General features: G+C 39.2%; 3 protein-coding genes and 10 non-coding genes across 81 annotated transcripts; 9 read left to right on the top strand and 4 right to left on the bottom strand.

Moving 5' to 3' along the window:
- Nucleotides 1–8,905: 8,905 nt before the first annotated feature.
- On the bottom strand, nt 8,906–33,306 carry BKGD (beta-keto-L-gulonate decarboxylase). 7 transcript variants are annotated; one of them, XM_086384011.1, is made up of 9 exons: nt 33,165–33,306; nt 25,295–25,380; nt 23,424–23,522; nt 19,624–19,697; nt 19,343–19,444; nt 18,178–18,354; nt 16,860–17,009; nt 11,196–11,312; nt 8,906–10,329 (listed from the first exon to the last, which is right to left on the bottom strand). In XM_086384011.1, the coding sequence occupies exons 2-9, from the start codon at nt 25,347–25,349 to the stop codon at nt 10,156–10,158; spliced, it is 948 nt and encodes a 315-aa protein (XP_086240137.1). In that variant the 5' UTR covers nt 25,350–25,380; nt 33,165–33,306; the 3' UTR covers nt 8,906–10,155. The 7 variants fall into 7 exon arrangements, with proteins under 7 accessions (XP_086240137.1, XP_086240135.1, XP_086240138.1 ...); XM_086384009.1 differs by having other exon boundaries at nt 33,124–33,176; XM_086384012.1 differs by lacking the exon at nt 33,165–33,306 and adding an exon at nt 27,646–27,669.
- Nucleotides 33,231–44,417, top strand: TAF1D (TATA-box binding protein associated factor, RNA polymerase I subunit D). Of its 14 annotated transcripts, none has more exons than XR_015157661.1 (14): nt 33,231–33,459; nt 34,937–35,089; nt 35,711–36,095; nt 37,077–37,252; nt 38,500–38,557; nt 38,908–39,119; nt 39,870–39,926; nt 41,586–41,637; nt 41,847–41,868; nt 42,570–42,603; nt 43,216–43,263; nt 43,560–43,622; nt 44,002–44,038; nt 44,274–44,417. XR_015157661.1 is itself a non-coding variant. In XM_086384018.1 (6 exons), exons 2-6 carry the CDS (start codon nt 35,031–35,033, stop codon nt 39,052–39,054), a joined length of 825 nt encoding a protein of 274 aa, XP_086240144.1. In that variant the 5' UTR covers nt 33,231–33,459; nt 34,937–35,030; the 3' UTR covers nt 39,055–39,318. The 14 variants fall into 14 exon arrangements, 1 of the variants encoding a protein (XP_086240144.1); XR_015157659.1 differs by having other exon boundaries at nt 41,847–41,879; XR_015157666.1 differs by lacking the exon at nt 41,586–41,637.
- Nucleotides 39,595–39,721, top strand: LOC147342655 (small nucleolar RNA SNORA40). Its single transcript, XR_015158216.1, has one exon. It is a non-coding gene; the product is annotated as a small nucleolar RNA SNORA40 (small nucleolar RNA).
- LOC147342654 (small nucleolar RNA SNORA18) lies at nt 41,407–41,537 on the top strand. Its single transcript, XR_015158209.1, has one exon. It is a non-coding gene; the product is annotated as a small nucleolar RNA SNORA18 (small nucleolar RNA).
- LOC147342653 (small nucleolar RNA SNORD5) lies at nt 41,687–41,757 on the top strand. The gene has a single exon (XR_015158213.1). It is a non-coding gene; the product is annotated as a small nucleolar RNA SNORD5 (small nucleolar RNA).
- Nucleotides 42,350–42,486, top strand: LOC147342652 (small nucleolar RNA SNORA8). Its single transcript, XR_015158210.1, has one exon. It is a non-coding gene; the product is annotated as a small nucleolar RNA SNORA8 (small nucleolar RNA).
- LOC147342651 (small nucleolar RNA SNORA1) lies at nt 42,973–43,106 on the top strand. Its single transcript, XR_015158208.1, has one exon. It is a non-coding gene; the product is annotated as a small nucleolar RNA SNORA1 (small nucleolar RNA).
- On the top strand, nt 43,349–43,421 carry LOC147342650 (small nucleolar RNA Z40). The gene has a single exon (XR_015158207.1). It is a non-coding gene; the product is annotated as a small nucleolar RNA Z40 (small nucleolar RNA).
- On the top strand, nt 43,645–43,767 carry LOC147342649 (small nucleolar RNA SNORA32). The gene has a single exon (XR_015158205.1). It is a non-coding gene; the product is annotated as a small nucleolar RNA SNORA32 (small nucleolar RNA).
- On the top strand, nt 44,069–44,195 carry LOC147342648 (small nucleolar RNA SNORA25). The gene has a single exon (XR_015158211.1). It is a non-coding gene; the product is annotated as a small nucleolar RNA SNORA25 (small nucleolar RNA).
- On the bottom strand, nt 44,342–99,239 carry CEP295 (centrosomal protein 295). Of its 50 annotated transcripts, none has more exons than XR_015157643.1 (30): nt 98,995–99,238; nt 93,764–93,900; nt 92,964–93,164; nt 91,726–91,850; nt 90,803–90,896; nt 88,271–88,363; nt 83,784–83,924; nt 81,981–82,164; nt 81,563–81,730; nt 79,392–79,613; nt 75,914–76,006; nt 75,677–75,774; nt 74,021–74,158; nt 73,452–73,549; nt 69,764–73,190; nt 68,612–68,765; nt 68,326–68,469; nt 60,643–60,795; nt 55,790–55,893; nt 55,204–55,306; nt 54,596–54,832; nt 53,659–53,798; nt 52,732–52,906; nt 51,939–52,166; nt 50,749–50,889; nt 45,249–45,342; nt 44,980–45,144; nt 44,790–44,889; nt 44,550–44,649; nt 44,342–44,457 (listed from the first exon to the last, which is right to left on the bottom strand). XR_015157643.1 is itself a non-coding variant. In XM_086383974.1 (30 exons), the coding sequence occupies exons 1-30, from the start codon at nt 99,128–99,130 to the stop codon at nt 44,419–44,421; spliced, it is 7,851 nt and encodes a 2,616-aa protein (XP_086240100.1). In that variant the 5' UTR covers nt 99,131–99,236; the 3' UTR covers nt 44,342–44,418. The 50 variants fall into 50 exon arrangements, 32 of the variants coding, with proteins under 32 accessions (XP_086240100.1, XP_086240102.1, XP_086240129.1 ...); XR_015157652.1 differs by having other exon boundaries at nt 51,520–52,166; nt 52,732–52,839; XR_015157653.1 differs by having other exon boundaries at nt 52,732–52,839.
- LOC147342646 (small nucleolar RNA U2-30) lies at nt 55,394–55,465 on the bottom strand. Its single transcript, XR_015158215.1, has one exon. It is a non-coding gene; the product is annotated as a small nucleolar RNA U2-30 (small nucleolar RNA).
- LOC147342645 (small nucleolar RNA U2-19) lies at nt 55,627–55,706 on the bottom strand. The gene has a single exon (XR_015158212.1). It is a non-coding gene; the product is annotated as a small nucleolar RNA U2-19 (small nucleolar RNA).
- Nucleotides 99,240–124,276: the final 25,037 nt, after the last annotated feature.

Raw genomic sequence — 124,276 nt, 5'->3', positions numbered from 1 at the left:
TGCTAAGTCACTTCAGTCGTGTCCGACTCTGTGCGACCCCATAGACGGCAGCCCACCAGGCTCCCCCGTCCCTGGGATTCTCCAGGCAAGAACACTGGAGTGGGTTGCCATTTCCTTCTCCAATGCATGAAAGTGAAAAGTGAAAGTGAAGTCGCTCAGTCATGTCTGACTCTTAGCGACCCCATGGACTGCAGCCTACTAGGCTCCTCCATCCATGGAATTTTCCAGGCAAGAGTACTGGAGTGGGGTGCCATTGCCTTCTCCATTCTTAGTTTTAATGCCCTCTTAATATCCCAGGCTGTAATGTAGTTCTTCACAACTGGGGCCACCCTCCAGTTATGAAGAACTACATTTCTCTTGAAGCACCAAGAGAAAAGAGACAGAAAAATGCGACCCCAAGAAGTCCATTTCCTGACTCCTCTGGGATCATTTTTCTCTTGCTCTTTTAGGTAACAGCTCCACTAACACCACCGATGCAGCGGTGCTGCTCTGACTGCACCGGGGTAAAGCCTTTGGGCAGAGCCAAGAGATAGAAAAAGAACAAGAGAAAAATGGAGACTTTCACACTGTGGCCTGCTGGGACCCCCTTTCCTGCTTCTCTAGCCAAAATGAACTGTCTCTTGGGAGTTTTTGGACTTCCCTGGTGGCTCAGACGGTAAAGCATCTGTCTACGATGTTGGAGACCTGGGTTTGATCCCTGGGTTGCGAAGATCCCCTGGAGAAGGAAATGGCAATCCACTCCAGTACTATTGCCTGGAAAATCCCATGAACAGAGGAGCCTGGTAGGCTACAGTCCATGGGGTAGTAAAGAGTCGGACACGACTGAGCAACTTCATGTTCATGTTGGGAGTTTTTGCTGTCCATGCCCCTTGCATTGTTCTGTGACCCAGTCTGCCTTGGATAAAAGAGGAGAGAAAAATCAGGAAACTCATCATCAGTATTGTTCATTTTCCAAGTTTGGACTTCCTTCTTCAATCATTCAGTCAAAATGGTTTAATTTTCAACAGTCTTCTGGGAATTGCTGTCTGCATTTTGTTCAAAGTTTTGTATTTTGTAATTGTTGAAGAAATAGGCTGCTGTGGGCTTATTCCATCTTGGCCAGCACCAGAAATTCATGTGTTCTTGAGTAAATTTATTTTTGTGTTTGTGAGATGAAGTTTCCTCTATAATGTACAATACATTACAGAGTAATACTAATAGGACTTACCGTACTGTAACTATTTGTTCATATGTCAGTCAGTGTCTGATCCTGCATCCCTGGTACAGTGCTTTGGCATGTGGATGATGTTCGTAAAATTGACATTGAATGAGCAGTAGAACATGACATACAGAGGCTTCACAGAGAATCTAAAAGGAAGCTGGGCTTTTAAAACCAAAAGGAAATGAGTGTCTGCTTTTAGGTATCTGTTCTAGTGGCACATGTTAGATTGTTAATGTAACTAACCTAAGCATTGCTTGCATGCTAAGTCACTTCAGTCGTGTCCAACTCTTTGCAGCCCCATGGACTGTAGCCCACCAGGCTCCTCTGTCTATGGGGATGTTCCTGGCAAGAGTACTGGAGTTAGTTGCCATGACCTCCTCCAGGGCATCTTCCCTGGAGTGTAAGTTTAAACCTAGGGATCGAACCCACGTCTCCTGCATGTCAGGCAGATTCTTTACCACTGAGCCACTGGGGAAGCCCAACCCAAACATTATTGTAAACTTAAATTAGTTTTTCTTGCCACACTTAATACACTTCAGAAAAACACAATGTTTCAGACAAATGGGACATATCAAGAGAAATGGGCCATAGGTAGAAGTTCCAGGAATACTAACCATGTATTTGACCAATGAATGAATATACCAGATTTTCTGTAGAAAACTCAGTATTTAATATTTTATTACTTTAGTCACATAATTGCCTTTGTAGTGTCAGATTGTGTTCTTATTTTAGGTTTGGAAAGGTGATGTAAATGTATCTGATCTCCAAGCTCTTTGAACTGAAAATCACAAAACTTTTTAGCTGAAACCCCTAACAGAATGTAACTTCAGAAATGTATGCAAAAATAGAAATTAAAAGGATGAAATAAACTATGTAAAGGCATTCTAATATTCCTGCACCACTTGGGATGTCCTTTGCAGTTGCCGTGGTTCTTGCACCCCTCTTTGGAGAGCACTGATGAAGAGGGAAAGGCGGTTTTCACACATTCATCAGGGGAAGAGGCTCCAGACCCTTTCAGAGGACAACTCCCTGCTCCCGCCCCCATGCCATAAGAAATCTGATGAGAAGCAGCTTGCGAGTAGGACTGCAGCTAATTCACTCTAGAACTGCTTTAATGTTGCAGGGGTTCTCAGCTCAGGTCCTTAAGGCAAATCTAGAACTCCCCACCAGGCAGGTTTGTAGGACAGTTCACTTCTCCCAAGGGCTGTAATGCCTGAGTAACTCAATCCCCCTCACAGCTTTGTTAGAACAGGTTCTTAGTGGCTGTGCTGTTTCACACTCCACTGTTCTCACTCACTGCATATAGAACCCCCTGCTTATTTTATTTTATTTTTTTACCCCCTGCTTATTAATCCTCTTCTTTCAGGGCCAAATCCTCTTCACCCTTTATCTACACTTCTTTTGAGTTTTTATGTCACCGCATCAGGACAGACACTTAAAAAGCTGACTTGTCATTTCATTCATAATTTGTCCCATAGGAATTCACTAATATCTAAGATCCATTGGTATATCATGACCCATTCTTTCTTAAAACAGATATTCCAGTACATTTCATAGGAAAACATCACATAGTATATTGCCATTGATATTTTATCATTCTTTCCAAAGGCAAATAAAATATTCTTACCCAGCATAGTCCTCTCTCTATTACTGTCCACCACTTCCCACATGTCATAAATGCAGGCCACTGAACATGCAAAGGATAACTCCTTCAGGAAAAAAGTCATATATAAGAATAGGATAGCAATGTGTCAGAAAAAGTCTAATCCAGTCAAGAAAACAAAAGGGAAGTATTTAATTTGAAAATAATTGAATATTAATTACTAAGTCACCGTAAGTCTTTAGTATAAACTGAAAAATATTTTAAGAAAATGCGTGAAAAATTAAGTACAAAAGAAAATACTTTTAAAACAGAGATTCACAATACTATGTCCTTAACTTTATATTTGTCAAAAAGATGATAGCAACAAACACCTGTGTTTTCACACCCAGCTTAATAACGACTACTGATATAGTTGAAGCTCCTTTGTGCTCTTCCTAGCTCACTTCTCCCTTCCTCCTAGAAATAACCACTCCTTGTCATTTCTTTGTATTTATTTTTAAAGTTAGCCACCTACTGCTGTGTAACAAAGCATCCCCAAAGTCACAGGCTTACAACAGTAATCACTCATACTTGAAGATTCTTTATGTCCTGAAGGTTAGCTGGGCTTCCATCCTCTTGGCCTTTCTTGTTAACTCTTCAGTACCTTCAAGAAGATATGTTTTATGTTTTGAAGCTTTTAAAATTATCTTTAGTGAGATGATTCATCTGAATTATCTAATCTATTATTACTGGAAATAGAAATCTTAAATTTAACAGTGACCCCTGGGGACTTCCCTGGTGGTGCAGTGCTAAAACTCTGCACTCCCAGTGCAGGAGGCCAGGGTTTGATGCCTGGTTGGGTAACTGGATCCCACATGCATGCCACTGCAAATAAGACGGAGTGCAGCCAGTAGCCATTGGTTTTTCTGCCAAATACCAGTTCATAATTTCAGCCTATTTTTCTACTAGAAGTTCCTCTTTTTCTTATTGACTTGTAGATGTTAATGCATCCTGAATAGTTCAGTTCAGTTCAGTCACTCAGTTAACTCTGACTCTTTGTGACCCCATCATGTCCATCGAGTCAGTGATGCCATCCAACTATCTCATCCTCTGTCGTCCCCTTCTCCTCCTGCCTTCAATCTTTCCTGCTGCTGCTGCTGCTGCTAAGTCACTTCAGTCGTGTCCGACTCTGTGCGACCCCATAGACGGCAGCCCACCAGGCTCCCTGTCCCTGGGATTCTCCAGGCCAGAACACTGGAGTGGGTTGCCATTTCCTTCTCCAGTGCAGGAAAGTAAAAAGTGAAAGTGAAGTCGCTCAGTCGTGTCCGACTCTTATCGACCCCATGGACTGCAGCCTACCAGGCTCCTCCATCCATGGGATTTTCCAGGCAAGAGTACTGGCATGGGGTGCCATTGCCTTCTCCGAAATCTTTCCTAGCATCAGGGTCTTCTCCAAGGAGTCAGTTCTTCACATCATGAATTTAATCAGCTATATTTTGAAAATATATTCTCCTAGTCTGTGGTTTGTTTTCTTCCTAAGTTATCATTTGACCAACAAGTGTTACATTTTAATGTTGTCAGATCAGATTTATTTATATTTTATATAGTCTGTGCCTTATGTTGTTTAGAAAATCTTTTCATGCCCTTAGGTCATAAAGATACCTCCCATATTTTCTTCTAAAACTTTAAAAGTTTTCTTGTTCACCTGTAGGTCTTTAATTTGCCAGGCATTGAGTTCAATCCGGTTTGGTTTCTCCACATTAATGACTGGGTGTGCCAGCACTCTGTGGACACATTCTCCTTTCCCTATCGATCTGCTGCATCAGAAAAATCAAGCATCTGCACATGTGAGGACCTGCTTTTGCTCTTGGTTTGACTGTCCTCACTGTACTGAAACCACACTGTCTTACTTAAATAGTAAGTTTAAAGATGTTGCTATCTTTCAAATATCCCTGATCTTGCTATCTTGAAAATCGTCTTTGCTTATCTTGGCCCTTTGCTTTCCCATATATTTTTAAATGAACTGGTGAGGTTCTGTCAAAAGCCCTAATGGGACTAGACTGACATTGAATTTATAGATTTGAGAAGAACTGATACTTCTAGAGATTACGTCTTCCTAGATGTAACTTTTTATTTCTTTGCATTTTCAACAATTTTATAATTTTCTCCATAAAGGTTATATGTAATTTTTGTTAAAAATACTGCTGTGTACTTTTAGTAACATGTAATTGGTATCTTTTTCAAATTTACTTTTTTGTTTTGGCTGCACCACTGCCGGATCTTAGTTCTTCAACTAGGGATCAAATCTGGGCCATTGGCACTGAGAGCACGGAGTCTTAACCACTGGACTGCCAGGGAATTCCTTCCAAATTTTATTTTTAACCATTTTTTTTTGTTGGTATGCAGAAATACAACTCATTACTGTATATTGATTTTTACATTTAGAAACTTTATTTCTATTGAAGTATAGATACAATATTGTATTAGTTTCAGGTGTACAGCAAAGTGATTGAGTTATATACATTTTTTTCTCAGATTATTTTCCATTATAGTTCCCTTTGTTATACAGTAAATTCTTGTTGCTTATCTATTTTATGTGTGTGTGCTAAGTCATTTCAGTCCTGACTGACTTTGTGCAATGCTGTGGACTGTAGCCTGCCAGGCTCCTCTGTCCATGGGATACTCCAGGCAAGAATACTGGAGTGGATTGCCATTTCCTCTGCCAGGGATGCCATGCTCTTCCTCGCCCAGGGATCGAACCTGTCTCTTACATCTTCTGCATTGGCAAGTGGGTTCTTTGCTATTAGTACCACCTGGGAAGCCCATATCTGTTCCCACACGCCCACACTCCCACACTCCCCCACCCCACCCCCACTCCCTTTCCCCTTTGGTAAATAACTGTATGTTTTCTGTCTATGAGTCTGTCCCTGTTTTGTATATAGATTTTTCGTATTATTTTTAGATTCCACATTTAAGTGATATTTAATATTTGTCCTTCTCTGACTTATTTTCCATACTGTGATATTCTCTAGGTCTATCCATGTTGCTGCAAATGCTAATATTTCATCTTTTTTATGGCTGAATAATATTTTTATTTGGACTTTCCTGGTGGCTCAGTGGTAAAGAATCTACCTGCCAATGCAGAAGCCATGGGTTCAGTCTCTGGATCAGGAAGATCCCCTGGAGAAGGAAATGGCAACCCACTCCAGTACTCTTGCCTGGAAATCTCCATGGACAGAGGCGCCTGGCAGGCTACAGTCCATAGGGTTACAAAGAATCAGACATGACTTAGCGACTGAACAACAATAATATTTATATTCAGGAAACTCTTTGAACTCAGTCTGATAATATAACTATAGATTCTCTTGGGTTTTTCAAGAGGTCAACCATGTTTTCTGCTGAAAAACTGATTTTTTGCTTCCTTTTCAGTTGTTATACCTCTTCTTTTTTGTCTTTTTTTCCTGGTTGAAACTCCAATAGTTAATGATATTGGGCATCCTTGTCACATTCCTAAAGTGAATATGGTATTAACATAATTTTGCAAATACCTATATCTAGCTAGCATTTAAAAAATTGCTTCTCAGAATATGCACTAGATGTTAGCTTCATGGAGTTCAGGGGATCCTACTTTGTTCACAATGGCCTCTTTGCTGTTTCTTGAAACTACCAAGCTCTCTTCTGGCTGAACCTTTAAATCTGCCAGAAAGGATGTTTCTCCAAATAACCTCATGGCTCACTCTCTCATTTTTTTCAGGACTTGGCTCAAATGTCTCTTTATCGGCAGCTTTCCCTGATCTCTCTCTATAAAATGTGTAACAGTCTGATTCCACTTCTGATGTTTGATTGCTGACAGATATTAAGCCTTACCCCTATCCTTCCTCCCCTTCTGCCCCCACGTTTGTGTGATAAGAAAGCCTGGCTGTGGGCTTCCCCGAGTGGCTCAGTGATAAAGAATCCTTCTGCCAATGCAGGAGACACGAGTTCGATCCCTGGTCTGGGAAGATCCCACATGCCGCAGAACAACTAAGCCTGTGTACTGCAACTATTGAGCCTGTGCTCTAGGGCCCTGCAGCTGCAACTTCTGAGCTCACGTGCGGCAACTACGGAAGCCTGTGTGCCCCAGAGCCTGTGCGCCACAACACGAGAAGCCACCGCGATGAGAAGCCAGACACTGCAACTGGAGAGTAGCCCCCGCTCGCTAGCGCAGCAATGAAGATCCAGCACAGCCAAAACTAAATAAATAAAACAAATAAAATTATTATTAAAAAAAAAAAAGCCTGACTCCTTCTTGCTTTGACACCTGTGGAAAATTCAAACTGCATGCACAACCATCACCCTGAACTGACCTGCTAACCATTATAAAACCCCCAAGCCAGTCTTCTCTCCGTTCTCACAGGCCGTTTTTGGACTTGCTTGGGAGCTGCCCTGCTACTCCAGAAAGCCTCATTATGGGAATCATGAAGTCTTTTGGACCCCCTTGGTGTGTGTGTGACTTCGTCATTCTCAACGACTGAGCTGGGTGTGGAGTCCACCTTTTCTCAGCGTGGGATGCCCATAACAAAACAGATCCTCCTTCAGAGCACGAATACCACCTGATATAATATGTATTTGCTTATTTGCCTTCTCCTACCATGTAAAGGACTGAATGATCGATCCCAGTATCTAGTAAAGTATCTGTCATAATCATTCATCTGTTCATTCATTCAACAAATATTTACTGAGTGTCTACTTTGGGCAGATTCTGTTAAAGGCACGGTCTATAGTGGAGATCAAAGCCCCTGCCATGGAGCCTACGTTTCCAGAGGATAGGCTATGTTGTTCATTCAGTATGTATTTGTTAAATGAAAGAATACTAATATTATTTTTGTCTGGAGGTAAGAGATGGAAATACCAGACCACCTGACCTGCCTCTTGAGAAATCTGTATGCAGGTCAGGAAGCAACAGTTAGAACTGGACATGGAACAACAGACTGGTTCCAAATAGGAAAAGGGGTACATCAAGACTGTATATTGTCACCCTGCTTATTTAACGTATATGCAGAGTACATTATAAGAAACACCGGGCTGGAAGAAGCACAGGCTGGAATCAAGATTGCCGGGAGAAATATCAATAACATCAGATACGCAGATGACACCACCTTTATGGCAGAAAGTGAAGAGAAACTGAAAAGCCTCTTGATGAAAGTGAAAGAGGAGAGTGAAAAAGTTGGCTTAAAGCTCAACATTCAGAAAACGAAGATCATGGCATTTGGGCCCATCACTTCATGGCAAATAGATGGGGAAACAGTGGAAACAGTGTCAGACTTTATTTTTCTGGGCTCCAAAATCACTACAGATGGTGACTGAAGCCATGAAATTAAGACACTTACTCCTTGGAAGGAAAGTTATGACCAACCTAGGTAGCATATTAAAAAGCAGAGACATTACTTTGCCAACAAAAGTCCGTCTAGTCAAGGCTATGGTTTTTCCAGTGGTCATATATGGATGTGAGAGTTGGACTGTGAAGAAAGCTGAGCGCCAAAGAATTGATGCTATTGAACTGTGGTGTTGGAGAAGACTCTTGAGGGTCCCTCGGACTGCAAGAAGATCCAACCAGTCCATCTTAAAGGAGATCAGTCCTGGGTGTTCATTGGAAGGACTGATGGCTAGAGCTGAAACTCCAATACTTTGGCTACCTGGTGCGAAGAGTTGACTCATTGGAAATGACCCTGATGCTGGGAGGGATTGGCGGCAGGAGGACAAGGGGACGACAGAGGATGAGATGGCTGGATGGCATCACCGACTTGATGGACATGAGTTTGAGTAGACTCCGGGAGTTGGTGATGGACAGGGAGGCCTGACGTGCTGTGATTCATAGGGTCACAAAGAGTCGGACATGACTGAGCGACTGAACTGAAGATATTAATATGAAACACAAGGAGTCTCTGGTGGTTCCAGGCTCCCAGTGCAGGGGGCCTGGGTTGGATCCCTAGTGGAGGAACCATATTCCATATGCCACAGCCCAGAGTTCTCATGCTGCAACCAAAGATCTGCCATGCCACAATGAAGATTGATCTCCAGTGCCTCAACTAAGACAACACAGCCAAATACACAAATAAAAATTAAAAAATAGAAACACAGTATCATATTATGAATATAACATTTTTATTCATTTTTTTGTTACAGACTAGTGTTTACTTAAAAGTAATATTTAGGGATTTATACTCATAGGACACATTATAGTTAACATCCAAAGACAATCAAAACATATTTCCTGATGATTTATTATATGCTTAGTACTAAAAAGCCCCTAAATCTGTAGTGTTGGTATTGTAAGATTAGAGAGTTGTTTTTGGTAAATGATTATTATAGAAAAACACTGAGGAAAATCTCAACCATTATAACTGGTAAAGTATGATTTTATATTTCACAAAGGACAGTAACAGCCTCACTTTATAGCAACAGCCTCACTTATAAATTATATACACTTCAAAGTCATATTTTGATACTTTTTTTTCCCCTTCTCTTCTTGCAAATAACCAACAAGATACAAACGGCTTCCAACTGACATTTGTGAAAGGCAAACTGCAAACTTCTAATTATGGTTCAACTTCACCAAAAGAAGTAAAGGTGCTCCCTCTGACCACCTATTCCATGAAAAAAAAATGTACTCTGACTTCTAAAATGGATTTTAAAAATTCAGTAGAAAGATTTAACAATAATCAATATTCCAACACTGATGTTTCTAATACCCAGAAACATCCACTTGGCAGTTGTGAGACTAAAAATTGAGTAATGTTATACAAATGTAAATTACCATTAGCTAGGAGAAGGCAATGGCACCCCACTCCAGTACTCTTGCCTGGAAAATCCCATGGACAGGGGAGCCTGGTAGGCTGCAGTCCATGGGGTTGCTAGGAGTTGGACACGACTGAGCAACTTCACTTTCACTTTTCACTTTCCTGCATTGGAGAAGGAAATGGCAACCCACTCCAGTGTTCTTGCCAGGAGAATCCCAGGGATGGGGAAGCCTGGTGGGCTGCCATCTATGGGGTCACACAGAGTCGGACACGACTGAAGCGACTTAGCAGTAGGAATAATCAATTCTTAATCATGTTTATACTTAATTATAAACATAAGAATGATTTTTAGATTAAAAATAATGAAGAACATCTCCATCATGTGTATTGTGTTCCCAATAGTCCCTTTCAGATAGATCTGTGAAATAACACAGAACCCAATGTTAACATAACTTTCATTTTAAAGGCCCCCAAAAATAGGGCTTAAGTAGTGAGATCATTTCTATTAGACTTTATATTAGTATCAATTAATGAGTTAATCAATCAATTAACCTTAGTTAATTATTACTTTTTCTAAACAAGTACCAGATGATTTAATCTCGCCCAAATGAATGGGTCTCTTTTGGTTGATCAATGCGATAGAGAAACTCGGCAGGTAAGAAGTATCCGAGGTACTCCACTATATCTGGGGTGGTGTCATAATGGTAGTGTCCACCTTCTCCATGATAACTGAAACAATGAGTGTGCTCCAACCGCAAATCAAACCCCTAGAATGACAGAGGAGCCATCTGTTAGTCTTCCAATTAGAACTTAGGGGATAGGAGACCTTTTAAATTTAGGCTACAGTAATTTTTTGGGATAGGTAATACAGACACATGAATCAAAATTCAGAGGGTGCAAAAGTTTATATTCAGTAAAATTCATCTTTCCAACTCCTGCCATTACCACTCCTTTCCTTAAAGGCAACCACAGTAAGCAGTATCTCCTATATCCTTCCAGAAAGATCTATTTTTTTAATTACTCATATCTAGTATTCTGCAACTACTATGCTGTATGTTGTTTTTCTTAAATTAGCAATATAGCTTTCAGATCATGAGAGCTTCCTAATTCTTTCCAAATGTGATTTAGATTATTTCCAGCTCTTCTGCTATTACAACAATGATGTCATGAATAACCCTTTTCACTAATCATTTTATCATATAAGCATATATTTAATGATTAATTCCTAAACATGTAATCACTAGATCAAAAGATATAACTAGTCAGTACAGTGGTAGATATTTGGTTTGAATTAGTCTATATTATTATTTTTCAAGGGTAGAAAACTAGAATATGATGAATAGTATGAAGAACAGCAAATAGATCTGAATCCTGTCCTGATTCTACTGTTTAATAACATAACTTTGGATGCTATTTAAAATGTTTGGTGCCTTCAATTCTCCAAAGGTAAAATCTACTTTGCCTAGATCTTAAGTAGTCAGCTACTTGCTTCCTTACCTTTCAAGGTAATTTTAGAAACTATCCCAGTTCTTAATTAAGAACAAAAAGTGCTTAATTATTCTAAACGAATATTCTAAAAATCAAGCATTACCACTGTAATATCTTTCAATGTAAAAGACAGACATAGACTTACGGGGTCTCTGGAGACAAAAACTGGCAGACAAACCAAAGGAGCCTTCATCTCATAAAAATGCAACCATTTATTCACGTCTTCATCAGAGTTCAATGGACAGGAAGAAAATTCTGCAGGCTACAGTAAGAGGACATTAAACATGTAAACATACTGAATATTTCTGAGCTAAAATTTTACATATAATTTCATTGTTAAAAGCTTTAAGCTTTCTTATACATTCTACTGCTATTTTTGGCACCAGGAGATTCATATACCCTGGTTTTCAAAAGGACTGCCAACCAGTGTGTACACACTGAAAGATACGACTGAATAAATAAAGGAGTCTATTGCTGTATTTTTATTTTTCATAGCTTATCAGCTTTCATATGAGCATATCCTCATCCCAGTTTTAAATGTTATTATTGCTATTGCTAGATGGAAAAAAAAAAGCAAGGCATTGAAAGTGGAGTAGAAGCATCAAAAAGAATAAAGTATTGAGGAGGAATACACTTAAGGAGGCTAAAGACTTGTATATTGAAAAGTGCAAAGCATTGCTGAAATGAATTTTAAAAGACTCTAATAAATGGAAAGGCATCTTGTGCTCATGGATTGGACAATTTAATATTGTTGACATGTCAGTACTATCAAATATGATCTACAGATTCACTGCAATTCCTATCAAAATCCCAATGGTGTTTTTGCAGAAACAGAAAAATTCATCAAAAATTCATATGGAATCTCAAGGGGCCCCAAATCGTCAAAACAATCTTGAAAAAGAAGAAGAAAGTTGGAAGTCTCACACTTCCTGATATCAAGCTTACTACAAAGCTGTAGTTATCAAAACAGTGTGATACTAGCATAAAGACAGGTATACAGATCAATGGAACAGAAGAGATCCCAGAAGTACATCCTTGCATATATTCTGACAAGGATGCCATGACCATTCAATGGGAAAGGACTATCTTTTTAACAAACAAAACTTGGAAAACTGATGTCCATATGCAAAAAAATGAAGTTAGACCCTTACTTCATACCAGATACAAAAGCTAAAAATGGATAAAACACCTAAATATAAGAGCTAAAGCTATAAAGACTTTTAGAAGAAAACATCAGGAGAAAGTTTTAAGACATTGGACTTGACTTTTTAGACTTGGCATCAAAAGTACAGGTAACAAAAGGAAAACAAGTGGGATTACATTAAGCTAAAAAGCTTTTGTACAGCAAAGAAAAGAAAAGTCAACAAAATGAAAAGGCAACCTATGGAATGGGAGAAAATATCTGCAAACCATATATCTGATAAGGGGTTAATACCTAAAATACATAAGGAATTCATGAGCAAAAAAATTTTTTTTAATGATCAAAGAACTGAATTAGACATTTTTTCCAAAGAAGACATACAAATGGGCAACAGGTATATGAAGAAGCACTCAATATCACTATTCATTTGGGAAATGCAAATCAAAACCATGAGACATCAGCTCATTTTAGTGAAGATGGCTGTTACCAAAAAGACAAGAGATAAAGTGTTGGTGAGGATGTAGAGAAAAGACAACCCTGTACACTGCTAGTGGGAATGTAAACTGGTACAACCATTATGGAAGTTCCTCAAAAAATTAAAAATAAAACTAGCATATGATCTAGCAATTCTACTTCTAGGTATATATCCAAAGTAAATGAAATCACCATCTTGAAGAGATATCTGGACTCCTATGTTCACTGCAGCAGTATTCATGATAGCCAAGACTGGGAAACACAACCTAAGTGTCTGTCAATGGATGAAAACAGCCAGGAAATTAAAAGACGCTTGCTCCTTGAAAGAAAAGCTATGACCAACATAGACAGCGCATTAAAAAGCAGAGATAGTACCTTGCTGACAAAAATCCATATAGCCAAAGCTATGGTTTTTCAGTAGTCATCTATGGATGTGAGAATTGGACCATAAAGAAGGCTGAACACTGAAGAATCGATGCTTTCGAACTGTGGTGTTGGAGAAGACTCTTGAGAGTCCCTTGGACTGCAAGGAGATCAAATCAGTCAATCCTAAAGGAAATCAACCCTGAATATTCATTGGAAGGACTGACGCTGAAGCTGAAGCTCCAATACTTTGGCTACCTCGTACGAAGAGACAACTCATTGGAAAAGACCCTGATGCTGGGAAAGACTGAGGGAAGGAGGAGAAGGGGGCGACAGATACTGAGATGGTTGGATGGCATCACCAACTCAATGGACATGAATTGGAGCAAATTCTGGGAGACAGTGGAGGACAGAGGAGCCTGGTATGCTGCAGTCCATGGGATGCCAAAGAGTCAGACACTTAGCAACTAAACAATAACAACAATAATGGATGAAGGGACAAAGAAATTATTACCTATCTTTCTAGTTGCGATATACATATATATGAAATATCATTCAGGCTTTAAAAAGCAGGAAATCCCACCATTTGTAACAATGTAGATGAACTTGGAAGATACTATACTGAGTGAAATAAGCCAGTCGCAGACAAATATTGGGTGATATCACTTGTATGTGGAATCTAAAAAAGTCCAGTCTAGAGAAACAGTAGAGTGGTGGTTGTCAGAGGCTGAGGCAGGATGGGAGTAAAATGAGGAGATGCTGATCAAAGGGTACAAAATTCAGTTGTAAGATGAATAAGTTTAAAGATCTAATGTACATCATGTTAACTACAGTTTGTAATGAAGTATTATTTATTTGATTTTTTAAAAATCCTATAATCATTTGGTATTTACAAATGGATTGACCTTTAATTTTGTTGTAAATAATTTGGAAAAGTAATTAAGTAGTTTCATAATATGTATTTATATGTGAGATCAGCTGGTTTGCCATTTAAAATTATCAGACTAAAAATTTTAAAACAATATATTTTGTGACAGCTTCATTGTTAAAACAAAACAACATTAAAGTGTAACACTTTTACATTTTGTTCATCATTGACTCAATGGACATGAATTTGAGCAAACTCTGGGAAATAGAGGACAGAGGAGCCTAGCGTCCTGCAGTCCATGGGATCACAAAGAGTCTGAAATGACTTGGGAATGAACAGTGACACTTCATTCACTCACCTACCAAAAATTATTATTTTTTTAAATAATTTTTTTGTTTATTTTATTTTTGGCTTGTTGGGTCTTTGTTGCTACATGAGGGCTTTCTCTAGTTGCTGAAAGCAAGGGCCACTCTCCAGCTGTGGTACGTGGGCCTCTCATTCGCAATGGCTTCTCCTGTAGCAGAGCATGGGCTCTAGAGTGTGTGGGCTCAGTAGTTGTGGCTCGTGGACTTAGCTGCCTTGTGGCATGTGGGATCTTCCAGGACCAGGGATCGAACTTGTGTCCCCTGAAATGGCGGGTGTATACTTAACCACTGGACCACCAGGGAAGTCCCAAAAATTATTTGTGAAATCCTAGATGACCTGGTTTGTCCATCATTAATATCTTATAAATATATTCTTTTTTTTTTTTTTTTTTACAGTTAGTCCAGTTCAATTCAGTTCAGTCACTCAGTTGTGTCCGACTCTTTGCGACCCCATGGTCTATAGCACAACAGGCCTCTCTGTTCATCACCAACTTCCAGAGTTTACTCAATCTCATGTCGATTGAGTCAGTGATGCCATCCAACCATCTCATCCTCTGTTATCCCCTTCTCCTCCTGCCTTCAATCTTTCCCAGCATCAGGGTCTTTTCTAATGAGTTAGTTCTTTGCATCAGGTGGCCTTCAGCCACCTGGAGCTTCAGCTTCAGCATCAGTCCTTCCAATGAATATTCAGGGACTGATTTCCTTTAGGATGGACTGCTTGGATCTCCTTGCAGTCCAGGGGACTCTCAAGAGTCTTTTCCAACACCACAGTTTAAAAGCATCAATTCTTCGGCGCTCAGCTTTCTTTATAGTCCAACTCTCCCATCCATACAAGACTACTCAAAAAACCGTAGCTTTGACTAGACGGACCTTTGCTGGCAAAATAATGTCTCTGCTTTTTAATATGCTGTCTAGGTTGGTCATAACTTTTCTTCCAAGGAGCAAGCATCTTTTAATTTCATGGCTGCAGTCACCATCTGCAGTGATTTTGGAGCCCAAACAAATAGTCTCTCACTGTTTCCACTGTTTCCCCATCTATTTGCCATGAAGTGATGGGACCAGATGCCATGATCTTCATTTTCTGAATGTTGAGCTTCAAGCCAACTTTTTCACTCTCCTCTTTAACTTTCATCAAGAGGCTCTTTAGTTCTTCACTTTCTGCCATAAAGGTGGTATCATCCGCATATCTGAGGTTATTGATATTTCTCCCAGAAATCTTGATTCCAGCTTGTGCTTCATCCAGCCCAGCATTTGTCATGATGTACTCTGCATATAAGTCAAATAAGCAGGGTGACAATATACAGCCTTGACATAGTCCTTTCTCGATTTGGAACCAGTTTGTTGTTCCATGTCCAGTTCTAATTGTTGCTTCCTGACCTGCATAGAGATTTCTCAAGAGGCAGGTCAAGTGGTCAGGTATTCCCATCTTTTTAAGAATTTTCCACAGATTGTTCTGGTCCACACAGTCAAAGGCTTTGGCATAGTCAACAAAGCAGAAATAGATGTTTTTCTGGAACTCTCTTGCTTTTTCGATGATCCAACAGATGTTGGCAATTTGATCTCTGGTTCCTCTGCCTTTTCTAAATCCAGCTTGAAATTTGAAGTTCACGGTTCATGTACTGTCAAAGCCTGGCTTGGAGAATTTTGAGCATTACTTTGCTAGCGTGTCAGATGAGTGCAATTGTGCAGTAGTTTGAGCATTCTTTGGCATTGCCTTTCTTTGGGATTGGAATGAAACATGACCTTTTCCAATCCTGTGGCCACTGCTGAGTTTTCTAAATTTGCTGACATACTGAGTGCAGCACTTTCACAGTATCATATAAGATTATAATTTTCATAATGAATTTTTTCCCTAAACCACAACCATCTTTTTTTTGACAACCACCTTAACAGTAAACTCAATATACTGAGGTTGGGATTCTCGCAATGGAAATGATCAGTTTCTAAGGCTGGGGTGCCATCAGGGCAGGAGAGCCTGACTCCAAATTAACTTTGGGCTTCCCTGATAACTCAGTTGGTAAAGAATCCGCCTGCAATGCAGGAGACCCCGGTCTGATTCCTGGGTTGGGAAAATCTCCTGGAGAAGGGAAAGGCTACCCACTCCAGTATTCTTGGGCTTCCCTTGTGGCTCAGCTAGTGAAGAATCCACCTGCAATGCAGGAGACCTGGGTTCAATCCCTGGGTTTGGAAGATCCCCTGGAGAAGGGAAAGGCTACCCTCTCCAGTATTCTGGCCTAGAGAATTCCATGGACTGAACTGTATAATCCATGGGGTCGCAAAGAGTCAGACACAACTGATCAACTTTCACTTGCACTTTCAAGGCTTATACTCAGAGCTATCTTGATCTTTGAAACTAACTAAGAAGAAAGTTCTATTATTATTAACATGAAGAAAGCACTCTAGCAGGACCTTATCATATAACATGCTTTACAGTATTCTTTGTCATTTAAATTTTAAGGTAATACGATCATAGTAAAAGGATTTGTTCAGAATGTCTTTAAAGGTTAAATTCTCAATGTATATTAAAATCTCCTACAATCTTAAGCACATGCACATGCACACACACACACACACACACACATGTGCAGAGGCCTTTACCATAATATGAGTCTTCACTTTTCCCTTCTGAATTATGAAAGCACCTCCAATTCCTACAGGCTTATCTCCATAATGTTTTTCAAGAGTCTGCCTCATACATGTCACAAAGTTAAGTTTTCCAGTTCTTCTTTTGACTTTCACCTCAATGACCTAGAGAGAACATAAATGTACATACCATTGTTCTAAGCTGCAAAATATTATGCAAATAACTACCAAAGTGAAACATTATATAATTCAGTGCCATCAAGCAAATATTCAATTGTTTGTTTTGAGCACCCAGATATTAGCAGAAGTGTCTCAGTCCTCTAAGTCTTTTTTTTTTTTCCTAAGTCTTAATTATACATATATATATATATATATATAAGATATATCATTTACTCTAATAATGTCTTATTCATGCTTTCTTGGACTGAGAAAGAGAGTTATAGCTTAATTTTATAAATTTATAGCTAAATTCAACACTGAACTCTTGAGATTCTTACTATATGTCAATATGGTATAAGATTGAGAATTCTTTGATTTAAGGGATTAATTTCTGATAACTAGAGAGGAGAAATGACTGTATTTTCTCATTTCCTTTAAAATTCTGGACTTCTATTACTCCCACTTTAGTAGGTATTTTTGCTTCACCACCTCATTTCTCAAAGTGGCTGAAGTAGTTATTTTTGTATAAAATCTGAGAGTTCTCACTACTGCTAAAACTGAAATCATCTTTAAAAAAACCAGCTTTATTGGGGATACAATTCACATACCATACAATCCATCTATTTAAAGTAAACAATTCAATGGCTTTCAGTATATTTATAGAGTTGTGTGACCATCATTACAATTTTGGAATATGAAATCATCTTTTTTTTTTGGTACTAACAGGAAATAAATATGAAGTGGGGCATTAATTCTCCTTCTCTCTTCTTTCTATAATTTCTATAATCTATAATATAATCCCATTATTTATAGCTATCTCAATCAATGTCTGATCAGTCAGGAATGAGCAAGTTATATATGTACTAACTGTAGGTAGACATTATCTACTTCAGCTGCATGGTTCATCTATTTGACTAACTCAAGAATATCCTATTACCTTTTAGTTCCTTGGAAAAAGGCTATTGTTTACTAGTATTATTCTTAACCTTAGTTTTAAATGATACTTTCACTCTGCCTGCAGTACTCTCTGAATCTTTCATAACTGGATTATTTAAAGAGCTTTGACTTGGGTAGCTTTGGATTTTCTTAAGAAAATTACAGTAGCAATAAGCACTCAGATTTTTAGCTCTCTGAGAAATTTTGGAGAATACTGCATTTTTATGAACAAAATCACCTTCCCAGGTTGGCCTTCACTGGCAAAAAGATTAGCCAGTAATGCACACCCAAAATCATGATATTTCTCACTGTATTTCTCTAGTAGACACCCTCCATCTGCAGGGTTAACCCGAGCAAAGTAACTTCCATTCACAGGAGGTTTGTGTTCACTTTCTGTTTGAACAAGTAGCATAAACTGAAAAGAAAAGTAAATAAGGTACTTAGTCAATCCTAGAATCTCTATGCAAAACAGAATATCTTGAAAATGTGACAAAATATTTTGCCCTAGACTTTAAGACATTTTATTTCAAGATCTAATAATAAAACATGAAAAATAGAATATTTAATGTTAGATTAAAATGTTAAAGATTTACAAATCTCAAAAAGCTGGAAAAAACATTTTATAAAATGTTTACAGTATTATGGTGTTTCTATGAGATTGTGACATTTGCTTTAAATTTTCCCATTTTAAATTTTTAACTTTTTCTATCTTGAACACTAGGCAATTTATATTAATGTTTCTGTAAAAGGGCTTGTATGATTATTGACTAACGGTCACAGCTGTAAGAGGCAGTGAGAGAGAATATGCAAACTGAGGAGGTTATTCACTCTCTGTTCATGAGATGTGAAGAAGCACTGACATTTTTATGTTGGAAATGTATTGACATACACACTGATGGATATTACCTTTCATAAATAATAATCATACTACTGGGCTAGATCCCTACTATTAGTCTGAAAGAGGGAGTTGACTAGATCATTAAACATTTCATGCATCTTCTGATTGAAAGCTAGCTGTCTTTGAACTAGCCAAGGTCAGAATAGCTAGGAATCCTCTGATGTGTATGGACCAAAATCTTTCACAGTCCAGAGTCCTCGACAAACCACAGCAGGACCTTTGATAGACTCATCTATGACTGAATGTATGTCTTAAGAAAATATAAATTAGAGATTAGTGCTCCATTTCAGTTCGACTAACTGGAGCATGTTCTATACTTTAAGTCAGTATCAAATCTGCAGAGACGTATGATATCAACCACTTACAATTCATTCAGATGACAGGATTTCTGATAAGGCAGTAAAAGGAAAAAGGCAAACTAAGTCTCAAATCAATAAATTAAAATAATTATATTAATATATAATATATATTACATATTATATATAACATATGATAATATGCTGACCTCAGAATTGAATCCAAGAGTCTGAAATGGGCCTGCTCCTGCTCCAAGAACAAAAGCTCCAGGAAGCTGGATGTCTTTTGCAATCTTATTTAAATCATAAACCTAAGTAAGAGAAAAAGCATATTATTTAAAACTGACTTACATAAATTCCCAGGTTTACTTTTTGTTACTGAGTCCATTAACATTTGCCTGTCACATTGGTCAGTGGATCTTCTAAGAATAAAAATAGGAATCAATTTCCATAATCTTCATGTGAATGTGAAAAGTATAAATACACTTACTTTTTTTTCATTTACAAGAGGCAGTAAGTAAGGCACACCTCCTACTTCTGCAATTCTAGTTTTTCCACAGATGCCTAAAAAGAAAATACACCTTAAAAATAGGTGAACATCTACATCTAAGTATAGAATACCAGAAGACACTTATTAAGAGTATATATCTTTTAGAAGAATTGACGCTTTCAAAGTATAGTGCTGGAGAAGACTCCTGAGAGTCCCTTGGACAGCAAGGAGATTAAAGTAGTCAATCCTAAAGGAAATCAACCCTTAATATTCATTGGAAGGACTGATGCTGAAGCTCCAATACTTTGGCCAGTTGATGTGAAGACCCAATTCAATGGAAAAGACCCTGATGCTGGGAAAGATTGAGGGCAGGAGAAGGGGACGACAGAGGGTGAGATGGTTGGATGGCATCACCAACTCAATGGACATGAGTCTGAGTCAACTCCGGGAGATAGTGATGGACAAGGAAGCCTGGCATGCTGTATAAGGTCCATAGGATTGCCAAGAGTCGGATACAACTGAGCGACTGAACAACAATAACTTTTGGGGCTTCCCTGGTGATCCAGTGGCTAAGATTCTGAGCTCCCAATGCAAGGGGCCTGAGTTCAATCCTTGGTCAGGGAACTAGATCCCATATGCTGCAACTAAAGATTCTGCATGCCACAACTAAGACCAGGTGCAGTGAAATAAATAAATCAATAAATAAGTATTTTTAAGAGAGTATACACATTTTACTCTATATCCTGTGATAAACCATAATGGAAAATATAAAAAAAGAAGGTATATATGTGTATAACTGATCACTCTGCTGTACAGCAGAGATTGTCACAACATCGTAAATCAACTATACTTCAATGTTTTTTAAAAAAAGAGTATATAAGTTTTCCATTCTCATCATTTTACAAATAGCAGGGGTCAGAATCTGTATTGTGTTGGCCAAAAATTTCCTTCAGTTTTTAAAGTAAAAATAAAACACACATTTTCGTTGAACAAAGTATTCACTATTTTGTTCCACTGCCTTCTGCCATTTTTTAGGTAACTTCATAATTCCATCTTCCCAACACTTTCTACCTTTTTGAGCAAAGAACTGTTCTCAGTGCCTTTAACAGTCTTTTAGGGAACTGAAATTCTTTCCATGAAGAAAATCTTGTAAAGACCGAAATAAATGGACATCCAAAGGTACAATGTCTGGTGAATATGGCAGATGAATTAGAATTTCCCAGTCAAGCTATAACAGATTTTGCCTGGTCATCAAAGAAACATGTGGCCTTGCATTATGGAGGATTATGCATTTTCTGTTGACTAATTCTGGACACTTTTTGTCAAGTGCTGCTTTCAGTTGTTCTAATTGGGAACAGTACTTTTTGGAATTAACTTGTTTGATTTTCCAGAAGGTGCTCATAGTAGAATGGACTCCCTTCCAAATCTCTCCATTTTCACAACATCACCTTCTTTGGATGAAGAGCAGCCTTTGGTGTGGTTGGCGGTGGTTCATTTCACTTACTCCACAATCTCTTCCATTCCACATTATTGTACAATATTCACTTTTCATCGCCCATCACAATTTTTTTTTTTAAAGAATGTTTTCATGTCATTTAAGTAGAAAATCGCATGTGGCAATATAGTCAAGAAGGTTTTCTGTGCTTAACTTATGTGGAACCCAAATGTCAAAGCAATGAATATAACCAAGCTGCTGCAAATGATTTTCAGCACTGGATATTTTGAGTGTGTCAGCAATCTCTTGCATGGTATAAGTCGATTATTCTCAATTAATGTCTCAATTTGACTATCAATTTCAACTGGTCTACTTGACCATGGAGCATCATCCAGTGTATCTTCAGCAGAAAACTTCACAAACCACTTTAGACACATTTTTTCAGTCACAGTACCTTCTCCATATATTGCACAAATCTTTTTTGGGGTTTCAGTTGTGTTTTTACCTTTCTTCAAGTAATAAAGCATAATATGCTGAAAATGTTGCTTTTTTTCTTCTATCTTCAATACTAAAATGGTTACACAAAACTTATCCATTTTGATAAATTTTTTAAAAATGTATGCTGATATGACAGCTGTCACAATATAATCTAACAAAACTGTCTGAATGAAGCTAAATGCAACTAAGTGCTATTAGAGCCATCTTAAGGAAAAAAACAAACGAATCTTTTGGCCAACCTAAAAGTAGCTAGGACCCCTGTCCTACCTGTGTTTTTTTTCTTTTTTGTTGTTTTTCTGGCTGGGCCACTTGCCTTATGGTATCTGAGTTCCCTGACTAGGAGTCCTAACCACTGAATTGCTGAGGAGTTCCCCACTTGTGTTTCTAATACTGTCATAACCAAGTGTGACTTGATATAGTTAGTAACATAAAGGCAATGGAGTTGATGGTAAGGCAAGGGCTAGAACTGGGGCCAGTGTCTGGATTGGATGAAGTTTCTATATTAGTCTATAATGACTTAGCCCTTTAAAAATCTTTTTTTTTGTGGGGGCGGAGGGCTTTAGCTAAAGTTATATTTTAAGGGGACTTCCCTCGTGGTCCAGTGGTGAAGACTCCACATTCCCAATGCATGGGACCCAGGTTCAATCCATGGTCGGGGATCTGTATGTATTCCACAACCAAGAGTCCTCATGCCATGGTGATGATCCCACGAGCCACAACTAAGGCCAAGAGTAGCCAAAATAAATAGTGTAGCCTTGGGGCAGGTTTTTCCTTAAGTGATACCAGTTCAGTTCAGTCGCTCAGTCATGTTTGACTCTTTGTGACCCCTTGGACTGCAGCACGCCAGGTCTTCCTGTCCATCACCAACTCCCGGAACTTGCTCAAACTCATGTCCATTGAGTCAGTGATGCCATCCAACCATCTCATCCTCTGTCATCCCCTTCTCCTCCCGCCTTCAATCTTTCCCAGCATCAGGGTCTTTTCGAATGGGTCCTTCCAGTAAGGACATACAGAACAGTATTCTTGAGCTCTTCTGCAGAACTAAAACCCCCACCAAATGGAAGATGTTAACTACTTGATGAAACATTCTTCATTCCAAAGAGAAAGTTACAGTTCAATAACCTTGAGAACCACAGATCATAGGACCGCCTGAGACGATCTCTATACTGAACAAATGCAAGCCTTGAGAGCACCCTGATCCTTATGAGAAACCCCTCCCCATGACTAACCCCTCCCTAAGACTCCCCACAACCCCCACTTCAGTTTGGGACCCATAGTTTTGAGAGCATTAGTCTGCTATGTCCCTCTTTGCCTGGCAAAGTAATAAAGCTATTTTTTTCTACTTCACGGAAAACCCTTTGTCTCTGAGAGTCAATTCGACACTGCTACACAGAGTCTGTTTCAGTATCAATATTAATGTCCCTCCTCACTTTGAACATTGGTAACCAGTTGACAAATTTGTTAAAGGGATGTAAATATTTAATAGATGATTCAAATAAATACAAAGCTTTTAAGATCCCTTCTGATATTGAATAAATAAAACATAAAAATTATAATAAGTTTCCATAACAGTTACTTGAACAATTAAAAATAAAATTTTCATGTGATATTCATATGCTAGCCTACTGGATAGCTATTATATAACCTATGAAAGTTACAAAAGTACATAAAACACCATATTTTCCTACAAGTGTATAAAATGAAATTTGACCAATATTAGAAAACACAGAAATGAAGCACAATTTAATCTAAAAGTTGGGGCAATATCCTTTATCTGGAGATAATTTAAGATAATCCTTAAAAATAATTTTGGTTTCAGGAAAAGATTTGGTCTGAAAAGGAAAAGCTAATTGCAAAGATTGCTTACCTTTTATAGGAAAGGTAAATGGCTCCTTAGTTAAATCAGGGCAATCAACTACAGAGACCTGGACTTCAGCAAAGTTATCCGTTAGCCCCTTCTGCAAGACTAATGAAGACAAGAAAAAGGGTTATCATTAGGGAGAAATTTGCCATCACAGATCGTCTTCCCTTGATTGTTTTGTGTGTCCTATTTCCAACCTAAACTTGTGTAATTTTTTTTTTTTTTTTTTTTCTGGCTGCAGCGCCCAGCATGTGGGATCTTAGTTCCCAGAACAGGGATGGAATTTTTGCCACATGCAGTGGAAGCGAGGAGTCTTACCCTCTGGAGTGCCAGGAAGTCCCTAAACTTGAGTAATTTAAAAGGAGCCTAGGGGGCCAGCAGTTAGGACCCCATGCTTCTACTGAAGGAGGTACTCCCGCATGCTGTGCTGCCAAAAAAATCATATAAACAAACAAAAAGAGGGGGGAACAATCTTGTTAATGAACTTATTTAGATACTAGACACATAATTAATCACAAGATATGCATACTAATATACATAAATACTTCCATAAATACCACTGTAAGCTATAGTGATTATAAACCCCTGAAGATAAACACTGCACTCATTTTCTTTTAGGGAAAGGATTCCAGGAATTGAAACATAAATATTTAAACTGCTAGAAAGTAAGCAATTACATGCAACACCTTCATTAATGTTTACAGGCAAAATGTTTAGCAAAAGAGGACATGAAAGTATGTGCTATATGACTTCACTTTTTCAAACAAAGGCAACTAATCTAAGGTCACAGAAGTCACAACAATGGTCACTTCCTGGGAAAGTGATATTGACTAAGAAAGTGTGAGGAGTCTTCTGGGATACTGGAAACAGTTTATACCTTTTTTTTTAAACTTGATTATTTGGCCATGCTGGGTGGTATGTGGGATCTTAGTTCCCCGAACAAGGATTTGTGCACCCCTCCAGAATCTTTTTTGTTTTTAACATCTATTTATTTGACTGCAACAGGTCTTAGTTGAGGCATGTTGGATCTATTTTTTAATTGGAAGAAAATTGCTTTACAATGTTGTGTTGGTTTCTGCCCAATATCAACTTGCCATGCTATGCTAAGTCGCTTCAGTCGTGTCCGACTCTATGCGACCCCATAGACAGCAGGTCACCAGGCTCCCCCGTCTCTGGGATTCTCCAGGCAAGAACACTGGAGTGGGTTGCCATTTCTTTCTCCAATGCATGAAAGTGAAGTCGCTCAGTCGTGTCCGACTCTTAGCGACCCCATGGACTGCAGCCTACCAGGCTCCTCTGCCCAGGGGATTTTCCAAGCAAGAGTACTGGAGTGGGGTGCCATTGCCATGAATCTGTCATAATTTTATATATATATATATATATATATATATATATATATATATATATTCCTTCTCTCTCCTGGCTTCACTTTCTTTTTCTTACCTATTAATAGATCCCTTCCCTCGAATTAATCCTGTGACACTACCTTAAATTCTTGTTCAAATAAGGTGAGATACCTAAAAATATACACAGAAAAACCTAAGCAAGGTTCACTGGCAGTCTGTCGTATCAGGAGAGGGGGAAAAAGTAGTAGATTGGAAACATGATTAATGTATCACAGTAGATTATTTTAAGAGTACTGCAACTGGTAAAAAGTTAATAAAGCAAAACTGTGTACTCTTTGGGTACCACACACATTTAAATCTTGGATTATCATATTCATTTTCATTCTGTAAAGTTAGTATTTCATCAAGACTATTTGAATGGTGAATTTAGGTTTTTTTGAGAGGTAGAGATTTGGACTCTCCTATCTTGGAATGTTTTATTTTTATTTTTTTTCCCTTAGGATAATAAAAAAGACTCAATATAGTATTTACCTCCAACAAGCTCCTCTAGACTTGGCACATGAAAAGAATATTCAGCACAAGCCATCTTCTTTCTTCCTTAGGGGACAAGGCACAACCTTTAAAAGAATAACATAGCTATTGGGGAAAAACTCGTCTGAACCAACTAAGTCCAAGATGGCAAAAGATTCAACTTCCAGTAGACCTTGAGCATTAGTTGTAAAGCATTAGCATCTAAATGGCACACCCACAAGCACCATAACCACAGAAGGCCAAAAAGTGGGTGGTGGCCCAATTCCCGAAAATCTCTGCTCCAAATAGTTGGAATAATCCTCCCACTTGTTAGCCTGCGAAGTTACCCAGCCCATAAAAACTAACCACCCTACATTTTGGGACCTCTAGCTTTCTGAGCTGGCCCACACTGTCCATCTTTCTTCCAAGGCCATCTTGCTTTTTGAGACAGATGGCATTCTGTTTATGAAATTAGTTCAGTTCAGTTGCTCAGTCGTGTCTGACTCTGCAACCCCATGGACTGGAGCACGCCAGGCTTCCCTGTCCATCACTGAATGTTGAGTTTTAAGCCAACTTTTTTACTCTCCTCTTTCACTTTTATCAAAAGGCTCTTTAGTTCTTCTTCGCTTTCTGCCATAAGGGTGGTGTCATCTGCATATCTGAGGTTATTGATATTTCTCCCAGCAATCTTGATTCCAGCTTCTCCTTCATCCAGCCCAGCATTTCGCATGATGTATTCTGCATATGAGTTAAATAGCAGGGTGACAGTAAACAGCCTTGATGTACTACTTTCCCGATTTGGAACCAGTCTATTGTTCCATGTCCAGTTCTAACTGTTGCTTCTTGACCTGCATACGGATTTCTCAAGAGGCAGGTCAGGTGGTCTGATATTCCCATCTTTTGAAGAATTTTCTACAGTTTGTTGTGATCCACAGTCAAAGGCTTTGGCATAGTCAATAAAGCAAAATTAGATGTTTTTTTCAAACTCTTGCTTTTTCAATGATCCAATGGATGTTGGCAATTTGATCTCTGGTTCCTCTGCGTTTTCTAAATCCAGCTTGAACATCTGGAAGTTCACGGTTCATGTACTGCTGAAGCCTCACTTGGAGAATTTTGAGAGTTACTTTGCCAGCGTAGAGTATGAGATGAGTGCAATTGTGCAGTAGTTTGAACATTCTTTGGCATTGCCTTTCTTTGGGATTGGAATGAAAACTGACCTTTTCCAGTCCTGTGGCCACTGCTGAGTTTTCCAAATTTGCTGGCATATTGAGTGCAGCACTTTCACAGCATCGCCTTTTAGGATTTGAAATAGTTCAACTGGAATTCCATCATCTTCACTAGCTTTGTTTGCAGTGATGCTTCCTAAGGCCCACTTGACTTCACATTCCAGGATGTCTGGCTTTAGGTGAGTGATCACATCATTGTGGTTATCTGGGTCATGAAGATCTTTTTTGTGCAGTTCTTCTGTGTATTTTTGAAATGTCTCTGTAAATAAATCTACTTCCTATCACTTTGTCTCTCACTGAGTACTTTCTTTAGATAAGACCTAAAGACTTGAGCTTCATTAAGTCCTGAGTGTGTGATCTCAAAAGACAGTGGGTTGAAGTCCCAACCTGAGTTGTGAGAATTCATGAGGATTTACAAGATAAAGCAAGTGTAGATTAATGATTGCACGAGTTCACATTGCACCAAGCATGAACATCTAAAGCTCTGGAAATGAAAGAGTTCAGTTATATACGGAAGGCAAAAGGGCATTTAGGTGTCTGTCCTCACAGAAAGGCAACCACAGCTTTTAGTATTTAATAACTGGAATGAGAAATGTCCAAGTAACCTCTTTTAATACTAACACCTTAAATAGCTGACATTTAAATAGACAAAAGGAATACCAAATCAAGAGGGCACATGATTCATTTTTCTCCAGTCATGTACCTGGACTGAACATGCATCTTTCTAACAGTTGGTTCAAGGAAGATAGATGCTGAAGCAAAGGTAGGTAGTTGCTAAGGTTTATGAGTAAGTGTTTAAGTGGTTGTAGAATAAGAGTTGGTTGTAGGATGTTCAGGTACTTCTATAATAGATCATTTACTTGTGTTTTCTATTTTGTACTTGACAATTAGGCTAAAAATTAAATGAGTTTCTTACACTATCACTTTTACAAGAGAAAATTTAAATTACTAAGAAAAATGGCAATTTCTACAAATGATTAGCTTTTGACATTCGAATCATTTCATTTACAAATAAACTTTTTTTTTTGGTAAACAGCTTTAATGTTCAATTATTCTGATAACTAATGAAGTATAATTTGATTTTTTAAAAATATATGCTAAATATTTTACAATAATTAGACATTTATGCAGAGATTAGTATCTTACCTCAAGTGTACAGGTGATGAGGTGAGCAAGCAGACAGAGTTAAATAAAATGTGAGCCAAAAAGCACAAACAAACAAAAGTAATACTAGGTGGGTGGAGAAATCCCACTCTAGGCCAATCACAGCAAGGAATAAAGACAAAATTCTTAAGGGTGTTTCTAAGAACACTGTTGGATTTCTCATTAAAATTGTTAATGAATACCTCATTAATCTGAATACTGTCTGACATATCATTACTGATAAGTCACTTCAGTCGTGTCCGACTCTGTGTGACCCCATAGATGGCAGCCCACCAGGCTCTTCCGTCCCTGGGATTCTCCAGGCAAGAATACTTTAGTGGGTTGCCATTTCCTTCTACAACGCATGCATGCATGCATGCTAAGTCGCTTCAGTCGTGTCTGACTCTATGAGACCCTATGGACAGCAGCCCACCAGGCTCCTCTGTCCACAGGATTCTCTAGGCAAGAATACTGGAGTGGGTTGCCATTTCCTTCTCCAGACATATCATTACTTACTAAGTAAAAGGTGGTCCTTTGGCAACATTTGAAATACTCTTCCAAATTTTTTTTTAATTTTCAAGATTCATAATTTTCTTAGAAACTGGATTGCTAATTTTGACAATAGTTTCAAACAACACATCCTTCACAAACATACATTTAAGACCTGACACTTCTTTAGTACTTGATCAAATACCAAAATTTATTACCCTGTTCCTCGGTCCATGGGATTCTCCAGGCAAGAATACTGGAGTGGGTTGATCCCCTTCTTCAGGGGATCTTCCTGACCCAGGGAAGGAACCTGGTCTCTCACACTGTAGGCAGATTCTTTACTGAGTTACCAGGGAAGCCCTTTATTTACTTAATATGCATAATTTGGTCTCCCAAATAAAATGTAAACTCTTGATACTGGGCCCCAAACCCTATTCATCATATTTTAATTACTTCAAATATATTTTCTTTTTGGCAGCAACATGCCACTTGCAGAATCTTAGTTCCCTGACCAGGGCATCAAACCTGAGCCCTCAGCAGTGAAAGTGAAGCTTGGAGTCCTCACCACTGGACCTCCAGGGTGGTGGTTAGGTGCGTGCATGCTCAGTCGTGTTTGACTCTTTTGTGACCCTGTGGACTGTAGCCCACTAGGCTCTTCTGTCCATGGAATTTTCCAGGCTAGAATACTGGAGTGGGTTGCCATTTCCTCCTTCAGAGGAATCTTTCAGAACCAGGGATCAAACTTGAATCTCTGGTGTTTCCTGCATTGGCAGGTGAATTCTTTACCTCTAGTGCCACCTGGGAAGCCTGTGGACCTCCAGGGAATTCCCTAAAATATATTTTCAAATTGAAATAAACTATAATTGTTTAGGAATAAGCCATTTTAACTTTTGAAATAATTTCAGATAGAAAATACATACAAAGAAAGAAGTACATACAATCTTGTATACACTTCATGCAAGGGCTTCCCAGATGGTGCTAGTGGTAAAGAATCTGCCTGTCAATAAATGCAGGAGACACAAGAGACATGGGTTCAATCCCTGGGTTGGGAAGATCACCTGGAGAAGTGCATGGCAACCCACTCCAGTATTCTTGCCTGGAGAATTCCATGGACAGAGGAGCCTGCAAGGCTATAGTCCATGGAGTCACAAAGAGTCAGACATGACTTAAGTGACTTAGCACACATGAACAAGCCACAGAATCTTAGTTCCCTGACCAGGGATAGAACCCAAACCCCCTACAGGGGAAGCATGGACTCTTAACCACTATACCTCCAGGGAAGTCCCATCATCTTACATACATTAAAAAAAATTTTTGTTTTTCTTTTGTTTTGCAAATTATTTTTCTCTGTGTAATAGGCTCCAGTTTCATCCACCTCAGTAGAATTGATACAAATGTGTTCTTTTTAATAGCCAAGTAACATTCCATTGTGTATATGTACCACAACTTTCTTATCCATTCATCTGCCAATGGATATCTAGGTTGCTTCTATGTCTTAACTATTATAAACAGTGCTGCAATGAACATTGGGGTACACATGAAGTAAGTCAGAAAGAAAAACACCAAAACAGTATATTAATGCATATATATGGAATTTAGAAAGATGGTAACAACAACCCTATATGTGAGACAGCAAAAGAGACACAGATATAAAGAACAGACTTTTGGACTCTGAGGGAGAAGGCAAGGGTGGGATGATTTGAGAGAATAGCAGTGAAACATGTATATTATTATGTGTGAAACAGATCACCAGTCCAAGTTCCATGCATGAAACAGGGCCCTCAAAGCCGGTGCACTAGGACAACCCTGAGGGATGGGATGGGGAGGGAAGTGGGAGGGGGGTTCTGGATGAGGGACACATGTACACCCATGGCTGATTCATGTCACTGTGTGGCAAAAACTACCACAACACTGTAAATTAATTAGCTTCCAATTCAAATAAACTAAAAAATAAATAAATAAGAAAATTTTACAAGTGCAAAAAAAAAATTTTTTTCTTGCCCATCATTTATTTTTTAACATTGTTTCCTTTCACAATATAGAATATTTATACATACACATTAAGATACTTATACATACTTGGAAACAAGATATAGTGACACTTAAATATTTTAATTTAAATTTAAGTTTATTTAGCAAATATAGCATTATTAAATATGAATATATATATATATCTCTCTCTCAGATGATAGCCAAAACTTTAACTCTCTGTATCCAGGAGCAGTTTACTTGGTGATAATAATTAAAATAAATGGCTACCATACAGAATTAAAAGATTTATTCTAAAATGGAAAGCAAATGTCATTTTTATTTTTTTCTAAAATATTTATTTGGATGAGTTGGGTCTCAGTTGCATACACCCTAATCTTGTCAGGAACCCCACCCTTTTTGAAATTTTGCAGAAGAATGCAAGACTGCTATTGCCATGACATAACAAGTCACATGCTCCTGACTTGACTACATTGTGTGTTAGTCGCTCAATCAGACTCACTGCAACCCCATGACTGTAGCCCACTCAGCTCCTCTGTCCATGGAATTCTCTAGGCAAGAATACTGGAGTGGGTTGCCATTCCCTTCTCCAGGGGATCTTGCATAACCTCTCCCTAATACCCAGGGAGAGGATCACAGGTCTTGAGGCACTAGCCTACTGTGTTCCCTCTATGCCTGCCAAAGAAAGCAAGCCTCCATTTCCTTCGCCATAACTGTCTCCGTGTTTCTGGTTGGCATCAATGCACAGAGAGTCAGGATTTTGGCAACAAATTCTTGCTTCCCATTCACATAAATCATTTAGGTCCTTTGGCATCAGTGCACAGAGAGTCAAGATTTTGGCAACAAATCCTTGCTTCCCATTCACATAAATCATTTAAGTCCTGTGAATGTAAAATGCTGTTGGACCCACAATCCAAGAGAGTTCACTGAGAATCAAATTCCCTGGATTCCATGGAGTTGGTAGAATGAGCACGCATCAAGAAGTAAATCAAGAAGTGAAATAAAGACAGGGGTGTTAGTTTTGTTCAGTGTTAGAGTGAGAACAAAATACATAAGCCTAATTTCAGTGATTCTGCATATAAGCTAAATCTTATGTTTGTATTTAAAACTGGTATTACACAATATAGAGTGGTAAATCTCGTGCTAATGAATTAACCTTTTAATTTCTCTTGACAATAAAGAGCAAATTAATGCTATTATTAATAATATAGTGATTAATAATCAATAAAATAGCATGATTAATAATGCCCTTGATAATAATAGCAAATTAATGCTATTAGTTAAAACATCATGACAAGTTGAAAGAGATACTACAGAAGAAATGAGACAGCTTATATCTTAGTAGCTTTAATGGCACTTTCCCATTGAATTTTGAACAAGGGACACTGCATTTTCATTTTGTACTGAGCTTCACAAATTACAGAGGCAAGTGCACTCTGGAAATATGGCAGGGGATAAGGCATGCAATCCCTGTTCTGGAACTTACTGTGCTTCACAAACCCTACAAGAGTTGACTATCTGTGCCTGGAATTGTTCAACATTTAGAGCAAAATTGAGTAAAGAGGCTAGATTACCTTTCAGATCAATTCAATCCTAACATGATACTATCCACAAAATAAGACTAAACTGCTTTCCTGGTTTTATTATATGATACAAGAAGCTGAGGATTTGATTCCTGGGTCAGGAAGATACCCTGGAGGAGGAAATGGCAACCCACTCCAGTTTTCTTGCCTGGAAAATCCCACGGACAGAGGAGCCTGGTGCTACACAGTCCGTGGGTTCGCAAAGAGTTGGACTAGAGATCAAGCCAAATCATTCCTTTTTTTTAAATTTTTTTTTTCAGCTCATTCCTTTTTGTAAGTACTTTGGGAAAAACAAAAAACATCAAAACTAAACTAGTTTAAACTTTTAGCTTTTTAACACAGTAACCATTCAGGAAACAGTGGAAACAGTGGCTGACTTTGTTTTTCTGGGCTCCAAAATCTCTGCAGATGGTGATTGCAGCCATGAAATTAAAAGACGCTTACTCCTTGGAAGGAAAGTTATGACCAACCTAGAGAGCATATTCAAAAGCAGAGACATTACTTTGCCAACAAAGGTCCGTCTAGTGAAGGCTATGGTTTTTCCAGTGGTCATGTACGGATGTGAGAGTTGGACTATAAAGAAAGCTGAGTGCTGAAGAATTGATGCTTTTGAACTGTGGTGTTGGAGAAGACTCTTGAGAGTCCCCTGGACTGCAAGGAGATCCAACCAGCCCATACTAAAGGAGATCAGTCCTGGGTGTTCATTGGAAGGACTGATGCTGAAGCTGAAACTCCCATACTTTGGCCACCTGATGCGAAGAGCTGACTCATTTGAAAAGACCCTGATGCTGGGAAAGATTGAAGGCAGGAGAAGAGGACGACAGAGGATGAGATGGTCAGATGGCATCACCAACTCGATGGACATAGGTTTGGGTGAACTCCAGGAGTTGGTGATGGACAGGGAGGCCTGGCCTGCTGCGGTTCATGGGGTCACAAAGAGTCGGACACGACTGAGCGACTGAACTGAACCATTTAGGGAACTGAGAAAACGAACAACAAAAATCCGTCGCGGGTGTCTGCTGTGATCTGTTAAGCAACTCCTGTAGGTAACAACACGAGTTCGAAGGTGGAGCAGGGAGCTGGGAGTGCTTGCGTAACAGAGGCTTCCAGTACAAAGGTTACACATTTTGAGTCACGGTCAAGGTACGATCCTCTCACAATTTAACGGAGAAGCGATTTCTGAAGGCAAAAGCGGACACAACACGACAAAACACACCTGGCCAGAGACACACACTCGCACATCCCCCACAAGACCCGCAGTGACTCTGGACAGTTATAGGAAACCTCAGCAGAGGTGAGGCCACTGGGAGCAAGTCAGGCGGAGTGCCTGTTTCCTTGCAGTTCACGTGCATTCCACCCGCCTGACCCCACAATTTATTCCCGAAACGTTGGCCTAAACGTCCTAGGCTATTCCACTTACCTAGTCTGTTAGAGAAGCCTACATCAGACGCCTGCTCTTACCTCATTCAACTCCGCCTCTTCAGGATTAGGGCGTCCAAGGCTCCGCCCACTGGAATCGGCCCTCCCAACGCGGGGATAAACATGGCGCCCGCGTCGTGCCACCTCCCAGCTCTCCCGTTCATCCCGGAGTCTAGTTGTTATCGCGAGACTTCCGCCCCACTATTAACTTGGGCGCGCGGCGCGCCCAGCCTTTCCTCCCGCGCGACGGCGGAGGTTGCCTACAGTGTGCCTTTCGGAGTGCTATGGTCGGTAGGTTGCTGTTCGCAGCAGAGGCCCGTACCACGAGCCAGCGCAGGTTGGTATGCACCATCCGTCTCTGGAGGGGTCGGAAAGAGGACATTGGCATCTGGGCCTTGTGGGCGGCGGAGGGGTAGCTCTTGTGGCTTTTCCCGGGCCCGCGGGGCGGGGCGGGGTGGGGTCCAGCCGCGTGAGTTGGGCCCTAATGGCGGAGGGCCCGCGGTGGTTGTGGACTGCAGGCCTAGGGCTGCGCTGCTACCGTGGCCCGAGCGTGGCCCGTGAATTGGATGTTAAAATGGAGCATAAGCAATGCTTATTCTCTAAATGGCGGTTGAGTGCGAGGTAGCCGTTGCTGACGCATTCTCGCCCGAAGTGGGCGCCTCCTGGAGACGCTTGCCCCAGGATCGCGCAAGGCGCTGAGGGGAAGTTGTTCGCGGCCGCGTGGTTTGGTCAGCAGAGTTACCGACTAGAAAGCAGCACTTCCACAGGATTGCTTTCCAGATTTCCCCAAAGATTGTGTTAACTTTAATTTTGATAGTGCGCTCAGGTACACCATCGCTGCCATTGGCTCCACTTAAGTATCTGCCTATAAAGCCGGAGACCCGGGTTCAATCCCTGGGTTGGGAAGATCTCCTGGAGAAGGAAATGGCAACCCACTCCAGTATTCTTGCCTGGAAAATCCTATGGACGGAGGAGCCTGGGAGGCTGCAGTCCATGGGGTGGCAAAGAGTCAGACACGACTGAGCGACTTCACTTCATGACTTAGATTTTGCAAAGCTTGAGATCTCTGTGACCTATTGTTTTCCTGTATTTGAAATATATCGCTCTTAAAATGCTAAAAACTAAGAACAGTGGGAGAATGATGGTATCCTCTATAAGGGAGGTTGAGAAGACTCTGAGGGATGGTATGAGGTGGGAGGGGGGGTTCAGGATGGGGAACACGTGTACACCTGTGGCGGATTCATGTCGATGTATGGCAAAACCAATACAATATTGTAATTAGCCTCCAATTAAAATAAATTTAAAAGAAATAATTTTGCCCTAAATACTGTATCCAAGGAAGTGAAAAAAAGACAAAGGGCATTGTCTGCAAACCTTTTATTGAGAACTTGGAGAGTTCAGAATTTTTAATACCCCAATAGTAAATCCCAGACCAGGAGTTTGGATTTTTTTCCTTGCTATACTGGGCCACACATAGTAGTTAACTTATGCTGTTGAACACTGATACTCTTCATTGCACATTACTATGGCTAAGGGTTAAAATTACATTTTGGGAAAGTTCCTTGATACTGTTGGAAATTACCTATTCTTCCGGAATCTTATTCCATTGGACAGATGAAGGAGGCAAAACTGAAACAGAACCCGTGAATCAAATCTCTAGATTTTAGAATTGATCTGAATTTACAGTTACTACCAGAAAATATTAAAGGCTTTGTAAGTGATATGGCCTTAATTTACATATTATTTACATAACTCACAGCTACATCAAAATTTGCATTACTCTGATTACTAACTGTTGGCATTAATTTGTTCAGGGAAACTACACCACTACACTAAAATTTACCATATTTTATATGGTCAGAAATCTGTTCAAAGCAAAAGATAATTTGAGAGGGACTTGGATCAAGAATGGATTCTCTTAACTATACAACAGCATGTGATTCAGCTGTGGAAACTGAGAATCAAAGGTAAGTGCCTTTTTAAAAAAAAAAAAGATTTTTCCTGGATAAGAGACTGGATGCTAATATTTACTGTATTTGAATTACTGGGAGGGCATAAATCATTGTCAGTAATGAGTGGTGGTAAATGTAATTTTCAAGAATTGAAACAGAAAAGGAAAACTTGGTTTGGACAGGCCTTTGAAGTTTTTGAACTAAGAAGACGGGTATTAGTCTTGCTTTCAAATCAACTTGTTCTCATTGTTTCACATTAGCAAGGATGCTGGCTTATGTATTACGATGAAATGTGTCTAGTCTAAATCATTGATCTCACTGGGAAATCACAAGCATTTCTAGTATATTCACATCAGATACCTCTCTACTAAGATACTCTTGTTTTATTTAGAGGAGGCTTTGTCCTATTTCGTTTAGGATCTAGCAGTGGACAGAATACCTTTATGGAACTTACATAAAGGAAGATCACCATGGCAGTGGCATTATGGCCCACTTTAGCAGTTTGTTAGTACTGGGCCCATCTTTTAAGAAATTATTCTAAGCGTGTTTTCCTGCTTTGATTTTAAAAACGTATATTATTGGTAATAAATATTCAGTAATTTGAGAGGGTGTGATTAATCTTTCCCTGTTTTCTAGTGACAACTCTTCCTCTGGTAGCAGCTTATTTAAAACTCAGTGTGTTCCTGTCCCACCTAAACGGAGGCAAAGAAACACTATTAGAAAATTCGTTCACATACCCAAAAATACTCAAGCAACAGAGTCATCTAGTGACTCATCTATAGAGCCAAGACCACTGACTTTAAAGGCTATTTTTGAAAGATTCAAAAATAAGAAACGTAAACGTAAAAAGAAGAAATACAAGCCAACGGGAAGATCAGTGGGAAGACCAAAAGGAAGGAGAACCACTAGATACTCACAAATTACTGAGAAACAATTTAAAGACAAAAGACCTGGTTTCCCATTTTTAGAATCAGAAAATGGAAGAAAACCATTACCTTGGAGAAAAATTTTAACCTTTGAGGTGAGTCATTATATATGCTCATACACAGCTTAAATGTGTGAAATGAACTGTTGGTCACTTTCAGAATTTAGTTAACACCTGGAGCATGCAATTTGTAACTTTGATAATACTTCTTTATCCTGACTATACTGCCACTTAAATGCCACCTCCATCCTTCAGTTCAAAGTTGACTTGGGCTTCTGGAGGTAATCTTCACTGGTTTGGGTGGATATATCTGCATGTAAAGTGCTCCAAGGATGTTTTTATACCTTGCTCTTACAAAACAGGTTTTAAACATCATTCCTAAAACTCAAATAATGCTTCGTTGTTTTACTATAACCTAAGTCAAACCCACACCTGACTTTCGTGTTCAGTGGCTTTAGTAGATTTCATTTCTGAAAGAATCACCTGACAGGTCAGCCAGTTCATAGCAGTAGACTCAAAATATTTGAATTTTAAGTGACTACATAATCTGTCAGACACAATTGAGCGACTTCACTTTCACCTTTCACTTTCACACATTGGAGAAAGAAATGGCAACCCACTCCAGTGTTTTTGCCTGAAGAATCCCAGGGACAGGGGAGCCTGGTGGGCTGCTGACTGTGGGGTCGCACAGAGTCTGATGACTGTAGCAACTTAGCAGCAGCATAATTTGATGTCACTTGTTCTAAAATCTGATTTATTGGAAAGGATTAGTAATTATTAACCTTTTATGTTTAAAGTGACTAAAAAAGATCTTTCAATTTGCATTAAAAAATAAGTCTTTAGAAGCATCCAAACCATATAGAAGATTTGTGCTTGTTTTTCTTGGTGTACCAACTTTGGTAACTCGCTCGGTAGAACAGTGAATTCTTTTTATAAGCAGTGTTTGATAGGGGTGATCGCCATATGGCAGAGTTAGAGCTTCCTTGTTACAGAACATAAGCATCTATCTGCTAAGCTGTGGCAGAAAAATTTTTTTTTCCAAGTCTGTGACTGACAACAGGATGTTCTGGTATATAGCAAGCAGTGGCAAGAGGATTTTTTAACTACCTTGAAAAACTGAAGTATGAATACTACCTCAAGGAATCCTTGAAACAGATGAATGTTGCTGAAGATTTAGAAAAAGACGACCTCGATAGTCGAAGATACAGATACTTGGATGATGACGGATCTCTCTCTCCTATTGAAGAGTCAGCGTAAGTTCAGACATTGGAACAATTTTAAACGTTGTGTTTTTAAATTTTTATGTTGCTCCACATTATACTATCAGTTTGTTTAGATTTTGATTTAATAGTTTAAAATTCATATTAAATGTTCAGTTCAGTCGCTCAGTCATGGCTGACTCTTTGGGATTCCATGGACTGCAGCATGCCAGGCTTCCCTGTCCATCACCAGCTCCCAGAGCTTGCTCAAACTGTCCATCCAGTTGGTGATGCCATCCAACCATCTCATCCTCTGTTGTCCCCTTATCCTGCCTTTAGTCTTTCTCAGCATCAGGATCTTGTCCAAGGAGTTGGTTCTTTACATCAGGTGGCCAAAGTATTGGAATTTCAGCTTGAGTATCGGTCCTTCCAAGGAATATTTAGGACTGATTTCTTTCAGGATTCACTGGTTGGATCTCCTTGCAGTCTAAGGGACTCTTAAGAGTCTTCTCTAACACAACAGTTCAAAAGCATCATTTCTTCAGTGTGCAGCTTTCTTTATGGTCCAACACTCACATCCATACATGACTATTGGAACAACCATAGCTTTGACTAGACTGACCTTTATCAACAAAGTAATGTCTGCTTTTCAATATGCTCTCTAGGTTGGTCATGGCTTTTCTTCCAAGGAGCAAGCATCTATTAATTTCCTGACTGCAGTCACCATCTGCAGTGATTTTGGAGCCCAAGAGAATAGTCTGTCACTGTTTCCATGTTTCCTCATCTGTTTGCCATGAAGTGATGGGACCAGATGCCATGATCTTTGTTTTCTGAATGTTGAGTTTTAAGCCAACTCTTTTCTACTCTCTTTACTTTCAAGAGGCTCTTTAGTTCTTCTTCACTCTCTGCCATAATGGTGGTGTCATCTGCGTATCTGAGGTTATTGATATTTCTCCTGGCAATCTTGATTCTAGCTTATGCTTCTTCCAGCCTGGCATTTCTCATGATGTAGTCTGCATATAAGTTAAATAAGCAGGGTGACAGTATACAGCCTTGACACACTCCTTTCCCAATTTGGAACCAGTCTTGTTCCATGTCCAGTTCTAACTGTTGCTTCTTGACCTGCATACAGGTTTCTCGGGAGAAATTCATTAATTCTTTAAGGATTAAATGTTACTTAATAAGTATTCATACTTAAATTTAATAGTGATAATCAACTGGTATTGCGGGTTCAGTTGTATGTCGTAACAGTATGCTATGAATTTATTGTCATCTGAGTGATAATGTTTTTAATATTGCAGAGCAGAGGAGGAGATTGCAGCAAACCTTGAACATGATGAATGTGATATTAAGTTGGTGGTAAGTGACATTTTTATTCCATTTTGTTTTGGGAGGGCAGGAGTTGACAAAGGGAGATTTTCATCCTGTAGTGTTAACTGTCTAATTTTAGAAAGCCTCAAAGCCCTTGGTGCAAGAAATGTGAGGATAAAAATGAGAATTTTATAGATAATTGAGAACATCAATTAGCAGTACTGTGTCAATAAGTGTCAAGAGTATTGTAAGTCTTCATGTGTTTTATTGTTACTAGGATATCAAATAAGAAAGAAAAAATCCAAATGTAATTTTCAAGTTATTTTAAGTAACCTAGTTGTATGTAATTACTAGTGCAGTGAAATTGGTTATATGTCTTACCAATACTTCTTATGCAGGAGAACAGTTATTTCATAATAAGTTCTGAATTTCCAAAGAAGAAGCAGAATGTACATTTGGATCAAGAAGAATATACTGAAGAAACTGCTTTGCTTAAAAAGAGAACATCAAAATCTAAACACTGGATAGAGGACAAAATGGCCTGAAGAGAGATAAGATTATAGAGGACAAAATGGCCTGAAGAGAGATAAGATTATAAATACCAGACAAGGTAAACAGAATAAAAGCAAAGATAAGTGTATATATATATATGCCAGCCTTAGAAAAAAACCCTGTAAGAAAATAAAGAATACTTAAACAGATTTGTGAAACTCCTGAAGTAGTTATTATAAGAAAAATTATGTAGAAAAAAATTGAGGCTGTTACTGCAGAGATTGACTTGACAAATAATAAACAAAAGTCCTACTGTTTTTGCCTATGATGGTTTATTTCTAGGTAAGAGAACTTAAAGGTACCATTTTAACACTGAATCAAATAACAGATTGTAATCTTGAAAAGTTTGCATAAACAATGATTTTTTTTCCACCTACCCTCCTTAGGTAGGGTATCTACAATTTCCTGTTTTTGTTTTCTTTAGACAAGTTTAGTGTGAAATGCTGAGTACTGTAATAACTTAATTTTCCCTTCCTAATTACCTGTATTTCAAATATCTTTTTCATCACCACATACATAATGCATTTTACAGTAGCACTTGTGTTTGTTTTTGTTTAATTTGTAGACAAAGACTTACAGACAAGTGCGAAAGTAAATCCTCTTTTGCAACCCACAACTCATTGTTCAGTATGAGTTTTGATACAGATAAGAAGGAACATGATCCATAAAATGGATGTGTATTGATGAGCATAAAGATTGCTTCCAGGGCTGTAAAGCTAAATAAGCTTCTAAATTACCAGCTATATTGATCCTAGTACTCAGTTTTAATGTTGACATAAAACAAACAAAGATGGGCTTCTTTTTTTAGGCTTTTATCTTCGGAATACAGTATCTGGATTTTGCAAAGATAAGTCTAATGCTTTAGGTAAGTTTTGTTCAGATTTGTGTAAATATGATACATTGTCAGAACTTCTCCAGAGGTTTAATTTTTGAAAGCCATTTTTGCCAACTTTAAATTTCTATTCATTATGTAATTTCAGAAAATGCATCTCAGGATTGGCATGTTTTATAGTGACATTGTGCCAGGACTTGCTTGCAGGAAGGGGTCCCAGAACTATAAGCTATCAGAATCTTGGATATTCCCTCTTCAAGCATATGAATTTTTAATCTTCTAATACCCCCTGTACATTTAAAAAATTGAAGCATAGTTGATTTACAATGCTAATTTCTGCTGTACAGCAAAGTGACTCAGTTATATAATTTTTCTCTTATGATCTATCACAGCATATTAATTCCCTGTGCTATATAGTAAGCCCTTGTTTATCTTATGAATTTGTATCTGCTAATCCCAAATTCCCAGTCTGTGGCTCCCCCACACCCCCACCTCTTGTCCAACCACAAGTCCATATCTGTTTGTTTCATAGATCTGTTCATTTGGGTGGTAGTTTAGATTCCACATGTAAGTGATAACCTATTTCTGACTTAGTTTGCTTTCTATATCGCTAGATCCATGTTGCTGCAAATGGCATCATTTTCATATTAATGGCTGAGTAAAATACACACCCCTCCCACACATCTTTATCAGTTTATCTCTCAGTGGACATTTATGTTGGTTCCATATCTTGGAACAGTGCTGTAGTGAACACAGGTACACGTATCCTTTCCAACCATGTTTTTCTTTGCGTGGGATTGCTCATCATATGGTAGCTCTCGTGTTTTCTGTAGTGGCAGTACCAATCTACATTCCCACCAACAATGTAGGAGAAGGTTCCTTTTTTTTTCTCCAACACCCTGTCTGGCATTTATTATTTGTAGACTTTACGATGGCCATTCTCACCAATGTGAGATGGTACTTGATTATAGTTTTAATTTGCATTTCTCTATAGTGATGAGCATAGAACCCACACCCCCTGCAGTGGAAGTGCTAAGTCTTAACCAGTAAACCACCAGGGAAGTCCCACAATATTTTGATGCATATACTAAAATGAAGTAGAAGATTATATAGTGTAATGTTAGAAATGACTACACAGGACACATAATTTCATAAATCTGAATGATATACAAATGCCAAATTTGTCCTCAGGGATCCCCAAATGGTCAGAACATCAGGCATATTAACATTTTTCTGTATTTTCATAATTGTTATCAATGAGAAAATATTTTACATTTTAGTTCTCAATTTAAAGGCAAAAATTCATTTAAATAGTTTTGCAGTAATCTGGTAATGAAGTTGTTAATAATAAAGCTTAAATTTACATATGTAATTTTTTGGTTCAGCTGTAATAGCTATTTGGTACTTTATACTATCTTTCCTAAGGATTGATTTTAAAATACATGTCGTGATTAATTCATTGTATGATTTCTTTAAATTACTTACTTTAAAATTAATTAAACAATGATTAAGCATTGAGGTCTATCCCGATGGGGCTTTTTCTATAAACCTACGTCGTTGGAAACGCCTCATAGAGTAACTATGTAGTTTCCTTTACTCATAGAACTACCTGTTAGATCTGTGGGAAAAAACTACAAGACATAGCTGCCAATTAAACTATGAAAAACCTAACAGTTTTTTTTTTAATCTTAGGTATTGGCATATCCCAATGATCTGTGTCAAGTTTTAGGGTGGGATAACTTAGGTGAGTTTTAGTTAGTGACTATAATTTGGGGGGAGGGGTTACCATTCCAGTTCAGATGATGAATTTAATGTTCAACTGCTGAATGATACAGATATGAACTAAAACTTAATTCTGATAGAGCTGAGTATAACAAAATATTTAAATAAGCATATATTTAAGTTTTTTAATCATGAGTAAGTAACCCATAATCTATTATTTGGTATCCACAGGAATTAATATGATTTGAACTTGGTAAGTTTTTGGTAAGTAGAATATTTAATTTCTATTCAAATAGGATTCAGAAGTTCTGAAAACAATGAAATTTTGAGTATGGTATTCCATTACTGTTGTGACTGCTAGTTATTTAGGTGTAAAACAGGATTATCAAGATTTTGGCCAAAAATTTGCTGAAATACTTGTACTCATTGGAAAAAAAGGAAGACACAGCATATGTAGGGCATGAAATGCCCTGGTCCCTTGTATACTTTATTAAACTAGTATGTAAATAGCAAGTGTGATTGGATAGTTTCCTACATAAGTTTTATAGGTATAAAGAGGGTAAAAAGGTAACGAGTTAAGTTTATAATTTAAGAGTTAATGTAGTTGGTTGCTTGCTGGAATGACAAGAAAAAATTATTTCACATGTTAAAAAAATAGAGGTGTGTGTGAAAGTAAATTTCTCAGATAGTATCATTACAGAATGAGGTTGGAGTGGTTCCAGTTCAATCATAATTGCACTGCATGGTATCTGCATTCAGCAGTTTGTTCCTGCTGGCTGTTCAAAAGACAGTGCGATATAAATTCAGTATCTGGCATCGTTGGTTTTTTTGCTTTGTGCATGTTAGACCTGGTATTTCTACTGATACAAGTATCCTTTTAGTTTCTTATACTGGTCAGTTTGACAGAATCTTCAAAAGTAACTAATACTTTTTTTTCCTACGGTTGTCATTAAGAACTAGACAGATCCCATCTCCTGACCCTAAACAGGTATTTTGCTTTTCACTTTCTGTTGCTTTTAGCAGCTTTCCTTTGCTGATAGCATGCTTAGCAAAGCAGAACTTCTATACAGGTGCTGCTGCTAAGTCACTTCAGTCATGTCTGACTCTGTGTGACCCCATAGATGGCAGCCCACCAGGCTCCCCTAGGCAACAACACTGGAGTGGGTTGCCATTTCCTTCTTCAGTGCATGAAAATGAAAAGTGTGCTCAGTTGTTTCCAACTCTTAGCGACCCCATGGACTGTGTAGCCTGCCAGCCTTCTCTGTCCATGGGATTTTCCAGGCAAGAGTACTGGAGCTGTACAGGTGCAGAAGAAGCTTTTTGCACATTGTCTTAAGCTTGGGAAACTTATTTACAAAGCCTCATTCTACTGAAAATGGGCACTTGTTCATGGTGTCCATAAAACTGTTAATGTGGCTACATTGAGAACACAGGTTTTGCTTCCATCACTGTACTTTTATTGCAGTGGTGACAATGAGACCTGTAACATTTTTTTTTTTTTGACTAGGCTCATGAGTAAAAATTGGATATAATATGGCTTTTCAATATTAGGAAAGATGAAGGAATAAACACAATTGTACTTGCTATATTTAACTTCTAGGATCCTACAGTAAACTGCTTGAGGAAATTGGGTCTTTGAAGATTACAGGTAAGATTTTCATTTTTTCCCCCTTGTATTTAATGCAAAAAACTAGACGTTAAACAGCCCATTACGTGTTCCACTGTTTTTTCAGGGATGTTATGATGATGGGCAAATTGTTCAACTGCTCTGAATGGGCTGAGTGAAAATAGCCTTTCTGAACATCCACATTAAACTATATATTAAAACATGAAAGCTCTAAGATTAAAGTTGCCTGAGGACATTTATATTTTGCAACAAAGTTTAGGTATGAATGAAAATGGAACCGAATCAGTCCCAGTTATTGTTCAAATCCTTTTCTGTAGGTGGCAAACTTTGAAGTGAACTCCACTGAAGATCTAAGAGGCCCAACTAAAACAACGTGGCAGGTAATTATCTGTCAGATTTTGATGGTCATTACCAAGGCTTTTAGAATGCAGTTTCTAATTCGCTGTGGACATGACCGTAAAACAAAATCCCAACTAGGTTTTTCTTCCTGCTACTTTGTTAGCATACAGCCTGTTGGGAACATTTTATTAGCCTTAATTAACTACTTGTGAAAGTCAGCACTGTTCTAGTATAAATAGAACACAGCCATTTTTCTAATTAGCTTTTATAATACGCAGACATTGCTAGTCTATGCCTAGTACTGAAGAGTCTATGCCTAGATTGCTGGACTTGTTTTCTAGTTTATTACTGGGGTAGTTGGCTTCAGAACTTTACAGGACCATCTCTGAAAATGAAACCTTTAATATTTCTGTTATACAGGCATCACAGCTGTGGATTGAGCAGAACTTTTTGAAAGGTATGTACACATTAGAGAAATAATTTTTGTAGGTCATTTCAAAGAGGGCTGATGGGACCAAATCCTGGAGCCCTTAACGCTGTGACCAAAGACTGAATTCTCCATTGGATATAATAGTCACTCGATAGTGCTATGTTTTCCTGATGGAGATACAAGCCACTCATATCCATGACAGGTGATGTGGGAGAGTGTAAATACAGTCTTCAAAATTTAACCAGTATCTACTCTCCTTCAGGGCTACCTTGAAGATGACAACCCTGGAGGAGCTATGGTGATTGGCAGTGGAAAGAATCAGGACGTGTGAAAAATCCTTAAAAATTTATTGACTTAAATAACTTTGCCTATGTTAATGAATAAAAAGAAACCTTTCGTGCAGAAAGTCAGCATATATTTCTGGCTCGAAGCTTCTCTAATGTTTTCTGTGGAGGAAACAATATCAGTTATTATTAGTATCAGGCTCCGATGTGCCTTAGACATGAAAAGTTGGGGGTATGTATGGGATGCTGCTTACCTTATGAAATTCTTTTGTCCTTGCTCTGTTTTGGGCATGTGCATCTTGCTTTGCTTTGTCTTCCTTCTGCTTTCTCATTTCAGCTAATTGAAAGTATAATCTATAAGAAATTTGTATGGAATTAAAGACAGACACTTCAGATACATGTATAGTCACTGACTATGCAACCCTATGAACAAGGGACATGGAGTGGGTTGCCATTCCTTTGTCTATCAGATATATGTAAATCCATATACATACCCTACTGCCCTTTCGTGCGTATGGGGTTGTGCAGTCTTTTTATCTTCAGGAAGCGACACCCTAACTTTACTCATACCCTTTAGGTCACTCACAAAGGAACCTGAGTGGAAAACAAGCCACTGAGTAAAATACATAATGCCACTGAATAAAACCACTAAGTAAATACATAATTCTCTTTGATAACAGATACCTGTAGTTTTCTCTGTTATTGTTTTGGTTTGAGAATATCCAGAGGCATGAACTTTGTCCTTTATCTCTTTCTGTCTCTGTGAGGATCTCTCTATAAATGCCTTTTTTCTTTTTATGAATGCTTCTTGTAAGCTCTCTGGTGCAGCTGTACACCTTGAAAAGGTTTCTGTTTAAAAAAGTTTTTTGTTTTTTGTTTTTAAAATATGTCAGCAAGTCACAAATTCAAGTTTTCATGAATGGGTGTGGGGGTCACCAATCTGATGCACGTACCTCCACACACAGTTGGTCTCTCCAGTGGATGTTCTGACATGGCTGGATAATCTGAGTTTTCTGTTTCTGACAGAAGAGGCAGAAATTCACTCACCTAATGGCAAGAAAGTCATAGAAGACTTTACCACTTCAGAGAAGACTTTTACAGACTTTACCCTAGTTCTTTTGGAACTGCCTTTCTAGAAAATTCAGTCCTAAAGTTATTCAGTTAACCACAGCAGACGACCTTCAAAAATTGAAAGGATGAGTCAAGCAAGAACTGAAAAATGTAAAGGAAAACTTAATTTAGCCACTAACTAACTCACATGGACCACAGCCTTGTGAGAATGAAAAGCTGAATGAAACTGGACAGTTTTCCTCAGACATGACCTCAATGGACAGGTCATGGTGGAGAGTTCTGAGGAAACTTGGTCCACTGGAGAAGCTTTGAGAACCCCATAAACAGTATGAAAAGACAAAACAATACAACACTGAAAGATGGAACTCCTCAGGTCAGCAAAAGAGATGGAGCCAAAGTGAAAACAATTCCCAGTTGTAGGATGTGGCTGGTGATGGTCCACTGCGGTAAAGAACAATACTGCAGAGGAACCTGGAATGTTAGGTGCATGAATCAAGATAAATTGAAAGTGGTCAAACAGGAGATAGCAGGAGTGAACATCAACATTTTAGGAATCTAAGTGGATTAAAATGGACTGGAATGGATGAATTTAACTTAGATGACCATTAAATAGCTTACAAGAAGCCCTCACAGTCAACAAGAGTCCAAAATGCAGTATTTGGGTGCAGTTTCAAACGACAGTGATCTCTACTTGTTTCCAAAGAACCATTGACTGTCACAGTAATCCAAGTCTATGCCCCAAACAGCAATGCCAAAGAAGCTGAAGTTGAACAGTTGTATGACTTACAAGACCTTCTAGAACTAACACCCAAAAAAGATGTCCTTTTTATCATAAGGGACTGGAATGCAAAAGTAGGAAGTCAAGAGATATGTGGAGTAATGGGCAAGTTTCATTTTGGAATACCAAATGAAGTAGGGCAAAGTTTTGTGAGTACACAGGAAACTTCCCTCATAGCTCCTGCAGTGCAGGAGACCTGGGTTCAATTCCTGGGTTGGGAAGAAACCCTGGAGAAGGAAATGCAACCCATTCCAGTTCTTGCCTGGAGAATCCCATGGATAGAGGAGCCTGGCAGGCTATGGGGTCGCCAGAGTTGGACAGGACTTAGTAACTAAGTCATGTCTTAGTAACTAACGTCTGGCTTCTCTGGTGGCTCAGAAGTTAAAGTGTCTGCCTCCAATGCAGGAGACCTGGGTTTGACCCCTGGGTCGGAAAGACCCCCTGGAGAAGGAAATGGCAACCCACTCCAGTATTCTTGCCTGGAGAAGCCCATGGATGGAGGAGCCTGGTAGGCTACAGTCCATGGGGTCGCAAAGAGTCAGACACAACTGAGCGACTTCACTTTCTTGAAACTAAACCACCACCACCACACAGCAAACACACTCTTCCAACCCTGACTCTACACAGGAGATGACTCTACACATGGACATCGCCAGACGGTCAATACCAAAATCAGACTGATTATATTCTTTGCAGCGGAAGATGGAGCAGCTCTATACAGTCAGCAAAAACAAAGACAGGAGCGGACTATGGCTCAGATCGTGAACTCCTTATTGCCAAATTCAGACTTAAATTGAAGGAAGTATGAAAAATAACCAGAAACCACTAAATAAAATCCCTTAACAATTATACAGCAGAAGTGACAAATAGATTCAAGGGATTAGATCCGATAGAGTGCCTAAAAAACTATAGGACCATCAAGTGATCAAGACCATCCCCAAGAAAAATGCAAAAAAAAGCAAAATGGCTGTCTGAGGGGGCCTTACAGAGATAGCTGAGAAGAAAAGAGAAAGGCAAAGGAGAAAAGGAAAAATACAGTCATCTGAATGCAGAGTTCCAAAGACTAGCAAGGAGAGAGAAAGCCTTCCTAACAGATCAAAGAAACAGGATTAAAGATCTAAATGTAAGACCAGAAACTATAAAACTCCTAGAGGAGAACATAGGCAAAACACTCTCTGACATACATCACAGCAGGATCCTCTATGACCCACCTCCCAGAATATTGGAAATAAAATCAAAAATAAACAAATGGGACCTAATTAACCTTAAAAGCTTCTGCACATCAAAGGAAACTATTAGCAAGGTGAAAAGACAGCCTTCAGAATGGGAGAAAATAATAGCAAATGAAGCAACTGACAAACAACTAATCTCAAAAATACACAAGCAACTCCTACAGCTCAACTCCAGAAAAATAAACGGCCCAATCAAAAAATGGGCCAAAGAACTAAATAGACATTTCTCCAAAGAAGACATACAGATGGCTAACAAACACATGAAAAGATGCTCAACATCACTCATTATCAGAGAAATGCAAATCAAAACCACTATGAGGTACCATTTCACACCAGTCAGAATGGCTGCAATCCAAAAGTTTACAAATAAATGCTGGAGAGGGTGTGGAGAAAAGGGAACCCTCTTACACTGTTGGTGGGAATGCAAACTAGTACAGCCACTATGGAGAACAGTGTGGAGATTCCTTAAAAAACTGGAAATAGAACTGCCTTATGATCCAGCAATCCCACTGCTGGGCATACACACTGAGGAAACCAGAAGGGAAAGAGACACGTGTACCCCAATGTTCATCGCAGCACTGTTTATAATAGCCAGGACATGGAAGCAACCTAGATGCCCATCAGCAGATGAATGGATAAGAAAGCTATGGTACATATACACAATGGAGTATTACTCAGCCATTAAAAAGAATACATTTGAATCAGTTCTAATGAGGTGGATGAAACTGGAGCCTATTATACAGAGTGAAGTAAGCCAGAAGGAAAAACATAAATACAGTATACTAACACATATATATGGAATTTAGAAAGATGGAAACAATAACCCTGTGTACGAGACAGCAAAAGAGACACTGATGTACAGAACAGGCTTATGGACTCTGTGGGAGAGGGAGAGGGTGGGAAGATTTGGGAGAATGACATTGAAACATGTAAAATATCATGTAAGAAACGAGATGCCAGTCCAGGTTCGATGCACGATACTGGATGCTTGAGGCTAGTGCACTGGGATGACCCAGAGGGATGGTATGGGGAGGGAGGAGGGAGGAGGGTTCAGGATGGGGAACACACATGTATACCTGTGGCGGACTCATTTGGATATTTGGCAAAACTAATACAATTATGTAAAGTTTAAAAATAAAATAAAATTAAAAAAAAAAAAGAAACAGATGAAACCAATAGAATGGAAAAGACCAGAGATCTCTTCAAGAAAATTAGAGATACCAAGGGAACATTTCATGCAAAGATAGGCACAATAGAGGACAGAAACAGTATGGAACTAATAGAAGCAGAAGATACTAAGAAAAGGTGGCAAGGATACATAAAATAACTGTACGAAATAGATCATGATCCAGATAATCACGATAGTGTGATCACTCACCTACAGCCAACGATCCTGGAATGCAAAGTCAAGTGGGCCATAGGAAGCATCACAAACAAAGCTAGTAGAGGTGGTGGAATTCCATGTTGAGCTATTTCAAATCCTAAAAGATGATGCTGTTAAAGTGCTGCACTCAATACACCAGCAAATTGGGAAACTCAGCAGTGGACACAGGACTGGAAATGGTCAATTTTCATTCCAATTCCAAAGAAAGGCAATGCCAAAGAATGTTCAAACTACAGCACAATTGCACTCATCTCATGCTAGCAAAGTCATGCTCAAAATTCTCCAAGCAAGGCTTCAACAGTACATGAACAGAGAACTTCCAGATGTTTAAGCTGGATTTAGAAAAGGCAGAGGAGCCAAACGTCGAATTGCCAACGTCCACTGGAGAAGGAAATGACAACCCACTCCGGTATTCTTGCCTGGAAAATCCCATGGACAGAGAAGCCTGACAGGCTACAGTTCATGGAGTTGCAAAGAATTGGACATGACTGAGCGACTTCACTTCATTGGATCATAGAAAAATCAGAGTTCCAGAAAAATATCTGCTTTATTGACTATGCCAAAGCCTTTGACTATGTGGATCGCAACAAACTTGTGTAAAATTTTTCAAGAGATGGGAATAACACACCACCTAATCTGCCTCCTGAGAATCAAGTTAGAATTGGACATGGAACAATGGACTGGTTCCAATTTGGGAAAGGAGTACGTCAAGGCTGTATATTGTCACCCTGCTTGTTTAACTTATATGCAGAGTACATCATGTGAAATGCCAGTCTAGATGAAGGACAAGCTGGAATCAAGGATTGCCGGGAGAAATATCAGTAATTTCAGATGTGCAGATACCCTTATGGCAGAAAGTGAAGAGGATATGAAGAGCTTCTTGATGAAGGTGAAAGAGGGGAGTGAAAAAGCTGTTTTAAAACTCAACATTCAAAAAACAAAGATCATGGCATCCAGTCCTATCACTTGATGGGAAATAGATGGGGAAACAATGTAAACAGACTATTTTCTTGGGCTCCAAAATCCCTGTGGATGGTAACTGCAGCCATGAAATTAAAAGACGCTTGCTCCTTGGAAGAAAAGCTTTGGCCAATATAGACAGCATATTAAAAGCAGAGACATTATTTTGCCAACAAAGGCCTGTCTAGTCAAAGCTATGGTTTTTTCTGTTAATGTATGGATGTGAGAGTTGGACCATAAAGAAAGCTGAAGAATTGACGCTTTTGTACTGTGGTGTTGGAGAAGAGTCTTGAGAGTCCCTTCAACTGCAAGGAGATCCAACCAGTCCATCCTAAAGGAAATCAGTCCTGAATATTCATTGTAAGGACTGATGCTGAAGCTCCACTACTTTGGCCACCTGATGCAAAGAACAGACTAGCTGGAAAAGACTGATGCTGGGAAAGACTGAAGGCTGGAGAAGGGGACAACTGAGGACAAGTTGGTTTTATGGCATCACCAACTCAATGGGCATGAGTTTGAGCAAGCTCCAGGAGTTGGTGATGGACAAGGAAGCCTGGCATGCTGCAGTCCATGGGGTCACAAAGTCAGACATGACTGAGTGACTAAACTGAATAGCACTTTGTTAGCACTGTTTTGTACCATGTAATTGTGCTTCCCTGATGGCTCAGCTGGTGAAGAATCTGCCTGCAATGCAGGAGACCCTGGTTCGATTCCTGGGTTAGGAAGTTTACATGGAGATGGGATAGGCTACCCACTCCAGTATTCTTGTCTGGACAGAAGAGTTTGTCCTCAAGGACAGAGGAGCCTGGTGGGCGTCGCTCAGAGGCAGACATGACTGAAGGACTAAGCACCAGCAGCAGTAGCCCTATCAGCTTACCCACTGTCAGTTTTCTACTGTGAGCACATTCATACAGTGATACTTTAAGAAGAAATGCCATGTACAAAGCAAAGTAAAAATACCCTTATCCCCTAAATTTCAACGAGTTGCTATATAATTGAGGTTTATTAATGAGAGCTGTGAAATTTACCTGAAAACAGCTCTTTGCCTCATTTTCTCTCTTTTCTTCTAGGCTTAAGTTTGCAAAATCCATTTCAGCAATACTGGTATCACTGGTGCTTGTCAATGCAAGTTCTGGTTCTTCCATTATACCATGGCCAGATTCTGTTTCCTGTGTAACAAGAGGGAAACCACATTCAGAAGGGAAAGAACAATGTACGTTACGGAGGAAGAACAGGTTGCTCAACTATGGACACCAGAGAAGATCTACTCTGTGCATTATAAAACGCTTACAAGCCTAGGCGGCCAGACTGGGTAGGGGCTGTACAACATCAGAGTCTGCATTCTATCTAAATGGAGCAGTGGCTGGCTACTGGGCTGCAGCCAAATGTCACTGCTGCTACAGCACCGTTTGTAAGTGAACAACCTTTAAATACTTAACAAGAATACAAGAAAATCCAAAAGGTGACCAAAACATCTTATTTTCTGCTTACCTGTGGCAGGACAAACAGTACTAGAAGGTAAAAGCTATGTTCAGGTGACTGCTGAAGCATAGGCTTAGCTACCATTTTTCAGGTAAGCTGGAGATGAGAAATGTACATTGGAAAGAAAGATATGTAAAATTCAGAGGGAGGTCAAGTTAAAAAATTTGTCATTTCTGCATTTTATTGGAGATTTCCAATGATTATGAGACTGTCTCAGATAGGAATGTGAACAAGTAGCTTTGTTGCACGTCCTGCAATCTTGTTTTCAAAGTCTTTCCTGAAAATGAATTTAAGTATACAGCACAGATTTCACTTACCCAGACTGGAATAGATCTCTGTAATGAAAATGATCCAGAATTTACAAAGAGCTCTGATTGTGCAAGTTGAGATGGGTTTCCTACGATTGTTGGAATTCCTGCCATAGTTGAGTCCTGAAGACATTTTTCATTCTGAACAGTGAGTGAATATGGTATCTGAATTGAAGTTCCCATCTCTACTGTCCTTACACATAAATGAGAATCAGTTTCCTCTATGTGTGGATTTAAATCACAGGTTTCTTTTTTATCATCAGTGAGTCCTTGACCTTGTAACACTGTATCAAGTCTTTCTGATAGTTTTTCAAAACCCAGTCTTTCTTTTCTGCCTTCTGGTTGGTCTTTTATTGACCACTCACTAGAGGTAGAACCACATGTAGTGCCATGCTGTAGATTTAACTGATGAAATACATTAGCCTCACCAGATGAATTGAAGACTGAACTTTGCAAATTTCCTACTGAGAGTTGGAAATGAACACTTTTTTGCTTGTTTTGTAATAGTTCATTTTGTTCAGAGGAACAGTTCTGATTTTCCACATCTTGGGAAGAAGCTCTCGCTTCAATGCTAAAAATGCTTGGTAGATCGGCATGCTGGCTCCCTTCCTGTGAAGAATATTCTGGTCGAAGTTGTCGAAAAGATTGTTCAGACCCTGTAAGAGATCAGTTGATCATAATTAGGTGTTGTAAAACTTGGATATAGTCGCTAACAATTTCTGAGAAAATTATAAATAAAGCCAGGTTACTTATAAAGTTCAGGAACAAAAACTGATGTACACAAACAAGAATAGGAAGCTAAAGGACGGTCACAGTGATTTTAAATAATTACTGCACACACCATGTATTTTCTCCTATAATATTTAATAAAGGAAATACAGCTATTAGAGGCAATGAGGACTTTTCCCCCCATAACTGAATATTGGCTTTTAAAAACCAAAACATTCATGTCTCACAGATGGGTATGCTGTGATGTGTACACACACACACACACACACACACACACACACACACATAATTTGTATAAAAAATTTTAGAAGGATACTTTAAGAGCTGAGGTAAGGAAGCTGAACAAGAGGCAGCACTTACTACCCTCAAAAGGAATAAGGGTATGAGTAGAGAGAAACCAAGAGCTATTGGGTGCAATTTCCAAGGAAAAATGATATAAACAACCATGAGAAACTACTGAGCTTTATTTAACTTTTCCGAACTTCTGCATACCCTCAATATCTTCTACAGCAAAACTCTGAGCTGTTTCACAAGCCAAGTTAGGGTCAGGCTGCTGGTTCAGACTGGTGTTAGAAGAATGCAGGCTGGCCCTCCTCAGTGCTGTAAAAGAAGCCATACTTTTGGGGGATGGAGTAGCACGGAGGCTTTCACAGGAAGAACCTGACCTCTGACGGGAAACAGGGAAAGGCTGTGTTACCAGTTGCATCAACAAATCCTCATGTTTCTTTGCTATTGCGCTTCCGTAATTACCACTTTACTATCACATTAACAACTTGCTTATTCAAACCCAATTCTTTCACTTTAGGAAATACAAAAGAGACTTTTTATTTAGAAAACAAACTGTATTAACTAACAAGACACAGTTCAGAACATGACTAAATCATTTTCTGATAAGCAGGAACTATGTAGACCTGCCTGGAAACAGAAACACCCAGGTTTGAATCTTAGCTCCTTTACTCTGTAGGAGGAGACTTTCAAAATTTTGCAACATTCTATTTACCTGACTATTTAAGACTAAATTCCATCAAAGTAACCCCCGCCCCAAAACCCTGAAAACTAATGATAAAAATGTTCTCAAGTTTTTATGGAGTGACCCATAAAAAATACCTAGAAATAAAGCTGTTGGGACCAAATTCTAATGCACCTATTTTCAATCTTGGTTCCACATTGTAACCATTTTATCTGACTATTCCTAGATTTTCTGATTTAATTGGTCAGAGGTACAGTCTGGGCCTGGCAGGCTACAATCCACTGGGTCGCAAGAGTCGGACACGACTTAGCAACCAAACCACCACCACCACAGTCTGGGCATTGGTAGCTAAAAGCTCACCAGATGATTTTAGTTGGCAGCCAAGGCTAAGAATCATCCTTCTGTTCTAACAGAAGAAAAGACAGACTGCAAAGAAGCATCTACTTTACCTGGTTAAAGTCTTTACTGTCTTGAGAAATCCCAGAGAAACATGATAACAAATCAAAATCTGGATGTGGTTCTAAGGGTTTAAATAGCTGACGATGCAAATTTGGAAAATTGTGCTCCAATTCTGGAAAGTCAAAGTCAACTGTTGGAATTTTAAGGAAAAAAAAAAAAAAGACATTTATCTTAAAAGTAAAGCCTAGAAAAGTAGTACTAAGAACATATTCATAAAGGTTATTTTAAGGTAACTGCAACTCAACAAAATTACTTCCATTCCTCTCATTACCAGCAGACGCTTTCAAATCAAGCCCTATCATTTCTGATGCAAAAGTGGGGGGTGGGGGGGGTTTGCAAACCCTTTGACAAATTTAAGTTTCCATTTCTACTAGCCTGAACGTCTTTATGGGGTTAATTAGGAATAAGATGCCATTACGGTCACGGCTTTGCTACAATAAGCTTTGTTACTCTCAGGTCATTTGGGGATCAATTACTTAAGAAAAGCTCACTATACTGAGTGCTACCATGGGCCAGACACTGTACTTCATGTGTATTATTTCACTTTATGTGTATTATTTCCAACACCTCTTCTACAGAAGATGAAGAGTAAGCTGCCTGTGGTCTCAGGAAACAGTCATAGGGTCTGTATGACTTAAGTTTATGTGCTCAATACAGGCAGTACTGCCTCTGTTGCTATAGGTAACTTTGCAAAGGTAAAGGAAGACCTGCTCATCTCTTCTACATGGTCTTCAGTCTGATTCCAGAGCTCCTTTCACTAAGTGCCCTCCTCAGTGTTTTCCATGTTACAATTGCTACAGCAAGCCATCAAAACACAAAGCTCAAACAATCACTACTTCTAACTAAAAAGGATGATAGGTTAAAAATGAACACTTAGTTTACATAGACGTATTTATTAAAAAAGTCTTACTTTTAAATAAAACTTACCCCGAAAGTCTGTTTTTTCAGTCATCAAATTTGTTTCATTAATGTAATTGTCTCTCATCTGTTGACCAGATGTCAATGTTTCCACTGCACATAAAAGAGGTTTATGGATGTCCTGAGAGTCCTGTCTTTGATAAATATCTTGTGTTGAAGGAACTCTAGAACTTAAAACATTTGTTTCCTCTTCTTTACCGCCAGGAGGTTCTTGTTCCCTATGGTCCACATGCTCTGGGAATGACTCTGAAAATGGGGTTTAATGAAAATACTTAATGGCTGGGTACTTCCTTTGAGACAGACTTTAGCAGACAGACATAGCAACATACATTGATAAAGAATCAGCACAACCAAGAAAAGTGCTTGGTAGTTCCCACTGATATTAGCAGACCCTACTCAATGTGCTATGGAGATTGATAGAGCATCACTGTGACTTCCAAACATGTTCAGAAGATCATACTGTCCAATATTCTAAAGACATGATTACTTTACTTTTGAGATTTAAAGAACAATCCCTCTCAGCACATTCTGAAAAACAAGGTTAGCTCTCATCACTGTACTGCAACTCAACTGGTGCTTGGCTTTCAATTTGTTTATAAACGTTTTGATACTCGTACCTGGCTCTGTAAGGCTCAAATCTATGTTTTCGTAACTTAAAAAACTCCCAGTGGAAACAGTTATTGAAGATAGTGGCTCATGATAAATTTCTTGTGTTTCAGCCTAAAAATGAAGGAGAACATTAGGCCACTGTGTAGGAAGAAATAGCTAGAAAAAACCCAAATTGCCAACAGTAGCAGTTATTAATTCTGAGCTCAGATCAAGTGTAGAAACCTTCATAGTTATATAAAGTTCTGCAGTAAAATCTTTTCATCATTGCTCAGAATTGATCAGCCTTTCATACAAGCACACCCACAACCAACTCTCACTTACCCACCAATAAGCCCCTTAATTATCCAGTCACCTACACACACACACACACACACACACACACACGCACGCACCCACCCTTCATACCCCTTATTTTAAATTATTCTTTTGCTTCTCAGAACTACAGAGATCATGCATCAGATACACTGGGTGGTTTTCTGATGCTCAGATTTGGCTACTTTCATCACTGATCCACTTCAGTAAGAGCAGATCTCAGAGAACACAGATGAAGCCAAGCAGCTCTAATGATGCAGGGCACATCAAGACATTACTAACCTTAACATCTAACTTCACATTTGGATCCAGGTATGTATGGCCTTCTCTCTCCACAGCATAGCTTAATACTGCGTAATTCTCAACCACAGCCTCCTTGACTTTGACTAAAAGGGGGAGGGAGGAGGAAGGACTGGATTATGACAAATCAAATTCTTAGCACCAGAGGGCATAATTTCCTGCTTTCCTACAATTTTCTTTTTTTGACTATGAAGAAAAAATAATTCATGTTATTATTCATTAATAATATTCATAGTTAGCACATTATACTTTTTCATGGAAAACTGTGGTTGTCATTATTATTCTATGAATAAAAACCCTTTAGAAAACAGCCAGTGTGATTGGAAATGCTTCTATCATCATTTTAAGTGAAGAAGCAAGAATATTCAATCATAAGTACAGTGTGATCTCAAAGTTGAGAAAAATGTACATAATAAAAAAAGTGCAACCAGTGGCAGGACAAGGAGAAATTTGACTTCTTTATAACTTGCAGTGCTGTCTAAAATCACAGGAGCATGTACTGCTTTTACTATGAAATTATCATTCCTAATTACATTTGACATACTAAAAACACATACAAATTATACTATCTCACTATTAGTAATTTGGGTATTCTCAGTTAGTTTTTTTCTTACTCTCAATAGCCAACATTTGTGAGAAAGCTGGCCAAAGCATATGTCATCTGTGGCTCTGAAACAGAATAAAATTAAAACTGTTCCACCACAAAATAGAAAGCCCAGAGATAAATCCACGCACATATGGACACCTTATCTTTGACAAAGGAGGCAAGAATATACAATGGATTAAAGACAATCTCTTTAACAAGTGGTGCTGGGAAATGTGGTCAACCACTTGTAAAAGAATGAAACTAGAACACTTTCTAACACCATATACAAAAATAAACTCAAAATGGATTAAAGATCTCAACGTAAGACCAGAAACTATAAAACTCCTAGAGGAGAACATAGGCAAAACACTCTCTGACATACATCACAGCAGGATCCTCTATGACCCACCTCCCAGAATATTGGAAATAAAATCAAAAATAAACAAATGGGACCTAATTAACCTTAAAAGCTTCTGCACATCAAAGGAAACTATTAGCAAGGTGAAAAGACAGCCTTCAGAATGGGAGAAAATAATAGCAAATGAAGCAACTGACAAACAACTAATCTCAAAAATATACAAGCAACTCCTACAGCTCAACTCCAGAAAAATAAATGACCCAATCAAAAAATGGGCCAAAGATCTAAATAGACATTTCTCCAAAGAAGACATACAGAGGGCTAACAAACACATAAAAAGATGCTCAACATCACTCATTATCAGAGAAATGCAAATCAAAACCACTATGAGATACCATTTCACACCAGTCAGAATGGCTGCGATCCAAAAGTCTACAAATAATAAATGCTGGAGAGGGTGTGGAGAAAAGGGAACCCTCTTACACTGCTGGTGGGAATGCAAACTAGTACAGCCACTATGGAGAACAGTGTGGAGATTCCTTAAAAAACTGGAAATAGAACTGCCTTATGATCCAGCAATCCCACTGCTGGGCATACACACTGAGGAAACCAGAAGGGAAAGAGACACGTGTACCCCAATGTTCATCGCAGCACTGTTTATAATAGCCAGGACATGGAAGCAACCTAAATGTCCATCAGCAGATGAATGGATAAGAAAGCTGTGGTACATATACACAATGGGATATTACTCAGCCATTAAAAAGAATACATTTGAATCAGTTCTAATGAGGTGGATGAAACTGGAGCCTATTATACAGAGTGAAGTAAGCCAGAAGGAAAAACACCAATACAGTATACTAACGCATATATATGGAATTTAGAAAGATGGTAATGATAACCCTGTATACGAGACAGCAAAAGAGACACTGATGTATAGAACAGGCTTATGGACTCTGTGGGAGAGGGAGAGGGTGGGAAGATTTGGGAGAATGGCATTGAAACATGTGAAATGTCATGTATGAAACGAGATGCCAGTCCAGGTTCAATGCACGATGCTGGATGCTTGGGGCTGGTGCACTGGGACGACCCAGAGGGATGGTATGGGGAGGGAGGAGGGAGGAGGGTTCAGGATGGGGAACACATGAGAAATAAAGGAATAAAAAATTAAAAAAAAAAAAAAACTGTTCCACCAAATATAAAATAAAATTTTCATCTCATTATCACCATGATATTAAGAGATAATGCTAATTAAATGTTTCTTAAGTGTTTATGTAAGAAATGTTTTCTAAGAGGTCACATATTGCAGGCACATATGTATCTATATGTGTGTAGATACATATTCATAAAATGATATCTATATTATGGATAATTAAGTAAAACTACAAAAAGTATTATATTTAAATATAATTTGTTTTTAAATACATTTTTTGACTCCTAGTTGAATTAAAAATATTGTGACATAATTTAACCATTAAACTGTTACTTGGTTGCTTCTATATACACTAAGATTTTAAGTGAAGAAAGTAAGAAACTTAATATTGAGTTATTTTTTTTTTAAGCAGCTCATCTCAAAAGTCAGTTTTGAGATGAGAAGTTAGGGATTTTTTATTTCAGAATCACAATTCTGTAACTGTTATTCTCTATAACAAACCAAAGATTCCCCCAGAGGTGGGTGGCCCAGGGTAGCATTTGGGCAGGGGTAAGAATTGAAAAATAAAAATGAGAGAGAGAAGCAAGGTCAAGTTACTTAAGATGTTGAAGAATTCAATGGATAGGTCCCTGAAAGTAACTGGAAGAGAAGTATCACTGGTTTGAAAACAGCTCATTGATAATAGGGACACAGTGGGAGGTTCCTAAAAAGGGGAAGTTACATCATTAAAGCAATGCCTTAAAGACAGTAATCTTCCCATATTGCTACAGGAAGGCAACATTTTCTGCTTTCCTGAGAAGCAAAGCACCATTTCCTGCTTTCCTACAAAAGCAAAGGGTACAGAGTGCAAAGCTAGGGAGTACCAGCTAAAAAGCTGAGGAACCAAGGTGAGGTGATGACCTGAATCAAGCGTAGGGAGGGAAAAGACAGTAACAACACTTAGACCCTCCCTTCCAAAGTAGAAACAATACCACTCCAGGATAATTGTGAGAGAGACAAGCAGCCTCTGACAGCCAGGGGCAGACCTGGCACTACTGGCTTTGCCTTGGAGTTCTCCTGGTAAACAGGTACAGAATACAAATATTGGAGAAGGCCACTCTGTGACTATGATGGGTCAAAACAAAATCAGACCATCAGTTCTCATGTCTGAACATAGACAAAACCATGAATACTGTCCAAACCACAAAAACAACCATCTCCTTATCCTGGCTGACATGAGTGACTGCTGTTTAACCAATTACAGCTTTACTTAGCCTAACTCCATTATTCCTACCTCCTAGATAAGAATTTTGTAGGTATTCAATAATAGAATCACACTTGCTTCCAGTACTAATAAGCAAAGCCCTATTTCCTTGAACCCTCCCCAAAATCACCTGATAAAAGCCCAAGTCTAACAGTAACTCCTTTCTGATACCCTGTCACTAACTCACTTTCGGTTCTCCATGGTGTGCATGCTCTCTCACTGCAGCAAGTCAAAGCACACAGCTTTCTTGTGTAGAGATGTGTTCTCTGGTAGTCTTTGGCTAGAGGACACTGACTGGTAGAATGAAAAGGAATGCGAGTACTCACTGAGTGAGTGAAAGTCGCTCAGTCATGTCCAACTGTGCGATCTGATGGACTATATGGTCCATGGAATTCTCCAGGCCAGAATACGGCAGTGAGTAGCCTTTCCCTTCTCCAGGGGATCTTCCGAACCCAGGGACTGAACCCAGGTCTCCTGCATTGCAGGCAGATTCTTTACCAGCTGAGCCACCAGGGAAGCAAAGAATACCAGAGTGGGTAGCCTATCCCTTCTCCAGTGGATCTTCCAGACCCAGGAATCAAACCCGGGTCTCCTGCATTACAGGTGGATTCTTTACCAATTGAGTTATCAGGGAAGCCCTTAAGTATTCACTGGCTAAATCTAAAAAAAATGCTAATAGTTTTATTTTAAAATTTCAAAAACTATAATTAATTGGAAGTTATATCTGTAGTTATTTCAGTCTCCAATTTAAAAAAGGAGATGCTGAAGTCAATTTCTCTATAAACTCCCATATAGAAAATAGGTCTTGCTCTTTTCTCATTCTATTAAATACCAGATACAACTAAGATAACAGTTATCCAAGTGTAAGTGATAGCTAAAATAAGAAGAAATCTGCTTAGAAAAAGGCAACTTTTAAAAAGATAGCTTTAGAAGTAATGAAGCAGTACTGGACCTATGCTTTGTAGGGTCAATATTACACATAAAAAACAGCCTGTTATAAACATGCATAAATTCAAAAGCAAGAAAATTAACATCAGTTGTCTTTGAGTGGCAGATTTTAGTCATTTAAAGTTTTTTCTTTGTAACTTGTTCTTTAATACTTTCCAACATTTAAAACTAAACATAAAACAGCTCATTTAGAATGCCACAGATGTGAAATTACTTATTATCTAAATAAACTTCGCTTTCCTTATTCAACTTTTTGAATATGGAATACAGGCTTCTTATGGGAAAAAATTTTACAGTATGTAAACATAAGAAATAGACAGTGAAACCCAATCTCCAACAAGGGTTAACCTGTACCAACATGTTGATTCTTATTTCAGACAGTTTTCAAATGCACGAACAGACTTTTCTCCTCTCATTTAACACTTTCACAAAACTGCAGTTTTACTGAAGTTATTTACTATTTTGCATTACAAGCAATGCTACAATAATTATCTTCCGCCCACATACTCTTGTGTACAGTAATTCCACTTCTGATTCCTTTTTCTCTCACCTGCTTTATCAGAGTCATCACCACAGATGTTCTCCTGAGCAACTGGGTGAAGATGACCAAATGGATCACGGTCCAGAGGGCTCCCAAGAAAACTTTGTTCTCGGCTTATTGAGACCCTTAGGGGGTCTCTGTCTTGATAAAAATCAGGTTTATCTGGGAGGAAAAAAAACTGACTTACTGGATGTTAGAAACTTTGTTTCTTCTTGAAAGTAAAAAGGGTAAAAATCTAAACTCTTAAAAGTTTGATCAATGTATCAAGAAAAAGTAACTGCTTAACTTTCACACAGCCTTTACATTGTTTTATTTCAATTTTACTAAGTTTTTAATATGCCTGGAGAACTTACTAACCATTAATATTGTAAGGTATAATATGTATTCATAATGTAAAATTCAAAAACAGTCACAGCTAATCTGTGGTATAAGGGACCAATTCAGGTGTTTACCCTGGGGAGAAGAGAAAGAAGAGTTAATATCAAGTGTACAAAGGAAGAGTTCATGGAGTTCTCTTACATTCCAATTCCGGAGCTGGATGGTGTCTACCTGAGGGTGATTTTCAAAGTACTTATTTCTATAAGTAAAATAAATAATTATGACTGAAATAAACACTTATGAAACAAAGGAATGGGAGACACTCAGAAGTAGAAGCTAATTTACTGGGGGCAACTCCAGAAAAACTTGAGAATTAAGAGGCAAAGTGTATTACAAAATGAAGGTGTGTATTAGGGAACTGAAAACAGGTAGAAGGTTTAAAAACACGTACTTGGAAAAGAGCCCTCCCATCACTTTAGATTCCTGTCTCTCAACATCATCCCCAGAGAAGACTAAAGGTTTATTCTCTGGAGAAATGGAATCCTATACACTGTGATCAATTTTATGGCAGACTCTCAAATTGGAGAAGTGTCAAAGGTCACCTTCTAAGGGGAAAAGCGCCAGTGCCACAGCTGACAGGGTTCAAGCCTGTGTGGAGAGACCCTGATGGATTTCCAGTCTATCCTCTTAGCCATGTGGCCACAGCTTCACTCTGAAACCAGGGGGATCGGGCACAGAATGAGGCAAGGGTGCAGGGAAGAAAAAGAATGGCATAAGGAAATCAGGGGTATTGAAAGAAAGTCTACATCCTCTACCCTCAGGTCTGCCTCCAGACAGCACCAACAGCCAGGCTTGTATCAAAGCTGGAGGATCTTTCTTTGAAGAAACTAAACAGTAAATTGCTCAGGTAAAAGAACCACAGGTACTAAGTTGACAGTCCTCAATGCAAAGCCACCTTTTCCAATGAAATCCAGAAGTACATAAGGTCCCCACCTATAAAATTTCCAATTAGCCATTCAGTGTTCCACTGAAATATGCAAGATTTTAGATTTTAAAAATTCTAAACTTTCACACAGGAGAAAAAAAAACAAGGAAGGACCTAGACAGAAAATACAGGAAACTGAACAAACAAAAACCTATAAATATTCAGTGTAGGTAGTATCTTGCATCCATAAAACAAGAGCAAGATGCTATGAAAAGAAACAATCAGAAAAGAGGACAAGCTTTTAGAAACTATACTTTGAGAGCCAAAATAAAAATTTCTAAGAATGTTAGAAGAAAAAGCTGAGACAATGCTCCTAAAAGGTAAAGCCAAAATAAATAAACTACAGAGAAGAAATTTAGCTCAGATTTTCTCAACTTTATCATCACCCACCTAAGGAGCCTTTTAAAGACTTTTCCCCTAATGGCTTCCCAACTCTATGAAATTTAATAACTATATATATCCTGTATATCTTTTTTTGTGGGGGAAGAGTAAGCATTTGGAAACTTTAATACCAGGATAACATTGCTTTGACATTCAACTACATGGTCTGTAATTTAACAAAATATTGGTCTGAAAGGATTGGAGAATACCCTGGTCCTTCAAAGACAGTTTCAGAAACTCTGTTTTCAAAGACAAGGGATAGTATTCACAAAGTATGAAACTACAAAAGGTGAAAAATAACATATGAAACTATTTTTACAAATACATGCATTATCTACAAATAAAAGTAGAGACATATTAACCAAAAAGAAAAGATTAAGTAAATAATTATACCATATATCACTTTATGTACATTTGTACTTTGATACATAAAAAGTAAGACTTTTTCATCTCCCCCAAAACCAATTTTCACCCCTTTTGGAGGCAATAATAGCCTTGTCAAGAATGTATCATTCATCTCAATGGTGAAAAACTGAAAGCATCCCCCCTATCAGGAACAAGACAAGGGTGCCCACTTTCCCCACTATTGTTCAACATAGTTCTGGAAGTCCTAGCTACAGCAATCAGAGAAGAAAAAGAAATAAAATGAATCCAGATTGGAAAAGAAGAAGTAAAGTTCTCAGTCTGCAGATGACATGATATTGTACATAGAAAACCCTAAAGATATTATCAGAAAATTACTAGAGCTAATCAGTGAATTTAGCAAAGTTTCAGGATACAAAATCAATACACAGAAATCACTTGCATTTCTATATACTAACAATGAAAAATCAGAAAGAGAAACTAAGGAATCAATCCCATTCACCACTGCAACAAAAGAATTAAGTATCTAGGAATAAACTTACCTAAGGAGACAAAAGAAATGTACACAGAGAATTATAAGACACTAATGAAAGACTTCAAAGATGGCATAAACAGATGGAGAGAGATTCCATGTTCCTGGGTAGGAAGAATCAATGTTGTGAACATGCCTATACTACCAAATACAATCTATAGATTCAATGCACTCCCTATCAAATTACCAATGGCATTTTCCACAGAACTAGAACAGAAAATTTCACAATTCATATGGAAACACAAAAGGCCCTGAAGAGCCAAAGCAGTCTTGAGAAAGATGAATGGAGCTAAAGGATCCAACCTTCCTGACTTCAGGTTATACTACAAAGCTACAGTTATCAAGACAGTATGGTACTGGCCCAAAAACAGAAACATAGACCAACGGAAAAAGATAGAAAGCCCAGAAATAAACCCATGAACCTATGGGTACCTTATATTTGACAAAGGAGACAAGAATATACAATGGGGCAAAGACAGCCTCTTCAATAAATGGTGCCTGGAAAACTGGACAGCTACATATAAAAGAATGAAATTAGAACACTTCCTACACCATACACAAAGATAAACTCAAAATGGATTAAAGACCTAAATGTAAGACCAGAAACTGTAAAACTCTTACAGGAAAACATAGGCAGAGCACTTGGTGACATAAATCAAAGCAAGATCCTCTATGACCAACCCATCTCCTAGAGTAATGGACATAAAAACAAAAGTAAACAAGTGGGACCTGATTAAACTTAAAAGCTTTTGCACAGCAAGGGAAACTATAGGCAAAGTGAAAAGACAACCCTCAGAATGGGAGAAATTAACAACAAATGAAACAACTGACAAAGGATTAATTTCCAAAATATACAAGCAGCTCATATAACTCACTACCAGAAAAACAAATAACCCAATCAAAAAGTGGGAAAAAGACCTAAACAGAAATTTCTCCAAAGAAGACATACAGATGGCTAACAAACACATGAAAAGATGCTCAATATCACTCATTATTAGAGAAATGCAAATTAAAACAAGAAGATACCACCTCACACCAGGCAGAATGGCCATCATCAAAAAGTCTACAAACAATAAATGTTGGAGAGGGTGTGGAGAAAAGGGAATGCTCTTGCACTGTTGGTCGGGATTAAATTGTACAGTCATTATGGAAGACAGTATGGAGATTCCTTAAAGAACAAGGAATAAAACTGCCAATGACCCAGCAATCCCACTCCTAGGCATATACCCTGAGGAAAGCAAAATTTAAAAAGACGTATGTATCCCATTTTTCATGGCAGCACTATTTTCAATAGCTAGAACATGGAAGCAACCTAGTTGTCCATCAACAGATGAATGGATAAAGAAGTTGTGGTACATACACACAATGGAATATTACTCAGCCATAAAAAGGAATGCCTTCAAGTCAGTTCTAATGACACGGATGAACCTAGAACCTATTATACAGAGTGAAGTAAGTCAGAAAGAGAAAGATAAATATCGTATTCTAATGCATATATACGGAATCTAGAAAAATGGTACTGAAGAATTTACTTATAGGGCAGCAATGGAGAAACAGACATAGAGAATAGACTTATGGACATGGGGAGAGGGGAGGAGAGGGTGAGATGTATGCAAAGAGAAATATGGAAACTTACATTACCATATGTGGGGTGGATGGCCAACAGGAATTTGCTGTATGGCTAAGAAACAAACAGGGGCTCTGTGTCAACCTGGAGGCGTGGGATGTGGGGGAAGGTGGGGGGAAGTTCAGGGGAGGGGATATATGTGTGCCTATGGCTGATTCAGGTTGAGGTTTAACAGAAAACAACAAAATTCTGTAAAGCAATTATCTTTCAATTAAAAAAAAAAGAATGTATCATTCAATTTCCAACTAAAAGGTGTTCCCACAAATAGAGAAAATGATGTGATCTGAAATTATTTTAGTGGTGTTTAGTATTTGGCTTCGTTTTTACTAAAATCCACTGCCAACTACAGAAGCAAATACAAGAAGAAGCACGAAGGAGGCTTGAAAAGTGACTGTGTCTGGTGAGTAGGATTAAGGGGTGAGGGGTGTGTAGGGGCAAGAAGAAATACTGTTTCATGCTGTAATCTTTTAGCACTAGTTGCCTTTAATTATGTGATTAAATTACTGCCCAAAGAAGTGTGATAAAGGCTATGACGAAAGCTCCCAAAGAGCACACGAGAAGGACACATGATAGTCCAGGCAAAGTTTATGCCACAAAGTGGCACCAAACTCAACCCTGAAGGGAGAGAGCAAGATCATGAAGGCCCTGGTGGATGAAGTTAGGGACTTAAGACTTAGTTTAGACTTACCCTCCAGTCAAGGGGAAACTACCAAAGAGTTTTAAACACAGGGCAATAGAGGCAAATTACTCTGAGTACACCATGGAAAAATGAATGAAAGTAATGCTAGGCTGGAAACAGGGAGACATGGGAGTTTGTAACTATAAGCAAGGTGAAAAGACAGCCTTCAGAATGGGAGAAAATAATAGCAAATGAAGCAACTGACAAACAACTAATCTCAAAAATATACAAGCAACTCCTACAGCTCAACTCCAGAAAAACAAATGACCCAATCAAAAAATGGGCCAAAGAACTAAACAGACATTTCTCCAAAGAAGACATACAGATGGCTAACAAACACATGAAAAGATGCTCAACATCACTCATTATTAGAAAAATGCAAATCAAAACCACTATAAGGTACCATTTCACGCCAGTCAGAATGGCTGCGATCCAAAAGTCTACAAGCAATAAGTGTCGGAGAGGATGTGGAGAAAAGGGAACCCTCTTACACTGTTGGTGGGAATGCAAACTAGTACAGCCACTATGGAGAACAGTGTGGAGATTACTTAAAAAACTGGAAATAGAACTGCCATACAACCCAGCAATCCCACTGCTGGGCATACACACCAAGGAAACCAGAATTGAAAGAGACACGTGTACCCCAATGTTCATCACAGCACTGTTTATAATAGCCAGGACATGGAAGCAACCTAGGTGTCCATCAGCAGATGAATGGATAAGAAAGCTATGGTTCATAGATACAATGGAGTATTACTCAGCCATTAAAAAGAATACATTTGAATCATTGCTAATGAGGTGGACGAAACTGGAGCTGATTATACAGAGTGAAGTAAGCCAGAAAGAAAAACACCAATACAGGATACTAAGGCATATGTATGGAATTTAGAAAGGTGGTAATAATAACCCTGTATGCGAGACAGCAAAAGAGACACAGATGTATAGAACAGTCTTTTGGACTCTGTGGGAGAGGGAGGGGGGATGATTTGGGAGAATGGCATTGAAACATGTGTAATATCATACAAGAAATGAATCGCCAGTCCAGGTTCGATGCAGGATACAGGATGCTTGGGGCTGGTGCACTGGGATGACCCAGAGGGATGGTATGGGGAGGGAGGTGGGAGTGGGGTTCAGGATTGGGAACACATGTACACCTGTGGCGGATTCATGTTGATGTATGGCAAAACCAATACAATATTGTAAAGTAATTAGCCTCTAATTAAAATAAATAAATTTAAATTAAAAAAATAATAAATTAAAAAAAAAAAGAAAGAAATGACAGCCTGAATTAAAAGGGTAGTAGTGGGAATGGAAACAAGTGAATCAACTAGAAACGGTAGTGGGAATGGAAACAGAGTGGATCATCTAGAACTGAAAAGAGCTGGTAATCTGTTGGGTGTTGGAGAGGTACAGACAAGGAAACTGTTAAGACTTACATCGGGTACTTTTCATTGAAAAAGGGCTAAAGGATAAGGAGGTGTAGGTGAAGGAATATATAGCATTCCCTTCTAAGCAAGAGGACATTTTTGCAATCTCAAACACAACTCATTAATTTACAGGAATCAATGGTGAGAAATTCCCAATGCTCAATCTGAATCAGGGCAATCACCATTCTATTCCTGAATAGTTTTGTTTACCAAATAGTGCAAAATGAAGCAAAACTTCCAAAGCCTAGTAATGAACAGAATACTTACTTTATGTTATAATTTCCATAAGACATTAAGAAGAAAACAAAATGTGGAATGACTCAAGAGTTATTCAGAATCTCTACCTTCTTAAACTCTTTTAGCCAGAAACAAAAGTACAATATTTTATGGCTTAAGACCTAAATGGGCTTCCCTTGTGGTTCAGCTGGTAAAGAATCTGTCTGCAATGGGGGAGATCTGGGTTCAATCCCTGGGTTGGGAAAATCCCCTGGAGAAGGGAAAGGCTACCCACTCCAGTATTCTGGCCTGGAGAATTTCAGGGACTATACAGTCCATGGGGTTGCAAAGAGTCAGACATGACTGAGCAACTTTCACAAGACCTAAATAGCGAGTATCAATAGTAAACTTCCATGTACCCTTCTATTAACAAAGCTTATTTTCCCCCTTCAAAGAGTCTGCTTTGATAAATTTGATCAATAAAACTATCTGGTTGAGTATAAAATCTAAAAACAATTATAAAATGAAAATAAAGCTTTTATTAAGGATCACCAGAAGAAATTTTTCCAGATAACTGGATCTCTGAAGAAGCACAGAAAAGAAATATACATGTTCTTAGAGCCAGGATTTTAAGCACCATAATTATCCTCTGAAAGATACAGGAAAAGAGCAGTGAAGGTACTGAGGTGAAACAGCAGCACGGGAAAAGAGAGAGAGAGAAAAAAAAAGAAAAAAGAGTTATGTCCTAAAGAAACCGGTTTAGGAAGGAACCAGAGAAGGAAATGGCAACCCACTCCAGTGCGCTTGCCTGGAGAATCCCAGGGACGGTGGAGCCTGGTGGGCTGCCATCTATGGGGTTGCACAGTCAGACACAACTGAAGCAACCTAGCAGCAGCAGAGGGAAGCAAGAATGTCAGAATAAGGAGAACAAAGAATTTTTGTCTACAATAAATTGCTTTCTCCCATATATAAAGAATTTAGTTACCTAATGATGTATTTCTTTAAGTCCACGTTTAAAATACTGTTTATATAAACCACTTTTTCCCCTTCATGAGTACTCACGGTCTACGTTTCTTCAACAGCCACAAAATATTTAGCATCCTGAAATAACTATAGAAAACTAGCAAACTATTAAAAAATCACTTTATCAAACCAACTTTTTACCTAGTATAGAAGTTCTGCCACTTGTTGGTGATTCTACCTCTTGTATGGCACTAAGTTCATGTTGGTTCAAGTCCAATCCACCTCTTATTTTTGCTACAGGTGGTTTTGAGGATTTCCTACCCAGTTCTTTGTCCTGATGCACACCTATCAAGTCAAAAGACAAAGTCAGGCACAATACAGATCTGTTAACACAATGAACTTCTTCAATTATCAAGTGCAGGAGGTGAAAGCAAAGAATCATCATCAGGATAATGAGTACAACAGAATGCAATTATTAGTATCTTACCACTTTGCTTGGCATTACTACCTTCTGAAAGGAGCTGATAATCATCACAGTTGCTCCTGTCTGCAGGACCAATGTTTTTTTGATCGTGGAGATGAGGAAGCCATTCTTGGAGCTTCTGGGTTTCAAAATCATTTTCAACTGTGGGCTTACTTTCCTGAAAAAGTAGATAGATGAGGGTGGGGATGACACAGGATAAAGGGTCATGTGAAGAAGTTATTAGATTTGTAACTCCTTCAATTAGTACCTCAAGCAAACAAACAGCTCCAACTACATTATTACAAATTTATCTATAGATTAAAAAAAAAAATTAGAAGTACTTCTAATATTGAAAGGGTAGTAATTCCACTGAAAAGAACCACCAGTCACAGCCTTGAACCTCAAAAACAGCCTCCACTGCACCTTTCAAGATTAGATTTGAGTATCCCTAGACCTCACATTCTCATGAATTCAAACTTCTCCTGAGCATCAAAAGAACTATAGAATTCTGTTCAGGCTAACTCATAAATTTAGGAAACAGTCTTTTAAAATACAATAGACACATTCATATATAGGGAGATATACTGTCTCCCATATAGAGAAACTATGAATAGAAACCAGAGTCCTCTCAACAATTCAGTCACAGCAGCAGGTCCAAATGTCCATGAGCCTAAAATCACACCACTTTTATACCAGGTGTTAGTACTGTCACTTAAAGAAAAAGATGGTACTCATTTTGATTCTATACAAATGTCAACAAAATGCTCTAGAGAAAGCAAAGTCTGCTATTTGCCTAAGAGAAATTCTGCTAACTAGTTATTTTACAATTTAATCTTGTGGTAAGCTCAAAACTCTTTATGACAAAACATCAAAACACAGCCTACATTTTTAATGATGTTTGCATTTGGTTGTATCAAACTACTGGCTGAAATTAGTTGGGCTTCAAATAACTATTAACCTCATAAACACCATGCAAGGCAGATGAATTTTTATGTTTTAAATCCCATGTTATTTAAGGTAGAAAATTAAAGCACAGTTAAGTTCAAACCACTTATTCTCAACAGCTAATAACTTATTATTTCAGCCTAGGAGTAAAATAAGTAGTTTGGCTGAGTTACCTGAGTCATCGGGTTACTGGTGATGTTTCATTCTTAGATATTCAAGTTTAATACATACCTGGCTGTCTTTGAAGAAATCCTTCAGAGTCTCCCGATGTTTCTGTGTCTGTTGCTGCAAGGCTGTCTGTGTTGGTACAAGCAATACTTCTTGGGCTTTCTGACTAAAAGGCAGAACTTCTTTTTGTAGCTCCAACTGCTTCTGAAGTCCCCAGTTATCTTGCTGAGCAAAGATGGGTTGTGAAAAACTCAAAATTCTATCTTGAAGTCTTGGGCTCACAGAAGCACTAGAGGGAGCTGCACATTCAATCTTGGCTGAATACAATTCACATATGTTTTGAGATTTTACCTCAGCAAAAGGTAGTGGAATAAACGAATGTTCTCTTTCCTTGGGTAGAAACAAAGAGGGCACAGGCTGCCCAGAAGCATCACCTTCAATCAGTTTTGTGTGATTGCCTCTTAGCAGTTCTTCCTGGGCCTTTTCACTAAAACGTAGCACTTCACCCTGAAGGCCCAACTGTGTGGACACATGGTCTTGCTGAGGCAAAACAGCCTGGGATAAATGCAAAGGCCTCTCCTGAGGTCTAAGAATCTCAGGATGACTTGAGGAAACAGCAAGGTCACTTCTAGCTGGAAAACACTTTGGCATTCCTTTAGAGTCAGCAACAGGCAGTGCTACGTGGGATAAGGATGAAGAGGCGGTGGTCTGCTCAGCTGAGACCCCTTTTTCCAATTTACTTAGTGTTTGCAAAAGGAATTCTTCTTGGACTTCCCTCTGTATATCTAACTGCCGTTGATAGGCCTTTAAATCACCATGGTGAGGTTGGACAAAATGCTCAGGTGACTTTCCCTCAAGTGTATGTTGTCTGGGCAAAACCAACTCTCTCTGGATTTTCTCGCTACATGGAAGGGGGTTTGTCTGGGCATACAAATGTTCTTGTTGAAATGTGACTGGATAATCTTGTTGAGGCAAAACAGGCTGTGGTAAACCTAAAAGTCTATCAGGCAACCTTGGTATCTCAGAATGACCTGAGGAGACTATATTATCACTCTTAGTTGAACAAGGTTCTTGGATTCTACCAGCTTTACTAGGAGGTAATGGAGCAAGAGGCTGTATGACCTGGGGTAGGAAGGAGGAGGTGCCAACCTGCTCTGGAGACACTCTTCCCTTCCACTCACCCTGTTTGTGCAAAAGAAATTCTTGCTGAGCTTCCTGCCTAGACTGAATGATGGCTTCCCTCTGTGTAGCTAACTGTTCTTGGAGTGACTTCAGGTTATCTTGCTGAGGCTGTATAAGCTGTGATAACTTCCAAAGTCTATCCTGCAACACTGGGATCTGAAAACGGCTTGAAGGAGTTCTACTCTCACTCTCTGCTGAAAGAGGTTCCCGAGATTCAGCAGAAGGCAACGAAGTAAGAGAGAGCTGCCCTAACCGGGGTGTGAACGAGGGGCAAGTCTGTCCAGAAGATACATTCCCTTGGGATCTCTGGCTGAACTGAAGGGCCTCCTCTTCTCTGTCTAACTGTTCTTGCTGTCCTTCCAAATTACCTTGCAGAGGTTGTGTATGTCGTGAAAATCCCAGAAGTCTTTCCTGAGATCTTGGGATCTTCCAGTGGCTCAAGGGAACAGTACTGTCACTCCTGAATGACATGTATTCCTGGCATCTTTCAGATTCAGCTCCCTGAGACAAAGAAGTGCCAGTCTGTTCAGAAGGGAAAATTTTTTCTAATTCACTTTGTTTGTGTACAAATTCCTGAGTTTCTTGTTTATCGCCAAGTATTACCCTCTGAACATGTGACTGATTGTGGAGTGCTGTTAAATTTTCCTGCCGTGGCAGACTATACTGTGGAAAACTAAGAGATGCATCCTGAGATGCTGGCATTACCAAATTATTTGAGGGAATAACACTATCCCTCTCAGAGAAATAAAAGTTCTGAATTCTCCTAGGCTCAGTTTTAGCTGAAACTTGTGAAGCAAGTGACTGTTGAGTGACCACTGGCAGGAACGAAGAACTCATCTGCACAGACTTAGCGTCTTCCAAATCCCTTTGTTTACGTGAAAGTAATTCCACTTGGGCTTCATGCCTGGCCTGGAGAGCATCCCTCTGTGTCATAAGCTGCTCTTGGAGCAACTTCAAACAATCGTGCAAAGGTTGGAACTGTTGTGGGAAACCTAAAGACCCATCCTGAGATGTGGGCATTTCAGTCTGGATTGAGAAATGCTCCTTCTCAGTCTTAGATGAATACTGGTCCTGGATTTTTCCAGACTGAGGACCAGCAGAAGGCAGTGAAGTAAATGTATGCTGAGCTACTTGAGGTGGGAGAGAAGAGGACCCAGTCTGTTCAGCCCATACTCTCCCATCCAACTCATTCTGTTTATGCACACATAATACTTCCTGGGCTTCCCGCCTAGCCTGAAGGCTGTCCCTCTGCGTTTTTAACTGTTCTTGGAAAAATTTAAAATTAAGCCTATCCTGAAGTTGTGGGACCCCAGGATGGCCTGAGGAAACACCAGTCTCTTTCTTGGTTGGAGAAGATTCCTGGATTCTCCTTGACTCAGCTTGGGCTGAAGGCAGTGAAGCAAATGAATTCAGAGGTACTAAAGGAAGGAATATAGAAAGGCCAGTTTGCCCTTCCAACTCTTTCTGTTTACACAAAAGCAATTGTTCCTGAGCTTCCTGTCTTGTCCGAAGAACTTCCTTCTGTAGGTCTAACTGTTCTTGGAGAGCCTTCAAATTACTTTGCTGGGCTATGATATTTTCTGAGAATGGCAAAGACTTATCCTGCATTTGGCCAGCTACAGAGTGGCTTACAGAAACTACACCTTTGCTCGCAGTTGAAGAGGGCTGCTGGGTTTCTCCAGACTCGACTTTAGTAGGCAGAGAACTAAAAGAATGCTCAGCTACCAGTGGTAAGAATGAAGATGGTTCAATTAACTTAGAAGATACACTTTCATTGTTCTCTGAGAACACTTGCTGGGAGTCTGAACTTTGAAAAGCTGTTGCCCCAGATGTTTCAGCTCTTTCTCTAGCATCCTGTACTGTCAGTGGCTTATCATGTGATAAAGCCCTTGAAAGCATTTGAGAATCTTTAGCGACCAATTTGTAGTCTCTCTGTTGTACTTCAGTCTGTGAGAGTTGCTTTTGGTGTTCTTCTGATTCCAAAGCTTGCTTGGCTAAAACATGTGAAGTGACTAATGCTTCAGTTGTTTCTACCTGTCTTTGTGGAAAGCGACTCTGTCTTGAAACCTGAGAATCTTGCTCTAATTTGGAGATCTGTACCGGTTGTTTGTCAGGACTCAGTTTGGGTCTCTGACCTTGATCCTCATGTTCTGATGGAACACTGGGTCTTTCAGATATTGGTGGTGGCACTGATGTAACAGAATCAGGTATCACTGGCGTAGCTGACATGGATGGGTACTTTCCTCTTAACATTGTCTGATATTCAAGTAATCGCTTCCTGGCTGTTTCAACAGACTGCTTGTGAAACCTACCCAAAACAAACAAATGTTACTCTTTTTTGATGAAAACAAAAACAACCTACATTCTCAAGTGTTTATACATTACATTCAATCTAGGGATGGCCATAATCAAGGCAGAAATGGAACAATGCTATTAACATTGCTCTTTGAGAAATCTACAAATCATTAATTCTAAAGGGAATCCTGGTAAGATCTTCATATACACCAAATAATAAACCCTGAAAATGTAGCCACACAATATCACATAAAAACTGTACCCTAATTAATACCTGTTTTGCTGTAATAGCTGTTGCTGATAAATATGAATCATCTGCCTGTGCCTATCTTCATCAGAACATATGGTGTATGATGTTGGAGCAGTGCTGACCTAGTAAAAGACAAAGCTACTAATCAAAAGGCAAATACAGAAACAAGTACTAGAGTATTTTACATAAACTGAAGTTCTATAATTGTAAACTTCCATATAGCCTTTTTTTTTTTTTCTTCTTCTTCTTCTTAAAAAAGACTGGCACTTCCATTGTTGAGAAATGAAGTAATCTGTCACTCTCGTTTAGTGTCAAGGAAGTTCAAGAGCTCAACATACCTATTACATACAAGTCATGGTCATTGTATTAGCACTGTCTAGAAACTGAAAGATCAGAGTCATCAGGTTTGTATAAACTTACTTATACACATGTATATATATATATCAATCAGGTTTGTATAATCATATACATACATACTTTAAAAAAAGATAATCAAACACAAATTAGAAAGGTGTTTTACTTTTCTGAACACTAAGACTGATTGTTCTTATCCTCCAACAGTCTACACAGGGATGAGATTTCCTGCATCCTACCCCAATCTGTTGAGTTTTTTTTCTTTTTTCTTCTTCCAGCTGAGCTCTGAAGCAATCAGTTTCTAATCTTAACTTCTGTTGTTCAATCTGTTCAAGCAATTCCAACTGCTTTTGCTTCTGTTCTTCTATTTCCATTATCTAAGTAACAAAAATACTACTGATCTATTAACAACAAACTCATACCAAAGTTTACATGCATTACAATGAAAAGTAATAGGTCTCATCCCCAAGAGTACCAATTCTCCAAGAAGAAAGTGGTGATATTTTATCTGTTCCTGCCACTGCCAGAGGAAGGAAAGGAGTGAGATGGAGAAAGGGGAAAGGAGAAGGGAGAGAACTAAAAATAAACATATTAACTATTTCTATTTCCTGGGAGCACAGGGAAACCTTGATCACCACTGAAGCACCACCTCCAGAGAAGCAGCAAATTCTGTGTTCACATCTTTAGCTCTTATCCTGTTTTCAGTAAGGATAATGCCTAAGAAATTAAATATCAAGACCTCCCACAACACTTTGATTTCTTAGGCATACTCGTAAAAGGGTGCAGTTATCTAGAAGTTAAACAAAAGTATAGTGAACAACATTCAGTCTTTACTGTCAGGCATGAAACAGATGGGAAAACAATGGCAGAGGCATGATAAACTCTAAAATTATACCAACACACACACACAAATCCAAGAAATAAAAACATCTATGTTAAAGTAACTACGATTCATGAGGACAAGGACTAGTCTAACTGGTTGCCTACTAAATCCAACACCTTCTAGTCCTTGAAATATACATAAGAAACAAGGAATGAACAGAAAAGGGAATCTATGTGAAGCTTTATTAAGCGGCACACTTCTGCTAGAAATGATCTAATTTTCAAAATTAAAAATGTCTCAATCTGATACTACCTATTCCTCATCAAGCAAGAGTGACTATAGCTGAGTTCCTGTCTTTACCTTCCTTCAATATGGTAGTCACTAGCTACATGTGACTATTAAAACTTAGAGCAATCCAAAACAAAATTTAAAATTCAGTTTTTTCAGTTGCTCTACTCATATTCAACAGCCCACATAGCTAACAGTTACCATACTTGACACAGATATGGAATATTTCCATTACTGTAGAAGAATCTATTAGACAATCCTGCTTTACAACACAGATTAGAAAGCATTTATCTGAGAAAAAACAATGGCTCATAAGATTATCAACCCTCAGATGTATTTTTTATAAAAGCTATGACTATAAACTGATTGGTTTAGTAACAATTAGCCTCTATCAAGTTAATTTGTATTAAGAAAAATTTTTCATTAAAGTAGAAGGGCCCAATATTACAGTTGTAGAAGCTGAATTAAAATTTTTTCTTTGAAAAACAGCCTTTCAAAAAAACTGTTGGGATCACAAAGTCCAAATGTTTAATATCATGACAGGGACTCAGTTATTCAACAAATATTTATTGAGTACTTACTATATATAAGGCATTGTACAAGAAACTATGTAGGGTAAATTGACTTTTAAAAAAGACAATCTCTGCCTTTATCAAATGAATGTGTAAGGTAGAAGAAATGGTTATCAAAAGTAGCCGGATTTTAAGACAAATCTCACTGGTCAAACAAAACTATAGTACCCAGGGGAAGAAAGAAACCTTTAAAAATAAAAATTTCAAATTACCTGTTTCTGCCTCGCTGCCATTCTAACTCTGACTGCTTCTTCCTGAGGATGAAGTAGAATTGAACTTGGAGCTATGAGAGGCTGAGTGGTTTTCATTTCTAAGAGAATTCCCAAAGCAAAAATTAGTTTCACTAATTTAATACAACTGTAATGTCCTTTGTTCATTTATTACATGTAATTTTATTAGGAAAAAGATGTAATGAATTAAGTTCGCTTAAGAATGTGAAAAAGAAATACCTTGTTCCTTTTCAGAGTCAGTACTAAATGAAAGTGGTTTATCTTCACTAGTAAGTGGTCCAGAGTCAATTGTTAGCATGTCACTTTCAACAACTGTAACAGATACATTATTAACATAATATCACTGTCAAAATTAAATCTGAACAATGTAACAAAAATCTACATTCAGATTATCACTGGTCCACCTGAATGTCTTATTTAGTTAAGATCCAGCCACCTTCCAGATGATCACATATTTTATCTGATAAACTCAAGTCAAACACAAAAAGAAAATAAAGAAGATACAAGAAGATGTAAGACTAAAATTGTAAACAAAAAGGAAAAGATGAAAGACAACTGACTTAAAAGACAGGCTTACAACAGTTTCAAACACAATAGGAAAGCATAAAAAGAATAGAGGAAGTAAGGTACCAAACTGTAAAAAGAAAAAAGCTGAAGAAATTTAAATGTATCTTCAACATACTTAGATTTTAGGATTTTTATTATTTATGAAACCAGAGCAGAAAGTTAAGTTAAAGCAGTATACACTGATCATATCAGGGTAGCCAGAAACTGCACAGAGTATCACCCACACATTCATGCAGCACCTACGGATGTGCTGCATGCACATGTACCTGGTCAGGAAGGAAAGGCCTCAAAGTGGGTTTTATGGGGCAGGTGGGAGCAAAACATTATATAATCATCTTAGAAAAAAATTATAAAATTAGAAACAGTGCTAAGTACTATATAAGAAACAAAAAAAGAGGGGCTATACAAGAGAGTATTTCAGACAAATCTGAATCAGACTAGGAGCTCAGATGAGATTTCCCTTAGGAAATGGCACTTAAGTGGACATTTGAAAGGTAAGGAAGAATCAACCAGGTAAAGAGTGTGAGATGGACAGGAAACCTTTCCAGACAGGTCAGCAGGCATTAAGGACCCTATGAGGATTTTAAAAAAAAAAACAAAAAAAACTTGGTTCAGATAAGGGGAAGAACACAGTCAAATGAGGCTAGAGAAAGATTACTACCCAGGCCCTTTTCCAAAATTACTTGGTTATGGATTAAAGATGAAAGTGTCGCCTTGTATTAAATGCCAATGCCATATTCTCTCTCCTACTTCTCACTCCTTTTTACTGCTTGCCCCTTCTCTAGACATCTTCTAAATGCCCGAGTTCCTCAGATGTCTTATAAGCCCTTTTCTCATTGAATTCTTTCCACTAAGAGTTCTTCCATGCCCATGTACTTGAATATCACATGTCTGACTTCCAAACTTATCTCTCTTTGCTTTAAGCAGGTCAATTAAGTTAATAAATACGAACTGAGCACTAGTCTAGACTCTGGGGATATAGCAATGAACAAAATCAAGTTCTACATTCCAGGACTGGAGGATGAGCAAGGTGGAGAGGGGTAGGTGTCAAGACAAGAAGCAAATGAGCAAGAAAGAAAATTTACGGTCCATCAGATGCTAAGAGCCATGGAGCAGAGGTGACAGGGAGTGAGGATTATGGGGCTGGGGGAAGGTATAGGAATTTGACATTTTACATAGAGTGGCTGAGAAGGCTTTATTGAGAAAGTGGTATCTGAGCAAGTATTTGAAAGAAGTGACAGAGTAAGCCATAAATATACCCAAGGGCATCCCCCTCCCCACCCAAAACCAGCACTTTCAAAGACCATATGATTTATATTTGCTGTGTTGGAAAATCAGCCAGGAAGCCAGTGCCTACAGTGCAGTGGTTGGGGAAAAAATGAAGTCAGAGCAACAGTGAGTAAGGGAAGTAGTGGGGAGGGGTGTGTGGGGAGATCTGATGCCACCATAAGAAAAACAGTTTTCCTGAAGGAAATGGGTAGTTGTTGGAGGGTTTCCCCCAAAGGAATGACGTAGCTGACATGTTTTAACAAGATGACTCTGGAAAAAGATTACTGCAGGAAGGTGCCAAAGCTATGCATAGAGAGGAGGTTAGTGTAGGCAAGAATCTACACTAGAGAATGAATGTTACTTACACAAGGATGGTAGCTGTAAGAAATGGCTGGACTCTGGATATATTTTGACCATAGGATCAATAGGTTGATGATGATTTGGATGTAGAATACAGAAGAGACAAACCAGAATGACAAGCTTTTTGGCTTAAGCAAGAGAATTTTTTGCCACTTACTGAAATATATGATCATAGGAAAAGCAGGTATAGGGCAGGAGGGGATATCAAAAACTTAGCTCTGGAGAAGTTTAAGATGTGATTCGATACACGAGTGTGTGTGTGTTAGCTGCTTAGTCGTGTTTGACTCTTTGTGACCCCATGGGCTGTAGCCTGCCAGGCTCCTTTGTCCATGGAATTCTCCAGGCTAGAATACTGGAGTGGGTTGCCATTTCCTTCTCCAGGGGGATCTTCCTGACCCAGGGTTCAATCCTGCATTGCAGGTGGATTCTTCACCACCTGAGCCACCAAGGGAAAATATCAAATAGACATTTAAATAAAGAAGTGGAGTTCAACGAAGAGGCCAAGTCTGGAAAGACACACCTGGAAGTCACTGGCATACAGAGTGTAATGTAAAGGCATCACATTTTAGAGACCAACTAGGGAGTATCAATACAAAGAGATGAGATGTGAGAATCAAGTTCTGGGGCAATAACTAGTGGTTGTTGAGATGAGAATAAGCAGCAAAGAAAACAGCAACGGAGAAGTCAGCGACGTAGGAAAACCAAGAAAGGGAGGTGTCAAAAGGTCAAGTGCAGAAAGTATTTTCAGAAGGATTCCTGCTGTACTTAGGATCAAATCAAAGACTTAAATAGGAACTACAAGCCACTTCTTTAAGAAGGCTGGCAGCAAAACATTTCCACATAAATCCAATTACTTTGTTTAAAAAAAATCTAGAAGATAAAACTCAAAGAAAAAAGCAAATCAAAGAAGAGTTATATCATGATTCTTGTTTGATAGTATGTAATTCAAGGAAATACTACTGGTTTGACTTTAGTAACTTCTGGGAATATATTTAAATAGCCTATTTATCTACCAAAATTTTTTTTTAAAAATTAACAAGAAACCAAATCTCTGGTGGGAAAGTAAAATAAACACACAATACTGTACATTCAAAACTGTTAATGTGTTCATATCCTTTGATTCGGGAATTCCTTTCCTTTGTTCCTATGGAAATAATTAAAGATGTAGGCAAAGACTTTGCTAAAATGATGCTCATTACAGTGCAAAAAAGTAATAAGAAACATTAGAAACAGCCTGTACATCTCAACATAAGGAACAGGCTAGTTCTGGTTCATCAATGTCTTTGGAAACATATCTATGAATAACTCACTACACTCAAAGTGCTCTGGAAGAGGATTCAGTAAGGTTTCTAACACTCACTGCCTGTAAGTGGCAGCATTATGGGCTTTGAAACATTTTTCTTCCTTTTGACCTCTGTTCTTTGATTTTTCAGAAATGAGCTTATCTTTGAACAACTTAGAAAGGGTTTATGTACTATAATATGAGACTGGAGAAAACTACCTTGTTCCTGCCCAGAGGATAATGTTCTGTCTTCACTCACAGTTGCTCCTGATTCAACTGTCAGGGCTTTACTTTCAGCTTCACTGACAGTTGTAATCATTTCACCCTCCTCTTCAGACACGGATTTAATTGTCCAGAGAGATTTTTGGCTTCGGATCTTATTTAATAATTTTTTAAAAAGAATTTTTGAAGGAATCCGGTGGGTCTTCACTGCTGAGGGAACTAAAAGAAAAGGAAATACAATTTATTCAGCACCTATTACAAATAAAGTAAATTAGTCTATCTTTACACTTAGTTACCACAACCACCACTGGTTAAAACAAAAGTACAACTGTATTTTCCTCAGTATTTACAATTAAACACAATTTTATAACCAGGTATAATTTTTTTCAACTTAAATTTAAATAAGGACACCAAAATTCGATTACAGCTGACCCGTGAACATGCATGTGAATTGCACGTGCATGCATGCTAGGTCACTGCAGTCATGTCTGACTCTTTGCGACCTTATGGACTGCAGCCCACCAGGCTCCTCTGTCCATGGGACCAGGCAAGAACAGTGGAGTGGGATACCATGTTCTAGGGGATCTTCCCAACCCCGGGACTGAATCCACATCTGTTTCGTCTCCTGCAGTGACATGCAGATTTTTAACCACTAGCACCACCTGGGCTCCACTTATGTGCAGATTATTTTCAAATAAATATGTTATCACAGGACTACATGATCCAGGGTTGGTTGAATCTGCAGATATACTGGATACTGAGGCCCAAGTTACAAGCAGAGTTTGGACTGTATGGAGGGTTGGCACCCCTAACCCCTTGTTCATGGGTCAACTGTATTTTTCAATGATCGGCATGCAGCAAGCTTAAAAATGTATCAGGAAGATGCTTATTCCACTTGATAAATGATGACAGAATGTGTATCTCTTAATCTGTGGTTAAGACTAGCATTCAAAATATGTGCTATAAGGTTTGCAAGAAAATAAAAGATTCTGCAGAGGCCAGAAATGAAGTTTAAAGGGGAATTCATGGCAATTGAGCCCAGAACCCATTTTTCTGAAATTTATGCCAAATCGTAGTAACCTTATACTTTGTTCGGACAGCAGTGTGAACACAGGAAACAGGGATAATGCCTAGAGCCCTACCCCAAGGAGTCTTAGAGGAGATCCACATAAAATGGGAACCCCCAAGGACTACCTATCCACAGTGTATGGTGAAGATGAAAAGAAAGTCTGAGTGGTTTTGAACAAAGGCAATACTCTTAGGAATGGGGAGAAAAGAAGTTAAAAGGAAGAAGACTTGGTCTCTAAGGAGATGTGTAGTGAAAAACAGCTTTGTCTTTTTAGAGGTATTGATGCCTCTCATAGCTCTGGCCTGGATTACTGCAGACTGTGGTATCATCATTAACATGAGGAAGACAGAAGGACAAGGCAAGAGAAGATGAAAAATGTACTGTTAGACACTGGCAACTGAAAAAATTCAGAAGGTGGAGAGAGAGATGAAGTTTGGAAGCAACCTAAGTTTGTGCTGTTCATCCTCACATATGAAGTGCCTAGAAGCACAGTAGATTGCACCGTAGAAGCACAAAATCTAAAAAGCAAAAACAAAAAAATGCTGACCTTTCAAATGAACTGAGTTTATCAAATAACCTAAGTAACCTAAAAATCTTCAGACTACATATATATATATATATATATATATATAAACATTCCTCCTATGTATATGAAAAGGATCTTTAGTGACGGAAATCTGAAGTTTCCTCCCCTTATCACTCCCATTAGTATTAGGCACTGTTTGTAGTTAAATTCAGAGAAGGCAATGGCACCCCACTCCAGTACTCTTGCCTGGAAAATCCCATGGGCGGAGGAACCTGGTGGGCTGCAGTCCATGGGGTCGCTAAGAGTCGGACACGACTGAGTGACTTCCCTTTCACTTTTCACTTTCATGCATTGGAGAAGGAAATGGCAACCCACTCCAGTGTTCTTGCCTGGAGAACCCCAGGGACGGGGGAGCCTGGTGGGCGGCCGTCTATGGGGTCACACAGAGTCGGACACGACTGAAGCGACTTAGCAGCAGCAGTAGTTAAATCAAACCAGCCTTTCCTAACTGCTGGCAAATGATTAACATTTTTTCCTATAAAATACAGCAATATTCAGGTCAGAAGTTTTTACCATCTGCTTCACTAGAATGTACTGTTTCAGCTTCTGTCATTGGAATGTTTTCAGTCTCCCCTAAACTTTCGTGTTCCATTGAGAGGTCCAGTTCTTCGTCTTGGATCTGATCAATCACAGCAGGCAGAGGCTCTGGTTCAAGGTGCAAAATCAGGTTTCCTTTCACCTCTCAATAAAGAAATGCACAGACATGTTTCCATTCCAAAATGACTAAAAAGAACTTGCACATAAAATTTTAAAGCTCATCACAGTTTCAAGTTTAAAATATGAGCACCTCTTTCAAATGAGAACTTTCAAAACAAAAACTGCTTCATCAAGACAAATGTATTTTCCCACAAAGACATTTAATAAGTAACATTTTAATGACATTTAATAACATTTCAAAGTAAACTTTGAAAGTTTACTGAAAACATCTTACTTCTGTCTGCGTTGTACATGTCTTCAAAGGCAAATTCTAGCTCTCTCTGCCAATCTTCTTTCATTTCACTGCGTTTGTATGGAAGTTCCACTAGTTGTGGTGGCATCCGTGCTACCATCAGTCTCCTGCGTGCCAGGTCCTCTTGCTGGAGCTGCTGGAGTTCTTTCATTAGTTTCTCTTGATTCTTCCAAGAATAAAGAGAAATAATTAACAACTGAGTCACACACTTTGGATAGTAACATTAATAGTGAGGAAATCATGAAGGAAATTAAAAGTGGAGAAATCATGAAGACAGGGGCTGTAGTTCCATCCCCTCCTTTACCATTTGATCAAATGCCACAAGACACTACGAGTTGGCCCTCCATATCCGCAGTTCTTCCAAATCCGCAGATTCAACCAACTATGGACCGTGCAGCACCACAGTATTTACCATTGAAAAAATATGCAGGTGTAAGCTGACCCACACACTTCAAGGGTCAACTCTATTATGCTGGCAAGTAATATGAGAAGATGGTTTTGGTTAGGCCACAAAGCTTCAAACGTGTCTGTCAGGTCTCCTTCCTCGGGACAGTCACAAAGCTACACTCTAATTAAGGTGCCACCGCTCCTGCAATGTACTTTTTTCAGTTCTCTATGCTGCCAGCAGCAGATACCATTCTCAAGTGAGCACCAAGACTCAGGGAGATTGTGGCTTAACAAATATTTCCTGTTATTCCACACTATGCTTATGATTAAACAGCTAAGTAGTGAAGAAGGGAGGAAAACCCTGGGAAGATTGACTGTGAAGTCCACTTTCTTAACCACTAAACACTACTAATTTATGCAAGAATGTGCTCAGTTTATATTACTTTTCATGTTTTTTTGCCTGTAGGTTTAAAACTTAGATGAAATTCATCTTTTAGCTTTTATAAACTAGGGGTTTATAAACTAGGGGTTAACCTGACTGTAGTCTCTCTCCATGGAACTTCCCAGGCAGGATTACTGGAGTGGGTAGCCATTCCCTTCTCCAGGAGATCTGCCTGACTCAGGGATCCAACCCAGGTCTTCGGCACTGCAGACAGATTCTCTACTGTCTGAGCCAACAGGGAAGTCCTAGTGATAAAAACTAAAAATTTAAGTCATAATTCAGTTCAAATTATACAAACTAAGGCATCTAATTCTGTGGCGTCTAATTACCATAGAAGTGCATAAAAACTCATTCTTCAGATGAATGTTTAAAAATCCAAATGTATTAGTCAAATTCAGAAAAGAAAATCAGACTTCTAAGAAGAGGAATCATTTCTATGCTGTTTCAAGAATAAACATTGAACAATAAGCATGACAGATGCAATGCTATAACTACAAAGCCAGCTTTCATCATACATATTTTACATCTCTGCAACAAAGTTCAATGCTTCTTGACAGCAAGGATTGTGACTATTTTTGAACAATATTCTGCAAAGCCAACAAGTCCTTTGCTTGGTAAATATTTAACGAATCGAATCTGAAAATCCATAGAGCACAAATGTAATTCAAATAACTAAACTAGAAAAGTGATTAATTTCTTCTTGGGCTATTTTTAAACTGATTAATACATTAAACTTTTAATATATTCATTAGTACAAATTTTAGAAGAAAAATGAGAACAGTTTCATCCAACCTGAATTTGAAACGAGGAGGTAAAAGCAAGTCGGAAAACTTGGAATAACATGAATCAGAGACGCCGTTTTCCCATTCTTCAAGACTCTGTCCTTTGAGACTGTTCCCTGTCAGTTAAGTCCTACAGTGCCATCCGTAAGGCCATCAGCAGAACTGAATGCTTACTTGAGCCAAATGGATCTTTTTCATTGCTTGGAATCCCCGGGCATGTGCCTTCTCACTCTGTTCCATTTTCTCTTGCGCTGCCTGCTTCTGTAGTTCTTCTAATCTTTTAGCTTCTTCTTCAGCAGCCAAATGAGGATCTGGCTAGCAGTCAATCAATAACATTTTAGACAAATAAAGTATGAAACAAAGTGGTAACTAAAAAGCAAAACAACCCTAAAATCATGTTTTTCTATTTATATCAAATTAAATGATAACCAGCTACATATATTCTTTCAAGTTATATTTTTAAATGCCCACAATTATCAACAGCATGTATGTATGAAAAAAGTCGAATTGTTAAACAGTTTTACAACTTGTTCATTTTAAAGTAAAGTACACTATACTCATCCAAATAATTCCTCCATCCTATTTTTATTAAGAAATTCTACTAAAACAACAGTGTTGAAAGGTAAACAAATAATAGTTAAGAAATCACAAACGTCAAAGGTCATGAAAGCCATTAGCACTAAGATTTGCCTTTGGTTTTCAGCCAAAATTTGCTGCTTGGCTTGCACCTCGGGAAGGCCAAATAATCAAAACACCTTCTTTAACATAATTTCTGGCTTACTAGAACTTGTGCAAATCAATGATCATGTGGTTGTACAGTGAGCCATTATTTCATTAACATAGCAACATTAAATGTGTGCATGTGCGTTCGGGGTGGGGCATGGAACATAACCTGGATTTACTATTATACCTAAACATTCACTTTCAAATACAAGTAAGCATTTCAAACATAACTTTAAGTAAAAATCTTAAATATTTTACATGGTAAAAATCTATCAGTCAGTGAAACAATAACCACAAAAGCTATTACCACATATTTAAAATTATTTATAACTCTCAAGTAGTGAGATAAATAAAGAGATAGCTAATGAATTAAGAAAGAGTAGGGACTTCTCTGGCAGTCCACTGGTTAAGACTCTGCCCTCCCAATGCAGGGGATGTGGTTGGATCCCTGGTTAGCAAATTAAGATCCTGCAAGCTGCTCAATGCAGCCAAAAAATAAGAAAGAAACAAAGAGTGTAATGGCCAAATAAATGTATGAAAAATATTATATTCCTTTTGAGCTAATAAATATTTATGTAAATCCTTATTAACAAAGGTCAGATTAAATCAAAGTTATAACCTCTATAAAATTATTCAGTGTATTAACATGTAAAATATTAAAATGAATTTTAGGAGCAACATTTCATTTAGGCCATGAGGTTTTTAAGAAAAAAAGTTATTTGGGGATTCTTAACATCATGTGAGGGTGAATTAAAAACCAGAATGTCAACTATGATAAACCAAAATTTGAAGAGAAGGAAAAACTTCAAAACACACAACATATATAATAAACAGACTGAGTCCAGATATAATGATATATATAAAGAGTATCAATAAAGGGTCAGAGAAACATTAGACATGCCAAACAAGTTTTAATCTGACTGCTGCTGCAGCTGTTCAATTGCTAAGCTGTGTCCAACTCTTTTGGACTGCAGCCTGCTAGGGTCCTCTGTCTGTGGAATTTTCCATGCAAAAATACTGGAGTGGGTTGTCATTTCTTTCTTCAAGGGATCTTCCCGACCTAGGATCAAACTCACATCTCCTGCATTGGCAGGTGGGTTCTTTACCATGTAATCTGACCATTCAATGTCAAAACAAGGTTTTACAAGTAACTGTTTTCTTTAAGAAGACAATCTGCTGAAACTTTGTGTCAATGCAATTAAAAATTTAAACAAGTATCTGGTTGAAATAATTGCAAGATTCTATTTTTACCAGCTGAACTCAAAAGATATATGTGAAATTTGCAAAAGTGTAAATCCCAAGCAAAAATACTTTTTAGAAAACATGTTTCTGAAAACCCCTTTCCCATGAATTGTAATCTGCAATACACAAAACAGTAAGTGATTAAATATGCTACTTCTGCATCTTCTACCCAAGACATATAGGTCGAAATCTGTTCTGCTTGTCTGCTGACATTTCTGGATCTTACAGCAAACAATACAGTGGATCTGATTAGAAAAATATTTCTAGGATGAAAAATCCATTTTAACAAGTGCTGCGTACAGTCATTGACAAAGGAATAAATCAGATGAAAACATCCTTAGTATAAAACAACTTTTTAATACTAATATAAAGGATGAAGAGCAGGAGTAATTTAGGAATTTCAAGCCTATGAAGTTTTGTTTGTGTGTACAGAACGTAAATGTAGCACAAAATTTAGAGAATAACTGGCTCTAAATAGGAATATAGCAGGTCAATGTCATCATTCTGTCAAAGACAAACTTTATAACATACAACAGACTCTACCAAGTATAACCACTTTATCAAGATATTCAAACAAAACATGACAGCAACTCTCACATGCTAAAAGACTGACTGAACGAAATGAAAGTGCTTATCTGGAGAAAGCAGCTGAAGGAATAACTGAAATATATGCCAAGAATGCAAGTAGTTTTATAAGATACCTCCTATAAAGATCCTATCATTCTACTCAAAGAAAGATTCTAAATTATTGCACATGTGAAATAAGCTTAGATGCAGATGAAAATACAGAGATTTGTTATCTGGGAATTCAAGCACATTACTGCACTATCACATTTTAAACCCAAGGTTTACAGACAGATTTTTCCTAAGTGATGGTGTAAGGAAGAAAATATTAGAATGCTTTAGTATGCGGGACAGTTTTTATAAAACTGCATTATAACTACTAATGTAATCTTCAAGTCCAGAAATTGAAGAGAAGGTAGGTCTTTTAGTTACTGTCAAAGAAAAAAGTTTAAAAATTTACTGTGACACCATCAGTGATACCCTATATGACAGCTAAAAACAGAAATGTCTTTCATCAATCTTAGTATAAAATATATGTTTAATACTAATAGAAGGTATTGAAGTTATAATAGTATTTTACAATTTAAACAAGCTTCAAGATTTATTCCTTTCTTAGAAGTTAACTTTATGATGGTAATACTCATCTTGTGTCTTGATCAAATATTAACACTAGCTATTACAGAATTTGTTGCATTCTAACCTCCACATGAATGCTACACTGTGAAATAGTGTATGTATCTAGTAGATAAATATATCTTAACATGAAAAAGGTGAAAATTCACTGTTACAAAGAAACAGCAATTATAACAAGGAGTAACAATTGTTTGTCACCCTTAACACAGATAATTAATTTTTAAGCCATATCATTTCCTACAGACAAGGATATGATGTACGCTGTGTGCTAGGTCACTTCAGCTGTGTCTGACCTTTTGTGACCCTAAGAACTATAGCCCACCAGGCTTCTCTGTCCATGGGATTCTCCAGGCCAGAATACTGGAGTGGGTAGCCATTCCCTTCTCCAGGGGATCTTCCCCACCCAGGGATTGAACCAGGGTCTCCTGCATTGCAGGCGGATTCTTTACCACTGAGCCACCAGGGAAGCCATGAGTACAGTAAGACGGCCATTTTCATATGTTGCAGTCACTTTTTAAAAGGAAATTTAAAGATCTATATCAAGTATCTGTGATAAAATGTTATACACTGTGGAACCTATAATTTCTCTTTTAGACATTTATTCTAAACATACAATCAGAGCTGTAGACAAAATATACACAACATGGCTTTATTGGTGGTCCTACGGTTAAGAATCTACCTTGCAATGCAGGGGACACCGGTCTGACCCCTGGTCCAGGAAGATCCCACATGCCGCGAGGCAACTAAGCCCACGCACCACAACTACTGAAGCGCACGGGCCACAGAGCCCGTGCTCCACGACCAGAGGCCACCACCACGAGCAGCCCGAGCAGTGCAACCGAAGGGAGCCCCTATTCTTCACAACTGGAGAAAGCCAGCGGGCAACACCAAAGACCCAATGCAGCCAGAAATAAACAAATAAATTTTTTTAAAAAGCTATAAAAAATGTACAAGATGATTATGTTTGCATTATTTACAAAGCAAAAAAAAAAAAAAAACCCCTCCACAATAGAATGGTTAAATAAACTCCATAATGAAATATTTAAGTAGCTATTAAAAATCATGTTTTAAAAAGCATGTGTATGTTTATACACAAATAATGAAAATGTATTAATTAAAAATACTATAATGAATCCATTAATGTATTAACCGATTACTTTTTCGTGATGAAAACTTAGGTGTTTTACATGTATCTAGTTTCAAATTTCTAGAGTATGTATTCTTTTTATGTCAAAAAAACTTTTATGGTAAGAAAATTAAATATATCAATTTAGGAGGCCAATCCCTTTCATTCATATTATATCAACATTCCATTCACATTCAACATGACATTGTAATTCAAAGCATATTTAAAAGATTTTTTAATCACTATTACCCTAAGACAGTTGGTAAAGCTGTTCAAATTTTGATATCTGATAACAATATATGTAGAACAATATATAACTCAATTCAATGGACAGAGAAATAATAAAGTGAGAGTCATGAAAAAAGTCAATCACCTGCTTTGTGTCCACCTCTCTATTCACAAAAGTACAAAGATGATGGTAGGTAGAACTGTTCGTCTTCACGTTAGTTTTCTTTACTTCAACATTCTGAAAAATGAAACAGAAAATAGATTGTTAAGTTGGAAGTATTCATTTTCATTTGAAGCAGGATCCATTGAAAAAAGTAATTTTATATTTTAATCAGTTATTCTTTATTTTTTTTCTTCATGAGAGCGTGCACTGTATTTCCACTAATCTGAAGTTTAGGTTTAAAAGTCAGATTGTATTTCAGTAAGAATAATGAATAGGTGACACTCTACAGTTTACTGTATGACATCAGGAGGCACATAATGGCAAGGTGTGCCTCTATTACTGATTTTAAGTTTGCTCATTTGGTTATGATGTTTCATAATCAATGATAAGAGAAAGTTCTCTTTTGTCTTTTCATAATCACTGAAAGAAGAAAGTTCTCTTTTGTCTAATGGAAGTAGGCCAATGAATAAATGCAAAAGGATGATAGATACTTGTGATGCTAAGTATCATCTCCCAGATTATTTGGAAATTGAAAAGAGAAAAATTTACCAATATAATTGAGATCTCTTGTAGCCACATAACCAAATCAGACAAATACAGAATACAAGAAATTAGTCTATTCAAAAATTCTGAAATAAAAAAGGGTTGGGGAGAGAATGCTTTACTTTGAAGACACAAAGCAAACAGAAGCAAGAGGTAAACCTTGACTGGATCCTGGTTACTTTTCTTAGTGTGATATTGTGGCCACATAGGAGAATGTCCTGGACTAACCTGGTGGTATGGTGGTAAAAATCTGCCTGTTAATGCAGGAGATACATTCAATTCCTGGTCGGGGAAGACTTCATACGCCACGGAGCAACTAAGCCTGTGCACCACAACCACTGAGGCTGTGCTCTAGAGCCTGGAGCCATGACTACTGATCCATGAGCAGTAACTCCTGAAGCCCATGCCCCTAGAGACTGTGCTCCACAACAAGAGAAGTCACCACAATGACAAGCCCGCGCACTGCAACAAAGACCCAGCACAACAAAAAATAGAAACAAACCTAGAGTTTCGTTAGGAAAAGAGAATGTCTTTATTCTTAGCAGAGGTACGTTAAAGTATATGGGGTGAAATGTAACCTATAAATATACGTTCAAATGTATACATTTATATCTTCAAATGTATACACAACCATTTGAAATCTACACATAATGCAAAATGAAATCTACACACAAGCTATTTCTTATACTCTTCTCTGTATTTAAAAATTTTTCATAATAAAAATGTTGGGGGGAAAAGTACCACCACAGTTTAACATATAATTCGTATTTGCCAAATCACTTACACAGACAATGTTTTGGTCAGTTTAAAGTTTTGACCTTGACTTGTTAGGGCTTCCCAGATGGCTCAGATGGTAAAGAATCTGCCTGCAATGCAGGGGACCTGGATTTGATCCCTGGGTTGGGAAGATTCTCTGGAGAAGAGAATGGCTACCCACTCCAGTATTCTTGCCTGGGGAATTCCAAGAGGGTCAGAAAGAGTTGGACAAAACTGAGCCAGTTTCACTTTCGGCTTGTTAGAAACATTAAGAATTATGACAAAAGTAATAATAATAATTTTAAAAAATGGGCAAAATACTGCCTGCCTTTTAACAAGGCACTGGGGGAATGGCTGAAATCTGACTTCTCTGTTTGGATCTTACTAGATCAAATGTCACATGGCAGATGTCTAACATAAAAGTAGGAAGGCTGACAAAACCAGAGGCTTAAGATGAGACTACCTGGTACTGAGGCTGATCACACATACATAAAATACTCTTGTCTATACAACAAAATAATATATCCTGTATTTGTATTTTTTAAATTTCTGTTTAACTTTTTTGATAAACACACCTATGTAATTTAGATAATGATCCAAATGAGTTGTTTTAATAACCACAGCAAGATAATCTGAGCAGGAGAAGCAATACCTTTCAAAATTAATTTCTGCTTAATAAGTTCAATGTTTTTTTTTTTAAAAAAAGCTTCAAATCACAAAATCACACATTTTACTCTCACAAAGAAACAGACTTTTCTTACCATTTCACATAATCTTATGTGAAGTTATTAACTTATCTGGACCTAATTTCTGTGTCTATAAAATGATAACTATTTACAATAGCCAAATCTTGAATGTGGGAAAGTCTTTAGGGCAAATAATCCTTTTCTTTCCCAATAAAATAAAAAAGGTTACAGTTTTTCAAACAACAAAAAAATCTCAAGACAACTGGAGAAAACTGAACACAGACTGGGTATCAGATTATACTGGGAACAACATATATTAGTATTGTGCTTTAAAGTCCTTTAACATCAGAGATACAAACTAAAGCATTTGTGGGTAAAATGCTGTCTATTATTATTTTTAAATATTCTAGATATGTATTACCAGTACAGTTAAAAACTAAGTTCAAACAAACGGCATTTGGATGTGCACTGAATTCTAACAGCAAAGAAGAATTACTATATCCAAGCTCCCATACCCAGAGTAATTCACCTCAAAGAGAGCTGGAGGAGGGGGTGGCAGACTTGCAATTTTGGCAGATCTCTCCTTTTCCACAAGCAGAGCTTCTTTTCGAGCTTTTATATGCCTTAAAAAATAAAAGATGTCATAAATTAATCTCTCAAATAATGTTACAGTACAACTCAAAGTTAAAAATATAAAAGCCATTACAATCTTAAGAAATCCTCCACAGCCTGATCCCACAGGCTCAAATGCTATTTAATAGAGTGCATACACATGTGAGAAAATAAAGAGTAAAAGCGGTGTAGCTAGACATAAAGCTCCATAATGTGGACTGACCCAACAAACATCTAATGTTCTTTAGAATAATTTGGAATTATAAAAACCTAAAAATGATAAAGAGGGGCCACTGCATAAAATGACCACTTCTGACTAGCTAATAGGTTCTTTCATTTTTACAATATGCAAAAATCTCATCAATGACTTGCAGAGTCTATAACCTCTTTTAATGTTCATAATTGCACTGATTTTTTTCTTTTTATATCAGAGGCAGACAGATTTTGGTTGACCTGCATTCTAAACTAGTAATACACTTCTTCAGAAACTCAGTAACTGCTGCTAAAGTCAGAACAGAAGAGAAAGTTCACTTGTTAGTATGTACTCCCCCAACTGCATTATTTTAAACCAAGTTTAACAAACACCATGGATATACTATGTAACTTTTAAAAAGTATCCAAGTTTTAGTTTTAAAGTTTAGTCACTCAGTCATGTCCAGCTCTGCGACCCCATGGACTGTTGACTACCAGGCTCCTCCACCCATGGGATTATCCAGGCAAGAGTACTAGAGTGGGTTGCCATTTCCTTCTCCACACACACAAAAAAATATCCAATGTACCCTTTAATTCCAGCCATATCACTTTCAGTGGAGAATACGGTAAAAATTACTATTACTTTACCAGGTTTTTTGTTTCATTAACATTTCTTTTTGATTTTTCTGTACTTTCAGGGCCTCTTTATGTCTCATTTCTGCCTTTTTTTTCCTTTCTGCTGCCCGGTGTGCCAGAGCATTTAAATCAGGCTCCTAAAAACAAATATTACTTAAAATGTCATGTTAAACAAGACTAAAATGGCAAATATATAATATGTGTGGTACTCTGTCAGGGCAAAAATCATGAAGATGTATTCAAATGAAAACACTGGCTATAGCACAAAATTAATGATGAAATAAATAAAGCTACAAAAATCTGATATCAGAACTTAAAGCTATTAATACTAAAAACACAAACTAAAGCCAGGGACCAAGAATATTTTGATTGACAAATTCTTTAAAGAGTTCTTCCTGACTAAAAGTTTGGTTACAAAGACATGCATTCTTGGAATCCAGCTTGTTTATTTTGTGTGACTATCTCTGGGACCACAATCTAGGATTTTCCAACCATAAATCAGAAGAAACAAGGTCAGGGAGTAGTCTTAAATACTGAGTTAAGTACTACTTTGCCTTTGTGAAAGGAAGAACTCAAGTGTATACACATTTAATTACACATTAAGGAGGTATGAGGAAGGAGTGATAATGAAATCAGAAATCTGAATTCATCCCACCGAACTTGTCCAAAATGACTGAAATGAGTAACAACTTGTAATTCTGAAGGTTACTATTTTATTCACCCAGTTGTTAAGGACTGGAAAAGAATAATGTTTGCTTTTTTTATGAAGTATAGTTTGATTTACAATGCTGTGTTAGTTTCAGTATACAGCATAGTGATTCCGTTATACATACACATATACAGCTGTTCTTTCTTGGATTCTTTTCCCTTGTAGATTATTATGAAATACTGAGTATAGTTTCCTGTGCTCTACAGTAGGTCATTGTTGGTTATCTATTTTATATATAGTAGTGTGTGTGCTAATCCCATTCTCCTAATGTATTATCCCTTACCACCCACCAGTGGTAACCCTAAGTTTGTTAGAGAATAATGTTAATTTAAACATCATAGAAAACAGATTTTCCTTCACATGACTCTTACCAGAAAATGAATCAAGTAGGATTCTTAGTTATATTAAATTTACAAAAACATTCAGGCTGCCCACAGCAAATTCTATACATGAAAACATTTTTATCAGTGTCTAATAACACAAATCTACTTTTAACAAGTATCATTACCACAGACAGGTAGTCAAATAAGTGCTCACTTACATTTTCTTTGGCTTGTTGATGCCCCTCTCCCATATTTCTTAAACTTGCCAAATACAGTTTTTCCAAGTTCTTGATTTTCTGAGTTTGTGATTCCACCCATTCTGTCCTTAGTTCCTCTGCCAAACGAGTGAATTGCTGATTTCTCCTCTGTTTTATATCTTCTCTTATCTGTAAAGCAATATCTCTTTCTTGTTCTCGAACCTAAAGGATGAATATTTAAGATTACATGAAAAGAGGCTTACTTCAACTTTTTGGAAAAGCTCTTTGGAAACAGGATCCTAAATGAATTTGATTCAGGTATTAGATATATCAATTCTCCAGAATATTCACAAGATATTAGATAAACCCTATTTAAAGCAGAAAATCCAGGTGAAGGAGAAAAAACCAAAAATAAGACTTACAAAGTTCCCTGATAAGCCATTATGTTTCCTCCCCAGAGACCTAAGGGGACTGCCATTATCATTCTGATTTGAGCAAGTTCCAAGAGTTGGTGATGGACAGGGAAGGCTCATGTGCTGCAGTCCATGGGGTCACAGTCAGATACAACTGAGCGACCAAACTGAACTGAACTGAATGTAAAAAACTGGCTTCCCTGGTGGCTCAGTGATAAGGAATCCACAACCCAGTCCAATATTCTTACCTGGAAAACCCCCACGGACAAAGAAGCATGGCAGGCTACAGTCCATGGGGCCTCAAAGAGTTAGACACAACTTAGTGACTTAACAACAATAACAATGTAGAAAATACTAATAATTTTGGGGACACAAAGAAGTTGACACTATGTTCCAAATAAATCTCACCTGCAGCAATCTTAGTTTTCGTCTTCTTTCATAATCTTCCTTTAAAATGAAGGCTTCCTCATTAGGACTCAATCTCAGCTTGCCAGCATTCACTCCCTTTCTTTTCATTTTCATGTAGTACTTTAAATATGAAGGTTCTGCATTAAAAAAAAAATATATATATATATCTATTAAAAATAAGACAGTAAAGATTAGAACACTTTTTAAAGGGCTGTAAACATGGAATGATTTGGGTAAACTAAGTTCAACTTATTTATAAATAGCAATCATTAATTCAGCACTTAAATTGGTAGTTCTCAGATGGGGAGAAAGCAGTTTAGTGGTGAGTAAACCATTTCAAGCATTACTTGATGGACTCTGTGGGAGAGGGAGAGGGTGGGAAGATTCGGGAGAATGGCATTGAAACATGTAAAATATCATGTATGAAACGAGATGCCAGTCCAGGTTCGATGCACGATACTGGATGCGTGGGGCTAGTGCACTGGGACGACCCAGAGGGATGGTATGGGGAGGGAGGAGGGAGGAGGGTTCAGGATGCGGAACACATGTATACCTGTGGTGGATTCATTTTGATATTTGGCAAAACTAATACAATTATGTAAAGTTTAAAAATAAAATAAAATTCAAAAGAAAAAAAAAAAAGAAAGCTGAGCGCGAAGAATCGATGCTTTTGAAAAAAAAAATGCAGTCTAACAATTGTTAAATCATGAAAGTTTGCTGAAAAGATGTTTTCTCAATTACAGCCATTTATAATATTGAGGACTTGACAATAAATTTCATATTAAAAAAAAGAAAAAATGCTTCCTCATCTGTGGCAGATTATTATTTACCTGTAGTATGTGGGACCTGACTAACTCCTACTTGAGATTTCCAGAGTTTACCCAGCTTAAATATAGAAAACCACAAAGATTTCAAAAGGTGTGTTAGCGCAGAATAAATGCTTCAAAATTACAGTTTAACACTAGAACTCTGATAACTTGTACATAACCAGCGAGACTACTATACTGCAAGGGCTCCTGGCTCATATTTCAGCTCCTAGTCTGTGATATATAATACGATCACCAAGTGTCATTGTATCTTAGGGAATCACATTAACCCCTCTACAGTAAAACAACTCTTCAGTAATTGGTGGTGTGATTTTTAAATGAAATCATTAAACAAAACTCCTAGAACAAAGTTATATTTTTAGGTTCAGTCCAGGGTTTAAGATTCCTAGATCTAGTCTTCTATTGCTCCTGTTTACACTCAGGTGTTCTCAATCGCGTCTCTAGATTATAACATGCCCCAATTTGGGGAAGTCTGGCAGGGAAAAAACGAAAGAATTTAAGAATCTATAGTTTTTATAAAATTTAAAAACCCTCCCCAGGTGATTCTGTATCTCCTTGTTCCCATTATTGCCATTTTCAAAAATTAGACACTTCAAATCAGTACATAACCATGATTTCATTTGAGATCAATCTCTTTACAATGACCAGGAAGGGAAATATGGTAACCAAACACTTAAATCTTTCTGAAGATAGTTTTCTGTTGTTGTTATTGCCCCATTTGACTTGTGAGAATCCTAGTTCCCTGAGCAGGGATCAACCTGGGCCCCCTGCAATGGAAGTGCTGAGTCCTTATCACTAAACCACCAGGGAATCCCCTTCTGCAGCCAGTTTAAGCAGCACTTCCCTGTGAAACTGCCCTCCAGTGATTCTTGCTCCACCTGCCTGTCCCGACCTGCCTGTCCATAAGAAATGTTACCCTCATATTCATATGAGGACTAACCTACGCTGCCTTGATATTACCTTCCTCTAGTTTTTCATCAATAACTTGCCCTTTCTAATTAGATTCCTTAACAATAAGGATAGAGGCTCTGGTTTTGTTGTTTTTTTTTTAATATCCAAATTAACCACGAATAACTACCACCACGCAGTATTTCACATACTAAGGATAAATACTGTTTTCACTCAGGTGTACAAATAGCGACCAGAAGAATTTGGGGTTATCTAATAGGAACTAAGGGCTTTCCTGGTGGCTCAGTGGTAAAGAATCTACCTCTCAATGCAAAGACCTGGGTTTGATCCCTAGGTAGGGAAGATCTCCTGGAGAAGGAAATGGCAACCCACTACAGTATTCTTGCTATTCTTGCCTGGAAAATCACATGGACAGAGGAGCTTAGCAGGCTACAGTCCATGGGGTTGCAAAAGAGTTGGTACATGACTTATTAACTGAACAAACAAAAATAGAAACTAAAACTTTTTCACTGAACTCTCCATCAAAAAGAAGGCAGGAATGATCTTATTCATGGTTGTATGTGCAGAGCCTAAAAGCTGCTTTGCTCCTAAGTAGGTCCTTCAGTGTGCTGACTGAATGAATGACTCATTCAATGAGTTAATTCATATAAAGTGCTAGATAGGTATATGTGGTCACTGTTACAACCTGATGACAAAAAGGAATAACTGCTTACATGTGAAAAATCTTTTCCAGCTGAAACCCACTCAGCTGATATTCACAAGGCTTTGGTAATGTACTCTGAAAGTGCCAACCAACCATTCTCTATTTTAGACAAGAATCAAAGGCCTCTTAGGTTATTGACCTGAGTGACAATATCTACTGGCAGAGCCAAGAGAAGAATCTGGTGTTTCTTATATATGGCTCCTAACTTTCCGAAATGCTAAAATATAGGGAATAAGGAAAATTTTGTTTAAGCCCGTATTTTTTGCAAGAGGGGATTGACAAGAACTAAACAAAGAGACCCAACAAAGGTCCGTCTAGTCAAGGCTATGGTTTCTCCTGTGGTCATGTATGGATGTGAGAGTTGGACTGTGAAGAAAGCTGAGCACCGAAGAATTGATGCTTTTGAACTGTGGTGTTGGAGAAGACTCTTGAGAGTCCCTTGGACTGCAAGGAGATCCAACCAGTCCATTCTGAAGGAGATCAGCCCTGGGATTTCTTTGGAAGGAATGATGCTAAAGCTGAAACTCCAGTACTTTGGCCACCTCGTGCGAAGAGTTGATTCATCGGAAAAGACTGATGCTGGGAGGGATTGGGGGCAGGAGGAGAAGGGACGACAGAGGATGAGATGGCTGGATGGCATCACTGACTCGATGGACGTGAGTCTGAGTGAACTCCGGGAGTTGGTGATGGACAGAGAGACCTGGCGTGCTGCGATTCATGGGGTCGCAAAGAGTTGGACACGACTGAGCGACTGAACTGAACTGAACTGAAACAAAGAGAAAACAAGTAATCCTGTAATCTTCAATTTCCTTTTCTAGAGGATTACAGGAACAAGCATGTTTGTTATTTTTACCTAAGCTGTGACAGAATAACTGTTTTTTCTTGTATATCATTATCTTAATTTTTACACTTGTTTGGAAATAATCTGATTTAGTATTCCCAGCTTCTCTAAATGTCAACCACAGTACAACCACCAAAACCAGGAAATTAACACTAGCACAATACTTTTAGCTAATCTACAGACCTTATTCAAATTTCATCAATAGTCCCACTAATGTCCATTTTCTGGACCAGGTCCCAAGCCAAGGAAAACATATCCTTTGACTGTTGTGTCACTCTGCATCCTCAAAGAAGTAGATGCCAAAATGGGATGAAACCCACGAGGATTTTATTAGGGGAAATGCCTGTGTGAGGGAAAATGGAGAGGGAAGTGGTGAAAGCTAGGAGTGTTTCAGACTTTCATGCAAATCTGCCACTGAGTGAAGGAGGAAGGCAAAGTTGGGTAGATAACCCTTAAACTGTGCAGTCTAAGGAAGCTTCAGGAAGACTGCTGGGGAGTCCTTAAGCCAAAATCCCTTGTGTCTCAGGAACAGGCCTGCCTTCACATCCACCCCATGCTGTCATTAACTAGGAGCAGTCTATGGGAGGCATCCATGTAAACAGATTTCAGAACACAGGGGCTAAGGGTCTATAAATCATGTTCTAATGGCTAGGCTGTTTTGTCTCCTTCAACTCCTCTAATTTGAGATGTTCCTCAGTCCTGTCACCCCTTCCTCCATCTTGACATTTTAAAAAGATGCCAGCCAGTTATTTTGCATAATGTCCCTCTATCTAGATGTGTTTAATCCCTTCCTATAGTTAGACTGAGGTTATGCATTTTTGGCAAGACCACCACAGAAGTCATGACGTACTCTTCTCAGCACATCACACCAGAATGAGTTTTGATCCCTTGATTAAGAAGGTGCCTAACAGGTTCCTCCACTACAAACACCATTTTTTTTTAAAGTATTTGGTGGAGAGATAATTGAGGCTATGTAAATACCATGTTCCCCACCATATTTGCCAACTAAATTTAGTATCCACTGATGACCACCTGAAACAATGTGTTTTCTGCTTACATTATTCCTTCTACACTTACCAACTGGAATCCTACTTAAGGAAGTTTCACCCATTCCCTCACTTTAGTATTTATTCATATCAATACAGATTTTCAAATTCTAAGTACTGTTACTGACAAATAATAGAGATGATACTACTTATCTTTCAAGACTGTCCTGAGGATTAAATGGCAACGAGCACCTCTTAATCACCTATATTAGGAAGATGCGGCTTCAAGGCCCAATTCCACTTGAAGCAAAGACACTTAAAATCACTTTGGTCTCACTTCCTTGAAATATATAAGCGGAGTATAATATCTTCTCCAACAGGTTGTTCTGATTGTATGTCTTAGTAAATATAAACTGCCAGATACTTTCTAAATTTTAATGAGTCTACCGTTCCCCATTGTTTTACAAAACAGACGTTTGCGGCAGAACTTAGTTATCTAATAAATTAAAGGTGAGAGACACCAAAAGAGAGCATGCTCTCTGCATGAAACGATTCCAAGCTGGGCTCTTAAACGGCTCCCAGGAGTGAGGCCGCTCGGCGGGTGACCTGGGGGCAGGACGCACCCAGGAGTTCTGCAGTGGGACCCCGCAGACCCTTCCGGCCGCCCCGACTTGGAAGCTCAGGGCCCCCGCGAGGCCCGACCCCACGGGAACGCGCATGGCCGGCTGCGCCAAAGGCTCCGGGGCGGCCTTTCACACGGCGCAGGCGAGCCCGTGAGGGGGGACGCGCGCCCCGCCGGCCTCGAGCCCGTGAGGGGACGCGCGCCCCGCCGGCCTCGTGCCCGGCCTCTGGAGAACCGCGGGCCGCTGCGAGTGCGTCCCCCGCCGCAGCACACCCCCGGCTCCTCGCCTCGCGGAGAAGTGCACGCTCGGGGACCTTGGGAGGCCAGCGCCTCTGTCACTCACCAGGGAGAGGAAAGCCCGGCCTCAGGAATCGCGGCTCAGACACAGAAGGCCCGGCGGCCCGCCCCACAGCTGCCTCCGAACAGCCGTTCGGGCGTGAGCGAGGCGGCCATCTCCGAGCCGCCGTCACTTCCGTCATTCAAACCGCTCGCCAGTGGCGCGGCCAGGCCGCGGGAAGCGCCGAGCCCCGCCCCGCCCCGCCCCGGGGGCCGTCGGGACGGCCGCGGCGGAAGCCGCTCGGGGCGCGCGCCCCTCCTACGTAGGGCCCATTATTTCTCGTGTCGGGCGTGGCTCGGAGGTTTTGCTTTACGTCTCCCGACAGGCTCATCTTACAGATCCGAGACAGAGGTCCAGGAAGGGAGAGTTAGTTACCACAGCCCACCCGGGTGGCTTCAGTCTCAAGCGTCTTTATGAAGACGCCTTGGGAAGTGCAGCCTTTCTTGTCTGAGGACACAATTCGTTTGGTACTTTCTCACGCTGCAGTTATTTTCTGATAGTTTTCAATTCACTCAACAGGGAACTGTATCGTAATGCTGTGCCTCCAGAGGGCCACACTACCTAGAACATGTCAAGGATTTAACCGCTGTAGATAACCTGCAATCAGAAAGGGAGTGAGAGCTGTTTCATATTTCAGTTCAGTTCAGTCGCTCAGTCGTGTCCGACTCTTTGCGACCCCATGAATCACAGCACGCCACGCCTCCCTGTCCATCACCAACTCCCGGAGTTCACTCAGACTCACGTCCATCGAGTCAGTGATGCCATCCAGCCATCTCATCCTCTGTCGTCCCCTTCTCCTCCTGCCCCCAATCCCTCCCAGCATCAGAGTCTTTTCCAATGAGTCAACTCTTTGCATGAGGTGGCCAAAGTACTGGAGTTTCAGCTTTAGCATCATTCCTTCCAAAGAAATCCCAGGGCTGATCTCCTTCAGAATGGACTGGTTGGATCTCCTTGCAGTCCAAGGGACTCTCAAGAGTCTTCTCCAACACCACAGTTCAAAAGCATCAATTCTTCGGTGCTCAGCTTTCTTCACAGTCCAACTCTCACACCCATACATGACCATGGGGTCACAAAGAGGTGAACACGACTGAGTGACTGAACAACAACCACCTTGGTTTTACAGACAAGCTGCATTACAGAGAAATTTGGTGACTTGGCCAAGAGGACATGGAAGAGTGAAACCGAGACTAGAATTCATATATTTATCCCAAATACTGGGATTCTTCCTTCATGCTTCCCTGTCCATGATCACATTTATCTTAATAATTGTACTTATTCTAAACAAAACTCTTCAACATCCTCAACACAGACTCATAGGTACCCTCCCACACTGAACAAAAGATGCGCCCATTATTTCACGCTTTAGGCTAATTTTGGTGCCCACTGTGTTTTCCAAAAGCACCAAGCACATTCCCCATCATAGCACTTACCAATTCTTATTGAAATTATCTGTTTATTAGGCTCTGTGTTGACTAGACTGAATTCTCAAGAACTGGAGTGCACTTTGTTCAGTCACCTGCCACTTCGAGCTTCTGAAATGTTTGTTGAATGAATGAATAAATAAATCACTTCCCCAACCTGCATCCTGGGCAGAAATCTTACAGTTGGAGATTTTGAATTAAGGCTTGTTATTTTTTTTTTGATAGGAGGCAGTGAGGAATCAAAGAAAACCCAGTGGGCTTAGAATCAGAGTGTTTGGTCTACTGTCACAACTCTGAGACTTTCCAACTGTTGAACACGAAGCCAATGAGCCTTGGTTTGTGATTTGTTTCTCTATTATTGCCAACCAGACCACCTCAGAGTGTCCAGAATGGCTCACTCATTATGACTAGCAATTGATTCTGATTGTCAGCTGAAACTTTGCTGGAACTATTGAGTGAAGTGCTGTTACCAACCAGGGTTCTTGGCCTCCTCAATCAATTTAAATTATCAGGGGCCAGACAAGAAATTCAGGCAAAGTTCTCCTGGGGTCCCTTCTGCAGCAGGGTGGAGTGAGAACAAACAACTTGTTCCCTTACTTGCTCACTTTTCAAGGAGGCTGAGCTTGTTTCTTGTGTGGGGATGAGGGTAGAGGTGTTTGTGGGGGTCAGGCTAGAGGGATGGCTTAGGTGGTTTGCCCAGCACTTTGTGGTCTTGTGTGCAGGGGGCATGCTCAGTACTCTGCTTTTGCTCCAGGCTTTTCAAAGGTGGCAGTTCAGGGACTTCCTGGTGGTGCAGTGGCTAAGACTCTGCGTTCACAATACAGTGGGCCTGGGTTCGATCCCTGGTTAGGGAACTAGATCCCATGTGCCTCAACAAAGATCAAAGATTCCATGTACTGCAACCAAGACCCAGCACAGCCAAACAAATAAAAATAAATGTATAGATATTAAAAAGAAAATTACAGTTTGGTTTTTTGGTCTCTTTGCATCAGTTCATAATTTTGCCCCAACTGTGTATGCATGCAGTTATTTTTAGTCCCATACAGTTTCTTTGTATTTTGTTGCTCAGGGAGGTATTTGTCCAGGGGCAAATACTTCAGTACTGCAGCAAAGGGTCCCAGGTCCCAGACATATCTCAGTGCCTTCAAGCAGCCTCTCCATGTGGGTTGGAATTCTTACTAGCTGAGATTCAAGAGAGAATGTCCAAAGAATGAGTATTTCCAGGGCAAGAACATGAAAGCTGCAAATCCTTTTAAAGGCAAGGCTGAGAAATGGTAAGTTTTGCCACAATGTCTTGATTAAGTATCATAGGACCAGCCCAAGTTCAAGTGAAGGGGAAAAAGTCATCTCCCAGTGAAGTGACAAAGAATTTGCAGCCATCTTTAATTCACCACCATTTCCTTGGTAATAGTTGACCTGCTCTCTTCACAGGCTGCTTGTGAAACTCAAAGTCATGAATCATAAAGAGCACGAATGAACTCCAAAACCATGTTAGATACATTCAGTTCAGTCACTCAGTCGTGTCTGACTCTTTGCGACCCCATGGACTGCAGCACTCCAAGCCTCCCTGTCCATCACCAACTCCCAGAGTTTACTCAAACTCATGTCCATTGAGTCAGTGATACCATCCAACCATCTCACCCTCTGTTGTCCCCTTCTCCTCCTGCCCTCAATCTTTCCCAGCATCAGGGTCTTTTCAAATGAGTCAGTTCTTTGCATCAGGTGGCCAAAGTATTGGAGTTTCAACTTCAACATCAGTCCTTCCAATGAACATTCAGGACTGATTTCCTTTAGGATGGACTGGTTGGATCTCCTTGCAATCCAAGGGACTCTCAAGAGTCTTCTCCAACACCACAGTTCAAAAGCATCAATTCATTGGTGCTCAGCTTTCTTTACAGTCCAACTCTCACATCCATACATGACCACTGGAAAAACCATAGCCTTGACTAGACGGACCTTTGTTGGCAACATTAGAAGCTATTACATATATATATAGGCACCTTTGTTTCCTCTTCTCATTACAGACCCAGCCCTCCAGGCCACAGGGGTAGGCATGTGACCCAAACTGAGCAAATCACAGTTCTCTATCTCCTTTGCTATTGAGATTGACCCAAGGATAGGAACATATTCTAAACTGAATCTTTTGTGGCTTTTATTTTAATACACTCACTTCAGACTGCAGGAGACAAAACCAAACCAACCAAACAAAAAACACCTTTTAAATGTGTTTATTGGTGTTCAGTTTTTAATTTTTAATTGGGTCCCTTTGTACTCTATTGGCTTAGGGCTAGGTGTATAGGCTGTTTCTAGTGTTGCTACCCAACAAGGAATGAACATTAATAAGCAATGATCAAGAAGAAGAATTTTCCCTAGGCAGTAACAACACTAGTGTGACTAGTCACTATGCAATGCTGCCCCTCAAACTGCAATAGAAGCCATTCAGGTTAGGAGCAGTTTAACATGTTTCTCTGATGGGGAACCATTTCACTGCTCTGAGTTCCCTTTATCTTTATCCACATTCAATACAAGAGATTGGCATTAAAGTTGAGGTGGGGGAGGACCCTCAATAATTCTCATGTATAAAGTCCTGATGAAAGGGAATCATTGCAAGAACAGAAGTAATCAGGTTTCCATCTGACCATCTGCCAACTGGCCTTTCTCTCTGGCATAAACACCAAAAGGGCTTAACAAGTGATAGGATCTCAGGGTAATTTACAGCTGCTAACAGAAGTGAGATTAAGAGTGCCCAGCAGGAGAGGAAAGATGGGCTCAGAAAGGCTTTTAAAAGCTATAAATATTTCTTTAAAATGTGTGTGGGTAGATCCGAAGGTGGGGAGGAATTGGGCCTTTTATTTAAGGAGAGTGAAAATTGAGAGGAGAGAATAGGAAAATGAATTTATTTTGTTTCGTCTTTTAAATCATATTTCAGCTAATATGATTTTTATTAATATTACTGATATTTATTCAGCAATGAGGGTGTAGACTGTGAGTTATATACTTAAAAAGACAGGGAGGTCTGGGGACTTCCTGGTGGTCCAATGATGAAGGCTCTGCCTTCCAGCATAGGGGACATGGTTCAATCCCTGGTCAGGAAACTAAGATCCCATATGCCATGAGGCATATGCCCCCCAAGATAGTAATCATCCAGTTATAACCATTTTGGTTCATTGTTTTCATTCATTCATTGACTATTCATTGAGCAATTACTAAGTGCCAACCAAACATTTTGGCTGAGGACACAGTGATAAACCAGATATTGAGGATATAACAAATGCACAAGACAGACGCTATCCTACCCTCAAAAAGGCAGTGAAGACATGTGAACAGGCCCTCAGAATACTTCACATTAAGTGCAACAGCCTGCTTGTTCTTTACACGCTTTCATTCCCAGCCAGAGCTCTGTCTGAGCCAAAAATGGGGCTGCCACGTAACTGGTGAACTAGTGAGGCAGCCGTCAGAAGTCTGTGGGTTTCTTGAGGCTCAAATTAGCAGAAAGAAGGAAACACTGACTCCTGAGGATACAATTGATGTGTCTGCTGCCCCAGAGACCCAACACATATAGTAAGCACTCTGCTTTCCAGAGAGGGGAACTCCAGCTATGAATCTTTGGCACCGGGGAGAAGACAGGTGGGAATCTAAAATATTCTAGCAATTTTAAAGGGAGCAGTGTATTGATAATATAATGCATATGGTGTCAGTGTGTTGATGGGGTAAAATATTTTATTTAAATGCTTGTAATGTGGTGAAACAGGCATATTGAAGGGAATTCTGCACTTCTATAATACTGCCAAGCACAGCTGAGAGAATAAATTTATGCTTGCTTCAATCTCTGTATATTTGGACTTGTTTTTTCCTCAGCATTCTAGAAAGTGGTGACATGGGACACTCTTTTAGACAAACAGCCCTCTATAAGCATTCCTGCCCTGCTTGAAACCTACAGTGGTTCTCTTTACAGAATACATCAACGCTAATGTCTCTTACTAGCTTTCCAGAACCTCCAAAATATGGCCCTAAAGAGAGCAGAGCTCAGAGTTTCAGTTTATCACTAATCACGTCGAGCCTTGTTTTTTTTTTTTTTCTTGTAAAATAGGAATAATAATATCCACCATATCAAACTCACAGGACTGTCTCAGTGTTAAACAAAATGATGCATCTGACAGCACTTCGCAAACCACCAATGTAGTGTTACTGTACAGATGTGAGTATTATGATGTTGGTGTTTTGATCCATACAGCATTATTTCATGTCATCCTTCAACTGGACCACAATGTGCTGTGTTCCTTCTTGTCTCTGAATTGGGGCTTATGTGAGTCCCCAGCCCAGTGGGGAGGAGAGCAGACCCTGAGGCCAGACTGCCTGGGGTCTGGGTCAGCACTTGCCCTGGAGGCTGTAGTGAGGATTAAATGGGCTCCCGGGGTAAAGCCCTTAGACTGTGCTTAGCACATCACATCACTCCCGGCACTGTTGTAGCAAGCGCTTTTCATACTTGACCACGTCTTCCTTTTCTAGCTCACATCCTATCTCATTCATGAAGTCTTCTCCCCTGGTTTTCTCCTACCTCTGAAACGTTATACCTAGAGTGATGTCACACAGGTTAACTATTATTTCATGATATGATTGTATTACCCAGTTACATGCATTAACTCAACATTTAATGAACACCAGCTATGACCAGGTTCTTTCTTGTGTTTGTGTTGTCACTTCAGTCGTGCCTGACTCTTTGCAACCCTATGGACTGTAGCCCACCAGGTGCCTCTGTCCATGGGGTTCTCTAGGCAAGAATACTGGAGTGGATTGCCATGCCCTTCTCCAGAGGATTTAGACCATGAGAATAAAGAAAAACAAGATGCGGAACCCATCTGTGGTCAGATGACCAAGCAGACAGTGAGCTATAAACTGAATGGCTGTGTGTCCTGAAAATTCATATATTAAATCCTAATCTCCACTGTGGTGGTGTTTGGAGGTGGAGCCTTTGGGAGGTGATTAGATCATGAGGACTCATTGACTCTTCTCCTTTAGAAAAAGCCCCTTGGGGACTTCCCTGGTGGGCCAGTGGTTAAAGTCTTTGCCTTCCAATGCAGGGGGTGTGGGTTCAATTCCTGATCAGGGAACTAAGATCCCACATTCTTTGGGGCCAAAACATAAAACAAAAGCAGTATTGTAACAAATTCAATAAAGACTGTTTAAATGGTCCACACCAAAAAGTTTTTTAAAAAGGAAGAGCCTCTGTCCTATTTCTACGAGTTGTCTCATCTCTAACAGCCTTTCCCAGACTTCAAATCTCTGTGCTTTCCCCCCACCTTTTCTCTCCCTACCCCTCCACCTTTGGTCCTGTGACTTCACTGTTAGAACTCCACAGCTGGAACTTCCCTCAAACCTTCCATTAGGTGTCTACTCATCCTGCGCGCACTCCGCAGCTTTTGCTAAAGAGCCTGATGACTTCGTAATTCATGCCCTGATGTCATCTAGCCCAGGTCAAAACAAAGATGTCTTTTTACATACATACGCCATTTTCACCTTCAACGCCAGTTCCAGCATGCCATGTCCAGGGAGACTTAAAATAACAAAACTATCATCTGTGGTTTAGCGTTTTGCTGACAGCAGAATTATCAGCATCATGCCCATGCTACAGATGGGAACGCTTGTGCCTGTATTACATGTCTTGTCTTCTGTTTTTTACATTTGGAACAGCCAGGGGACCCCTTCATGGCTCATTTTCGGGCTTACTTCCCATGGAATTTCCTAACCTCATCCCTCTGAGTCTCATTCCTCAGGCTGGCTTCATTCGAGCTAAAGGATTCTCAGGCGGACCAGTCCTCCCAGGCAAAGGCACGGTGTGCGTTTTCAGAAGGACCTTCAAAGTCTTCACACAAGGAGGTGAGCGATGGGGCTACTTTTAGTGAATTTTCTCTGTTTACATGGCGGCGGCAGGACCAGTAGTGAGAGGTGAGGCGACACCTCAGATGCCGTCCTTTATGCCTTTACAGGGTCTGTTTCAACTCCACTTGCGGGGAAAGCGGTGGAAATGATCATGTCTACCGCTAGAGGGCAGACTGGTCAAATTTAAAATGCGTGAGGGGCATTGAGACGCTGTGGGGACTTTTTTGTTTCATATCCCCTCCACCCTCGGAGCCCCCACCCAAACCCCATTAGACAAGAGAAGAGGGACCAAGGTCATCAGGAATAGGAAAAAGCAAAGGCAGAGCCACTGCTGCTGATAAGAGCCCGTCCTCCTCCTCCTCTCTGTGTATGCCGAGAGCTGGACTTGCCCTATGGCCGCAAACAGGGAGCATCCGGGTGATACTAGCTTGGTGTTTAGTGCCTGTTATAGGGGGCTGCCGTCTATGGGGTTGCACAGAGTCGGACACGACTGAAGTGACTTAGCAGCATAGGAGAAGGCAATGGCACCCCACTCCAGTACTCTTGCCTGGAAAATCCCGTGGATGGAGGAGCCTGGTAGGCTGAAGTCCATGGGCTCACTAAGAGTCGGACATGACTGAGCGACTTCACTTTCACGCATTGGAGAAGGAAATGGCAACCCACTCCAGTGTTCTTGCCTGGAGAATCCCAGGGACGGGGGAGCCTGGGGGGCTGCCCTCTCTGGGGTCGCACAGAGCTGGACACGACTGAAGCGACTTAGCAGCAGCAGCCAGGCACCTTACTAGGCATTTTACCCACAGCACCTTCTGTGAGCCTCACAATGGCCTTATGAGGCACATTTTTAAGATCACGACAAGTGAAGAAACATGCTTGTTAAATATGTTGCTCTAAAGCAAGTAAATAATAAGTGACAGATACAGAGTTTGAACTGATGTTTGTGAAGGAGGGGTCAATGGGAAAAGAGGGGGGTCTCGAAAGGACCTGAAATTAAGCAGTAAATTATCGTTCAAAGCCTCTAAGAGGGCTTCAGGGCTGGGCACTGTCCTCTGCTAGCCACTGTAAGTGGAGAAAATACCTTTAAACAAATTATGTATATTCACCGTTAAAAAAAATTTCAACACAATATCTAAAGGAGAAAGCAAAAACTGCCTTCAGATCTTATTGTCTAGATAAAGCATTTTTAAATCATGTTTAGTTAGGCTCCTATGACATTGTTTTTATTTTGTTTTGTTTTATGATTTTTTTATGGATCCGTGTAGCTACATGTGTACATTATCACGTAAATACAGAATTAGTTCAGTTCAGTTCAGTCGCTCAGTTGTGTCCGACTCTTTGTGACCCCACGAATTGCAGCGCGCCAGGCCTCCCTGTCCATCACCAACTCCCGGAGTTCACCCAGACTCACGTCCATCGAGTCAGTGATGCCATCCAGCCATCTCATCCTCTGTCGTCCCCTTCTCCTCCTGCCCCCAATCCCTTCCAGCATCAGAGTCTTTTCCAATGAGTCAACTCTGCACACGAGGTGGCCAAAGTACTGGAGTTTCAGCTTTAGCATCATTCCTTCCAAAGAAATCCCAGGGCTGATCTCCTTCAGAATGGACTGGTTGGATCTCCTTGCAGTCCAAGGGACTCTCAAGAGTCTTCTCCAACACCACAGTTCAAAAGCATCAATTCTTCAGTGCTCAGCTTTCTTCACAGTCCAACTCTCACACCCATACATGACCACTGGAAAAATCATAGCCTTGACTAGACGGGCCTTTGTTGGCAAAATAATGTCTCTGCTTTTCAACATGCTATCTAGGTTGGTCATAACTTTTCTTCTAAGGAGTAAGCGTCCTTTAATTTCATGGCTGCAGTCACCATCTGCAGTGATTTTGGAGCCAAAAAAAAATAAAGTCTGACACTGTTTCCACTGTTTCCCCATCTATTTCCCATGAAGTGATGGGACCAGATGCCATGATCTTCGTTTTCTGAATGTTGAGCTTTCAGCCAACTTTTTCACTCTCCACTTTCACTTTCATCAAGGGGCTTTTGAGTTCCTCTTCACTTTCTGCCATAAGGGTGGTGTCATCTGCATATCTGAGGATATTGATATTTCTCCCGGCGATCTTGATTCCAGCTTGTGCTTCTTCCTGCCCAGCGTTTCTCATGATATACTCTGCATAGAAGTTAAATAAACAGGGTGACAATATACAGCCTTGACGTACTCCTTTTCCTATTTGGAACCAGTCTGTTGTTCCATGTCCAGTTCTAACTGTTGCTTCCTGACCTGCATATAGATTTCTCAAGAGGCAGGTCAGGTGGTCTGGTATTCCCATCTCTTTCAGAATTGTCCACAGTTTATTGTGATCCACACAGTCAAAGGCTTTGGCATAGTCCACAAAGCAGAAATAGATGTTTTTCTGGAACTCTCTTGCTTTTTCCACGATCCAGAGGATGTTGGCAATTTGATCTCTGGTTCCTCTGCCTTTTCAAAAACCAGCTTGAACATCTGGAAGTTCCCGGTTCACGTATTGCTGAAGCCTGGCTTGGAGAATTTTGAGCATTACTTTACTAGCGTGTGAGATGAGTGCAATTGTGTGGTAGTTTGAGCATTCTTTGGTATTGCCTTTCTTTGGGATTGGAATGAAAACTGACCTTTTCCAGTCCTGTGGCCTCTGCTGAGTTTTCCAAATTTGCTGGCATGTTGAGTGCAGCACTTTCACAACACAGTCCTTCAGGATTTGAAATAGCTCAGCTGGAATTCCATCACCTCCACTAGCTTTGTTTGTAGTGATGCTTCCTAAGGCCCACTTGACTTCACATTCCAGGATGTCTGGCTCTAGGTGAGTGATCACGCTTTGTGGTTATCTTGGTCATGAAGATCTTTTTTGTACAGTTCTGTGTATTCTTGCCACCTCTTCTTAATATCTTCTGCTTCTGTTAGGTCCCTACCATTCTGTCCTTTATCGAGCCCATCTTTGCCTGAAATGTTCCCTTGGTATCTCTAATTTTCTTGAAGAGATCTCTAGTCTTTCCCATTCTGTTGTTTTCCTCTATTTCTTTGCATTGATCGCTGAGGAAGGCTTTCTTATCTCTCCTTGCTATTCTTTGGAACTCTGCATTCAGATGCTTATATCTTTCCTTATCTCCTTTGCTTTTCGCTTCTCTTCTTTTCACAGCTATTTGTAAGGCCTCCTCAGACAGCCATTTTGCTTTTTTGCATTTCTTTTCCATGGGGATGGTCTTGATCCCTGTCTCCTGTACAATGTCACGAACCTCCGTCCATAGTTTATCAGGCACTCTATCAGGTCTAGTCCCTTAAATCTATTTCTCACTTCCACTGTATAATCATAAGGGATCATTTACTATCAATTTTAATTATTGTGTTTTATTTTATTGTACTTAGACCGCTTAAATCACTTATCCAGTTCCTATTGATAAACTTTTCATTAATTTTCAGTTTTTTCCATTCGAACAATTTTGTAGCAAATTCTTTGTGTTTACATCTCTCCAAAACTCCCCCTTCTTTTGTTAACTGGATCCCATCTCATCTCCCTAAATTCCTGTCTTTTTTTTCTTTCTGCTATACCGTTTCTTTAGCAAACATACCAGATAATTGCTCCCATCTTAAAAAAAAAAATCTTTCCCAATGCCACTCCATTTTCTTTGTTTCCCCAGACACGTAAAATTCTTGCAAGAGTTGTTTAGACTCATCAGACTCACTTTCTCTCCAATCAGGTTTTCACTCACAGTCCTCCACAAACAGCTCTTGTCAAGGTCACTGCGACTGTCATGATGTCAAACTCAATGGTTACCCTTCATCTTCATCTTTCTTGCAGCATTTCACATATTGGCCATTCACTGCCTTCCAGGAAATCACTTTCTTGGGTTTCCTCCTCTTTCACTGGCTGTAGTAGCCTTTGCTTGTTTCTCCTCGTCTTCCTGATCTCCAAATTTTGCAACATCCCAGTATCCAGATCTTAAACCTCTTCTCTCTCATTTGGTCTCAGGACTAAATACTTATATGTAGGCCCAGACTTCCTCCTGAACTCCAGATTCATAGCCAAGTGCCTTCCTGACAGTTCTACTTTAACATTTAATAGACATCTCAAACCTGACAAGTTGAAAGCCTTGGGTTCTCTGACTTCACTTCATCCTCTTCCTACAAGCTTTCTCACCCCAGTAAATATCAGACTTCTCTGCCCCAAATTTCAGTCATCCTTGATTCCCTTATTTTTCTCATGACTCACATCTGTTCTTCAGGAAATCCTGTTGGCTCTACCTTCAAAACGTGTCTAGCACTCAACCACTTTGTGTCCCCCTCCCCTGTTAGTTCCCACCTAGATTACTGTAACCTCACCCCAAGTGGCTTTCCTGCTCCGGCTCGCACCCACTTGCAGCCTTTTCTCCACCAGCCGCCAGAGAACCTTTATAAACTCCAGTCATCCACCACCACTGCTCTGCCCAAAGCCCTCCAGTCCTGACTGTTTCCCTGACAGTCAAATCCAGTGGTTTTATAGTGATTGACAAGGTCCTGTGTGGTCTCAGAACACAACCCCCTTGGCTTCCACCACTTTACCCAACCCCACACTCAGCTCAGTGTCACTGGTCGCCTCCCAGACCCCACCCTCTGCCTGGAATCATCTTTCTGCAGGTGTCTAGGCCCTGCTTTCCTGCTTTCTTCAAATCCCTGCTCAGTGTCTCTTTATAAGTGAGGCTTTCCTAGTCACCCTGTTGGGAACAGCGTATTCTGTTTTCTATTGCCCTCACTCTGCTTTATTGTTCTTACCATCATCACTGCGTGTGTGCATGCCTGCACACACACACACACACAGCACACAATTTATTTGTCATTTGTCTCCCATGACTACAATGTATGTTCTGTAAAGGCAAGCATTGTACTTATTTTGTTCTCAGTGTATGCCTAACTCCTGATCTAATGCCTGGCACCTATCAGGGCTCAATACAAATCTGTCGAATGAATGAATATTCGTTTTCCAGGGCAGTGATCTCCAGGTAGATTTCTAAGAGGGGATTGCTGACTCCCAGGTTATGAATTTTAAAGACACATTTGACACATTTGACAATGTATATTCCCGTCAGCAGAGTACGTGACAGTGCTTTTGACCAAAGCTCACCAAAAGGGATTTTGTCAATCAATACTTTTCACCTTTAGTCATCTTTTAGGCAAAATACTGTCTTTTCATTTGCATTTTGGGGTTATTTATGCATAGACTTATTGACCATTTATACATGCATTATTTGTATGGATCCCAGATTAAGTTCTTTGTCTACCTTTCTATTATGATTATTTCCCTTATTGATTTGTTCTTTGTGTATTCAACCTTTGTTTGAATTGACAATATTTTCCCCAGTTTTTCATTTGTCTTTCAACCTCATTTTTGGTGTTTTTGCAAAAGAAAATTTAAAAATGTATTATGCAGTCAGATTTATTCATTTTCCCCTGGTGATTTCTTATTTCTCCAATAAGAATATAGTTATATTGAGCTTGCTCAGGCTTTCTTGGACATGTCTACTAAGTATATTCTTTTCTTGTGGATAAATTTCCCACCAAAGTATTATATCATGGGTCCAGGTCGAAGGAAATGGTTTAGGACTACCTGGCCCATCAGACATGTGGTTCCAGGAATCTGGGTATAGGAGTGTTATACCAAGGCAAACTGCCACAAACTCAGTTCCCCAGGAAGTTCACAGAAGGACAAGCTGACTACAGCTGTTAAACATCTATTCATAAAGCAAGTCCCAAAGAAAGAACACTGTATAGCTCCTGGAAGCTGTGAGCTCACATAATCCTGCTCCAAGGAAAGACATGCAAAGGAACAGAACTACATACACAGTTCTGGAGACTCACAAAGTGTTACTTTGACAGGTTTCCTTGCTTGCGGGACCATTTAATCACCAGCTATTTCCCTTTCCTTGTCAGCGAGCGGTATGGACTGACATACGCCTCAACACAAAGTGCTGCTATATTCATACACAGAAGCAGGTGTCTCCCCCTCTACCTCATCCTATGTGCATCAGGCACTAAAGATGTCCCCAGGGCAGAAACAACACTGGTCCCAGTATAAACGACGAGCTCACTCCACCTGAGTGAGGATGGCAATTCACATTCACTGTGCTGCAGGCGTGCTGACATGTCCTGAGGTATTTATTCCCTCCTGGACCGGGCTGCTGGTACAGTGCCTGGTTGGGGCTGAGCCCCCAACTCTTACGCCTCAAATAATTGCTCATGGACAAGCAGTATCTTTTGGGAGCTGATGAATTTCAGCCTTCATCTCAGAATCTGCGTTTTCACAAGATGCCCTAGTGATCGTCTGCTCATTTAAGTCTCAGAGGCTGTGCACAATGGACTCTGGTTTTGAACAGTCCTATCCTTTATCACAATAACTGTGATGTATAAAGATTATTACTATTTGTTTTTTGATTGTGAAAACATTTGGAGACCACTGATTATTATAATTAGAGCTAGAAAGAATGTTAAATAATGTTGTTACTGCTGCTGTTGTTTTTGAATGGAAAGCTGTGGACATGACCTAACACCTGATTTTGTTGGCTTTGTCCCCATCTCTAACTGTTCATATTTAATATAAGGCTTGCTCCTTTCCAATGAGACTGTAGGATTCTAAAGGACGAGGATTATTTCACCTTATAACACTTCCCTACAATTTTTTTTTAGTGCTGTAAAGCAGTGTTTTGTGAACTTTGTATAGGAATCACTGGGTGGATGGTGGAGAGGGATGTCTTCTTAAAGGCAAACTCTTATTCAGTGGTTCTGAGATTCTACTTTTCAAGGAAACCTTCAGGTGATTCTGATACTGCTGGTCCATGGACCATACTTTGAGTATCAAGGTTTTAGAGTATTCATTTAACTCTCATAACAACCTTATGAGATACCTTGGCTAGATGTCATCCCCATTTTATAGCTGAGGTATTTGAGGAGCAGGCAGTTAAACTATTATGCCTGAGATCCTACCGCTAGTCAGTGATGGAGTTGGGTTCCCTGTGGTGTTCACCTCTTGAAACCCTTCTTTCTTCGTGCAGTAAGAGACAGAAGAGCAGTGGAGACTGGCACCATAATGAATGGTTAGAGCTGTCTCGGGGTTCAGACCAAAGTTTTCTCTTTTCTCTTTGCATGGCCATTCCAGTACACTATAGTCCATTTAGGATGCTCTGAATAACCATAGATTAGGTGGCTTATAAATGACAGACATTTATTTCTCACAGTTCTGGAGGCTGGAGACTCCAAGATAAAGGTGCCGGCAGATTTGCTATCTGGTGAGGTTCCTCTTCTGCTTCACAGATACCTGTTTTTCTGCTATGTCCTCACACTGTGGAAGAGGGGCAAAGGAGCTCTCTGGGGCCTCTTCTTTCAGGGCACTAATCCCGCTCATGAGAGTTCCATCCCCATGAGGCAATCATCTCCCAAAGGCCCACTTCCCAATACCCTCACCTCAAGGATTATGAATTTGAGGAAAACATAAATATTAATTACCATCAATGGTGATTAAGAGTTTTATACTCAGGATACATTTTGACATTTTCTCAGTGGCTATAAAATAAATTTCATCCAATATATTAATTACGTTAGATCCAATGGCTCTCAACCCTGCCTCACTTTTGGGACTTTAAAAACATAAATTCTTGGGCTCCACCTTACAGATACTAAAGTCAGAATCTGCAGACGTGGGAACCCAGACCATCTGCATTTGTTGAAGCACCATAGGTGATTATAAGGGGCTTTCCAGATGGCTCAGATGGTAAAGAATCTGTCTGCAATGTGGAGACCTGGGTTCATTCTCTGGGTTGGGAAGATCCCCTGGAGAAGGGAAATGGCTATCCACTCCAGGACTCTTGCCTAGAGAATTCCATGGACAGAGGTGCCTGGTGGCCTACAGACCATGGGGTCGCAAAGAGTCAGAAACGACTGAGCAACTAACCCTTTCACGTTTCCACAAGTGAATATAATGGATGATCAGAATTTAAAAAAACACTACTCTCTGCATCTTTCCACACTTGTCATGCCAATTTTTTCTTCTAGTTTTGCTGAGATATATAGTTGACATACAGCAGTGCATAAGTTATACCACTGTATAAGGTGTACAGGATAATGATTTGACTTACATACATCAGGAAATGGAGAAGGCAATGGCACCCCACTCCAGTACTCTTGCCTGGAAAATCCCATGGACGGAGGAGCCTGGTAGGTTGCAGTCCATGGGGTCGCTAGGAGTTGGACACGACTGAGCAACTTCCCTTTCACTTTTCACTTTCATGCATTGAAGAAGGAAATGGCAACCCACTCCAGTGTTCTTGCCTGGAGAATCCCAGGGACGGGGGAATCTGGTGGGCTTCTGTCTATGGGGTCGCACAGAGTCGGACACGACTGAAGTGACGCAGCAGCAGCAGCAGCAGCAGGAAATTATTATCACAATAAATTTATTTATTGTTGATTTCATTAGCAAATAGTTGCTTTACAACGTTGTGTGAGCTTCTACTGCATGTATGAATCAGCTATACATATACATATATCCCATCCCTTTCAGATTTCCCTCCCGCTTAAGTCACCACCGTGCATAAGTAGAGTTCCCTGTGCTATACAGCATGTTCCCATCAGTTATCTATTTTATATAAAATATCCGTGTCCATGGGGTCTGCAAAGAGTCAAACATGATTTAGCAACTGAACAACAACAATCAGTAGTGTATCTGTGTCAATCCCGATGTCCTGATTCCTCCCACCCACCCCTTTCCTCCTTGGTATCCATACATTTGTTCCCTATGTCTCTATTTCTGCTTTGCAAATAAGTTCATCTATACCTTTCATGAGATCCACATATACGTGTTAATATATATTTGTTTTTCTCTTTCTGACTTACTTCATTCTGTGTAACACTCTCTAGATTCATCCACATCTCTGCAAATGACACAATTTCATTCCTTTTTATAGCTGAGTAATATTTCATTGTGTATATGTACCACATATTCTTTTTTTAAAAAATATTTTTTTTATTATTTGGCTGTGGTGGCTCTTCACTGTGGCGACTGTGGTGCCACAACATTCTTGTGGTGCCTGAACTTCCTAGCGGCGGCATGTGGACTTAGCTGCTCCACGGCACGTGGGATCTTAGCTTCCCCACCGGAGATCGAACCTTCGTCCTCCACATTGCAAGGCAGGTTCTTAACCATAGGAGCACCAGGGAAGTCACCCAGATCTTTATCCATTCCTCTGTGGTGGACATTTAGGTTGCTTCCATGTCCTGGCTATTGTATATTGGGGTGCATGTGTCCTTTTAAACTATGGTTTTTCTGGGTATATGTCATTGGGGAGCCACATGTGTCCTTTTGAATTATGGTTTTCTCTGGGTATATGTCCAGTAGGGAGATTGCTGGGTCATATGGTAGTTCTATTTTTAGTCTTTTAAGGAGACTCCATATTGGTTTCCATAGTGGCTATATCAATTTACATTCCTACCAACTATCACAATAAGTTTAGTGAACACTCATATAAATACAAAATTAAACAGAAAAAAAATGTATTCTCCTTTGTGATGAGAACTCAGGATTTGCTCTTTTGACAATTTTCATACATAACATACAGCAATGTCAATTATATGCATCACATGGCACATAACATCCCTGGTATTAACTTATCTTATTAGCTTGTGCCTTTTGACTGTCTCCACCCAATTCCTCCTTTCCCTGTACCTCACCACTGGTAACCACAAAATCGGAGTTTGTTTGTTTTTGAAGTATAATTGACCTACAATGACGTACCATTAGTTTCTGTTACATAATATAGTGATTTAATATTTCTGTACACTTCAAAATGATCACCACAATGTCTGGTGGTGATAGTTATATATATCAACATATAGTTACAATATGTCATTATACAAAGATGTTACACAGTTATTGACTGTATTTCCCACACTATACATTTAATATCTGTGGCTCATTTATTTTGCAAATGGAAGTTTGTACATCTTAATCTCCCTTCCCTATTTCTTTCCTTTCCCTTTATCCTTCCCCTTTGGTAACTACCTGTTTGTCTGTATTTATAACTTCGTTTCTGTGTTGTTATGTTTGTTCATTTGTTTTGTTTTTTAGATTCCACATATAAATGAAATCATATAGTATTTGTCTTTCTCTGTCTGACTTATTTCACTTAGCATAATACCCTCTTGGTTCATCCATGTTGTTGCAAATGGCAAGATTTCTTTCTTTTTATGGTTAATATTCCATTATGTATATATATATGTATATATACCACATCTTCTTTAGCCACTCACCTATTGATGGGCACTTAGGTTGCTTCCATATCTTAGCTACTGTACATAATGCTGCAGTGGCCTTAAGGGCACCTATATCTTTTTGAATTAGTATTTCATTCTCTTTGTGTAAATACCCATAACTTACACAATGTATGGTAGTTCTATTTTTAACTTTTTGAGGAATCTCCATACTCTTTTCTGTAGTGACTGCACCAATTTACGTTCCCACCAGCAGCCCATCTGTGGCAGAGTCCAGAAATCAACATTTTAACTCACCCATCCGGGGGATTTCGAGGCAAGTAGTCACAGAGCACAATTAGCAAAACACTAGCACTTTACTTATTTTTAGTTGTTTATTTTTCACTTATTTTACTATGCTTTCTGAATGTACTTTTGGGGGAGGAAACCACCCTGTATTTCCAAAGCACTTCAAAATGCATACTGGGTTGATAGTAATAAAGACTTTCCCTACCTCACTGGACCCAGCTTCCCCAGAAGCCCCTGGATCCCATTCCAGAACTTTGAGAGAGAGCATGCAGGAGTCCCACCACAGGTGGATAAGGGTTGATTGAGTACCAGACAGATCCTGAGGCCAGGGAGGGGAAAGACCCAGAATCTATTTAAAAACAAACCCAAAAGCTTGTTATTTTTCACAGTCTACAAAACTGGATGCAGGCAGGGATGTTGGTTACCTTTTAGAATTTTTATTATGCATAATTTAGATCACTGGATGGCTGTAACTCTTGCTAATAAATTGTGTACACCCTGAACACAATAAAAATCAGCCAGGACAGCAGAATCAGTTTGTTCATTGCTGAACATGCCCCCTTGGGGCATGGCAGAGTTAAAGAATGATGAACAAACAACCAGCCACAAGATGCAGCTGCTCTCACCTCCCATGTTATTTCAACAGGGTTCATTTTTGAACATAGGTATGTTTTTGAAATACACTCTTATTCCTAAAGCTCAAGGTGTAACACACACACACATGCATACTCACATTCCTGTTATTTGATCACCACTACAAGTGAACCTAGGATAGATGTATGAACAGAAAGGGAACTAAGAGAAAGGAACTGGAAAGAATAAATAGTAGTGAATTATTTGTAACACTCTTCATTAAATTTTTTATTCAGGTCAGTTGCTCAGTCATGTCCGACTCTTTGCAACCCGATGAACTACTGTATGCCAGGCTTCCCTGTCCATCACCAATTCCCGGAGCTTACTCAAACTCATGTCCATCCAGTTGGGGATGCCATCCAGCCTTCTCATCCTCTGTCGTCCCCTTCCCTACCGCCATAAGTCTTTCCCAGCATCAGGGTCTTTTCCAGTGAGTCAGTTCTTCGCACCAGGTAGCCAAAGTTTTGGAGTTTCAGCTTTAGCATCAATCCTTCCAATGAGAATTGAGGATTAATTTCCTTGAGGATTGATTGCTTGGATCTCCTTACAGTCCAAGGGACTCTCAAGAGTCTCCTCCAACACCACAGTTCAAAAGCATCAATCCATTGGCACTCAGCTTTCTTTATAGTCCAACTCTCACATCCATACATGACTACTGGAAAAACTATAGCCTTGACTAGATGGACCTTTGTTGGCAAAGTAATGTCGCTGCTTTTTAATATGCTGTCTAGATTGGTCATAGCTTTTCTTCCAAGGAGCAAGCGTCTTTTAATTTCATGGCTGTAGTGACCATCTGCAATGATTTTGGAGCCCCAAAAATAAAGTCTCTCACTGTTTCCATTGTTTCCTCATCGATTTGCCATGAAGGGGTGGGACCAGATGCCATAATCTTAGTTTTCTGAATTTTAAGTTTTAACCCAACTTTTTCACTCTCCTCTTTCACTTTAATCAAGAGGTTCTTTAGTTCTTCTTCGCTTTCTGCCATAAGGGTGGTGTCATCTGCATATCTGAGGTTATTGATATTTCTCCCAGCAATTTTGATTCCAGCTTATTTTTCATCCAACCCAGCATCTGACAAATATACTCTGCATATACGTTAAATAAGCAGGTTATATTATACAACATTGGCATACTCCTTTCCCAATTTGGAACCTGTCTGTTGTTCCATGTCTAGTTCTGTTGCTTCTTGATCTGCATACAGATTTCTCAGGAAGCAGGTAAAGTAGTCTGATATTCCCATCTCTTTAAGCATCTTCCATAATTTGTTGTGATCCACACAGTCAAAGGCTTTGGCATAGTCAATAAAGCAGTAATGTTTTTCTGGAACTCTCTTGCTTTTTCAATGATCCAGTGGATGTTGGCAATTTGATCTCTGGTTCCTCTGCCTTTTCTAAATGCAGCTTGAACATCTGGAAGTTCACAGTTCATGTACTGTTGAAATCTGATTTGGAGAATTTTGAGCACTAATTTGTTAATTTGTGAGATGAGTGCAATTGTGCGGTAGTTTGAGCATTCTTTGGCATTGCCTTTTGAGCATTTGTGCAGTAGTTTGAGCATTCTTTGAGACTGGAATGAAAACTGACCTTTTCCAGTACTGTGGCCACTGCTGAGTTTTCCAAATTTGCTGACATATTGAGTGCAGCACTTTCACAGCATCATCTTTTAGGATTTGGAATAGCTCAACTGGAATTCCATAACCTCCACTAGCTTTGTTCATAGTGAGGCTTCCTAAGGCCTACTTGACTTCACATTCCAGGATGTCTGGCTCTAGGTGAGTGATCACGCTTTGTGGTTATCTGGGTCATGAAGATCTCTTTTGTATAGTTCTTCTGTGTATTGTTGCCACCTCTTCTTAATCTCTTCTGCTTCTGTTAGGTCCGTACCATTTCTGTCCTTTATTGAGCCCATCTTTGCATGAAATGTTCCCTTGGTATCACTAATTTTCTTGAAGACATCTTTAGTCTTCCCCAGTCTATTGTTTTCCTCTATTTCTTTGTATTGCTCACGTAGGAAGGCTTTCTTATCTCTCCTTGCTATTCTTTGGAACTCTGCATTCAGATGCTTTTATCTTTCCTTTTCTCCTTTGCCTTTTGCTTCTCTTCTTTTCTCAGCTATTTGTAAGACCTCCCCAGACAGCCATTTTGCCCTTTTGCATTTCTTTTTCTTGGGAATGGTCTTGATTACTGCCTCCTGTATAATGTCATGAATCTCTGTCCGTAATTCTTCAGGCACTCTGTCTATCAGATATAAACCCTTGAATCTGTTTGTCACTTCCACTGTATAATCACAAGGGATTTGATTTAGGTCATATCTGAATGGTCTAGTGGTTTTCCCTATTTTCTTCAATTTAAGTCTGAATTTGGCAGTAAGGAGTTCATGACCTGAGCCACAGTCAGCTCCCAGTCTTGTTTTTGCTAACTGTATAGAGCCTCTCCATCTTTGGCTGCAAAGAATGTAATCAATCTGATTTAAGTATCGACTATCTGGTGATGTCCACATGTAGAGTCTTCTCTTGTGTTGTTAGAAGAAGGTGTTTGCTATGATGAATGAGTTCTCTTGGTAAAACTCTGTCAGCCTTTGACGTGGTTCATTCTGTACTCCAAGGCTAACTTTGCCTATTACTCCAGGTATCTCTTGACTTCCTACTTTTGCATTCCAGTCCCTTATAATGAAAAGGACATCTTTTTGGGGTGTTACTTCTAGAAGGTCTTGTAGGTCTTCATAGAACTGTTCCACTTCAGCTTCTTCTGCGTTATTGGTTGGGGCATAGACTTGGATTACTGTTATATTCAACGATCTGCCTTGGAAACTGACAGATCATTCTGTCATTTTTGAGACTGCACCCAAATACTGCATTTTGGACTCTTGTTGATTATGATGGCTACTCCACTTCTTCTAACAGATTCTTGCCCACAGTAGTAGATACAATGGTCATCTGAGTTAAATTCACCCATTCCAGTCCATTTTAGTTCACTGATTCCTAAAATGTTGATATTCACTCTGCCATCTCCTCTTGACCTCTTCCAATTTACCTTGATTTATGGACCTAACGTTCCAGGTTCCTATGCAATATTGCTCTTTACAGCATCGGACTTTACTTCTGTCACCAGTCATATCACAGCTGGTTGTTGTTTTTGCTTTGGCTCCATCTCTTCATTCTTTCTGGAGCTATTTCTCCACTGATCTCTAGTAGCATATTGGGCACCCACCGATCTGGGGAGTTCATCTTTCAGTGTTATATCTTATTGCCTTTTCATACTGTTCATGGGGTTCTCAAGGCAAGAACACTGAAGTGGTTTGCCATTGCCCTCCCCAGTGAACCATGTTTTGTCAGAACTCTCCACCATGACCCATCATAATTATAATATATTATATATAATGTATATATATATTATATATAATATTTAAATATATATTATATATAGTATATATTATATATAATAATATATAAACATATTTAATATTTATATGTTGATATTTATATATTTATATAGTATATATTATATTTTAATAGTATATATTATATAAATATATTTAATATATTAAAATATAATATATATAATATATTATATATAATGTATATAATATATATTATATATAATATATTATATAATTATGTTAATATTAATATTAGTATTATATAATATATTATATATAATATATAATATAATATATAATATATATTGTATTATATATAATATGATATTATATAATATGTTATATAATATAATATATTATATAATTATATATATTTATAATATCATATAATATATAATATATATAATAAAATTACATATATTATATATAATTTAATATATTATATATTATGTTATAATATATATTATATATAATAATATTATTATATAATATATATTAGACATAATATGTATGTCTAATATATATAATATATACACACATTATATGTATTAGACACAATATATATATGTCTAATATACATAGTATATTAAAAAGCAGAAACATTACTTTGCCAACAAAGGTCCATCTAGTTAAAACTATGGTTTTTCCAGTAGTCATGAATGGATGTGAGAGTTGGATTATAAAGAAAGCTGAGCGCCAAAGAATTGACTATTTTGAACTGTGGTGTTGGAGAAGACTCCTGAGAGTCCCTTGGACTGCAAGGAGATTCAAGCAATCAATCCTCAATGAAATCAATCCTCAATTCTCACTGGAAGAACTAATGCTGAAACTGAAACTCCAAAACTTTGACCACCTGATGCAAAGAACTGACTCATCAGCAAAGACCCTGATGCTGGGAAAGATTGAAGGCAGAGATGATGGGGACAACAGAGGATGAGATGGTTGGATTGCATCACCAACTCGATGGAGATAAGTTTGAGCAAGGTCTGGGAGATGGTGATGGACGAGGAAGTCTGGCATGCTGCAATCTGTGGGGTTGCAAAGAGTCGGACACGACTGAGCGACTGAACTAATGTCTAAGTGATATCATGTAATGTCTGTCTTTCTCTGACTCCCTATTTTGAATCTAATCATTCATTATTTTATTTAATAGCTTGTATTTTATTTTAATAGCCTGTATTGAGCATCACTGACTTCATGGACATGAATTTGAGTGAGCTCCGGGAGTTGGTAATGGACAGGGGAGCCTGGTGTGCTGCAGTCCATGGGATGGCAAAGAGTCAGACATGACTGAGTGACTGAACTGAACTGATTGAGCATTTATCACATACCAGGCCTTTTGGTAGGTATTTGAGTCTATCATGGCTTCCATCCTCAAGGTACCACAATCTCCTGGGGGAGAAAGGTGAGGATACGAGGGAAAACAAAAATAAACAGGTTCAGCACATTCACTTAATGAAGGAAATCCTTCTCCCTAATATTTCTTCCTGGAATATATCTGTCATCAATAAGCAAGAAATCCAGGCCCTGGAAAATGTGCTAACTGTGAGCAGCCGTGATTTGGGGAAAGGCTACTCGTGTTGGCCACTCCTCACAGCAGTATCTCAATACGTTTATCAGACCTGAGAGCAGAGCTCTCTTGACCTTGCCACCTTATTTCCGTCATTGAGAAGGTGATAAAGAGAAGAAAGGAAAATCCATATGTGAAGAAAGTTTGACAGAGAAAGTAATACCTCTAATGATTACTGCTGGGGTTTTAGAAATTCAGTAGTATTGGATAGAGTTTAGTAACTTTTTAGGTGCGTAGATGGCCTGGGCAAGGTTAGATGGGTGATTCCTCCTTCTAAGGCCTGTAAGGCCTAAAAGAGACCCTGTAAAGAGATTCCAGTCCAGCCTTCTCAGATTTTAACGTGTAGTTTATCCAAAGGGGACCCTGGTATCATGTAGGATGCTAGATTTGGGGGTTTTTTTGGTGGGTTTTTCTTTGGGGGGGAGTTGTTTTTAATTTTTACTTTTTGGCTGCAGCATGGGAAATCTGAGTTCCATGACCAGGTATCAAACCCTCACCCTGTGCATTGTAAGTGTGGAGTCTTAATCACTGGACCACCAGAGAAGTCCCTAGGCTGCTAGATTCTAGGATGAAATTTTGTTAGAGCCTTAAACCCAGAAACACTGACAAAATCAAGGGACTCAGAAGACCACACATCTCTCTCCAGGGGCTGAGTTGTCACAGAACACCTGAGTATGTTGTATTACCCTGACTGGTGGGTCTATCCTCCCACTCTGAACATCATGGTATGTTGGGGCTAGAATTAAATTTAGCAGGCTGTCAGTCTGTCTATCTGTCTGAAGTTGGTGAAAGTGGTAGGAATCCAAGGATATGTGAATCAGAATCTGCCTGCCAATGCAGGAGACACAGGTTCAATCCCTGGGCTGGGAAGGGTTCGACCGCTTCTCCAGTGAGTCATGTCACATTGTACATGACTACTGGAAAACTTTGGGACTACTGGAAAACTTTGGGAAGCCCATAACTTTGGGCTTCCCAGGTGGCACTAGCAGTAAAGAACCTGCTTGCCAGTGCAGGAGGCATAAGAGATGCAGGTTCGATCCCTAGGTTGGGAGGATCCTCTAGAGGAGGAAATGGCAACCCACTTCAGCATTTTTGCCTGGAGAATCCCTTGGACAGAGGAGCCTGGTGGACCATGGTCCATAGGGTCGCACAGATCAGACACGACTGAAGTGACTTAGCACATGCTAAGCACAGTAACAAATAAGACTACCAAATTTCAACGTTTATGATAATAAAGACTTAGTTCTCACTCCTATGTCCCAAAACGAGTCAGCTGCCAATTTGTTCCATATCTCCGTACTGAAACCAGGCTTTCCAGGGGAAATGTGTTTTCTGAGGTAGCCTCTCCAGGGAATGTTTCAGGTCAAGGAGACAGAGGGGAAGAAAGATGGCAAGCCATGTTCTTACTGTCAGTTCTGCCCACTTCCCATTGGCCAAGGGGGCCATAGCTGCTCTGGAGTTCAACAGGACAGGCTTCTATAATCCTCTCAGGGAGGAGGATCAGAATATTTGGTGATGAGTATATCAGTCTACTACAATGAGTCAAGACTTCGAAGGGACATATTTGGGTCTAAAATCATAAGCCATGTGCACTGGGTAAAAGTGGAGGCCGAATTAGCAGGGAAGACCAGTGAAGCTGGACTCCACCAAAACTGGAGGAACACAGGAACTCACAGCAAGGGTGACCCAAGGGTGGTGGCCATAGATACCCTGGGTGGTTTTCATCCACTGACCTGTGACTGGCTGGGACATGGATGAACTGGATGAATGTGCAGGCCTGGGAAGGAGAACTCATTAGGGTTCATCAGGGCAGTCTGAGCTACCCATTTTGCTGGACTTGATTAGAGTTGCTTGTCTTCAGCTCTG

This window comes from Bos grunniens, chromosome 29 (genome assembly GCF_055505025.1).
Source record: "Bos grunniens cultivar Pamir isolate PY7600 chromosome 29, Bosgru_T2T1.0, whole genome shotgun sequence".
Taxonomy (NCBI): Eukaryota; Metazoa; Chordata; class Mammalia; order Artiodactyla; family Bovidae; genus Bos; species Bos grunniens.
The sequence above is the reverse complement of the archived record's forward strand: the minus strand, read 5'-3'. Positions and strand labels throughout refer to the sequence as shown.

Bases quoted from the DNA above. Each gene is read 5' to 3' on its own strand.
- CEP295 (XM_086383974.1), bottom strand. From the start codon at position 99,130: ATGACGGAAGTGACGGCGGCTCGGAGATGGCCGCCTCGCTCACGCCCG. The intron at 53,799-54,595 runs GTAAGTTTTATT...AAATTCCAACAG, and splicing joins TGAAAAAACAGACTTTCGGG to TTGACTTTGACTTTCCAGAA. The intron at 45,145-45,248 runs GTACGTGCATCA...TTTTTTAAACAG, and splicing joins GAGACCAACTGTGTGTGGAG to AAACCTTTTCAAGGTGTACA.
- BKGD (XM_086384011.1), bottom strand. From the start codon at position 25,349: ATGGCTTGTGCTGAATATTCTTTTCATGTGCCAAGTCTAGAGGAGCTT. The intron at 19,445-19,623 runs GTAAGTGTATTT...TCTCTTACTTAG, and splicing joins CTCTTGTAAATGAAAAAAAA to GTTTATGATTTAAATAAGAT. The intron at 18,355-19,342 runs GTCAGCATATTA...TTTTCTTTTCAG, and splicing joins CTCTTGGATTCAATTCTGAG to TTTATGCTACTTGTTCAAAC.
- TAF1D (XM_086384018.1), top strand. From the start codon at position 35,031: ATGGATTCTCTTAACTATACAACAGCATGTGATTCAGCTGTGGAAACT. The intron at 35,090-35,710 runs GTAAGTGCCTTT...CCTGTTTTCTAG, and splicing joins GTGGAAACTGAGAATCAAAG to TGACAACTCTTCCTCTGGTA. The intron at 36,096-37,076 runs GTGAGTCATTAT...TCTGGTATATAG, and splicing joins GAAAAATTTTAACCTTTGAG to CAAGCAGTGGCAAGAGGATT.